Genomic DNA, 117,170 nt, shown 5'->3' on the forward strand with positions numbered 1-117,170 from the left:
TTTAAGATTTCCTTCTTTCCAGTAAGCAGTGATACAGAGCACTATTTCATGATGTTTATTGGCTACATGGATATCCTCTTATGTGAAGTCCTTGTTCAGATATTTTCCCCATTGTTTATTACATCATGTGTCTTTTCTCTGCATTGTAGTCCTTCGTTACAGCTGTGAGTCCTTTGTCAGTTATATGTATTATGAAATAACATCCCAGTCTGTGGCTTTTTAACTGTCTTCATGGTGTCCTTCAAAAAGCAAACTTTCTCTAGCTCATCCCAAGTAGGCAGTATTTTCCTATGCCTCTCTATCCCCACTATCTTTGCATGTGGGTGGGGAGTCATAGGCAGATCGAGAGCTTTGTGCCCAGGGTAGTAGGACAAGGAGACAAGGATGAGGGAAGCACTGGCACAAAAGCAGAACTGGGAAAGGGCAGTAAAATGAACAGCCCAAATAATCATCCAAAGACATTACAAGATGGGGAGGAACTTGGAGCTAGGGCAATGGCCACATCCAATTCTATGTTAGTTGTCCTTTTATATACGTACTTTCAGACCCAGACCTAAGCCCAGCTCCTAGATAGTAATCTATTTTGAGGTCACATATGTTTGGAAGCTCATAATGGAGATGTATTTGGTCCTACAGAAAAGTGTGCTGAACTCTGCCTGGCTATCTGCCTTTTATTCTGTGTCCTCTGCCTCCAAACCTTTCAAATTTCACACAAAATCTCCTCTGGCACCTGACAGACCCCATGCTAAATACCTATTATTGTAGATGCCCTTCCTATGCCTCTCAATGATGGTTTTGACCATCACCAAAGTCCTGAGATCTGAGAAAGCAGGCACTTGCCCTTTCAGGAATCAGTACCTTTTGAAGACATGGCTGAGTACTTCACCAAGAAAGAATGGGCCAGCCTGGTGCCTGCTTATAGGGCCTTGTAACAGGGGTTGATGCTGCAAGACTATGGGACTATGGTTTTCTTAGGTAAATCCTCTCTGCTACTTGTGTCTGTCTGGGCCTTCAGAGGTTAAGGGTTCTCTTGTAACTATTAGCTGACCCCAAATGGCAATGCCAACGGTTGCCAGGCAAGGAGAGGCCTCCATGACTATTTGACCTCCAAGAAAGTTTTCCTTCCTTTTTACATCATAAAAGTTATTCTCTCTTCCTATCTTTCTTTGAGGTGATTCTCTGGATAGTAGGGCTGGAGCCAAATCTTGTTAGCTTCTCCCTAGTATTGACCTTCCAGGTTATCTTGAGAGAACTCAGCCGGATTAGTCTCCCTCTGGGAGATGGTCTGCTGTGTGTCTGTTTCCCTATGGGAATTTTCTATCCTCTAACCAAGAAGGTAAGTAGAAATTTGTCTCTCAGAGTATTTCAGGCTTCCTTGTGAGCACTGTTCAGACATGCCTTTCCAGGACACCTCTCTGTACCTCTTTAGGGTCCTTCTTGCTCAGTTCACCTAGGAATTAATTACTGTCCTTGTCTTGACTCATTTTGCAGCCACTGGCTGTGATCGACCACTATGACTCTGCTCAGGATACATTTCAAAACTAACAGTATTTACCTACTCATCACCTTCTTTCCTTCAAGTAGTATTACCGACTTCCACACCCAGCTTTGATCACTCAGCAGGAGCAAGGGAGAGAGCTATGTGTCACCCAGCCACAGGGACCCTGAAGCAAAAGGAGCAGGAGAGTTGGTCCCCAAAGGAAAGGTAAGCAAAGTGTGCTTTTTGCAATGTTTTCTCTTTCTTTGCTCTTATTTCATCAAAATGAAAGATGTGTGCTCTCTGTGCCTAGCATTAGGGAGTATATTAGGACCTTTGATCACACTTTTTCTGACTGATCTGTTATTCACTGCTTCCATCCCTTTAAACCATTCATACACAACACACAGCAACCTTTGTTGTTTACATCCCAGTTTTGTACACACTGGGGTGCTTTTGTCCCTGGGGATATGTGGAAAAATTTTTCTAAATACAGGTTTTGTGTGATCACCTTTTTCCAGTTTCCCCAAGCTTTACAAAATTGATAAGCTCAGTGCAGCATTATCTTGTCCATTAACCAAAAGAACTTACAGAATTTATTTTGGCTCTTTGTGATAATTAACATGTTACTAATGTAAAATAATTTTTTATGTTGACATACTTTAAGGTAGCTTACAGATATTATGGCTTTCCTCCCCTTTAGGATACATCTCAAAAATAAGAATATTTTCCTACTTAGCTAAAATAATATTACAAGTAACAAAATTTAAAATTCCTCAAAATCTTTAATTCTGGATAGGCAGAAAAAGGCTTGATTCTTTTAAACATCAGTTTTCAAAATAAGGATTGAAGAGCCGTCGCAAATGCTGTTAAATGCACATTTTCTTTTTCTATAGACTCACAGATTTCCACAGATTTAATGGTTTTTTAATTCATTAAAATTATGCACAAAACTGCTCTTTTTTTTTTTAAATAGCTTTATTGAGGGACAACTCACAAACTATACACTTCACCAATTTAAAGAGTACAGTTCAGAATGGGAGAAGATATTTACAAATGAATATTTTCTAATAGGTCATTTTAATTCCTTTTATGACTTTTTAAACTATATTTTGAGTTATTTGTCTAGTGGATTGCTCTAAGGCTTACGATATACATCTTACCAGAATTTACTTCAGATTTATAAAAGCTTAATTCCAGTAAGATAGAAATTTTGATGATACATTTTCTATTCCCTTCTCCCCCATGTGCAGGCTATTTGGCCCGCCACCTTTGGTCCTGGTCACACCAGTGCAGCCCTACCTCTTGCATCGTCTCAAAGGCTCCCCATGTTCCGGACAGTTCCTGCTCCCCACGCTACCCTTCACATCCTCTCACCTCCTCCCTGCTAGCCCTTGCTCTTCGCTTTCTCAGGTGCCCTCCCTACTTCTCTCTCCTTTCCTTTGATCTTTCCTGGACTTTTATGGGCCCATTTAGTTTGCGACTTTGATACTACATTGTGCACTATCTTATGTGCGCCCTCCTCCACCTTGAATTGTTACCTTTTCTGTAGATGGTCACATTACACTTACTCAATTATAGGCGGGAGGTTTTTTTTCCTCCGGATTCAGATTTTCATTTCACTGCAACCAAGTTGTCACTTTCTCAAGGACAGGAATGACATGGATAAATGAAGAAAGATCAGGACGTGTGGATATGTTCCCACTGTAAATGAATGTATGGCATGACCATTTGAGTATGGGTTATAGAATGGAAGAGGGGAAAGCTTTCCGTGGAAGCCAAAGGTGTTGCTTTAAGAAGCAGACCTTGTAGAGAGCCGTTCGTGCCTGGACCACTAGGAAGCTGTAACCTGGCAGTAAATGGAAACTGGTCTTCAGCTGTACTTCTTCAAGGGGCGATTTTATCAGGGCCTCCCCATATAGTGGGCTACTAGCTACTTGTTTCATTGGACATTTCACCGGAAATTGATCTGTTAAACAATAAGTCAGTTTGTTGTTTTTCTATGCGGTACATCTTTTCTAGGTCCAAAAGATTGTTTACTATCTGATTTCCATCTGCCTGTCTCTCTCTCCCTCCTTCCGTAACAGAGTAGAGTTAGTTTCATTATGAAAAGGTATAATCCTTTGTAAGTTGGCTTCTAGGTGATGTTTGTAGGAAATAGTGGGATATGTTCCTCCCTTGCCCTTGTTCACCCTTATTTGTATCTTGCAAATACTACTTTCTTTTGTTGTAACCAACAGTTATGCTTGGTTGAAAGCTGTGGTTTAGAAAAATACAAGCGAGCCAGATGTTGATGACCTTGAGCTGGGACAGTCACAACCTATTTAGAGACCATTTTATCTAACGGTAGAGAGTGTGAACTCAGAACAAGGTCCACTAGCTGAAAGCAGTTATGTCACTTAGAGATGTGGCCTAGAGGGCAGAAATGGTGAAAGGAAAGAATGAGCCTCCTAATAGAGTTTCCAGGTTTATTTAAATAGTGAAGAGATTTGGGAATCAAAGGATAGGGAGCATTAATCCACAGACTTATCTCTGGAGTGCCAGATGGTTGCCTGGAATGTGGTACCTGTGGCCTGACTGTATTATCTGGTAACTATATCAGAAGGGGCAGGTGAAAAATAATTTACTCTATACATGTTCCTGGATTTCTGTTAAGAAGGGAGCTTATCCTTAATATCTGTGTATTGAGAGGGAAATAACCGGGCGAAAGAGGAGATAAAGGAGACAAGCTGTCACCTCACTCAGCCCTGTACCTTAAGCTAGCTCCACTGGCTCTGTTAATTTCATATGTTTGTAATTACAAGCCTGCATGGAACTCCTTGTGTCTGGGGGCATGTTGGGTCCTTTGAACGTGCTAGAGAACTGAAAATGTTTAGCACAATGCTGGGAGTGATCTTGAGAGTTAATGTTGGAGGGGTGAACAGCGCCCCAAATCATTGAGAAACTGGTAGGCCGTGCTAGGGAACCTGAACTTCCTGGTCTGAGGAAGCAAGGTCACTTGAGGCATTGATATCGGGGGAATTAAGGGTCAGTGAAATAGGAGCCAAGAAACCTAGATAGACCAGCGCTTCCTAAATAGGAGTCTGGGGATGCCTGGGTGGCTCAGTTGGTTGGACGTCTGCTTTCTGCCCGAAGTCCTGGGATCGAGTCCTGCATCAGGTTCCCAGTTCCACAGGGAGTCTGCTTCTCCCTCTGACCTTCTCTTTGCTCATGCTCTCTCTCACTGCCTCTCTCTCAAATAAATAAATAAAATCTTTTAAAAATAAATAAATAAATAGGAGTCTGTGGAGCAGTGCAAGTCCATGACAACATTTCTACCAGTCTGCCAAGTGAGGAAAATGTAGTCGAAATCTCTGTGTGTAGGCGGAACTGTCTATGCTCACACATGATGGCCCACAGTTCTTGGTAATTTACACTGAAGTTGTCCTTTCTCTTTTTTAGCATTAAATTGATCTCTTATGAAATAACCATGAAAACTGTAGACTTTTGGTGTAGTTCTGCTTTAATGCTCTTTATTGAAAAATAAAAAGATAGTTGTGCTGTATTTCTGCCTTCTCTCCTGGGCATTCATGTATTTGAAACAGTTTTCGTGAAGTCAAAGAGATAGCTAACCAGTATTATAAGCTTTTCTGGGTCAGCTCTGGAAAATTTTAGTTACAAGGTTAAACTAGTGCTTCTCAGACAACACAGACAACAGGTAGTAAAGGATTAGTTCTCCAGCTCCTCTGACAGTCTTACACTGACAAATCAATGTTTCTGTGGTGGCACATGACTAATGACACAACTTATGTGACATGCGATTCATTTTATGACTTCAGATCTGGTATAAATTCTGTATGAGATGACTGATCATATGCTTGGATATCTTGGCTCTGTCAGATTGCTATATTCTTTTTTTTTTTTTAAGATTTTATTTATTTGACAAGAGAGAGATCACAGTAGACAGAGAGGCAGGCAGAGAGAGAGAGAGGGAAGCAGGCTCCCTCTTGAGCAGAGAGCCCGACGCGGGACTAGATCCCAGGATCCTGAGATCACGACCCGAGATTGAAGGCAGCAGCTTAACCCACTGAGCCACCCAGGCACCCAGATTGCTATATTCTTTTTAAAACATTTATTCTCAATTTCCGCACTTGTGGGCCTGTAAGAAACAGTTCATGGTTGACCACCAGTCCACAAACTGGTTGCAAGGTGTTAGACTGTATCTTTATGGATAAAATCAAGAGCCTGTCAGGTTAGTGGGCCAAGCAGTGAGGAAAATTGTCAATCCTGTGGTCAGAATACCTTAAGGGAAAGTCATTACTTCTCCTGGGACCCTGGAGTCTAATGGGAAATCTCTGAGACCTTGGAAAGGGAAGAAGTGTAACTAGATAGAGAGTCAGGAGTTAGAAGCTGGGCCGCAGAGTACAATTTTCAGAGGGATGATTGCAACCATTGAGGGCTCTTCTTGTATAACACGTGTGCTGATTGCGATCATGTTATTGTGTTTTATTTGAGCTGTGTAATTTGCATCTCCCACATTGTCGGTAAAGATATGCTCTTAAATGAGCTGTGAGTGTGTTGTGAAGGGGGTGCTGTGAAGAAAGGCTACTTTAGAGATTGAGTCAAGGCAGAGGTGGTTGGACTGGGGTTAAGTTTGGGAGCTTCCTTGGAGTGGCCCCTTTGGTTATATGGCTGACATATCAGGTGTCCATTTGTGATGGAATCAGCAACTCTGCCTGCCATTGGTAGACCTGAGTATCGTTGTGGGGTGTAGTGCGTAACAGGCGAAGGGCAGGTGAGAGGACATGTTTGGGGAATGCTCAGAACAAATTGCTAGCATGCCCTACCCTTTCCTATTGAGACCCATATGATAATATGATACTTATGTGAGTAGAGGGCCTTTTCTGGAGAATAGGGCTATGCAGGAAGTCCTCTTCTCAGCAATAATTGAAATAATAATAGTTATACTTCCATTTATTGAGCACTTACCAAGAACCAGGTACTATGTTATGGATTTGTAGGCTTGATCTCAATTTTATAATTGTTCTGTGAGGTAAAGGGTTATTATTGCCACCATTTCATAGGTGAATACATTGGGATTTATTGATAAGTTGGAATTGAAACCCAGAAAGTGAGACTCCAGAACCCTTGCATATGATCGTGGTGGTACCATCTCCTTTATTCATCTACCCCTGTTGGTTCTTTGTGCCCCAAGCTAGGATCTTTGAAGTCAGGGTCCCCAAACTTCTCTCTTTTCCCTACTTCTGGACTCATGCCACTGAAAGAACTTCCTTGATCCTACGGCAGGGCCAATCACAGTCTCTGTCTACCTTCCCTGGGAGCAGCTGAAGATCTTGCTCAAGGGCATTTCTGGTGCAGAGTTGAACCAGAACAATTACAGAAAATAATGGGAGTAAGAGAAAGAAGGATTGGGGAAAGCAGCTGTAGCCTTGATCATAGCCTGGGGATGAGGAGGAAGGTTATGGAGAACAGTGTTGGTTGGAAACCGATGGTACATAAATGAAAATATATGTAAGGATCTGACTGTGTATGTAGCAAAGCCAACTGTTGAAATAGGCAAATGTGCCAAGGAGATGATAGCCAAAGTCAAAGAGATAGCTAACCCGTATTATAAGTTTTTCTGGGTCAGCTCTGGAAAATTTTAGTTAAGAGGTTAAACTAGTGCTTCTCAGACAACCTGTAGTAAAGGACTGCACTAGCTAAAAATTGCATTAATTGTAAACGATACACTTGGGTCTCACTTCCGTTTGATTATGAGACTGTTATTATGTAGGCTGAGCCTACATAAAGGTTTGTTCATGCATTATGAGTATTACCATAGGAGAGTTTAAAAAGTTACTATACTGCTGTGCAAATGCATTATAACTATTTTAAGTGAAATGTAAAGAAAAATGTACCTCCCGATCTCATTTTTATTTATCTATATTCATCATTAGCCCTTGTCCATATGCATATATAATTGAACAAAACAAGTAGAAGATTATGCTGTGCTTTTCTTCCATAATTGTTGTCTTAAGCACTTTTCTCTTTCCCAGGTATATATACTCTTCATAATTACTGTTTGTCATTTAGTGAGTGTACCCTTCTTATTCCGCTCTCCAAGTTGTGAATGTTTTTAGGGTAGAGACAATGTCTTAATCATATTTCCCTCTCTAGCATCCATCCAGTAGGTGGTGGTTCATTTTTATTAAAATTCATTAATGAGCATTAAGAAATTTCTATTTGTGAGCTTTGTAAGTGGTGTTACTCTCAACAGTGCCATGAATATAGGTTTTTTCCTTCCTTCTTTTGAATGATTTCCGTGGAATAAATTCTCAGGAATGAGATTAGCTAAATCCAAGGATATAATCATTTTTATGTTTTAAAAACATTTTTTCATATTCTTTAAAAGATTGTACTAATTTACTGTGCTAATAGAAATGTATAAACATAAAACTCGCATATTTATAATGTGCAAATTATAAAACATAATTACCAGCAGTAGGTATTATAATTTTTAAAATACTTTAAATTTAATTGACATAAAATGTGACTTGTTTCCTTTTTATTTATATTTTCTGTATTTTGTTACTATAATAAGTAAGGCTGCATGTATTTCTGTATAGGTTTGCTAATTTTAATTCCTATTGTGAAAAGTTTGTTTTTACACAATGTGCCTTTCAATCCCCTGAGTTCTAATGTTTTGCTAAGAATTTAAGATCTTTAAAGCAGTATATGAAAACTCATTGTTATTCAACCTCTAGAGATTTCTCTACTTTCATTTCTACTTTATTAAGTTCAAAATATGCTTCCAATTTATATTGTGATATATTCTTTGGCTCGTGAATTATTTAAAAGTACATTCCTTAATTTCCAAACACATGAGGATTTTTAAGTTATTTTTTGTTACTGATTGCTAGCTTGGTTGAATAGTTGTCAAAGATTATATCTGTATGATTTCAGTCCTTTGAAATACGTTGATAGTGTGTGATGGGTACCCAATTTTGGGAAATGTTCTGGACTTTAAATGAACATTCATTTTATGATAACTAGGTGCAGTTTTATATAGAGATCCATTAGGCCAAATTTGTTTTTGTGTTCTTCAAGTATTTTATTTACTTTTTTAAAAAATTTATTTATTTTTTTCAGCGTAACAGTATTCATTGTTTTTTGCACCACACCCAGTGCTCCATGCAATCCGTGCCCTCTCTAATACCCACAACCTGGTTCCCCCAACCTCCCACCCCCCTGTCACTTCAAACCTCTCAGATTGTTTTTCAGAGTCCATAGTCTCTCATGGTTCACCTCCCCTTCCAATTTCCCTCAACTCCCTTCTCCTCTCTAATTCCCCATGTCCTCCATGCTATTTGTTATGCTCCACAAATAAGTGAAACCATATGATAATTGACTCTCTCTGCTTGACTTATTTCACTCAGCATAATCTCTTCCAGTCCCGTCCATGTTGCTACAAAAGTTGGGTATTCGTCCTTTCTGATGGAGGCATAATACTCCATAGTGTATATGGACCACATCTTCCTTATCCATTCGTCCGTTGAAGGGCATCTTGGTTCTTTCCACAGTTTGGAGACTGTGGTCATTGCTGCTATAAACATTGGGGTACATATGGCCCTTCTTTTCACTACATCTGTATCTTTGGGGTAAATACCCAGTAGTGCAATGGCAGAGTCATAGGGAAGCTCTATTTTTAATTTCTTGAGGAATCTCCACACAATTTTCCAAAGTGGCTGCACCGACTTGCATTCCCACCAACAGTGTAGGAGGGTTCCCCTTTCTCCACATCCTCTCCAACACATGTTGTTTCCTGTCTTGTTAATTTTGGCCATTCTAACTTTTATTTACTTTTAAAAATTTTATTTAAATTCAATTAGCTAACATATAGTACATCATTAGTTTCAGATGTAGAGCATACCATGACTATTATTTGTCTGTTTTGCCAGTTATCGAGATTGCATATTTTAAAATTTCATACTGTGTTTTTGGACTTGTCCATTTTTGCTTATTTGCTTACTAAACTTTGAGGCTTTATTTCCAGGTGTGTCTAGGGCCTCGTGGGTCTGGATAGGCAGTATTATGTTTAGATGGGTGGGCAGACCCCACACACTGCTGTGTTCCTGAAATAGTCCTGAAATAGTGTGCTCTGGGTCTTTTTTCCCCCTCTTAACCTGGGGCAGCAATACTTTCCTGTTGCCTCTTGCTGGGAATCTGAGACTGAGGAAGGGAAAGTTGCAAGTTGGTTAGAAATTAGAGGAGATAGAGGAAGGGTCAGGAAGGCATAGTTGCCAAAAGATGGCCAGGAGGAGGAAAAGAGGCCGTTATTTTGACAATGTTTTCAAATATTCTCAATTGCCAAGAAAGAAATTACTTTGGGCAGAAAGTTTTGAAGGCCTCTCCCTATCACTTCCTGCCATGCCTCCCAATGGTGCCCATGTGCAGATGGGCCTTTTGTGTCCTTCAGATCTAACACACACCCTATTTTCTGCTCTGCGAAGTCCAGATCCAACCCCATGCACATCACTCAGTTCCCTTTGACAAGAATGCCTCCCCTTCCCCCATTGCTTACCTGGAGAACTGCTACTCATCTAAAACACTCAGCTGGCCGCAAGCCCTGGAAGCATTAGCTCATCTATTCAAGCAGTTTTTTTTTTTTTTTTTAATTTTATTTATTTATCAGAGAGAGAGAGGGGGAGAGAGCAAGCACAGGCAGACAGAATGGCAGGCAGAGGCAGAGGGAGAAGCAGGCTCCCTGCTGAGCAAGGAGCCCGATGTGGGACTCGATCCCAGGACGCTGGGATCATGACCTGAGCCGAAGGCAGCTGCTTAACCAACTGAGCCACCCAGGCGTCCCTATTCAAGCAGTTTTAATTCTTCCTCCTCCAGGTGTCCAGAGCAGCCCGCTCATTTCTTTTCATAGCTCTAGTCATATTACTCACTTCCACACACCCTCTCTCTCCTCTGGAGATCCTCGTGGGCAAAGGCCCCTTACACAGTTTTTGGCACATAGGAGATACTTAATAAATATTGAATCAAGGAGTGAGTGAGTGAAGAGATTTCAGCAATCAGTATATATGGTATATATTGGACAGTTCTATCACTTTAACATTAGTTCACCCAGGAAACATTTACTAAGCTCATTCTCCGTACTAGGATTACACCTGTGAATGAGTTAGTCATGGCACCTGCCCTCATATTGCTCAGGAAAACCACAAGAAGAAAGGCAACCATCTTTGGGGGAAAGCAAGGACTCTGGTAAGAAATGTAGTTTCGTGAATATCATACTGGAAGATTGGCTGGTGGTGAAAAACAGTGGGGTGGGTCTTGCTCAGGATAAGATTTGTGAGATGCCCATGGCAAGGGGTTGGTTGAATTAGAGTCTGTTAGAAGGTAGGAGGCCCCAAAGACACCTTGAGCACACAGCTACAAGTCTCCTCAGTGAAGTACAGATTGTAGGATCAGTTGTACTCATTGCCCTGTATTTGTCTGAGTTCTGTCTCCACCCTTGTGAGACTAGGATATTACACCGTAGCTAGGAAAACACCAAGACTGAACCAGGGCATAGAACAGCTTCCACATGGAAAATTAAGCATAGACTAGAACTATTTCACTTCTTCAGATCCTCATTACTTAAAACATATCTCTCTTACTTTTGATTTAGGAACTAGCCTGGATGTGTCAAATCCTGCCTGCCTGCCTTGAGGCTCAGTGCATTGCCTCCTTTTCATTCCTTTTGAGGGGATTGCTGTCCATGACTGATGAGAGAAATTCGGGATACCCATTACTATGAGTCCTCAGAATTCATCTTCAGATCTTAAATGGCGTGTTCAACTAAACAGTACCTCCTGAACTTGAAAGAAGTGTTGGCATTAGGAAGTATGTTGAGCTGATGCTGCCCTTCATTCATTCTCTACATTGCCGCTTGGGTACAAGAACAAGGTAAGAGAATCATTGTTGTGTGACTGAGGGCTCTCTGAGCTTGGCCTTAGTGAGTGTGGAAGAGAAGAAAGCTATCATTGGAGGGGCGCCTGGTGGCTCCACCAGTTAAACCAAGAGCTGGATTTCCACCCAGGTCATGATCTCAGTGTTGTGAGGTTGAGCCCGGCCTCATACTTCATTCTCAGCAGGAAGTCTGCTTGAGATTCTCTCTCTCTCTCTCTCCCTCTCCCCCTACCGCTTGCATGCTCTCTCTCTTTCTAAAATAAATGAATAAATCTGGGGGGAAAAGAGAATCTGTCTTTTGATGAGCACCTATTAGGATTAAGTTCCTTCCATTCATTGTTTAAGATTGGCTAACAAACTTCACAGACAATGGGGAAGCATTATCCCCATTTGAAAGATGGGAAAACTGAGGCCAGATGGGTTCATTTTTTGGTCCAAGGTTACACAGCCATCAGTGACAAAATTCAGCTTTAAACCTAGGTTTGACTATCTCCACAGGTCCAAGTTCTCATGTGATTTGTGAGACAAAGTTCCCACACCTGTAATATTTGTAATTTACTTAGAGAGATAAGATTCCTAAAATTATGATTCATTAAAAAAAGGTGACAGCAACTTAAAACAGATAAAACAGAGCTACTTTTGTTGACATGCTAAGTGAGGAAAAGCAGGCTTGAGAATAGCAAGGTAATCTTCAGTGGAGACAAACCATGAGACAGATTATGCCCACCACCCAGATTCGGATGGCACAGAGGCTGCCTTGTAGTTCTGATTGGTCAACCTCCTCCCAAGGGTTAACCATTCTAATGGTTTCTATGACTTTAAGTCGGGGTTCTCTGTTCTCCATACAAGTAAAATCATTTAGTATGTACTTTTTAATGTTTTAATGTTTAGATGTCTTCACCACATTTTGTCTGTGAGATTTTATCCTTGTTGCATATACCAGAGGCTTTTAAAATTGCTGAGTATTATTCAATTAACTGACTATACCACAGGTTGATGGATATTTAGGTGGTCTCAGATTTGGTGCTATTGTGAATAAACCTACTAGGAACATTGTTTTAGATGTTTTTGGTTGCCCTATTCCCTCATGTCTCTTGAATACCTATCTATAGATCAACCGATTGATCAATATTTATATAAATTTGTATTAATTAATTAATTACTATATGGGTGGGATTGTAGCCTCTTAGGTTGGGCATATGTTTAGCTTTAGTGGGTACTGCCAAAAGCTTACAAGAGTCAGAATGATTTATACTGTTTCCAGCAATGTTTGAGAGTCTTTGTTCTGTGTTCTCTTCCTCCTTAGTGTTTTTAAATAGTAGCCATACACTGGTGGCAGTGTAGAGGTAGCTCAGTGGTTTTAATTTATGTTTCTCTAATGACTAATGAGGTGGAGTACGATTTTCATATGCTTATTGGCCATTTGGATATTCTTTTTTGTGTGGGGAGTAGAGTTGGGGTGAGGGTATGTAGTCCGCTTACTTCATCTTGTTTTGCATAGAATGGACTTCTCACGGGCACCAAGAAGGGACCCTGCAGGGTCTGTAGGTCTGTCCAGGTATGGGGCAATAGGAGAAGAGGAAAGGATGGGGCTTAAAAGCTGTCAGCAATCAAACATCAATAATGGAGTGATACTTGTTATTACATTCTCTCAAAGATCTGTCATGGTGAGAAGGCAATAAACCTTAATATCTGCTGAAATAATCAATACTTACCTTGTTGCATGTACCTGGAACACTAGATAAATAAGGATGAAAATGTGATACTGATGATCTTAACTCTTTGGGCTGCCATTGAGAAAGGAGACAGGAAAAGTAAAAAATATCCTATTTTATCATGGGACAGAAAGAAATGTATTGTTATTTTTTATTAAATATATGTATCTATTTAACTAGTCCTATTGCATTTATGTTCTCTTAAAGTCTTACACTTATGTAGCTTAAGAATATATAATAATATAGTCTATGTAAGTAGCCATAAAGATTTTAAATAAGTAGCTATATCAAAAGAGAAAAGGAGATATATAAAATACTATTACATTTTTCTCACACATAATTTTCATTACTACAAGTTACTCTTGCTAACTAGTCCTATTATTGTTTTGCTTAAATAAAAGCAATTGTGAAGCAAAGAAAATTTAATTATTAGGCTAACCTAACAAGAAAGAGTCCATTCATAGTTTGCTTTACTTGATGGATATTCTTACCAAATTATCTAGATAAGTCTTCCATTTAATTTTTTAAAAATTTTTTTAAAGATTTTTATTTATTTGTTTGACACAGAGATCACAAGTAGGCAGCGAGGCAGGCAGAGAGAGAGGAGGAAGCAGGCTCCCTGCTGAGCAGAGAGCCCGACACAGGACTCGATCCCAAGACCCTGAGATCATGACCCGAGCCAAAGGTGGAGGTTTTAACCCACTGAGCCACCCAGGCACCCCTCCATTTAATTGTTTAAATTGAAGTATAGGGTGCCTGGGTGGCTCAGTGGGTTAAGCCGCTGCCTTCGGCTCAGGTCATGGTCTCGGAGTCCTGGGATCGAGTCCCGCATCGGGCTCTCTGCTCAGCAGAGAGCCTGCTTCCCTCTCTCTCTCTCTGCCTGCCTCTCCATCTACTTGTGATTTCTCTCTGTCAAATAAATAAATAAAATCTTTAAAAAAAAAATTGAAGTATAGTTCACAGTGTTATATTAGCTTCAGCTCTACAACATAATGATTCAGCAATTCTATACAATAAGTGCTCCTCCCTTTATACATTTTACCCATGCCCTATCTCACTCCCCTCTGGCAACCACCAATTTGTTCTCTGTATTTAAGAATCTAGTTTTTTATTTGTCTCTGTTTTCCTTTGTTTGTTTTGTTTCTTAAATTCTACATATGAGTGAAAGCAAGCATATGATATTTGTCTTTCTCAGTCTGACTTATTTCACTTAGCGTAATACCCTCTAGGTCCATCCATGTTGTTGCAAATGGCAAGATTACATTCTTTTGTATGGCTGAGAGTATTCCTCTGTGTGTGTGTGTGTATACATATCTTACTTATCCATCCATCTGTGGATGGATGGGTTGCTTCCATATCACGACTATTACAAATAATGCTGCAGTAAACGGAGGGGTGTAGATATCTCTTTCAATCAATGTTTTTGTTTTCTTTGGGAAGAACTTGCATTTGAAAGTCAACCAAATGTTTCAGACAGTTCCTCTGGAGAGCTAGTTAATGTCTACTGCAGCAATGAACTTACTCTTATACTTCCGTTTCTTGACAAAACCTCTTGAAAGACTCTCAGGAGGTTTAACAACATTCATAGAAACAGACAGAATGTTTTCAGGATGGCTGGCAGAGTCATTGATACCAGGTGACACCACTGGATGTTGAGATGAGAAGCATGTTTCTTCATGAAACCAGCAAAACCAGCTGTGTTGCCAAGCATCACAGATGCTCTGTCTGAGCCCACAGTGCCAAGATTTTTATTCTGCTTGAGTTTGGCAAAGAATTCTCCACCATGTTAAAGACATTGACTGCAGATTCGAAAAGAAGTTCACAAAGCAGCAGTTCTCTCATGATCGTAAGAGCTTGCAGACAGAGATTGGCTTTGGCTATGCAAATTGGGGTATCATTTTTTATTGTTATATGCAAAAGTGAGATATTAAATGTCAGAAAAAATAGCATTGATGAAACAAAAGTAAATGATACAGAATAATACATAATTTTTAAAGAACAACAATTTCCATATTTTTATGCTGAAGTGATAACACATTTATAATAATTTGTTATATATTTTATTATTATGGGATTTGGAGAGTATAACATGGCACTTTTTTTTCTTTTTGGGGGGGGGTGGCTGGCAACCCTTTTGTCCTGGTTTGGCTCTCTAAAAGCTTAACCATCCTACCTATATCACTCAAATTTTATCACAGTAATGCTCTGGAACAAACCTATCCAAAACTCAGTGGCTTCCAACCATAAGCATTTGTTCTCATGCCTGTGGGTTGGCTGGGCTTGGCTCCAGGCAGTGAGTGAGCCTTGGGTCTGTCCCACGTGTCTTGTTTTGGGGCTGAGACTGGAGGGTAGGGGCTACCCAGGGCTTGTTCTTTATATGGTGAATCACCAGAATGAAAGCCATGTGATATTACATACTATATACAGTGCCTCTGTTTGCTTACATTTTAGTGGTCAAAGTATGTCCATGACCAAGGCCAGCAACACTGGAGCAAATATACATGCTCTGCTCACAGTAGAAGGAAGTGAAATGAACATTTGCTAAATAGTAACCTAAGGGACCCCACTCACTGACTTCCATTTATTTCTCAGTGGCTGTCCCCTTCTGCAAGGGAGGATATGAAACATAATTTTGAGGGGCTGAGTACACTGCTGCCCCCTAAAAGCTAGGGATTCCATGAATGAAAAGAGAGAAGGTAAATTGGATGCTAACATTTTCTGCTGCAAAGGAAGTTTCTCATTTATTCATTCATGGATTAAACAAATGTTTTTCAGAGTTTACCATGAGACAGGTAATGTTTGGATAATGTAACTTATGTGGACATGTTACATGGTTGCAGGAGCCCAGGAAGTGGGGCTGGACAGGGATGAGGGTCCTTATTTGTCAAAGAAGGAACCTGGAAGCCAGCAGGAGGAAGTTGCTTTCCTGGGTACCCAGGCTTTGTGAGCAGTAGCTTCAGAATTGAGCCCAGGTCTTCTCTCTTATTCTTTCATTTAGAAGCATTATTGAATAGTTACTTACTCCTAGGCAAATGGAGGCAGAAGGCCCCAGGATGGACCCTTCCTCTAGGGAGCTCAAGGTCCATGAGAGAGACTAACAAGATCATATTTGCAATAGAGTAACTTCAGGAGTCATGCTGTATTGAGTCTTCAGGATAGAGAAGATGTAGGGGTGGGAATGAAGGGGTCACAGTTGGAGGTATGTCATGTCAGAAAAGGCTTTGAGAGGAGGAGACCACTTAGAAGGTTAAGAAATGTGTAAGATGCCTCTAGAGGTAATTAGGAGTCAAGCTTTGAAGGACGTTGAAAGCCATGCTGAGGAATTTGCATTTAATCCTGACAGTTATGGAACAAGCCAGTGGCAAGTCCACATTTCAGCTAGGATGTGCAGGATAGATTAGAGGAAGTAAAAGGAGAGCCTGGGACACTGGTTCAGGGGTCCCTCCAAGAGTATCGTGAATGAGACAAAAGTTTGGGCCAAGAAGTTGCAGTGAGAATGGGTAGAAGGAGAGAAGTTCCAGGGTCATTTCGAATGGCCATTTGGACATGAGAACCAAGGAGGAGGAACTGTTAGCTTAGCAGTTCTCGGCCCTAACTGTGCTTTAGAATTAGGTATGGTGCTTTAAACAAACATACAAACACCAGATTCTCAAGCCTTGGAAATTTTGATTTAATAAGTCTGGGATAGAGCCAGACAAGGAACGAGAATAAAGAATGAACCAGTTGGGCAACTGCCTGGGTTACAAATTTACAAGAAACCTAAAACATCATTAGGGCAAATTGGAAATCTGATTCCTTAGAACTGGTGAAGGGAAAGATAGACTCCCGTAGAAATAGTAAAATATTCCTCACTAACGCCAACCTGTCACAGCTGAATGTTTACTACTTGCAAGGTCCACTGTGTAATCAGAGGCCCTGCCAGCATCCTGGGAGCAGTCAACTGCCAAGCGACTTAAATTCCGAAAGAAAGTAAAGAGTAGTACTCTTTTCTAGAGAAGAGGAGTTTATTGACTATCTAAATTTAAAAACTCTCTTAACATAGCATCCAACAGGTGTCAAGCTCAGAAAAAGAATCACAAGATAAAACCAAAGTGGGGGGGCACCTGGGTGGCTCAGTGGGTTAAGGCCTCTGCCTTCGGCTCGGGTCATGATCCCAGGGTCCTGGGATCGAGCCCCACATCGGGCTCTCTGCTCAGCAGGGAGCTTGCTTCCTCCTCTCTCTCTGCCTGTCTCTCTGCCTACTTGTGATCTCTCTCTGTTAAATAAATAAAATCTTAAAAAAAAAAAAAAAAAAAAAAAAAACCAAAGTGGGGTGAAGTATGTAGTCAGTCTTAAATACAGCAGTCAGGGAAGGCTTCACTGAGGTGGTGACGCTTGAGCAAAGACATGAAGGAGATGAAGGAAAACACAGGGTATTTCTTTTTTTTTTTTTTTTTTTTAAGATTTTTAAAATTAACATATAATGTATTATTAGCCCCAGGGGCACAGGTCTGTGAATCGCCAGGTTTACACACTTCACAGCACTCACCATAGCACATACCCTCCCCAATGTCCATAACCCTACCACCCTCTCCCTACACCCCTCCCCCCAGCAACCCTCAGTTTGTTTTGTGAGATTAAGAGTCTCTTAAGGTTTGTCTCCCTCCTGATCCCATCTTGTTTCATTTATTCTTTTCCTACCCCCCAAACCCCCCACATTGCATTTCTACTTCCTCATATCAGGGAGATCATATGATAGTTGTCTTTCTCCGATTGACTTATTTCATTAAGCATAATACCCTCTAGTTCCATCCACATTGTCGCAAATGGCAAGATTTCATTTCTTTTGATGGCTGCATAGTATTCCATTGTGTATATATACCACATCTTCTTTATCCATTCATCTGTTGATGGACATCTAGGTTCTTTCCATAGTTTGGCTATTGTGGACATTGCTGCTATAAACATTCGGGTGCACGCGCCCCTTCGGATCACTACATTTGTATCTTTAGGGTAAATACCCAGTAGTGCAATTGCTGGGTCATAGCGTAGCTCTATTTTCAACTTTTTGAGGAACCTCCACGCTGTTTTCCAAGAGTGGTTGCACCAACTTGCATTCCCACCAGCATCAACACAGGGTATTTCAGTCAGAGGGAATGGTAAGTGCAAATGTCCTGAGGTGCCGTAGTGCCTGGAGTATGCAAGAAATAGTAAGAAAGAGTGTCTCCTGGAGCATAGGCAGTGAGAGAGTGCAGGTGGTGAAGACAGACAAGAGGAGTGTGGAAGGACTTGTAAGGCTCCTGCAAGACTTGGGATTTTTTTTTACTCTGAAAGGGATGTGAAGCTTCTGGAAGATTCTGAACAGAGGACAAAATCCAATTTATGGTTATTCAAAAGCAAGCCTTCTCAAAAGTAATTTTATTCACGTGATTAGGATGGATTGAGTTATGCTATAGGAACAGTTTTTGAATCTTGATGGTTAAACACACAAAGTTGTTCTCATTCACTCTCACATCCAGTGAGGTCTTGTGGAGGCTTTGCTCATCATGGTCCCCAGAAGTCCAGTCTGATGGAGGCTCCTTCTTTATTTTTTTAAGATATTACTTATTTATTTGACAGACAGAGATCACAAGTAGGCAGAGAGACAGCAGAGAAAGGTTCCCCACTGGGCAGAGAGCCTGATGTGGGGCTCCATCCCGGCACCCTGAGCCAAGGCAGAAGCTTAACCCACTGAGCCACCCAGGCACCCCTGGAGGCTCCTTCTTGACAGAAGATTTTAAGTCACTGCAAAAGAGAAGGAGCATGGCCAGTCATGGGCTGGATTTTATAGCCTCCACCCAGAAGCGATGGCTCTTCTACTTAATCTCATTGGCCAAAGCTGGTCACAAGACCCCAGCAAACCTCAAAGGGCAGGGACATACATCCTATTCATTGTCTGAAAGATGGGGTTCTATATGCTTGTAAATAGCTCTAGTAGCTACCATAATTCAGCTTCTTCGAAACACAGCCTTGCAAAATCTTCCTTTCATTAGCGAGCTCTGCATGACCAAGAGCGCCATTGGTACATACATGTGGGTACAGTGTGTGTGAGTGTGTGGAAAGAAACATTTTTATAAAATAAGGAGGTACACTTAAGTAACTTATAAATATGTAATGTACATATTGGGGAATACACTCAAAAACTTACTGCTACCGAGGCAAGTAACTTAAAAATGTTTGGAGTATTTTGGGCTAGATTGTGAGTCCTTTGAAGCTAGAGACAGGATGTGCTCGGTTTTTTTTTTTTTTTTTTAAGATTTTATTTATTTATTTGACAGATAGAGATCACAAGTAGGCAGAGAGGGAGGCACCCAGAGAGGAGGAAGCAGGCTCCCTGCTGAGCAGAGAACCCGATGCAGATGCACCGATCCCAGGACCACGGGATCATTACCGGAGCTGAAGGCAGAGGCTTCAACCCACTGAGCCACCCAGGCGCCCGATGTGCTAGTTTTTTGTTCCATATAGCTTTTCATTGAAGGTTAACATACATACAAAAAGGTGCACATATCCTAAGTATATTAACGGCTCAGTTCGTTTTCATCTGCATTGATGAAATTGGTATTCAAATTAGTAGCCAGATTGACAGACAAAACACTCACAGCACCACAAAAGCCCTCTTCGGGTCTTCTTCCCAGTCATGACTTTCCCCTGGGTAACCATTCACCTGGCCTCTAACAGCAGAAATCAGCATGGCCTGTTTGTGCGCTGCATACAAATGAAAGCATATGTAGGCCTATTTTTGTAGCTGGCTTCTCTCCCTCTACAGAATGTTCCTGCGTGGCTGTAGTTCATGAATTGCCATTTCTGTTAAACACTCCATTGTGTGAATACACCACAATCTTCTTCTTGTTTCTACTATGAATGGATATTTGGGTTGTTTCTTATTTGTGACCATTGCAAACAATTTGCTGCTAATGAACTTCCTTGTATGTACATGGCATTTGATATGTGTAGGTACCTCTGTTGGGTCAAGGTCTAGGATTTGCTTTTGCAGGGCACAAGTATATTTAGTTTTAGTAGAAAGCCAGACAGTTTTCCAATGCAGTGCTACCTCTTACTTGTTCTTGATATTAACACCAAACACAGAGTATGCAGCAAAAAATGCATGGAGAATGAGGAAGCAGGGGGACAGGAAACAAAAAGGTGCATGTCAAAGATTGTCGGCCTGCAGACCTGTTGAGTTACAGAGCCACAGCCATGGTCATGGCCGTATGCAAGAGGAAGTTATCAGGGAAGTCAATGTTTAAGTCTAAGATATTGTGGACCAGTGGTCTTAATTATAGCCCTGCAGACCCGGAAGGAAGCAGGAGGTAGTAGAGAAGGGGGAGTTGCTTTTTCTAGGCAGGACTCGTGAAGGGCCGGTGGAGTCACTGCAGATCCAGGTGTGTCCTAGTTTGGCAGTTCCAGAACTGTTTTACCGGCTTACCCAGCTGTGGTCATTCCTGGAAAATGTGTGCTCACATTCAATCTGGGTTACAAAGTTGCAGTTGTTCACTTAAAAATGGAGTTCCTACACTCCGGTCTGGGCACCTCCTTAGCTGAGCCGAGTATCCTGTGAACAAAATGATGCTGATGTTGGGAGTCTGGCTTCAGAACGTAGGACTTTGACTCCTGTTCTTATGGTGACAATTCAGAAACCTGGGCCAGGTCCCAGAGCAGCTTTTCTCAAGTATGTCCTGTGAGACCCCAGAAAAAGAGTTCAGCACCCGGTGAACATGGAAAAAACTGAGCACTTTCCAACTTTCTCAGGAAATCTCAATGCACATTAGCATTGACGTTTCTGATGAGTCCTACTGCTAAAAAGAGCAGGGGAGGGACAGTCCATTTAACTGTGTTCAGTGTTCTCAGTCTTGGCCAACAGAATCCCTGTCTCTTAAATTCCTTTTATACATAACAGATAGATTCTGCAGAATACCACAAAACCCTCTGAAAACATTAATTTTAAAAAAAATGTCTGCTCCACTCTCCAGGGTTGTGGTTTTTCAAACCATAATTACTCGTGGATATTACTGAAATAAACATAATGATTTGAGACTACCATTACGAATAATTGAAATGTAACAGAATAGAAGATATCAAAGTGCGTTACATGTAATAATGTTTTATAAAACTTGGTTTTAGGGACATTTAGACATATATGTTTGTGTGAAGGGTCACGGCATAAAATGTACATCTTATGTGGGTCGCAGTCAGAAAAGTGGACCCAAAAGACCACACTGATGTCTGAATGAACCAGTCTGCAGGATCACCCCCCCCCACCCCGTCCTCATCCAGCACTTGCTCGATGATCGATGATTGATGATCGATGATTGATGATCGATGATCACTTGCTCAGATTCTTCTGTACTCTCTTACACCCTAATCCCAGGCAAGCTGCAATTTTTTGCACTAAGTATATCCTAAGGAGCTCCTAAGGAGCATCCTGCCTCCAGTTCCTGGTTTATCAATTTCTTCCTTTTCCTCTCATGTTCTCATGAATAGGCTTTTTGTTTTGCTAAAAACTACTTACTCTCTGGCTTTAGGAAAGTCACTTGCACTCCCTATGCCTCAGTTTCCTTGTTTGTAAAATGATGGTAATAAATTTTCTCTCTTAGGATTGTTTGTAATGATGAAATGAAATCACCTGCAGAAAGCATTCAGAACATAATGACTGAAGGAATACTTTCCCTTCCGTCTGTCTCCCCATCCCCCTACACACTTTAAAGAGATCTCTGGATATTTGTTCTCCTTTAGAAGTACTGTCATCAGTGACAACCTCAAAGCACTCTCTTGCAGGTGACTCCTGAGAGATGGTTTCTGTCCATCTAGTGACAATTCTTGTTAATTTCAACCTCAGAGAGTAATTTGTCAGCCTGGTTCCCAGATTCTCTCAGGGTACGCTACTTCTGACTACCCTCACCTCTACCTTCATGCCTATAGGCTATTAAGAATCCTGAGGGACATAGGTCTCAAAGACATCCAGGCACTGGTTGAAGGTGACTCAGCTATTAAATGTCACTCAGCTGTGAACAGAGGGGCCAGCCCCCAATTACAGGACTATAGACTCTAAGCCCAGACTTCTCTCCAGCAAGGAGCATACAGATCCTCAGGTCCTGCCTACTATAGGTGACCCAGGGGACACAGACACTCTGTGCATCCGTAGCAGAGGGGTCGTATCAGCCACTTACTCCAATGACTTAAACACTGGTTAATTCTCAGTGGGGGAAAAATTGTCCATTGTGATTGACCTTAAGTGGTAAAAGGATTTTTCTCCCCAACCGCCCTTGGAGACAGAGCCCAAATAAGATTAGGAGATGCCAGCGAAAAGACTTATCTTTCTATGGCTTTGCTTGGGAGGGCAACAGTTTTGGCGACCCTCAGCAGGCCAGCCAGGGCCCATCCTTCCCTTTCTCCATCCCTCCTCCCACCCACGACTGCCCAGGACTCACCGAACACCCTCACACCTCAGAGGCGGGATCGGAGCGATCTGCCCAGACCCAGCTCGGCGCTGGCGGCCCAACCTCAGATCATCTCCTGGCAGGCGGGACCCATTCCTTCCTAGCACCTGGGCCACTGCTCCAGGCGGCTCTGCCCGCCTAAGCCTGGGGCAGGGCTTTTATTGTGAAAGGAGTTCCCCCCCTCCTTCGCTTTCGGGGAAGTGGGGAGGCTGGGCTGGAACACGCAGCAGGGACTTCGCAAACTCTGCAGAAGTCCCTGGCTGATCGGGGAGGCTTGAGGCTGTGGGAAGGCTCTGGCAGAACCGCAGACCTTATACACGCAGATTCCCCGTGGTTCTCTAACAACCCCACCTGCAGAGCATCCCTGAGCGCACCGCATACCCGGGAATTGTGGGGCCACTTGGCCGCTGGGGAGCTGTGAACCTTGGGTCTGGGAAATCCGCGTCCAGGGAAGCCTTGGAGAGTCACGGAGCACGGGGCAGACCCCGGGGCTGTGGGATGAGCTGGAGAGCCAGCTGAGGTCGCCGAGGAGCGGGTCCAGCCACCACAGGGGACATGGTAGGAATCTCGAGAGGGGACAGTAGGGTGGGCAGATCGGGTGGGCACCCAGACAGGTGGCCACAGAAAGTGCTCGCAGCTCTGGGTGTACAGAGCCTGCACAGAGCCTCCAGGAGCCAGAATTGTTCTGACAGTTTGCTTGGGGTCGCAGGGGCTCTTAATTTTTGCACCTGGGACGAAGTGTGGGGGGCAAGAAGTGATCAATCAGCTTTGCTGCTTCCCTTGGAGGAGATGACCGAGGGCGCTTTCATTATGGACCTGTACACCCTGGCTGAACCTTAATTCACAAAGAAATAAATTGGGTCTGGAAAAGGTCCTGTGCCTGGCTCCATCTCCTGGACCGTCGGGCAGGTGTGGGAGCGCTGGTTGGTCTGGGACGTTCTTCAGGAAGTTGGAAAACTTGCCAACCGTTGCCTTTTTATGGATAAAACTCAGATACCAACACGCAGGGAAGCTAGATCATTTGAGCACGAACCAGGCTTATATGTAGCCTCAGAAAGGGGGCTTGTCTCTGGACTGGCTGCTGCTGAGCTCTGCTTCTGGTAGAAGTTACCTGCAGCCCTCACCCACTGTTCTTACAGTTCCCTGTCCCAAGCTGGGTGGGTGGTGTAGGGGGAGGGTGTCAGACACCAGAATGAGTTTGAACTCTGAAGGAGCCTATAGGACTCTTCCATCTGCTTCTGTGACCTGCTCCCTCTCCCCACTCTGAAAGTCACAGAGGCCAGATTGGGGCTCACTGAGATTCTTCTCTGGGAGCTTAGCTGTGAGCCTGGAGTTTAGAAGGATGTGTAGAGATTCTCCTGTAGGATGGAGAGTGTCTAGGAGAATAGTTCCTTGGGCGCAAAGGTGTTCATTCTGGTCTTGTGGGGACCAGAGGTCACAAGCTGGGGGCGCAGGAAGGGTACCAAGAGTCTATGTGTGTTTCACCCTCCCTTCTTAGGACCCTCTCTCATAGTGTGTCTTTCTCAGTGCTGCTAAAGAGAAAGAGATAATGGAATCTTAGGGTTGAAAAAGGGGAGTGATCAGAGGTACAGGATGTGAAACTTTAAAGTATGGTGATTTTTTTTTTTTTAACTACAAAATTCCATGTTCAGGAGCAAGAATATTGTCAGAAGAGGATAGGGGCCAAAGCCATCAACCAGAGGGTCCTTAGTGGGTATGCAGGGGTCTCCTGATTTTATTTTTTATTTATTTATTTATTTATTTATTTATTTTATGTTCAGTTAGCCAGCATATAGTACAACATAAGTTTTTATTGCAGTGTTCAGTGAGTCATTAGTTGCGTTTAAATCTCAGTGCTCATCCCAACATGTGCCCTCCTTAATACCCATCACCTGGTTACCCCATCCCCCACTCCCTCCTTTCTGTAACCCTCAGTTTGTTTCCTGGAGTCCAGAGTCTGTCATGGTTTGTCTCCCTTTCTGATTTCTTCCCATTCTTCTCTGATTTTCCCTCCCTTCCCCTGTGGTCCTCCTCGATATTCCTTATGTTTCCACGTATGAGTGAAACCATATGATAGTTGTCTTTCTCTGCTTGACTTATTTCATTCACCATAATCCCATAAAGTTCCATCCATGTCGAAGCGAATAGTAGGTATTCATCCTTTCTGCTCGCTGAGTAATGTTCCATTGTGTATATGGACCATATCTTCTTTATACATTCATCTGTTGAAGGGCATCTCAGCTCCTTCCACAGTTTGGCTATTGTGGACACTGCTGCTATGAACATTGGGGTGCAGGTGCCCCTTCTTTTCACTCTTGAGTTTAAAAATGTCTCTGACAGCATCTCAGCCCTCCTGCAATAGCGATGGAATGCACAGGGGATAAAAGTGCCCGCCTCCTGCTCTAGCAGCCTAAGGGTGTATGGATGTGTTTGCTCTGCTGCCAGTGTGGGCTTTCTGTCCTCATGAGCCTGCAGTCTCCTGGCTTCTCGTTCTCAGTCCTGGGGTGTTAGGAAGAGGACTTGAGTCAGAATTTCACTTGTGTCAGGGTCCATTTGCCAGAGAGAGGGGCAGCCTGATAAGCAACCTCTGGCAGCAAAATGGCCTTGGAGATCCGAAGGTTTCCTTTGATACTCCCGCTGAATGAAGGGTCCTGTGGGCCAGAGGCCTGGGGGGCCCAAGGGACTGCGGGGCACCGACTGGAACCAGCATAAGAGGAGGTGGGGGGCTGGGAATCATTGAGGACTTCAGTTTCTTCCTCTGTAAAATGAGAGATTGAACTAGATGTCCTTAGAAGTTCCATTTAGCTTCAAAAATGGATGATACATGAATGATTCTGAGGTTGGAGCCCAATCTGGTGTTGTTGACTTCCTGGTGCCCTCAGGATAGTGAAAGGAAGATGTGGTTCTCAACCCTGGCTCTCACTGCTCCCCAGACCAGATCCAGGCCGAGGGGTTTGTTTTTCAGGCTGCACAGGTGATCCCAGTGTGCAGCCGGGACTGAGAACCACAGGGTTAGAAGGCGAAGGGAACGGGGACTGCACTTCCCTGGATGCTCCTCAATCTGTCGAGCTCCTGTCCCCTTAGATAGTCAGAAAATAGAAGGTGTCGGTGAACTTGATCTGCAAAGGATACATCCTATATGCCCCTCTTGCAGGATCATTCCACAGAGAAACCGCTCTTAATTCATTGAAATGGAGACGTGAACTTCCCCAGCTTGTCTGAATATGGTCTTCGTCCAGTAATTCCTTAACACTGTCATGTTACTGATCCGAGGCACATTAACGGGGAAACCCGGGCTTAGAAATATAAAGCTAAAAAATCTGGAATCCTTAGATGTCACTTTGCGAAAGTGAACACTGAGCTTCAGGACCCATGAGGGTATTTTTGATCATCTTAAGTGGATGTGGTTCTCTGAGAGGGCTTGGTGTGTGCATTTCTGAAGCTAAGATTGGGACACTTGCCCATAACTTAGAATCATGGCAGGAGACTTGGTGTGTGCCAAGACTCAGAACCTGGATAAAGAGCCTGGGTGGCTCAGTCAGTTAAGCATCTGCCTAAGGCTTGGGTCATGAGCTGAGGGTCCTGGGATGGGGCCCCATGTGGCGCTCCTTGCTCAGATGGGAGCTGGCTTCTCCCTCTCCTTCTGTGCCTCCCCCCTGCTCATTCTCTCTCTCTCTCTCTCTCCCCCAAACAAATCAATTAAAAAATCTTAAAAAAAAAAAAAAAAGAATATTGATAGAAGAAGTTAAGACTATTATTGCCAACTTTTTAAAAAAATGTTTCCTTCCTGATTCTTTAAAAAACACAAAGTTTTCTTCCTGATCGTGTATCATACTGCCAACCTCTGTCCATAACCATGGGGTATCATTTTGGCATATCTCCTACTGTCTCTGAGTATTATTGTAAAGAGTTGATATTATACCGAACATGCAATTTTATAGTACAATTTGTTTTACTTCACTTTTTGTCGAAGTATGTTCCATGTCTGCATTTCCAAAAAATATTCATAGCCGCACTTTTCATGCTCAGTACCGTGATTTTAATAATCATCTCTGCTTGTGGACTTTATGTGGTTCCCACTTGGGAGCTGTGTTCAGTGGCATGTGGCCAGCTTCTGATTACCCACAGAAATGGGGATTTGAGTGCCTGGCTAAGTGGAAATCAGACAAGCTCACAAGAACAAATTGCTTCAGCCCCTTTATAATAGATTTTACTGCAGTTACCTTCGATGGCCCAAAGTGTGGGTGTGGGAGGTGTTTCCTCTTGTCTGTCTTCACTCTGTGCTGTGGGAATGTCAGCAGACAGGCAGACAGGGAGGGAAGGGGATCCCAGGAGAACCCACATTGGGTCAGTTATTCTCAAAAAAACCAAGAGCTAAATTCCCGGGTAGTTAAGACAGAGGGGAATCTTGGGGAGAAGGAGCTAAAATCGGAGAAGGATGTGATCTTCTCACGGTGACTCAGAGCTGGGTTAGAGCCCAGGTCTCCTAAGTCTTTCCACCTGCCCCACACAGGTCCCATCATGGACACTGTACCCCCTGCCCCACACAGGTCTCATCATAGACACTGTACCCTCCTTGAGGCATTTGGTACAGCTTGGAGTGAAGGAGAAGCATGGGGTTTGAAATCAGAAGGAGGTTTGTGCCAGACATGTGCCATGCTTACCCACCGCATGGCTCTGGGTAAGCACTCCAGTACTCTGAGCTTTGGACCCCTCTGTAACCTGGGGTTGTAATAATAGACCATTATCAGGAGCAAATGTCATCATGGAAGTGATAACACTTGGTACCCCAAAGTTGCTATAAGAATGAGGGCTTTGCAGAAGACCCATAAAATAAGTTTTCTTTTTGTAAGAACCTAAAACCAATGGTAAAGAAGTCACTGATGCATTTTTTCATTCACTACCAATGGTGGGGGTGGGGAGCTCCTGGGCCTCTCCTTGAAGTATGGATCACATGCAGAAAGATTGTATTCTAAAATGGTTCTCTTGCTCCTTTAAATCTTTCTTCTCACTAAGAAGGAAGTGCCCAGCCAGCGGGAGATACTTGCCCTGTTTGTGTGCTCTGGGCCCCCTTGTTGAACACTGGGTGAGAAGACAGCCCCCACTCAGTCACAGACCCTGGAGGTCTAAAGCTGGGGTGCTCCAGCTGATCACCTTGCCCAAGCTCCTCAGGCTCAGCTGAAGAAAAGAGGTTAAACTGGTTTTGAAATCAGAACTGGGAACCACGACATCCAGCCCTTGGAGCCCGTGGGGCATTTGATACCCTCTCTCTTGTGGGCACCCCCCTTGACCTGCTGCATACAGGAGCCAGGCTCTGCATGGGGCTGGCCAGGGAGCAGAGGGTTTTTAATAATCTACTGGCCCTATCCAGCCCTAGCAGAGGTTTGTTCAAAAAAGCAGTAGGGAGGGAGTGTGAGAAATAAGCCTCACAAAGAAATGAGTTCCTTAGCTGTTTCAGGGGCTGGTGAAAGAAATGTGCTTCAGATGGGCCTCCCAAGAGGCTGACAACCCCCTCGGGACAGACCTAGGAGACCCAGCTTTCTCTCCCCACCAGAGTACATCAGGATTCCTTGAGGCCCCGAGTTGCTGTGAGCAACCTGGGCTATCTTTGCTTGGATCCCTTTTTGATGCGACTGTGGAAGTGTTTCCTTCTGGGGCATTTGGGGATACCCCCCTCTGTATCATCTGGGTGTGTCTACCCAGGTCTGCACCTAAGGACCATCTGGCCCACAAGAGAGGACAGAACAGTGGTTTGTGGGTGATCCCCAGGCTGCCTTTCTCTGTGGGGATCCCCACCTCCAACACACACAGACAGATACAGACACGTATTCTTCGAAGTGGCCTGGGATCTGGCTATATTCCCAAGGCCCAGCCTGGTGGCCCTAGAGTTGCCTACTAATAGAAGCCAGGAGGTGTTTTGAATTCAGTGGTGTTAGGAGTGAAAGGGAGGGAGGAGGGGAAGTGGTGGGTGAGCAAACATTAGGAGCCTCACACTGCCTTTGAGCACGGGGGAGTTAGGGCGAGTGTGCATTTCAGAGAGCAGCTTTCCAGGGCGGGAGGCTGCAGGACTGGAGGGGAGCATCTGGGAAATGATGGCGTTGGGGAATGGGCCTGGTGACTGGCCTGGCCGAAGGCAGCAGGTGGGAGGCATGTAATTGAGCAGGAGAACCTCTAGTTCTTAGTAACCTCAGATAGGGAATCTAGGCAGGTCAAAATTGACTTGTTTCTTGTTCAGGCATGTGAGTATACAGACCTCTGTCTGTCTTCCTTTTCATTTTTATTTCTCCTACTGTGTCCTTTAGTTACACTTAGAAGTAATCATGCTATAGCAGTGACTTATTTAAAAATGATACCAATCATTTTAATTCTATAAAATCGATTATTATGTTATATTTTTAAGAGTCACAGGGAAGGGTTTGATGTTTTTCCCTTAATCTTCTACATTGGTTTTGCCCTTATTATCATAACAATAGATTAGGGATAATCTCAATAAGAGAGGAGTAGGGTGGTGTTAATGTTACCCAGCCACCTTGCCCGTGGTCGCTGGTGCACTCTGCCAGCCAGCCTGTGGTTCCCCCAGCTCTACCTCCAAGTTCCCCGCCTGCCATGTGCTTTAGTTTGGGTTTCTGCTAAGTGGCTGTAGGAAGGGGCTGTGTCACATGCTGTTTACTTGTGGGCAGGTTTTGTTTGGCTTTCGAGGGTGTTTGCTTGCAATGAGCTAACAACCTCTTCCAGAACCACATGGAGAATTCAGATCCTTTCATCTTGGCTCAGGCAACAGGTTCATGGTTCCATGTGTAAGAGCCAAGTGGAGTAGGGATTTTTTCAGAAATGTTATCGGCATGGTGGAAGACATCAGAGGGGAGAGAGAAAGGGAGAGAAAGGGAGAAGAGTCAGAGCCAGAGATGTACGGATGCGAGAGAAGGGGACGGAGGTTCAGAGACTAAACAGGACCAGCCCCGTGGAGGCCCTTTCCCCTTGCAGGGGCACTGGCGAAGGACCAGACAGGAGCTCCTCACAGCCTGTGATCATGGCACTCGGGGGACACAGGGCTCTGGGACTAGCAGGTGCAGTGTCCCAAGCTGGTGTCAGCTGTGAGTTGCCCTCTGGCAGAGCCGTGATGTTTTCCCCTGCCGCTGCCTCTCAGTGCTTCGGATGCCCTGTGTCAGTCCTGTGCTCCCGCTGAGAACAGACTCGGCTTACCCAGCGACTGGCCTTGCCTGTGTGCAGACTGGTTTTGCACCAGTGCTATGAGGTCACTTCCAATGCACCAGGCATTGCAGGATTGTCATGAAGTTCTGTTTCTCCTTTCTCATTTTTTGCATTTCCTAGGAGATTGTCCAGATGAATCTACTCCTTCATATAGATAAACAAACAGCATATACCCCCTTCACTCATTTCTATGATCCATCTAAGTACTAAGATGGGCAGTGTTGTCCAGGGCCATCTTCCCATCTGGACTATAAAGGGAGGGCAGAGGCCATGCCTCTCCTCGTTGTTCTGGAAACAATTTAAACAATTGCTTTGAAGCATGCTTGGTGCCGTGCTTGAGATGGGAATGGAAGACCCAACGATAGTCAAATCTGTAATATCAGAGGGTCATAATCTCAAAAAAGATGGGACCTACAACCCCCTTCACTCTTTTCCCCAGAGGAGATGAGTGAACTCCAGTCCCAAGGATAATGTGATAACCCACAACCACCCACAGGGAAGAAGCATGGTGGGGGGTGGGGCGGGGAGGACTGAAGGGCTCAAGCTGTACCCAGGTTGGGATGGGGCTCCGGGTGGTGCTGCCTGGGATGCCTGAATGCATTGGCGGTGGAGACTGCAGGCAGTGTGAGGACTGGAGGCCGGCTGCCTACTGAATGGGCTGTCTAGATGTTCATCCCTGTGCTCTGAGTTAGGTGGGCAGGACACACAGGCTTCTTTCTCTAGGACAGAGTGGCTCTGTTGTCTGTCCACACAGAGGCCCAGTGTGCCTCCTGGGGGAACTGGACCCCAGCTCAGGGACTAGCTGGCGGCAGGGGTGGCCTCCTGGACAGCACGAGCCCTCCCTCTCGGCCTCCCCGTACACCCGGCCACTGTCTGCAGGCCCTGGTCCCAGTCAGCTCAGTCAGCCAGCCACCAAGTTCTGTCCCTCCCCTTCCTCCCCCCAGCTACAGCTCACTTCTCCTGGCACTCTAGAGATCCCATTGCAATTACAAAGATGCTATTGTATTCCCTTTTCCCCCAGAACATTCTCTCTTGAAATGCTAGTTAAAATCCCTTCGTTTCCTGTTGGGGAGGGGGTGTGGATGGCTGCATGGGCAATGCCTCTCTGTGTAGTCACCTCACTGAGGGTCAGGAAAGACTCCTGGCTCCTTGTTCACCTGCGTTCAGTCCTGGGCACTGGTGCTCTCTCCCAGGGAGAATGGGCTTAAAGTGTAATTGTCACAGTAGCTTCCTTGGTATAGTTTTAAAGCATGAAGCATTCAAAAGGCTGTTTGGAATCAAATTCAAACCTTGGGCAAGTCACTGAAACTTTAACCCCTCAGCCTCAGTTTCCTCCCGAAGATAACACTGTCCTCTTCTGAAGTTGTGTGTTCGATGTTTTATTGAGCATAAAGCAACTCGTACAGTAGTCATCAGCATGTGCTAAGTGTTCAGTTAATGGGACCTGTCCCCAGACAACAGACAGGGCTACAGATGCATCAAGGCTGAGCCTCTAAGATTGTTAGTAGGACCCTTCAGTGCATCAAGGGGAACGGGAGTTGGGGGTAGCCTTGGACCCTAGCTCCTATGCATAAGGTGTTTTAGAATTGGAGAACATGTGCTCTAAAGGGGCTTCCATGGTATTGAAAGGGTCCGTGGACAAAAGGACGAGACTGATACAAAGCGAAGGTCAAACAAAGCTTTATTTCACGCCAAGCATCGAGAATGAAACTGACCGGCCAGGGCCGTCTCTTGCAACGAGGTGACCCCTCCCAGTCTCACAGACTAACATATAGAGCAAAGGCCATGTGGTTGAGCCTGGCCACACACAGGTGGCCAATTGAATTACAATTCACCCTATAGTAGTTATTTCAACTAGCCTATCACTCTGGTCAGAATTGGTGCCCAAAAGGCAGGGCCCACAATTTTGGGTGGTTAGGGAGGTGATTTCCTGATTGGATGTCTCCACCTGGCTTGGCTCATCCTTGGCGGCAAGGGAGGTAATACATGCGCTTTCACTGATTGGACGTTTCCACTTGGCCGGACACGTCCTTGTATCTGGGCTCCATTATCTCTGCCCAGCCTGACATGTCCTGGTATCTGTGCTCCGTTATTGGGGGCTATTTGGCCGTATTTCACCAGTTCTGTTTCTAAGTGCTTTCCTCTTGGGGGAAGGGGCAGGTTCAATCTAAGTTTACTGCATAAACAACAAAACCGCTCGCTCTGGCTAAGTAGGCCCTTACATTATCAGTCACGTGGATCCATCTGAATACTGGTGAGCTAGAGAAAAACACAGCTGAATGGTGGAGGTAAAAAGGAGCCCATTCAAGGGCACTTGACCTGGAGTCCATATGTAAAATTCAGGAGAGACTTCAGCTTGGTTGAAGAAAAGTTATATCTTTTTTTTTTTTTTTTAAGATTTATTTATTTATTTATTTGACAGAGAGAGAGAGATCACAAGTAGGCAGAGAGGCAGGCAGAGAGAGAGGAAGGGAAGCAGTCTCCCTGCTGAGCAGAGAGCCCGATGTGGGACTCGATCCCAGGACCCTGAGATCATGACCTGAGCTGAAGGCAGCGGCTTAATCCACTGAGCTACCCAGGCGCCCGAAAAGTTATATTTTTATTTTCACTCATCTCTCATGGAAATTCGGTGTTTCTTTAATAATGAATGACATATCATATGAATGAAATAATGAATGAAATATCATAGATATTTCATTTTATTTTTATTTATTTATTTATTTATTTTTAAGATTTTCTTTATTTGTTAGTGAGAAAGGGAGCACAAGCAGGGGGAGGAGCAGAGGAAGAGGGAGAAGCAGGTTCCCCACTGTTCACAAAGCCTGATGCCAGTCTCGATCCCAGGACTCTGGGATCATGACCTGAGCTGAAAACAGACGCTTCACCTACTGAACCACCCAGGCGCCCCTCATTTTATTTTTTTAAAGATTTATTTATTTATTTCAGAGTAAAAGAGAGTGAGGGCGGTGGGGAGGGGCAGAGGGAGAAGGACAGGGAGTCTTAGGCAGACTCTGCACTGACCAAGGAACCTGATATGGGGCTTGATTTCATGACCCCCAGATCACAACCTGAGCCGAAACCAAAACACTTAACTGACTATGCCCCCCAGGCACCCCAGGAATCACAGGTATTTTATATCATAACAGTGGAAACACAGAGTTTGAAATACAGTCTTTACTCCTTCGACTTTGAAAGTCCCATTTGTTATTAGAGGTATTGTTAGATCTTATTATTTAGTGTATTAATGAAGAAACATTATTATTGTTATGCCCCAATAATGGGTCCATGATTAAAGGAGCGAGACTGATATAAAGTGAAGGTCAAGCAAAGCTTTATTTCGCGCCAAGCATCAAGAGTCTAACGGAATGTTCGGGGACGAACCTCTTACAAGAGAGGGCAACCTTTCTGGTTCACAGTCTGGCTTTTAAGGGCAAAGGCCATGCGGTCGGGCCTGGCCACGCACAGGTGACCAATGAGATTTTAACACACACAGGAAACTCCACAGTGATGCTAGGTGACCAATTGAGTTACAATTGACCCTAGTAGACATTTGACCCAGCCTATTACACCTTGATTAGGATTGGCGCCAAAAAGGCTCCCAAAGGGCGGGGGCCCATACTCCTTGGTAGCTAGGGAGACAGTATGCAACCCCCCACTGATCTGTTTCCACCTGGCCTGACCCACCCTTGTATCTGGGCTTTGTTACCTGGAGCTGGTTTCCGGGACTTGTTTTTAAGTGAATCCCCTGGGGGAAGGGGAGCAGGGACAGTTTAAGGGTTAAACAACAAGGTTTTTGTTTAACCTCAGTGAAAGCCTCTTGCTAAAATATAAAAATATAAAATAGGTCCTTATAATTATTATACCATAAATTTATTTTTTAGGGTATTTTCATAACTGTATTTCAGTATATAATATATCTGATACAATACAATGTATTCAATATAATTAATTGTCTTTGGAAAGCTATGTCTTCTATTTTATACATTTTTAAAAAAACATCCTGAGAAGAATCCGTGGCTTCACTAGGTGGCTCGAATAGTCTTTGGTACTAAAAATACCTCTGCTTCTCTGTAGGTATTCATCTCTGTGATTTGATCTTGAGAGCTTGCCAAAAGCCCCCTTTACCTAAAGGGTCTTTCCTCAGCCTCTACTCCAGGATCACTTAAAAAATAGTTTTCAACAAACTTCTAGTGTGTGCTGGGTGTCAGAATATAATTTCCCCTTAATATTATACCCACATGCATTTGCACTGGGCTTTGTGGCTTTCTTGTCTATTGCCTCATTGAATCCTTCACCCTTGGCACCCTTCACACTGTTGAGGCTAGTGTAAACCCGTTTTAGAGATCAGTAATAGAGTAATTTAGAGATTACTGCTGCTGAGTGATGGCCGGGTCACACACTGATAGACATGAAGGACTTCAAGGAGGGTCCTCCTGAAGAATGTTCACAACTTAGAGGTAGCCCTTTCTTTTTTTTTTAATTATTATTTTTTTAATTTATTTGACAAACAGAGATCACAAGTAGGCAAAGAAGCAGGCAGAGAGAGAGAGGAGGAGGCAGGCTCCCTGTTGAGCAGAGAGCCCGATGCGGGGCTCAATCCCAGGACTCTGAGCATGACCTGAGCTGAAGGCAGAGGCTTTAACCCACTGAGCCACCCAGGCACCCCTTTTTAAAATTTTTTAAAAGGTTTTATTCATCTATTAGACACAGGGAGAGAGAGATCACAATTAGGCAGAGAGGCAGGCAGAGAGAGAGGGGGAAGCAGGCTCCCCGCTGAGCAGAGAGCCCCATGCGGGCTCAATCCCAGGACTCTGGGATCCTGACCTGAGCAGAAGGCAGAGGCTTAACCCACTGAACCACCCAGGTGCCCCTCAACTTGACTTTCAGAGTGTGTTTTGCTTAAGGAGCCTCAAAAATGTGGGACTCAGTCCCAGATATCTAAAGCAGCATCTCTGGGGCAACAGGGGGTCCCCATTTCAGGTAGCCTCTGACAGGACTGCCTGGAACTGGGCCCAGAGCACACTGTGATGGACAAGCAGAGCATTTTCTTTGTATCACGGAAACAGAGACCTGCTCCCGTTCTTGGGCCCTCAGCAGGTTCTTGTAGCAAAACTGGGCACTTCCCACTGTCTCTTGTCCTTGCCTACGGCTTTCTGCCTTGTTTGTGAACACCTGGAAGACAGCAGCTTCCCCACAGTGTCCAGTGCAGATGCAGAGGATGAGCACAACAGGTGTTTTTTTTTTTTTTTAAAATAAAGATTTTATTTATTCATTTGACAGACAGAGATCACAAGTAGGCAGAGAGGCAGGCAGAGAGAGAGGGAAGCATTCTCCCCACTGAGCAGCGAGCCCGATGAGGGGCTTGATCCCAGGACCCTGGGCAGAGGCTTTAACCCACTGAGCCACCCCAGCGCCCCTGAAGAGGTGTTTTGACTGGCTGGTGTACTCTTGTAACTTATATTTAAATCTTTCCAGAGCTGTCCAATATAACTTTCCAAGATGATGAAAATACTCTATGTCGTGCTGTCCATCATAACAGCCACTACTCACAGGAGGTTCCTGAGCACTTGAAATGTGGCTAGTGGATCAGGAATGGAAATTTCAAATTGCCACTAATTTAAATATAAACGGTCACATGCGGACAGTGGTGCTTATATGGAATGGTACAGCTCTGGATCAAAAAGTACAAACCAAAGTGTTGATGGAACCTGGACCTTTGGCATAGTGAGTGGAGAAGCTGGATATGGTGGGGAAAGAAAAATGACTCTGTGTTTTCTCACATTTTGTTGAGCTGTGGTCAAAGAAATGTTTATCTTCTATGAAAAAACCATTATGCTAGTGAGATCCCAGAGGCAAATGTCTTTCCTCCTCAGCTTTGGGAAACAATAGGGAGTGTTGGGGCCTGTGGTCAACTGTAGAGAGCATGTCATTGAGAGAGAGCTGAACTCTCCTCGAGCCATGTGAGAACATGGGCCCAAGCTGTGGCTAGAACTTCTGGGTTTTTTTTTGCAGGAAGCCAGAAATCTGGATTTTTTATGCGAAATATCCTGGTTTTTAAAGATTGGCTTAAATTTATTAAAAATACTTCAGGCCAAGCAAAACACATCTGTAGGCCAGGTTTGGCCCGTGATCCCAGTTTACCAACTTTCCTCTAGGCCTTATCCTAGAGAAGTCCATACAACCTTAAGGCAAGAGTGAGGGGGACTCTTCCGTTCATGTCTTCATTAGCTCAGTTTCCCCTGTTATTACAGGTTTGGTCAGAAGAGGGGAAGAGTGTGTCTGGAAGACCAACCACCCCCTTTTCTCTGGGGTTGTGTCTTGTCCTCTGAGCGGCCAGGGAGTAGAATGTTCTGGAAGGCTGGAACAGAATGGTCCGGAGAGAAACTTGCTGTAGTTTTTAAGCAGCAAAACCTATTCCTCTCCCACCCCAGCCCCAGTCCTAGGCCTGAGAGCCAAATATATGGCTGTTAATACAAGGGCAGCCAGAGAAAATTTCCAACAAATGACAGGGTCTCCAAAATTCCATCTGGCCCGCGGTGTTCCTACACTGGTGCTCTTGTGAACTGGAACAAAATGGTAATTCAGTGGTGGGTATAGAAAGGGCTCCTGGGGCCAGCAGGGCTGCAAAAGCCCCAATGTACAATCAGTGTAGAGATGGCAGCAGCACAACCCGCAAGCCGGGAGGGAGAGATAAGGGACATATGCTTAACTCCCTCCTGTCTTAGGAGTAGGAGGCCCACCGATAGGGTCTGCATTCTCAGTGCAGATTCTGGGAGCCTGACTATGGAGGTAATCCCATGGGCCTTGCTAGAAAAATTTTAAGAATACTGATGCTCACTGAACGTAGCTGTGTCAGGCTCTGTTTCGAATGCTTTGCCTACAATGACTCGTATAACTCTTGCAGTACTTAGTGGAGTGTTTTTTTTTTTAATTTTTAATTTTTTATAAACATATATTTTTATCCCCAGGGGTACAGGTAGGTCTGTGAATCGCCAGGTTTACACACTTCACAGCACTCACCAAAGCACATACCCTCCCCAATGTCCATAACTCCACTCCCCTACTCCCAACCCCCCTCCCCCCAGCAACCCTCAGTTTGTTTTGTGAGATTAAGAGTCACTTATGGTTTGTCTCCCTCCCAATCCCATCTTGTTTCATTGATTCTTCTCCTTAGTGGAGTGTTTTTATTTTTATAAATGACAAGTCACATTCTCCCTCCCCCCGCCCCCAGAGGGTCACCATCACAAGGGTAGTGATTTGTCTGTTTTGTTCATGAGGTAGCTCTTCTGTCTGGAGGAGTGAGCGCTTGACTCAGGAATATCTGCTAAATGAGGCATGAATGCTCCACCTTACGAAGGAGGTACTATTCTTACTGCCATTGTACCGATGAGGACGTTGAGGCCCAAGTTCACACAGCAAAGACACACGGAGCTGGACTCAAGATCCAGGCAGCCTGACTCTGAGCCCACAGGTTACTCATGGGCCAGTGATGGTACTCAAGCCTGACAGGCTGCTGCCTCCCTCCGGGCCCAGAGATGAAGCTTGTCAAACAGCTTGGGGCCTAGAGAAAGGTTGTGGTGAGCAGATTTGTGCTGGGGGCTGATCCTGTGGTCAGGAGCTAAGTGGGGTTTTCAGGGGCCGTTTGGGTGTGCGGTGCTTAGTCCCTTACTTAGCCTATGCCTGTGGGCTGTGGCCATCCATACCGAGCTTTAGGACTTGTGGCTTCCCTGGAGAAGGTGTACAAACCCTGAGAAATGGTTTGTCTTGCTGGTGACAGAGAAGTGGCTCTGTCCCTAGAGCAGAGGCCTGTTGGCTACATGAGTTGGAAGCCTGTGTAGAACCACACATTCTACACTCCGTTCATTTGCTGAACAGTGAGTTGGAGCTGAGGTTGGAACTTGGGCTAGAATCCTGTCACCTCTGGGGCCGTGGTGAAGGGCCCTGTGATGGGCAACTGCATGAGCCAGTGTTCCTTACTTGGGGCAGGAAGCACAGAAGTTTTCCTTTCTGTAAGGGACAAAAACTCCCTCCACCCTCTGAGACCAATACCGTGGGTGACACTTGCAAGTCCCCTTGGGAAAACCACAGAAAGGTGGTTTTGTATGGGATCTTCAGAAATGGGAGAAACTTCAGATTGAAAAACAAAACATTCTCTTCCAAAAATATACCTCCCTCAGGCTTTTCATCCATGGGCTGCTCCGACCCTGACTGTGCCGACTCTTCCCTCTCCAGCTGAACTTCACATGACATTGGCTGTGGAAACCGCCTCCTAGCTGACATTTATTGAACATCTACTAGGAGACTGGAATCCTTGTAAGCATTTGACATTGTCTCATTTAATGGGCCTAACTGCCTTATAAGGCTGTGTCTTAGGTTGGCTTTTCCCAAAAGCAGACCTTGAGACAAGGATTCCAGCATGAGTAATTTTTTTGGAAGATGTCACTAGAAGACAGCAGCGGGAGGGGTTGGGGTGGGGTTGGTGGAATAGAAAGTGAGACCAAGAAGGCAGCTGATGCTAGCAGTGTGCTTGAAGGAGCAGCTTTCCCTGCAGGCTGGAGCTCATTCCTGCTGGGACCTTCCAGGGGACTATGCAGATCAAGCCTCAGAAGTGGCCTACCTGAGGTTGGTAAAGCAGATGGAACCTGTCCCCACTGGTTCCATGTCTGTCTGAGGTCAAGGGCTGGTGCTGGGGGTATTAACTTCCCAGCAGGCATATGCCAGCATCAAAGAGAACCTGAAGTCAGGGAGCCAAAGCCACCTGTGGGAGGAGATATGGGTTGGGGCACAAATAGCCCCACCCTAGTAGGTGGGTGTGTCTCTTTCCCCTGGTTTACAGGTGAGGAAATTGAAGCACATTCTTTTTTTTTTTTTTTTTAAGATTTTATTTATTTATTTGACAGAGAGAAATCACAAGTAGATGGAGAGGCAGGCAGAGAGAGAGAGGGAAGCCCAAGCTCCCTGCTGAGCAGAGACCCCGATGTGGGACTCAATCCCAGGACTCTGAGATCATGACCTGAGCCGAAGGCAGCGGCTTAACCCACTGAGCCACCCATGCGCCCCTTGAAGCACATTCTATATTAGTGGGTCACTACCAAATTGTTTTTTTAAGAGAAGGGAAAGGAAGAGAAGGAAAGAGAAGGGAGAGAGAAAACATGAGTCATTCCATCTGTTAAGGGTATCATTTCATGAAACTTTAACTTCAGTTACATACACACGCACACACATCGAGTCACAGTGTCAACTGCATTCCTGTGCATATTGGTCAAAAGAAAGTTTGAAAGCCAGCGGTTAAATGACATAGCTGCGGCAGTCTGGATTTGGTTAGAAGCAAAGAGGGTAAGTAACTCGCCCAGGATCACACAGCAAGTAGATAGTTCTGCTGGGATTTGAACCCAGATAGCCTGACTCTAGAGACTCTGTGCTAAACTTCTGCGCTGTTCGTTGACCACTTCTGAAGTCCTTTAAGCGGTTCACGTCATCTCCTGGCGGTTCAACTGTATGGGAGGATGCCAGTTGTCAGCAAAACTCTGTAGAAGGAAGACCTGGAAGAGCAAAATGTAAGGGGTCCCTACCCTACCCCAGGGCTGGCTGGATGAAGATCCAGCCTTGGACCATCCAAGGGACCTCAACCTCAGAACAAGAGGAGGCTGAAGGGGAAGAAGTTGGAGTGGGCGTGGGGCAGGGCAGGGACAGCAGGGCGGGCATGCTCCAAACCAGCCCTCCTGAAGGGGGTAATGGCTGGTACGTGGCGTCTAGGGGTTGGCTCTGCAGACAGAGACTCAGCCCAGTTTGTCCTTTGTTGTAGATCACTCTTCATGGGATAACAATAATGGCGGCGACCATCGTGGTGGTGGTGGTGCTGGTGGTGTTTTTTAAGATTTTATTATCTGTTTATTTGAAAGAGAGCAAGCCAAGGGTGGGGGGGCGCAACAGAGAGAGGGAGAAGCAGGCTCCCCGCTGAGCAGGAGCCTGAAGCAGGGCTCCATTCCAGGATCCTAGGATCATGACCTGAGTCCAGTGCAGACGCGTAACTGACTGAGCCACCCAGGCGCCCCCACAGCTACCGACTTTATAGAATTGCTATGTCCCTGCAACTTCTTTATGAGTTTTAAGCACATTAACTCATTAACACTCGCATCAATCCTGGGAAGTTGGTGCCATTATTTCTACCACTGTAGAAACAAGTGAAGAGCTAGGGTACCTGGCCTGGATGTCTCCCCCAGCTGGGCCTGAGGGCTGGTGTTATGGGCATGGCCCTATAGGGTAGCCCTTCTACTTAACGGCTCTTTCTCTCTACTGGTTCACTACACCTTGCCCGTCGTGACCTTTGTGCTAACCTGGGGTTTGCTGGTGCGAGTTTACCTGATACCAGCAATCTGGCCATGACTGGCACTTATGTGGTCTCTGTGGCCATTGATGGTGTCCAGATTTGTGGGGAGAGGACTCTTCCCTCAGTGTCAGCTTTCTCAGGATGCACAGTCAGGGAAAAACCTCTGGTTTCTTATCAGGTCCTGACTGCCACACCTATTTCATTTAACCCACTGGCTTTCAAATGTTGTACCGATGAGCTTAGTAATACATTTTGCATGACGACTAAATATGCGTGTGCGTGTAACTCAGATAAAGGTTTCACGAAATGATACTTACCTGTATGAGGTACAGGTACTTTTCTCTTTTATTCCTTTCCTTTCCTTAAAAAATCTGAGAGTGATCCAGTCACAGCTAACGGGTTTTCAACCCACAAGGTGACAATCTGACTGAACTCTCCCCTCATTTTCATAGAGCTGTTCTCCCTTCTTGAGCTTGGTTCATTTTCCTGGGAATGAGGCCATTTTGGAGTTTTGGAGGCAATGTGCCTGTTGTTGCATTTTCAAATCACTGCACCACCCTGCCAACATATATTCTACTTTCTGGGCTGAGCTGGGCACACTGGTGCTTCTCCATGGGCTGCTGTCCTCCCCAGCCCGCCAGCTCCAGGGTGAAGGTGCTCAGATGCCCCTGATCTTGACCAGGTGTCAGCCCCAAGGCTGCCTCCCTACTGTCTCAGCTGGGGTAGGCTTCAGGGGAGGAGGTGGTCTTTGACTCTTCGGGCTGTCTCCACTGACTGCCCACCTTGACACACACATTCAGATTCCCAAGGTAGGCGTGCTGGACATGGGCTTCTTAGAACCCTTGCTGCCCATGGTGGGAAGACATCTAAAAGGAGGCCCTGTGGCCGATCTCTGCAGCAGCCGAGGGAAGGGTTTGATTAGTTTCCTCTTGCTGCTGTCACAATCTATCACAAATTTGGTGACTGAAAACACCAATATGTTCTCCTACAGTTCTGGTCAGAAGTCTGAAATCAAAAAAAACAAAAAAACAAAACAACAACAACAACAAAAAGAAGTCTGAAATCAGTTTCACTGGGCTAAAGGCAAGGTGTCAGCAGGGCTGGTTCCTTCTGGAGGCTCTAGGAGAGAATACTTTTCCAGCTTCTAGTAGCCACTGCATCTCTTGGCTTGTGGTCCCTTCCTCTAACTTCAAATAGCATCACTCCAAACTGCTTCCCTCATCACTGCACCTTCTCTTGCAGTGAGATCTCCCTCTGCCTCCCTGTTAAAAAGACAATTGCCATTGTATATAGCATCCACCAAGCAATCCAGGATAGTCTCTCCATCTCAGGAGCCTTAACTTAATGACACCAGCAAAGTCCCTCTTTCTACATAAATTTCACAGCTTTGAGGGATTAGGTCCTAGATATCTTCAGAGGCCACAGGAATCATCCAGGCCCTGCTTTGAGCACCGTGAGTTACTGGCCCTCCTCAGTGAACCTAGTTCTGTGAGGTCAGGCTGGAGTTGTGTGCTCCTAAGGTTTTAGTCAGACCAGCATGACCTTCAAATGCTTCTCCACTCCCATCTAGTGAAACAAACAAATCAAGAGTTATCAATTACTTAAGAAATAACTACTGTGTTCGACCACATCCAACATTAGGTTTATAGCTCATCAATAAGTTCCTTTAGGGTCTGTGGAAGTACTGGGGGCTGCAGAATTTCATAATTGGGAGGAACTTAGAGCTCACATAAACCAAGGGTATCAAACTGGGGCCAAATCAGCTATTCTCCAGACTTGGCTTCTGATGCTAAAGGGAGAGAGGAAGGAGTCTGGGAATTCTCTCTATGCAGCTATGCATACAAGTCCATGAATTTCCATAACTCTATTTTGCATGTCAGAAGGTGAACATTGGTTTAACCCTTTGCATCTCTTTTGAAACATTCATCTGTAACACTTCCAGTAGGTAGATGAGCTTCAGCTTATCTGGTTCTTAGGAGTCCAGATAGGAAAAGCACATTAATACTTTGTAAATTCTAAACAAACAAACAAACAAAAGAAAACCAAGTTTGTAAATTCTACTCCTACTACTTTTGTTGTTTTACGCTGCTCCTCCCATGAGATTAACCATATCATTGTACAAAAGTGGCTGGGGTTATGGACAATTTAGTTTTTAGTTGTACTGGGGGGCAAGATGGATCATGGAGGACACTGAAGACTACTTTCTTCTACTTCCTAGTTTTGCCTTTTTTACATTTTCTTTTTTATGTTTTCTTGAAGACGAGATTTTCATTCTTTTGGGCCTCCATAGCACCACAGTGCACCCGTAGAGGTACCCACTGGATGTCTATCTTGGGAGGCAAATGGAATTTACCTCCCATTTCCCTGCCTGGGCGAATTCTCTCCTTGGCGCTTCTTCCCCTTTTCCACCTCTGCCGCTCCCCTGTGCACCAGATACACCATTCCAGATGCCCTAGTATGGGTAACACCCAGCACCAGATCTTCACTTTGGGAGAACTCTAACGAGAGCACTGACATTATGGGACTAGTCCAGAAAGCCTGCCCTGGGTCCTATATAGAAAGAAGGAGCACTTCATGACATAGAAGAAAAGAAGAACTCTTCTGGCTTCTTCTCTTGGTGGAACTTGGTGATACATAGTCCAGAATAAGAAATCATCCTTCTAACACTCAGTGCAACTTAATCCAAACAGCATGTGGTCACATCCAGCCTGGAATGGGTTTGGCCCAGCCAGACCAGGGCAAGAGGCCAGAACACAGGAAAAGGAGCCAAATGTTATGAAATATTCCTCTGTGCTCAGAGGGCTCACAAAGGCCTTAACAAGAATGTGGACAGGGATGCAGTTCTTGCTTATTTATTCCTGAACACAAAGCAGAAGATGGGGAAATGTTGATTGGCTTGATCCCTTTCAAAAGTGAAGAACTAAGATTCAAGGTTGGGGGGTGGCTATAGCTACTGACTTCCAGGAACACCTAATTTTGCCAAGAACCTCAGTAAGGAATTGCAGGAAGTGAGGAAGGTAGGGGTGAGGGTGGGGGCGGGTGAGCTTCTGGAGGTATAACTAGAGCACTGGCAGTGGACATCTCTGAGGCAACAATGCATGTACTTTAAAAATTTTGTGTGATGAAGGGAAGGCAATTAAACTCTTTGGAGAAAGAATTTCTGAGAGATAGGGAGACTTCTGCTCACTGGATGCTTGACTCCCTTCTTTTTCTTTTTTTTTTTAGGATAATTTTCTTCTTATTATTATGTTATGTTAGTCACCATAGAGTATGTCATTAGTTTTTGATGTACTGTTCCATGTTTCATTGTTTGCATATAACACCCAGTGCTCCATGCCATACGTGCCCTCCTTAATACCCATCATGGGCTCACTCATCCCCCCAGCCCTCTCCCCCTAAAACCCTCAGTTTGTTTCCTGGAGTCCACAGTCTCTCATGGTTCATCTCCCCCTCTGATTTCCCTCCCTTCATTTTTCCCTTCCTGTGCTCCACAAGTAAGTGAAACCATATGATAATTGACTTTCTCTTCTTGACTTATTTCACTCAGCATAATCTCCTCCAGTCCCGTCCACGTTGATACAAAAGTTGGGTATTCATCCTTCCTGATGGCTGAGTAATATTCCATTGTATAAATGGACCACATCTTTATCCATTTGTCTGTTGAAGGGCATCCTGGGTCTTTCCACAGTTTGGCTGTTGCAGACATTGCTGCTATGAACATTGGGGTGCATATCACCCTTCTTTTCACTATATCTATATCTTTGGGGGTAAATACTAAGTAGTGCAATTGCTGGGTCATAGGGTAGCTCCATCTTTAATTTTTTGAGGACTCTCCACACCATTTTCCAAAGTAGCTGCACCAACTTGCATTCCCTCCAATAGTGTAAGGGGGCTCCCCTTTCTCCACATCCTCTCCAACATTTGTTGTTTCTTTGCCTTGTCAATGTTTGCCATTCTAACTGGTGTAAGGTGGAATCTCAATGTGGTTTTGATTAGAATTTCCCTGATGGCTAATGATGATGCACGTTTTTTCAGGTGTCTATTAGCCATTTGTATGTCTTCTTTGGACAAGTGTCTATTCATGTCTTTTGCCCATTTTTTGACTTATTTTTTGTGGGGGTGTTGAGTTTGAGAAGTTCTTTAATCTTGGACAGCAGCCCATTGTTTGTAGTGTCAATATCTTCTCCCATTCTGTGGGTTGCCTCTTTGTTCTGTTGATTGTTTCCTTTGCTGTGCAGAAGCTTTTTATCTTAATGAAATCCCTTCTTCCCTTACCATGGGGGATCCAGGGATGACGCCTGCTGCCTCTCCCCTCTCCCATCCCCTTTCCCACCTGAATTGTGTTCCCTACTGCCCTTGATGTAGCTCCCTGACCTCCTTTTCTCTTGTTACACATACCCTCCTTTCCCTTTTGGATTCTTTTTACTACTAGAAACTTTGCTGATTAGAAATCTGGTGTTAATTATAACTAATCTCCTTCTAAATGTTAATAGAGCTAGGTATGTTGATCAAGACTTAGTTTTTTCCTAATTTGCTCTATTAGAATCTAACCTTCCTCTGAACTATAATTGTTATGCTTGCCTTTGGGTTTGTTGGTGCCTTTTATCCTTTAGTATAACACTTCTCAAATGCTGTAGACTCCTGAGGTTTCAAGGATCTGTGCCTCAGTTTAGATCTGAGCCATTCAGAGTGGTAGCCACCAGCCACATACTGAAACGTGGCTGGTCTGAGCTGTGATGTGCTGTATGTGTGAAATACACACTGGATTTCAAAGACTGATTACAAAAAATCTAAAATATCTCAATAATTGTTACATGAATGATGTTGAATTGATACTGCTGTGGATATATTTGGCCAAATAAAAAATATTATTAAAGTCCATTTCACCTAGATTTTTCCCCTTTTTAAAATGTGGCCTCTAGAATATATAAAATTTCATATGTAGTCAGCATTATATTCTTATTAGTCAGTGCTGAGTTAGATAAACAGTGGCTCAGATCAGAACCTCATTCTTCAGTTCTTTTATCCTTAATAGTCAAGCTCAACAATTCCCCATTTCTTGCTTCCTGACCTTTGTTCTGATTTTTGTTTCTGGACATTTGGGGACTATAGGTATTCATTAGGCTCTGATTTTCTCATTCTAATGTACCTGGACTTTATTTGATTCATTTATTTCTGAGAAGAGTCTCTAAACTGCTGACCTCAATTTTGATGATTCTCCTAATTTACAAAAGAAAATATTTTATTTGGTCCCATATCCCCTTCAAATCATCTTTAGCACATTGTGGTTACCTACAATGCATTTTTTAAAAATAACATATGAGCACAAACTCCGATTACTTTTTTCCAGAGTCATTTGGTGTATGAGGAAGCAGACTGTTTCTAAGTTAAAAGTCTGCAAAGTAGGGCTCACTGGCCTCAGAGGTAACCTAGACAATCCACTGGGTTACAGTATAAAAAAAGATATTAGAACTTCCTCTTTTTTAAAAAAAATATTTGATTTATTTATTTGACAGAGATAGAGATCACAAGTAGGCAGATAATCAGGCAGAAAGAGAGGGGGAAGCAACCTCCCTGCTGAGCAGAGAGCCCGATGTGGGGCTCGATCCCAGGACCCTGAGATCATGACCTGAGCTAAAGGCAGCGGCTTAATCCACTGAGATTGTATTTATTTGAGAGAGAGAGTGAGAGAGAGAGCACAAGAAGTAGGGAGGGTCAGAGGGAGAAGCAGACTCCCTGGTGAATGGGAAGCCAGATTTAGGGCTCCATCCTGGGACTCTGATCCTGGGACTCCAGGATCATGACCTGAGCTGCAGTCAGACTCTTAATGGACTGAGCCACTCTGTCACCCTTAGAACTGTTTATATTTGTTTTACCCAATCTTTTTCTAACTCTTTGTTTCTTGTTCATGTTTTCTAATGAACATATTCATTTATAATAATTTGTAAATATTGGGAAAGATGAGGTGTAAGTATTAGAGGGATGTGCTCAAAATTTTTACTAGTAAGGGTATGTCATCAAAAAATTTTGAGACTACTGGTTCATAGAAGGTAATTTTCCCTCCTTGTGTAAATTGACTCCCACCACTGTGTTAGTTACTCTTTTGAATATATGCAATTCATTCATTCATTCATTCATTCACTCACTCCTTCATTATTAAGGATCTACTAGGTTGTCGTTGCTTTGCTGACATTTACCTGACCTCTGGGAGCCTGTATTTGGAATCTATTGTTTTCCTGCCTGCCTCGTGGCTGGAAGAAGTTTCAGCAACCTTGGGGGTACAAGAATGAGTGATGGCGGCCTTTTTCTTGGGCTTGCCAAGATAGCTTTTAGGACTTAGCATGTCTTCACTGAGGATGTCTCTAGATTTAACATTCTTCTCCTTATTGTTTTTAAAACTTGTATTTTCGGGGGCTCTTCTCCCTGATTCAGTTCTCTTCCTAGACTGAGAACCATCACTTTTTAAGACTTCTCTGGTCTTCATTCCCATCTCATGCACTAGTTATTGCCATTTGTTGAACCAGGAAGTTTCTGTCCCATCACAAGGTGACCACATCCCTGAAGTTAGACTATGGAAGCTACACAGCAGAACCTGGCCAGACATTCATGGAATCATTTGCTTGGGGTAAATGAGATTAAAATCTGAGCCTCAGGAGAATTTCAAATTACCCCCTGCCATGAACTTCAGTCTCCATCTCTGCCATAAATCCCCCAAATCCAATAGCTGTAAGTGCTTTTACCTCTTCAAAATACATCCCTTCAGATGTGCCAAGGAGAGCATTTACTTGGGCAGGTTAAGGAGGGGTGGGGGGAGGGGAATGAAAAGAGATTTTCATTTTCAAGAAGGATTTTTCTCCTTCCTTAAGAACCCATTGTGCAGACCACCATTTGCAAGAGTAAGCTGGCTTCTTGGATATAACACCCTTTATGGTCCAACAGCACATCACATGGTCCCTTTGCCATGTTTAGCCCCTCCCAAAACTCACCTTGATCTCTCAAGGCTTCCTTCATCATTCTGTGGTAGAGTGAAAAAGTACGTGGGCTTTGGGAAAAATTCAAATCCTGCCTGCCACTGACCAGCTTTGTGACCTTGAGTAAGGTACCTTTCTAAATCCCTCTCAATGCTATACAATAACTATAGTTGTAGAAATTGTCATCTTAGTACATACATCGTGGGGTTTTGAGACTGCCTGCCTAGCACATGCTATGTGCTTGGTAAGTAAGTGGCTATTATTAATAAAGATCTGCTCTATCCATCTCTTAAGTCAGGTGTGTTCAATTTCCTGGCTAAAGTCTTTTATTTTTTTACTTGAAATGTAGTTGACACACAGTGTTACATTAGTTTTAGGTGTACAACATTGTGATTCAACAAGTTTATACTTTATGCTTTACTCACCACAAGTCTATTCCTGGCTTCTCTCTCTCTCTTTTTTTTTATTTTATAGATTTTATTATTTATTTGACAAAGAGAGATCACAAGTAGGCAGAGAGGCAGGCAGAGAGAGAGGAGGAAGCAGGCTCCCTGCTGAGCAGAGAGCCCGATGTGGGACTCCATCCCAGGATCCTGAGATCATGACCTGAGCCGAAGGCAGCGGCTTAACCCACTGAGCCACCCAGGCGCCCTTCTGGCTTCTCTCTTAAGGACGCTTGAGCTGAAAGGAACTTGGGTACCATCTGGTTCTGGAAGGAGCAGGAGGCATAGCAACCTGTCTGGCTTTGAGATCAAAGCCCTAGACCTAATTTGAGGATAACAGATCATAAGAAACTGCTTCTGAAGTTACCTCTCAAATATGCCCAGATTTGACTGGGTCAAATGGCAGGATTCTCTCATTGCTCTTCTTTTATTTAATGAAGTAGGATATGAGAGAAAACAGTTATTTTCATTTTGAAAGAAAAATAAATGTAGCCCCCAAACACTTTTTTTTCCCTCGTTGCAAAAAAGGCTGCCACCTACCCTTGACCTCATGCAAGCTCCATTTTCCAGATGAACTGAGCAGTCCCAAAGAGGTAAGCCTCCTTTGAAGGCAGGGCCTCTCCTTGAGACCCAAGTGCAGTCTTTTGCCATCAGGGCTGGAGCAAGGACTTGAGGTGGCAGCCCCTTCCCAGGGTCCTGGAGCCAGACTGTCTGGGTTCATGTCTTTGTTCTGTCCTTACATTCTCTGTGCTTTGTTTCTCTTACCTTTAAAACTTAATAATAATACTAATACCTATCTTATAAGACTGGCATATAGATTAAATGAGTTAAGAGAAGTAAAATTCTTCAAACAGTCCTAAGTACACTGTATAAGTGTGTGTGTGTATATATATATATATATACATATATATATATATACTTTATATAGTGAACACTGAATAAGTGTTAGTTATTGTTCATATGTGTGTGTGTGTGTGTGTGTGTGTTTATTTTCCCTGGAAATTGTCTGGGTTAGAAATTACAGGGGCAAAAGTCCTTTCTTGTCTTGGGGTTGCTAACATGGAAGGAAAAATCACAACTCTCCAATGAAGCTGAGCAAGGGGGCCTGGCTAGGTGGTGGCTTGGGAGACAGGCAGCCTGGGATTCTGCCCACAGTGGAACAAACAGCTCCAACCTCCTGAGACCCAACAGATCTTACTGGGAGAGGGACACTGTGTGCCTGGAAGTTACAATGGGCTGTGACTGTTGCCTTTGCCCCCAGGCATATGTTAGACAAATTTTCCTTGCCTGGAGCCTGACTCTGGGTTCAGCCAAGGAAAGCAGAGATTGACCAGGTCTAGCATGCAGTGTTGCTCCCAGGACTGACATGTGGTTTTAATCCAGCCCTCTGAAAATATGCTTATGTATTCCCTTTCATGCGAGTCATGGTTTTGTTATGAAAATTATTTAACTGATCTTTAAAAAATGGAACAGAAACTCTGAGTTCAAAATCTCTGCCAGCCTGAGAGTCTGAGTAGTAATGAATCCATGATCAGCCAGTGCGGATTATTCAGTTTAAAAGAGAGCAGAAGGGGGCGCCTGGGTGGCTCAGTGGGTTGGGCCTCTGCCCTCGGCTCAGGTCATGATCCCAGGGTCCTGGGACCAAGCCCCGCTTCGGGCTCTCTCTCCGTGGGGAGCCTGCTTCTCCCTCTCTCTCTGCCTGCCTCTCTGCCTACTTGTGATCTCTGTCAAATAAATAAATAAAATCTTTTTAAAAATAAAAATAAAAATAAAAGAGAGCAGAGGTCGGGGGACAGAATGGAAGGGCCTTTGACATCTTCAGTGATGACTCCAGAACCAAGGCCAAACCTAGGTTTTGTTACACACACACACACACATCACATGGCTTCCCTCTGCCCATTCTCCTACCCAGAGAACTCCCACCAAGAAACACTTTACAAATGCTCTATAATTTTCTCTGATTTTTTTTTTTTAATTTTCTCTGATTTGATGGGGAGAGGAACCTGTGACCTCTGTCTTCTCTCCACCTCCCCTGCCCAGCATGTTATCCCATTATTCATGGCACGTTAGTGGAGGTCCAGGGTTTTGTCATCTCTTTCTGACACCTGGGAATTGAGAAAAGATGGCTATGCCTCTGTTTCTGCCACTTGGTTCCTGCTCAGCAGCCAGTGGGAATCTCAGAGCAGGGCATTCTGGGAAGTGATCTGGGGAAGGGAGAGCTAGAGCCCAAAATTCAGTCCTGGCTGGATTTTCCCGAAATAGAAGAGCATTTCTTCCCCTGTGACCCTTTAGAAATGAAAAAAAGGTCTCCTGCTGGCTGTTATAATACAAACTGTATTCGAGTCCTTTCCTCCAAGTGTCCTTGTTTCTAAAACTGTCTCGGTACAAAGGCCACCAGGTTTGTTTTGGAATTCTTCAAAAGGGGCCTTTTCAAAAGACCTCTCTGATTTCCATTTAACTGAAATTTCTCTCAATGCCATCTACCCAGTTTATAAAAGTAACTTGTTCATGGGATATATTTGTGACCAGAGCCCTCTATTATTATCTTCATCATAGCCTAAGCCCATCTGTAATGACAGCACTATGCCCTTATTAGTCAAGGGAAGGACACTGTATTTCATTACTAAACTGCCTTTCTGTTATCTGACCAAGGGCACACACTAAGCCCAACAGAAACTACCATAGGATCTGTATTAATTTAGTTCTGCTGTAATAATGCTGCATAATAAACAACCTCCCAATCTAAATGGCTTTATGATATTCACCAATGTCTGTGTAGGGTGGCCCAGTGGGCGTAGCCGGTTTGGATGCAGTCCAGGGATTGGATTCAGGTCCCTTCCAGGTGCCTCACCTGGGGCATATGCCTCTGGTGGTGGAGGACGAGCATGCAAGGAGGCAAGTCAAACCATACAAAGCACCTTCAAAGCCTCTGGTAGGATGTGGCCTATGTGATGTCCACAAACATTCCATTGGCAGAAGCACATCACGTGGCTAAGATCAGAGACAGTGGGTGGGGAGGTATTCTCTGTCTTCAGTGAAGCCATGGCAAGGCAAGGAAGAAGGAAGAATAGTGAACAAGTAATACCACCTGACCCTGTCCTTCACTTCTTGTTGAACAGCAGTCTCCCACCCTCTATGCAGGCAGTGATAGGGAGTTTGGTGGCGGCTCCTGTCCCCAGCCCAGCCCAGGTCCCCAGGTTCTCAGTGGGCTGGGCTCTTTTCAACTCTCTCGGCTTTCCTTTCCACGGTGGCTAGGGAACCCAAACCCCAGTCCTGTCAAAATCTCGGTCTTTTCCTTTAGTTCCTGCACAGATTTCCTTTCTGGCTCCTACCCTTTCTCTCCTCACCTTCCAACTTACTTCTAGGCCCAGTGATTCCTTCCTGTGCCATCCTTGATATCTTTGGATGGAACCTCTGTAGGACAAGACCTCCCCCACTGCCAAGGTGGCCATTTCTTAGCTTACACTTGTAGTTCTATGATGAAAGAGTTTCTCATTCTTGAGAAACTTGAGCTCTATTCCCAAATATCCTATTTTTTACTCTGATATTACAATATGCCCAATGCAAGAAGGGGGAGGGGATTTTTCAGATCCCAAAAAGGTAAAGGTAGCTTAAAAAGAGGAGGCAGAAACATTGATCCCACTACTCATCTAAATGTACCAAACCATGTGGTAGACACTCCCCGTATTTTGACTCATTTGCTTCTTATGGCAATCCTTGGAGGAGGGAATTACCTCATTCTCCCCCATTTTATGACCGAGGAAATGAGCCAGAGAGGTTGTGTAACTTGCCCATGGTCACACAGCTCAAAAGAGCAGAAGCTGATCTAGAACTCAGCTATGTTTTCCTCAAATGCCCTTTCTCTCTAGCTACCCCCTTTTTCAGTCCTCTTCCTCTGCAGCTGTGGGTGGATGTGACTGCCAGGCCAGTGGGTATTTTCTTTGAGAATTAAGAGGAAGGAGGGCGTCTTGGAGAAAGGGTGGATGTGGGGGTTGAGGAGGGCAGGAGAAAGCGAGCAGCTGGAGAAATAGTGAAGGTCACACCAGTCCTCTTTCAACGCAGGGCGGGAAAGATAGTGTGTGTGTGTTGGCTGGGAGTTCTGGGGCGGGTTCAGCTGGCAAACGTGAAGCGATGGGGTCTGTTGGGTCCCATCCCCAACTTTCTAGTATATCATGCATCATTCCCCTTTCCCCTTCTCTGATGTCCTCTTTGTTATTCAGCTGAATATTTCTCTTCAGAGGATGTTTTTTCAATTTGATCAAAGCTGCTATTCTTTTCCCAAAGCTTTACTTGGGTGGCCCTGTGCGGACATCTGCCCATGACTGTTTTGAACCTTTCTCTCTCTGCACAACTGCACAATTGCCAACTTTCTCCAGGTTGTCTGAAGCCAAGTAAGACCGAGAAGAGGATCAAAACAGTCTGTCTTCTTCAAACATGTTTGAAAAGATGATTTATTTTTCCTTAGTGGTATCCAAAAGTTAGAGAATACAGATTACAAATCCAACATGAAAACATATTTTTCTTTTTAGAAGGAAAAAAAAACACCCAACCAGGTTTCTTTTCCTATAGCCATTTCTCTTTATAGTTTTAATTCAAAATATTGGTATTCTTGCCAGCTGTGGGACCCTGGGCAATTGTTAGCACTCTGGACCTTTCTGTTCTCTCAGCTGTAAAGCAGGAAGGAAATCATTTCTATTTCCCTTGTATGCGTGAGGATTTAATGAGATAATAACTGATATACGATGAAGTTAATATCAATAAGGAGTGGGACCCAACGACTTCATCTCCTGGTGTCTTCTGTACAGAAATGCTCAGTTTCCCCCCAGAGATGCATGTTCTCTGTGTTCCATGCAGCACTGTTTGCTGTAATAAAAATTCTCCCTGTAGAGGAATGGTTAAAGAAATTATGGAATATTCACATTGTGAACTATTAAGCAATAATTAAGTAACTCTATATAGACAAATAGGGAAAAAGCTTCAGGACATCTTATTATGTCCAACAAGCAAGTTGTGGAATGGTCCTCTTTTTTATGCTAAAAGTAATTACCATGTGTAGTAGATGAAAAAGTAATCCCCCAAAAGACATCCATGTATTAATCCCTGAAACCTATGGATGTTACCTTATTTGGAAAAAAACGGTCTTTGAATATCTAAGTTAAGGATCTTGAGATGGGCTGCTTTCCTGGATTGTCCACAAGTGAGCCCTAAATGCCATCATGCGTGTTCTTATAAGAGGGAGACAAAGAGAGTTCTGATGCACATAGGCATTGGGGCACCTGGGGGGCTCATTAGGTTAAGCATCTGCCTTCAGCTCAGGTCATGATTCCAGGGTTCTGGGATCAAGCCCCAAGTCAGGTTCCCTGCTCAGTGGAGAGTCTGCTTCTCCCTTTGTCCCTCCTACCACTCATGCTCTCTCTCTCTCAAATAAATAAATAAAATCTTAAAAAATAGAGACACCTGGGTAGTTCAGTCATTAAGCCAGGGCCTTCAGCTCAGGTCATGATCCCAGGGTCCTGGGATGGAGCCCTGCTCACCAGGAAGCCTGCTTTTGCCTCTCCCATTCCTCCTGCTTGTACTCCCTCTCTCACTATGTCTCTGTCAAATAAACAAAAAAATCTTTCAAAAAAATCTTTAAATAAATAAATAAATAAATATATTCCTTAACTTAAACAGTTTAAAAAAAAAAAAAAAAAAAAAAAGGAGGCATAGTGACCACAGATTGCGGCCTCCAGTCAAGGAATGCCAGCAGCCACCAGAGCTGGAAGATTGCCCCTAGAGCCTCCACAGGGAGCTGGTACCTTGATTTTGGCTTAGTGAAACTGATATTGAACATATTTTTGTTATTTTAAGCCATCAGGTCTGTGGATGTTTATTATGGCAGTCACAGGCAATTACTGCTTCATGACAGGCCTGCGTGTCTTAATGCAAAGGAAAGAAACAGGCTGACAAAGATGCATATCCAAATTATGACTGTGGTTCCCTCCAGAGAGGGGAAAAGATTTCACATTCTGTTTGATTTTCTTAACATTATTTGGGTTTTTCACTGTGCTTATTAATGCATGTAGTGTGTGTGTGTGTGTGTGTGTCTGTCTGTCTGTCTGCCTATCTATCTTTTAAATAGTAATAAAGACCAAATTAAAAATCTATCTAATCAGGACAAAATTTAGAATTTCACTTCAGGAGACAAGAGGTAAAGACATCTTATGAGGTGACAAGAATCATCTGTTTTACAGAAAAGAGGCTCATTTCCCTGCCTCTCAGATTTGTCCCTCTGAAGGATAGTCACTGAGCATTTATCCACTGACTTTTGTCCCCTTTGGGCTGAGGGTTGTCACCAAGGATATTAACTTGCCCTGTGCCTCCCTGCAGAGCAGGCAAGAAAGTAAAGTGAATCAGGCACTTGAGTGGGAAGCTGGAAGTGTGCAAGGGGACTGTCCACTGTGGGGGCTGCTGGAATCTGTTGGTGTCCAAGAGGACCACAACGTGGGACACCAAAAGCATCTTCTACAGAGAGGAAGTTCCTGGAGCCCCAAACAGGGAAGAACCCCAGAATCGAAGGTGCCCTTCTTGCCAGCAGACTTGCAGTGCCCTAGGCCATGGAATGGTATTTGTCCCTCTTTGAAAACCCCTCTTATCTTGAGGACTCATTTCATATGGAGCTTCTTGTGTGACAGACACTGTGATAGTCCCAAGACATAACAGCAAGGGAGCCAGAGTCCCACCTGTGTGGATCAACAGGCTTTAAATGATCAAATAGAGTAGTGAAAGGCTGTGCTCAGGGAGGAGCAGCATGTTATGGGAGCACATAGCTAGGGCATCCGGCCCATGGAGGGGCTTCCCGGGGAGGACCTAAAGAACGAGAATGGGGAGAGAGGGATGTTCCAGACAGAGGAAACAGCATGTGTGAAGTGGAGATAGAGAGGGTCTGGCGCTGATCAGGAATTCAAAGAAGTTGAGCAAGGCTCAAGCACTTCAGGCATTTAGACTTTCTCCAAAGAGGCTTTGAGGGATATGATCAAGTGTGTGGAGAGTGGAATGTAGAGGAGCAGGAGTGGAGGGAGAGACCAATTAGGTGTCCTAATAAAGAAGGGGGTGCCTCAGCCCAGGTAGACACAGAGTGGCCAATGAGAAATGAACTGATGCCAGAGATATGTAGGAGGAAAAATTGCAAGACTTGGATGTATGGGCCAGAGGGAAAGTTGGAATGGAGATCAGGCCCAGATTTTTGGCTTGGATATCTGGGTGGATGGCACTACCTTTCAGCAGATTGGAAACAGGAAGAGCACTTTAGTGCCACTTCCAGTCAGCGATGGGAGAAGAATTAGGCACAAACAAGTCAGCTGCAAGAGACTGGGAGCAGGGGACAACAGTCAGTCGTGACTGCTGCCGCGAGCAACTCCACAGTCTCACTTTTATTGGATAGAAACAATAGCCAACAGAAGGACTGATGAAGGTCAAACGTTAGTCACGTCTTGCAGACAAGCAAGGAGGAGGACAGAGTTTATAGTTAACCAAGCACATTCAAAGGACTCCTCTAAACAACGGGCGCTTCTGGGAAGAGAAAGGAGCGATAACAGAAAAGGGAAGCAGGCGGTTTTCGCTCCACCCTGAGCTGACCGGGGGTTCCCGGGTGCTCGGCTTCTCTGAAGCAGGTGGCGTTCCGCCCTGGGCGGGCCAGGCGTTCCCGGCTGCCCAGCTTCTGTGAAGGGGCGGCCTTCCGCCCTGAGCGAGCCGGGCATCCCCAGCTGCCCAGCTTCACGGTCGTACATCGTCCTTCTCCCCAAAGACCTGTTGCCAGTATATGTATTTCTTAAGGCCATATCTAAATGTGCTTGGCAACTAGTAAAATCCTCCAGGGATTACAGTTTAGGTAACTAGTAAAATCCTCCAGGGATTACAGTTTAGGTAACTAGTAAAATCCTCCAGGGGTTACAGTTTAAGTAACAAATTGTTCCGAGGGACAGCAGCACTTTAGAGGTGGGGGGAGATGGTAGAAATCACATGAAGTAGGGAACATCTGGTTGACCTAGTGATCCCTTCCCCTCTCTGTGACTCTGAGAAATCCCACTGTGATAGGTGGGCCACCTCTCTTCCTGCTCCATGACACTCTTGAAGGGTGGTCTCTTGGGGGTGGTAAATGGCCAGTGTACCTGGGGGCTGCAGTCCATTTCCACAAGGCTAGTGATTCGATCCTGTGAACATGTACAGAGGGAGCCAAACTCTTGGACTTCGCAGAGCTGTTTGGGTGCTGTGGCTCCGGACCACAGAAGTTGGAAGAAGTTGGTTGTTCTGAGGCCTGGCCCAGTCACTGCATTCTGTGAGGGCATATTACTTTTTTCTTAAAAATGTGCCACTAAGGCCTGTTACTATGAACATAAACTCTGCATTCTTGCCACTGTCTCCTGGAAACCATCCGAAAGCAGCAAAGAGAATGGAAGACAAAATGCACATTTCTTTTTCCTTTTTTTGAAGCAGAGGAGAGGATACATGAAGAACCTGCTCACAAGCCAGATTTGCAGGAAGTGCTCTGGTCACGATTTCAAATTCAGCTCAGGCTCCCTATAGGAGCCTCTTTCAACTGACTCATCCAACTCATGAAAGGAATTCAACCTCCATATAGAGACACTGTGAGAAAAAAAGGGAACAATGAATAGCAAAGTTTATGAACAGATTAAGGTCACCCTGAAATAGGTGAAAATTTTGAGCAACCGCTTCATTATCAATTTTTAAAGCTTAATGGAAAAATGCCCTCTATGAAGAAGCATTACAAAGAGAAATGCAAGAACTCAAGAAAAAATGGTAAGACAGTAAGATAGCAGGAAGAAGTGAAATATGAGCTGGAAAGAAATAGGAGAAAATAGAAATTAATAGGAATTTGGTAGAAATTAAAAAGTACACAAGGATGAATGAATATTGGGGAAAGCACAATCAGCTAAATAGAATATAGGAATAAGAAAAATGAACAAACGGAAATGAAAATGGTTAGAAAGGAAAGAGAGAAGATGAAAGATAAACACAGGACAGACAAAGGAGGTCCGACACATATGTAATTAGAGAGCCTAAAAAAATAAAAATAAAAATAAAATAGTGGAGTGGAAAACATTTAATATTTAGTCTAAGAAAACTTCGGTGAAATAAAACATCTAAATCTACCTTTTCTAACAAGGTATATTACGCCCAGCAAAACTGACTTAGGAAAGTCAACACTGAGATATGTTCTGTTAACACAGGGACTTCAAAGTAAACAAAAGATCACCTCACACCTGTCAGAATGGCTCTTATCAAAAAGACAAGAGATAACAAGTGTTGGCACGATGTGAGGAAGAGGGAACCCTTGTGCACTGAGGTTCCTCAGAAAACTACAAGATAGAACTATCAGATGCTCCATCAATCCCACTTGGATGTATTTATCCGAGGGACTTGAAATCAGTGTCTTGCTAATGTAAATTACAGTTTTTCTCTCTAGGACACTTACCAAAATAATGCAACTTTTTTGGTGGGAAGAGAGATTGTCCTGTGACTTCTACCCATTTCCTGAGGCCTGTGGAAATAAACCTTTATGTACTTAAAGTTATACAGAAAATAGAATAAAATTAATACCAAACTTGGAAAAAAAAATTATTTTTATTAACATATAATGTATTGTTAGCCCCCAGGGTACGGGTCTGTGAATCTCCAGGTTTACACATTTCACAGCACTCACCATAGCACATACTCTCCCCAATGTCCATAACCCCACCCCCTCTCCCTACCCCCCACCCTCCAGCAACCCTCAGTTTATTTTGTGAGATTAAGAGTCTCTTATGGTTTGCCTCCCTCCTGATCCCATCTTGTTTCATTTATTCTTTTCCTACCCCCCAACCCCCCACGGTGCATCTCAGCTTCCTCATATCAGGAAGATCATATGATAATTGTCTTTTCTCTGATTGACTTATCTCGCTCCACATAATACCCTCTAGTTCCATCCACGTCATTGCAAATGGCAAGATGAAATCAGTGTCTTGAAGAGACATCTCTACTTCTATGCTCATTGCAGCATTATTCAAAATAGCCAGGATTTGGAAACAACCTGTGTCCACTGATCGATGAATGGGTAAAGAAAATGTATACATACGCAACACAGTATTATTCGGCCATAAAAAAGAGAGAGAGAGAGAAGGAAATCCTGCCATTTGTGACAACATGGATAAACTGGGAGGGCATTAGGCAAGTGAAATAAAGCAAGTGGAGAAATACTATATGGTACTAGATGAAAATGATGAAGTCCCAGAACCTAAGTCAGGTTCGGTGGGGTGAGGAAGTTCGGAGCCGACGACTAAAGAAAGAATTCTTAAGACGTCATTGGTGCAAAATGGTGGTTTATTAAAGCACGGGGACAGGGCCCGTGGGCAGGCAGAGATGCGGCCGCCCCGGGTTGTTAGGAGTGGTTGGTTATATACACAGGAGTTGGGTAAGTGAGGACAAAGGGGTGTTCAGAAGGGCTATTGGGGCAAAGAATACTATCAGGATATTGAAGGCTTAGTTGCTATCAAGTAAAGACAATTGGAAGTCTGGTGGAATGTTACATTCCTGCTATCAAGCATCCTTGTTAATGAGATTTAGGTTTAGATGAAATTTAACTTTATTTACTTTTCCTTCTACCTCCACCTCCTTCGGTTTTTCATGGAGGGGAGGGTGACATTAGGGCTTGAGGAACTGAGTTCTGTGTCTTTGGAAATTGGGCTATTGATAAGGTAACTTCTTTGTTGTAATCTCAAGGACATTTGCAAACCAAGGGAGACTCCTATCGTGCAGGATTGTGATCTCAGCAAGTTAACTATTTATCATTTTATGGCAGTCAGGGGTGCCTGAGCAATGCTACACCTATGGAGGGGAGCGGATGAAGGGGGTGGGGGTTGCAAGGCGCCAGCTCTTGCTTTGTCCTCAGCCAGCCTCCTGCTCCCTCATCAGAATCATTTGTATGTGGAATCTAAAAAAAAAAAGAAAGAAAGAAAGAAAAAGAAAGAAAGAAAGAAAGGAAGGAAGGAAGAAAGAAAAGAAAGAGTAGAACGGTGGTTGCCAGGGCCTGGGAGGGGGCAAGGGGAATGGGCAGACATTTGTCAAAAAATACAGAGAGTTTATTAGGTGAGTAAGTTCTGAGGATCTAATGACGGCAGTTGACTGTAGTTAAGAATACCGTATTGTACACTTGAAATTTGTAGAGAGTAAATCTTAAGCATTTTCAACACCCACCCACAAAGGCAACTAGGTGAAGTGATGGGTGTGCTTCAAAACTTGATTGTGGTGATCATTTCACAATGTATATGCAGATCAAATCATCCCATTCTATACTTCAAATATATGCAGTTTTATCTGTAAATCGCACTTCAACAAAGCTGGAAAAAAATGTAAAGAAAAAGAAAGAATTCTTACAGCAACCAGGCAGGATGAACAGTTGCCTCTGTTCAGTGGAGCAGGACCCACAAGCTATTCAGAGAAACTGGGCCAAAATATTTTCTTTCTAGCCAAACTTTCCTTCGGGTGTGAATGCTGCAGAAAAATAGTTTTGGGAAGGCAGGAACTCAGAGAATTTTGTTCCCATGAGCACTTCTTGAGGAAATTATGGATTTGGGGCTTCTGTCAACCAAGAAATAATGAAAAACTAGGGCAAAAGGGACAAGAGTATGAAAAGAATGTACTTCACTAAAACCTGAACAAATGCGAGTATTGGACAAAAGGGATAGAATGTACAAGTTTTATATTCTAGCAACATAAAAATGATACAAGTATACCAATTTGGAAGGGGAATCAGGGAGGAAGAATAAACACACTATTCATTAATAAGAGTAGAGAACCAAAGAATATCCTTGAAAGACACCAAATATAGTAGAAATGTAGGCATATTTACTTGTACAAAGGCAAACATTAAAATGATAGTGCAGGTGGTTAATATTGAATAGCAGAAGAATGGTAGGGGGCGTGGAAGAGGAAAGGTGCTAATTTTATGATTGTTCTTATAGGGATTTAAAGTGACTGTTTAAAGAGCTAGACAACCAAGGGCATACAAGCAGCAAAGTATACACCACAAAACAAAATAAAGGTAACTGAAAACAGAGTGAAAGAATTCCAAATTATAAATAGAAAAACTATGCCGTAAAGTTTAATGACAAACAGACTAAACACGTCTAGCATATCAAGTAACATAAATGGGCTAAACCTATCTAGGAAAGAACACAGAGCTGTTCTGGTGGGAACGTGTTTGTACATATACATATGTGTCTGCGTATATATGTGTATGCATTTGTGTGTATGTGGCGGGGGAGGGGGAGATACAGAGCACACAAAAGTCCTCTCCTAAACCTTTACTCCACCATAGACCATGAAGGAACCCTCTAGATAGGTTTGAAAACCATTGTTCGAGCGCATCTCCAGCAAGCAGGAGAGATTCCAGATGGAATCCAGGTTTGTGGGATTGAATGTGAGAATCCAGCCCACACTGATGAGGAAGATCTCCTCTAGGCTGCCCTGTGGCTCTGGGGGCCTTGCCTGGAGAGGAAGGAAATCCGAACTCTGCCTTCCTCTGATCCCCCATTGCTATTCAGCATGCCAGCCCCCACCCTGCCCTGCCTGAAGCAGGGTGTTCAGGATCGGGATAGCCCGACCTTGGGACATAGACCCACCTGTCGGCTCCCAGCAGCCTAGGCACCTCAGAGTGAGGTAACGAGGGGTGGGGCCTGAGAATTCGCTTTTCCAACAGGTTTCCAGGTGATGTGGATGCTACTGGTCCAGGAACAACATGTTTAACAATCACTGCCCCAGAGTGTGTCCTTGCTGACACACAAGGAGCTGGTGCTACCACATCTGTGTGCTAAGAAAGGCCAGGGCACCTAACTTCCATGGGAGCAAGATTCCAGGCAAGGACTGAGCCACATGGCCACAGAGAAGCTGGGCAAGGTCATGTGCAGCTGGGCAGCCTCGTGCCCAGGAAAAGGGAAAAGCACATCTGGGAAACCATTAGGGATCTATAGAGTGGGCTCAAGGTCTCACCTGGAGATGAAAAGAGGGGTGAGGGACAGGTGTGAATAAGAGATGCTTAAGGCGCTTGGTGACTGGTGTCATGATGGTGGCTTCTCCGGGTGGGAGAAGCCTGGATCCAACGGCGAGGATCAGCAAAGTCTACCCTGGAAAGCAAAGCAAGCTCAGCTTTGAAGCAGAGGCTGACTTGGCTATGGTTGCCATTCCTCCCTTGAAGGCAATTAAGCGTGCTGTGCCATCTCTTTCCTCTTCATACACCCAAGCTGTTGCATTCACTGTCCCTGTTGTGCTGTGGATTGGGTCTGACATTTTCCCAGGTCTCAAAATTTCTTCTTCTGTCCTGTCCCCCAGGCATCTTGGCTCTGGAGAAGGCTGCGTGGCAAGAGGCGGTTGGTGATGGCATTCTGCCTCTTGATGACTCTGACTGTGGTGACTGTCACCCGCTTCCCCCCACAGCATCCAGCCACTGGTCCAGATGCGGGTCCCATGGAGCCCCAGGATGTCACTGGAGCCCCTGGCCCCCACAGATGGCAGGCTCTGAGTTCCAGCTGGAGGCAGCAGGCCAGAGACCTAGAGGTCTGGAGGGGTTGGCCCTCGCCTAGGAATTCTATCCCTGAGTGTGCTAAGGAGCAAGGCCATAGAGGGACAGTGGACAGAAGCAGAAGGTCCCTGAGAGGGGATAGCAGGCATCCAGGGAGGGTCAGGAGGGACATGACTTTGGCCTCTCTAGGAGATATGAGATTCAGTAGCTCACGTCTTGTGCTCCTGAGGGATGATGAGGACAGGAGTCCAAGAGCCAAAGACTTGAGTCCCCCCTGGCATGACGATCCCATCGGAGAGGCACAGAATGCGACTGGCACCCCAACTGGCCCTGTCACAGGACGCGGCATGACAGCTTTACAGGCTTGGAGAGCTGCTGCTGGACTAACCCCACGGCCCTACCCAGCGGCAGGCAGGAATCTGCCAGGAGCGAGGAACAGAGCCTTGACGGGTAGGCAACCAGCAGGGCATCCTACCCCGGCTACAGGGGCTCGTCGGTGGCCTGTCTCTGTTGGGGAGCTGCAAGAATCTGTCTGGTGTGATGCCGAGCCCCCTGAGCTGTGGCGTAGCTTGAGGGCCAGTGGGCAGATTCCCCCATGGCTCACAGAGCATGATGTGCAAGCGCTCCAGCTGTTGGCCCAGGGGCAGGTGGTGGGCAAAGCCAGGGTCCCCGGCCACGGGCAGGTGCTGCAGGTCGGCTTCTCCAGTGAGGGTGCCCTTCCGAACATATCCTCTGGGCTCAGCCATCTCTGCTCCCAGGGGCTCTGTGGCCTGATCAAGAGGCCAGGGGACCTGCCAGAGGTCCTGTCCTTCCACATGGACCGGGTGCTGGGGCTGCGCCGGAGCCTACCTGCCATGGCCCGGAGCTTCCGCAGCTCCCTGCTGCCCTACCGATACACGGATGGCAGCCCCAGGCCTGTCGTCTGGTGGGCGCCAGATGTGCAGCACCTGGGGGACCCAGACAATGACCAGAACTCTCTGTCCTTGGGCTGGCTGCAGTACCAGGCCTTGCTGGCACACGGCTGTAGCTGGCCGAGCCAGGCCCCCTGCCCGCCCATCCACCACACTGAGTGGGCCCGCCTGGCGCTCTTCGACTTCCTGCTGCAGGTACGCAGGGCTGGGCAAGGTGAGGGTGGAAAGCGGTGGTGGGGAGTGTTGGGGGGACAGATAATGGGATTTGGGGTGAATTGAGACCCTGGAGTTGCCCTCCTGAGGATGGTCTGGGGGACTCCCCCTCCAGTCCTTGTCTTTTGACCACCAAGCCCCTGTGCTTGTTATTTTTCTGCCTCTGTGTTTATCCTTCAAGTGGTGTCCTGGACTCTGCTCATGTGGGCTTCCAAGAGCCGAATGCCAGAATTTTCAGGAATTGTGTGACCTGGTTGAGAAACACAGGCATTATTAAAAGTGAGGTGATATCAAGTAATAATATAATCAGTTATATTAGAAAAAAGGTGATAAATACTCAGAACTCATTAATTCCTAATGATTTCACTATATTTTACTGCTCTCTGTACTTTTTAGGTTATTTGCATCTATATAGTAAGTATTATATAATGGTGAGCTGCTACTCATCCCCTGTCAACTCCATATCCAGTCATGTTGGTGGCTTGAAATTGGCCGGGGGTGGGAGTATTGCCACCAAGGTTGCCAGTGAATGCTGCTAATCAGGACTCCTCACTACTTCTGAGAGCTAGGTGTCAAACATTTATCAGCACATCCCTGTTGATGACATGATATCCTTGAATCAACAAGGATTCAAGACTATTACCTAATTCAAAAAAGAAAGTGATTGTGGGGAGACGCAGAGACCCAGGAGGATAAAGGGACGATTCTGGGGTGGGGAAGTATGAGAAAGAATTCTGGCCCCGCAAGGTCAGCTGAGGTCCCTGCCGTGCCAGAAGTTAACCCTGGAGTTTCTGGGGATTCTAGGGAAGGATCGGGTGGTCGGGGCACAGGGTTAACGGGGGGACTACAGGCTCTGGCTGTTTACCAACGATGAACAGTGTGGCTGTGCTGGGGCTGGTCGCATGTCAGCTGTGGAGACACATGTGCAGAAATGTGTCCAGAAATTAAGACCAAAAAGAAAAAAGCTCACGACAGGTGGAATTGTGTGCTAAATGCAGACTGAGCCTGCCCCCGTTTCTCCAGGGATGCCTACTGAGGAAAGACACCCACATGAGCCCTCAGATTCACGGGCTGGGGTGAGTGGATGAGCCACAGGACAGGGTTTGGGCAGCCACAGGCCCACTGTATTTGGTCCATCCGGGGTTGGTTCCCCTTGTGTTTTTAGAAAATTCTTAGACGACGTGTAATACTTTGGAGATTGCCCATAAAATTCCGACTTCCTTTGAAACATTGGATAGTTTAGTAACATTGGGCGTCTATTCCATATGGCAGTGATCAGCCTGAGCCGAGGAGGGACACCTGCTTCAGGGGCTGCCTTGCTCTCCTTTTGGGCATAGGCCCTACCCCTTATTTTCTGACACCTGCCTACCGCCCCATCTCCGGAACCATGGATGATACCTGTCGGCTGGTGGGTGTTGGTTTCCAGTCCGTGGGCTTCGCTGCTCTCCTGAGGTATTTCTGGCTTCTCCAGCCTGTGTCCACAAAGGTTGCTTTGTGAACAGAGAGGAGTGTGTAGCCTCGTGGTCAGCATGGGTTTGGCATCAGACAGAGCTGGGCTCAAGCCCCCCACTCACAGACCCCTTCTGTTGGATGACCCTGAGCCAATTACTTTTCCTTGGAGATTCACTTTTCTTACATCGAAAATGGGATTGGATGCCTTGACCTCACCCCCTTGGGTCTGACCGTTAAAATGTGTGGTAGCTTCTAATTGCCAGCACCTGTGTCAGTGGGCTTGCTTGGGGTGACAAGTGACAGGCTGGATGCTGGGGAACTAAGGCTCTCCAGGTGGTGTGACCAAACATCCAGGTTAGGAAGAAGTTTCTTAGACCACAGGACCTACGGTCCTGGGCAAACAGGGTGGGCTGCTAGTCTGCTTCCAGGAGCAGCCTCCAGGCACTGATGGGAGCCAGGGTATAAAACCCCACCTCCCTGGTGAGGGTGGCTGTGTGCGTGCCGCGTGCGTCCTTACCAGGACTGAGCCCTGATTACTCACAGTGGTCACTGCTCACCCTCTGTGTCTCACAGCCTTGAGATTAGAGGCACCTCCTTGCAAAGCCCCAGTCTAGCTAATGTGCACAGCACAGTTTTTCTGCTCCACACAGAGCCCCTGTGTGCATCTCCCAGACTCGCTGTATGGACCCTTCCTCGGCTGCCAAGCCCTGTCATGGGGACAGAAACCTCAGCAGACAAGGCACACTCAGGTTCGGTGTGTAGTCAGATGCTACTTGGCTGGCCTTGTGCCACCTCTTCCTTGGTTTGCTGAACACCAGTCCAGTCCAACACCCCTGTCTGGCTGAGGCTGCCTTCCTACAAGCCACTAGCAAGTCAGAGAGAGGAAGGTTTCAGGATGTGGGTTTCCCAGCACAGGAACCCAAGGTGACTTCTGACTGGGAACTGAGTACAAACTCCGTATACTGCCCCCTCATTGGTTTGGTTTGGTGTTATCCCATATAAACACTCGCTTTTTTGTGTTTGTGTATCACAAATACCATTTCCCCAACAAAATACACAACCACCGTACACATCCACATTCCTTGTACTCCCACAAATAATACTCCATGCTCTGTAAACCCCATCTAACACCTCGTATTAGTGATTGCAGAGATGCTAAGAAACCTATCCAGAACTCAGTGTCTTAAGATACCAGCTCTTTATTTCCATTGAGGGAGGGTGTACAACACACACCAAAGTTGTCTCACGTGGGGGCTAGAGCTAGGTTATTTACACACTAACTCTCAACTGTCAGCGGCTGAGACAGCTCGTAAGGGCATTGACCTCCTGGCTCCTGTGGTCTGGCCCGTGTGCTGGCCAGCCAAACCGGATCCCTCAGCCAGAAAGGGGCCATGGCAGAGAACTGCCGCCCTTGTCCTAGAAAGCCATCAGTACATACGGGAAGGGTGGGTCCCAGGGGACTAGTGGGAGGACACTCACAACATCTGAAATTCCTAATGAAAAAATCAAGAGCAAGGTCTGGCAGGTGGTATGACTGGGATGGCGCTCTCAGCTAATCAGCTGTTTGGCTACAAGAGATAAAGGACTAGTTGTGAGTAGGTAGCAGCCCACCCACTCCAGGCTGCGTCATGTAAAGAAGCAGGACCGAGAGAGAGTCTGCCACTTCTGAACAGATCAGTGCGAAGCTGGTTCAACTCAGGTGGACAAAACGGGTGGGAGACTGTGTCGGTGTGTTCGTTGGGTGGGACTCAAGGTCGGGGGGCGTGGGGGTGCCCTGCAAGCAGAGTTGTATTCACTCTGGTAAAATGTAGAAAGGCCTTCTCCTCTTGGGCCTGTGATGATGGCACAGCCAGGCCCTGGTCAGGAAGAGATAATGACCATCACATTCATTGTGAGCCTTCACAATGGGCTTTCGTAAATCCAGCCTGAGAGGAGTTGTGCCTGGGACCCAAGGGGGCCTTGACCCAGAGGCCAGAGTGAGGGCAGGAAGTGCTAGGGGAGTTGGGCTCATTTCTATTTTTTTCTTTTTTAAAGGGACCTCTTTTCTCACACTGTGCTTCCTCTTAGAGGGCGTGTGATTGGCTAGATGGTGGGTGAGATGTAGAGAATTCAGACAGACTGGGAGTTGGTAATTTGGGCTCATGAGAGCTTTTCTACAGCCCCTGTTGTGAAGGGCCTACAGGTCCCCAAGAGTGGAGATCCCAGGAAGCCTCACCTGCCATCATCTTGGCCCAGGTCATCATCTTTCCTTACCTGGACTAACACGACAGCCCTCTGATGTGTTTCCCTGCCTCCACTTATGTTCCCTCCAATCCAGTGGCCTTATAGAAGTCTTCTCCAGGCAGACCCTGAGCCCAAGATTCCAGGGAGGTCTTTTATCTGTGGGACAATCTCAGGAAATACCTGAAGGGAGGTGGGAAGTGAGATGACGGAACAGGCAGCTGATAAAGGGCATGGTATCAAGCAGGTCACCACGTGGGTGACTGGGGCTTAGTTCCACAGGAAAATTTCTGAGAAATAGTATAAAATACATGCTCAGAATTTGCCTACCAAGAGGTGAGGGACTCAGGTATTTATAGCCAAATATCCCATCAATCTTTGGTTGAGGGCTGCTCCTGGTGGCCTTTCTCCAAATTCTCCCTGGAATTTGGAGAAAGGCCCCAGACAAAACCATAGAGCAGCTGCAAGTTGGAGGGTGAGCTCTGAAGTTCACACGGAAGTGTTCAGATGCAGAGAGCACACTTCTAGGATCATAAATCAGATCATGTCCCACTTCCCCATTAAAACAATGTAAGGCCTTCTCAGTGCCCTTAAGATCAGGTTTTCCAAGGCCCCATATTCTTCAAGGACCTTCAAGGATCTGTCTGCAGCCCCATCTCTTGGCACTTGGCCTTGATTAGTTTCTAAACACACCCAGCTCCTTCTGGTGCAGGGCGTCTGACTTGGACTTGCTTCTGACTCCTCCTCCCCAGGCTTCAGCAAGTCTGACCACTCCTCATTGTTACTCTCTTTCTCTTTCATGGCATCCTGTCTAGTCCCTCTCTGATTCCCAGCACAGTATATAAGTATTTTATTTATTTGTTCATGTGTTTATCATATGTCTCTGTTTTGTTCATCACCACAGCCTCAGAACCTAGCACAGAGCCAAACTCTTGGCTCAGTCTCCTCGATAAGAACTTGTTGAATGAATGAATGAATGAATGAACGGATGATGAATGAACTTCCAGGGTCTCTGTATGAATTCCTGTCTAGGTGTTACCGTGTTTTGATTCCTCAAACTCCACTTCTTCCTTTAGACCAGAAAGAATCCCAAAGCTTTCTGTAGGTCTCTCATATAGGGTCTGTATAGAATCATAGAGGTAGAAGACAACATTTTTCATGCTCCTGCCTTCTGGCCGTTAATTAACTTACACTCCCAGGACAGATGCCAATGCCAAAGTGTTTCAGCACTTTGCCTGTGTTAATGCATAACAGCCTTGGAGGAAGAAAATATTCTTAGCTTCATTCTACAGATGGGGAAACTGAGGTTTAAAAGAGCCAAGGAGGGGTGCCTGGGTGGCTCAGTGGGTTAAAGCCTCTGCCTTCGGCTCAGGTTATGATCCCAGGGTTCTGGGATCGAGCCCCGAGTCTGGTTCTCTGCTCAGCAGGGAGTCTGTTTCCTCCTCTCTCTCTCTCTCTCTCTCTCTCTGCCTGCCTCTCTGTCTACTTGTGATCTCTATCTGTCAAATAAATAAATAAATCTTTTAAAAAAAAGAATTAAAAAATATATAAAAAATAAAAGAGCCAAGGAACTTGCCCACAGTCAAAGCCTTGTTTCATCCAGTGCCACCTGGCCCCAGAGTGCATGGTCTTGCCCTCTTTGCTATACCAAACTGGCTCTAGAAAAAGTATTTATTGAGCCTCTTCTGGGTAGGACTGGCCCATTTCCTTCCCAAGGAGCCTGTTTTCAGTTATTTGTGATCCTGTGTGCATTCCTTCTGTTGAGTTCGAATCTGTGGCTTCAGTTCATGTGTATCTCCTCTGGTTTAGTCTTCCTGGGACATCAGGTATTCTGTCAGTTAGAAAGGACCTCAGATCGGTTCCGACCGCTGACGTTTCAGGCTTCCAACCAGAGACGTGACATATCAGAGTAGCCATTCATGAAGGACCTACGGCTGTCTGGCAATGTCTGACCAAACCACACACAAAAACCCATTTAAGTCCGACAACAGGCAAAGAGATGGGAGCTGTGTTCCACCCCATTTCACAGATGGTGCAGCCAACTACAGAGGATAGAAACACCTATCTGGACAAGGCTGACATTGAGTATCTTTACATATATTTAAAAGCAGGACCTCAACCAGGATGAGGTATGAGGGACAGACTTCTAAGATGATCCTCACAGTTCCCACCCCACTGGCATTAGCCCCTGCCCTTGAGTTTGGGTGAGACCTGCGAATATGATGGACCAGCACTTCAATGATTAGGTTACCAATCATTTAACTTTGAGTTGATCAAAGGGAAGATTATCCTGGATGGGTCCGACCTAATCAGGGGAGTCTTTCAAAAGAGATGAAGTGTTTAAAGAGTGTCCTGCTGGCTTCAGAAAGCAAACAGCTATGCTATGAACTACGTGGTGGAAGAAAAGGCCTCTAGGAGGACCCTGAGATCCTCGGGACCTAGTCCTGCAACCACAAGGAATGGTCTCTGCCAACAACCTGAACGAGCTTAGGGGATGACCCTGAGCTACGAAGAGACACGGCACCTGGCCAACACCTTGGAGTTCAATGTGGTGAGACTCTAAGTGGAGAATCTGGCGAAAATGTGGTGGACTCCTGACCCACAGAAACTGTGACATAATAAGTGGGTTCTTTGAAGCCACTAAGCCCCTGGTCATTTGCGATGCAGCAGTAGAAAATGAATTTATGAGCCCAGGGTCCAAACGTCTTAAGGAGATACAGCACCTGTCCCGCGTGACAGGGACCGTGGTCGCCTCCCTGTTTCTTCAGCCCCACCTGAGTCCTGTCTCTGTTCGGATTTTTCTAACTTTTTCCCTTCTTTGTCTGTCTATAGTCTTTGCCCCATTATCTTTTGGGTTGTCGGCCTTTTTCTTAATGGTTTCAAGAGCTTTTTATAGATGAAGGCAATTAGTCTTTCGTTTTACTGTATGGTAATATTTCAGGTTCGGTTGTCATTAAACATTGTTTATAGTCTTTCTGCTATGCAGAAATGTAAAAGATGTTATGTTGTTAAAATTATCCAGCTTTTCTTTTATGACTTCTGGGTTAGTATGTATTTTAAAAGGCCATCCTCACTTCAAGGTTATTTTTAAAACTCCCCCATGTGTTTTCATCTCTCTTTGATCCATCTGGAAGTTATTTTGGAGCAAGAGATAAGATGCAAAACAACGATTTTTTTTCCAGATGGCAACCCAAATGTCTCAGTACATTTGTTGAATCATCAACCTTTTCCTCCATCAGAAATGTTGCCTTTACCATATAGTCAATTTCCATATGTATGTAGGTCTATTTCTGTCCCAGTAAAGGTTCTGTCTATTTTTATGCCAGAATCACAGTTTTAATTACTGTGCTTTGTAGTTTATGTTGATAACCAAACCAGTAGGGCTTGGTCTTCCTCATTGCTCTTTCTTAGAATTTTCCTGATAGTCTTGCATACTATTCTCGTAAGAAATTTAGAGTCAGCTTGTCACTCCTTCTCCTTCGCAAGTCCTTTTGGGATTTTACTGGGATCAAATTAAATTTGTGTGGACTGTAGAGAGAATTTATATCCTAAAACATGAAGTCATTCTAGCCAAGATTTGGATATTGTTGGTTCACAACCCACTCTGGACCTTCCCAGGTGTAATCTGAAAGCGGACCCTCTACATGGAGGGCTGTGAGAGACCAAAGAGGCAGACCACTCCAGGTTGATAGGTGGTGGGTGTAATCAACAAAGTGAATTTATATACCAACCTTGCCCTTAACAGCAGCCAGACAGAGGATCTCTGTGCCCACCTACCAAACCTTAGAAATTTATAGAAGGCCTTAACCAGGTTCACTCATGTACACCATGCAGGTGTTCTCAACACCACATCAACATCTCAAGGCCATGTCCTCGGAGCAGTCTCTGGGAGCAGGAAAGGCAAGCGAATCTCACTTTCCCGGGAGGACCGGGGAGGGGGCAAGAGGCCTCCGAGTGCCCAGGTCCAGCTCTCAGGTCAACCAGCAGTCATGTCTCTTCAATGACGTTCTCCAGCAGCTATATCTCTCCCTTTATTCATGTTCCTCAGAAGCATCTAGATGTCTTCTGTTCATTCCCAGGGAGTTCATCTTCCTGTGGCCACTGAAAATGGGATCTTTTCTTCCATTAGATGTTCTGGCCAGTAGCCTCCAGGCTGCACGAAGGCTATTATTTTTGTGTTTTAATGTGGCGTCTAAAAGCTGCTCAGTTAATCCTCTGGGTTTTCCAAGTAACCCAGCGTTTCATCTGCAATGAATGCCCTTGGTCTTGTTGCCTCTTGCCTCATTACATTCGCTGGTGGCTCCGGGGTGATTGGGAATTTATTTTTTTTTAAGATTTTATTTATTTATTTGACAGAGAGAGAGATCACAAGTAGGCAGAGAGACAGAGAGAGATGAGAAGCAGGCTCCCTGCTGAGCAGAGAGCCCAATGCGGGACTCGATCCCAGGCCCCTGGGATCATGAACTGAGCCGAAGGCAGAGGCTTAACTCACTGAGCCACCTAGGTGCCCCGGGAAATTTTAATGGCCTGAGAGACACAAGCTATTGCTACACATTTGGGACAGTTTCTGCTGTTTTGCCATTAAACATCACAGTAGTTTTTGACTGAAGATATAATGAGGAACTATTCATTATCTTTGCTTTATTAAGAATTTCTCTTGTCAGGAATGGATGCAAAATTTTATCAAATGTCTTCCAAGTATCCGTGGAAGAGATCACAGCATTTCCCTTCTGATGTGGGGACTCTTTATTTTGTGAGGACTCTTGTGGAAGGTGTTCTAATGCTGACTCACCCTAGCTTTCTCGGTTGGAAACTTCTTTGCTGTGGTGGATTTATCTTTTCATGGCTGTGGTGTTTGTGTTGCTGTTAGAGTTTTAGACCAATCTACATATGTCTTTTTAGATAAGATCTATTTCTTCTCAGTGCATCTCCTCAAAGCCTGTTAGCCAGTCTGTTCACCCACATCCCAAGCGGGGGCCACAACCTCTGACCTCAGGCTTGGGACAGATGCAGCATCCAGATGTTCCTTCCCGAAGCTTCCAGGAATGATTGCCCTTTGTCAGGACACATGGGGAACACTCCAAGGTGAGTCTTCAGAGGGAAGTGGGAGCAATACCCATTAACCCACTCCTCTCCCTCTCTGACCTCCCCCAAAGAAGCCTCCAGAATTCTCTGTCCGCCCGCTGGGCAGGGTGGGACCAGATCCTTGCCCTCTGTGGAGAGAGATGCTGCCACCTCATGGCAATCTGATCGCCAGGCAGTGAGTCGGCCCTGCCAAGAGCCACCCTTTCCACCCAGAAAGACCCAGGCCTGTCACTACTCCCAGCTGGGGAGAAGGTCCCTGAACAGGGGTCATGGGCCGCCAGGAACAGCAAGCGGTCGTCCTAGAATCCATCAGACCCAGATCAGGCACAGGCTGAGGAACTCTTCTTGGCCCAGGAGCCTGATGGGTCGGTTAAGGGACTCTGGCCACCTTACCTACCCTGTGCTGGCTCCCCCCAGACCTCCCTTCTCCCATAGCCAGACCCGCTGTCCCTTGCTGGCAGACTGCAGTGTCTTCTCTCACCCAGATGTCCTATGTGGCGGCCACAAAGCCAGGCCTCCCGCCGGGCACTTCTGGTGTTGGCATCTTGGCCAGAATGGTAGACTTTTTAAGTGATCATAGTCCCCGTGTTGTCAGCCAGCCACACATGTCATTCACTCACTCTTTCACTCAGAAGAACCTCAGCTAAGGTTCTGGTTGTAAAAACAAGTGTGGGTGATGGGGACAGGACCAAACCATGTCTTCATCTTTGCCAGCAGGGAACTTGGAAGCTCTGGTGCCACAAAGCGCGTGTGGCCACACCCCACTCCCCCTTACTGGTCAGACGGACCACTCGGGTTCCAGTCCCGGCACCTCCACTTCCTTGCCGTGAGACTTCGGCACATCAGCGGGACTCAGTTTCCACATCTTTGAAGTGGGAATAATAATGGCATTTACCCCTTGGCTACGGGAAGGAGTAAATGGGTTGTCGCATGAAAGCACTGAGTGAGCTTTACAATGGCTTAAGTAAAGGTGAACAGACTTCAGTCCCCATCATGGGCATGCAACGTTGCTGGGTGGGTCAGAAAAGCAACACTGCAAAGGTTTATCATTTTTTCTTGGTAACTTGCTCATTATTTCAAAACGGGGAAAAAAATTAAATCCTGAAGGAATGTGAGAATGAAACTTAATCTTGGTCCCATTTGGCTGCTAGCCCACTGCTGTTGAAATTGAATTTCTCTTTGGTGGAAAAAAAATAACCAGACAGTATGGCAAAATAATCAAACTGGCAACGGGGCCTGGCCAGGCTCTTCCCGTTAAACATTCAGATGGGTACTGAGTTGAGAAGCCAGGAATATTGGATGGGCCCATGTTCCTTGTGGCTTCCTCTGGAAATAGATACTGTAAATTGAGATCTGCACAGAATGGCCGGGAAACGGGGCTAGGAAGGACTTGGCGGGAGGAAGGGGGCTTGGCTGGCTGGGCATCAGGCATAAAATGAAATCCAGAGCAGTTACTGTGTCAGTCTTGCCAAAACTGTCCTGGCCTTTACTCTCCCAGCAAAAGAGAACCCAGCAGGTGGTGTGTGTTGGACAGATCGGTCCAGAAACTGGGTGTACCCACAAGAGCATGGCTACCCCGTTGTAACTTACTTTATTTCAGATTCTGGTTCTCTGGTCTGTAGCACTGGGTGAAGCTGGGGCTTCCTGGTGTGTGGGGCGGGGGGGTTGGGGGAGACCCCTGAGATCCCTGGAGGTCTTTGGGCCTGTCCTCCTAGGACAGACACAACAGAAGGCTCTTCCTCAACAACCACCCCCTGCCTCACAGGTATCATTATTGGATGTGAGCCTCAGGGCAGGTCCGTGCTTCCCCCATTTTGTTGACGAGAAAACTGAGGAGTATCGAGTTTAAATAACTTCCTCAGGTCCTATAGTGAGAACACAGCATAAGGGAACATGATACAGGCTTCAAATGGCTTTAAAGCTACCTGGGAGGTGGGGTGGTCTGGAGGCAAGCTGCAGGGCTCTATCCTCAGCCCTGTCCTGGTCAATGCATTTATTAGTAGCCTGAGTGAGGACACTGCAGATAAAGTAGACTTTCACACAGAGCCCTAATGTGATTCACCTTCTGCCCATTCCCAGGTCTGGGGATCAGTGCATCGCCATCTTCCACTAGCCACCCTTGGTCCAGGGATGTGTGTGACCCAATTTGGTCCAGTCAGGTTAAAGGGAAGGTTGTTGGAAGAGAGGTTCCTTTCGCTTCTGTCTGTCACTCTGTCTCTGTTTCTCTCATTTGTCCTCTCCTTCTCTCTGGACTTGAACAAGGAAGCACATGCCCACAGCAGCCACCTGCAGGCTTCCAGAGACAACACTGTGATGTTAACCTCGTGGGTGGGGAGTGGAAAGCAGGAAGAGTCCTGACCACGACAATAAGGAGCAGCCGTACCTCTAGCCTGCCCGATCTTGGGGCTGATTGCTGCCACTGAAGATCTTAATTTTCCTTATGGTTAAAAACATTTTGAATTAAGTTTTTCTGTGACTTGTGGCTGTCGTTATCCGAAGCCCAGGCAGCCAAAGCAGTGATGGCCCATGTCAGGGGTCTTGTTAATGGGCTCACTTCATGCCACCCTGGACAGACTGAACCAGTCCTCTGAGCAGCGCCTGTGGGTGTCTTTGGCCCACCGCCCCTAGAAATACTCCCTAATGGGCCCTCACAGAATTGCCCTCAGCCTGTTTGGGTGACTGGTCTAGGCCCCGACGTGCGACTTCTCCATGCTGAACTATTGCAGAACAGAACATGTTTTGAGACAGCAGTTGGGACTCTAACGCTCTCATTCCTGGACGTCTAGTTTTGTGACATTGATTGAACCATAGCTATGTTGTTTGTGTTGGAGGAGATTGATTCTGCATTTTTTCAGAACATACGTGAGTTTTCCTGTCCAGGGATATGGAAACAAAGCAAGACCTTTGACTGGCCAGAGCTGAGCCAGTGGACTGGGGGGTAGCTTTGAGGAGTACTGCCTTTCAGGTGACAGACTGTCCCCCCTCTGCCCCATTTGTGGAGAGGGGTGGCTGTGCCAGTGGGCAGAGGGAGGCAGGATGGTAGTGCTGGCCTGGGTTGGTCACCCCCAGTGATCACAGATGAGAGACATGGGCTGTCCGAACCCCACCATGTCGGCGGCTGCCTCAGTTGCTGTCATGGAGGATGACAGGCTCTGTGTTTTCTCATTCTTCCCCTTCCTCCTTCATAGTTTTGAAAGCTCTTCTGTAGCCTTAATTAGCAAGGGTGAGACCATATTAATTAATTAATCTTATGAAGAGTAATGATGGAGACCTCATTTGACCTCTGTAACCGGCTCCCATTTCCTGATTTTCAGGGAGGCAGGGCAGGATAGTGCCAAGAGCTAGCCTTCGAGCCAGGCAGACCTTGGCTCAAATCCTAGCTACATGACTTTTACATTTATGACCTTGGGTATGTCCGGGGTCAGTGTCCTCATATGTAAAATGGGCTCATAGCATCTCCCTAGCACATCTGCAGTGAAGAGTGAAGGAGCTGGGGATGGATGGTGGTTTTCATGGTGGTGGTCACCAGAATGATGTTTTGTGGTTTTTTTGTTGTTATTGTTGTTGTTTTTAAAGATTTTATTTATTTATTTGACAGACAGAGATCACAAGTAGGCAGAGAGGCAGGCAGAGAGAGTGGAAGGAAAGCAGCCTCCCCGCTGAGAAGAGAGCCCGATGTGGGACTCGATCTCAGGACCCTGGGATCATGACCTGAGCCACCCAGGTGCCCTAATGTTTTGTTTTGACACCAATTCTCCACCACCAACTGGTGTCCCACAATGCAATTCAATTCTGACACTGTCCACCTGGAGTCCGTGTCAGATCCCAGACAAGCTAAGGGGCTCAGTCCTACAAGATTGTCCCACTTCAGGTCCCAGTCAAAAGTCCTGGGCTACCCACAATTCTGACCAACTGGCTATAAACCATGAGGGTTCTCATGACAGCCCTCTGCCCCAGGTTGGATAGTTTGATAGAATGGCACAACAGAGCTCAGGAATACACTTTACTTACGTTTACATGTTTATTATAAAGGATACAAATGAACGACCTGATGAAGAGGTATATTGGGTGAGTCCAGAAGGGTCCCATGCCCAGGAGCTTTATGTCCCTGTGGAGCTGGGATGGGCTACCCTCCTGACTCATGGAGCACTTCCAACCACTTCTGGGTTGGAAGTGCTCCAAATCTCATTGTTCAAGTTTTTATAACCCCATCTCCAGCTCTTCTACTCTTCCTGGGGGTTGGAGTATGGGGCTAAATGTTCCTATCCTCTCTTCACTTGTCTTTCTAGTGACCAGCTCCCGTTCTGAAGTTATCTGGGGTTCCCCTGCATCATCTCATCAGCATAAACACAGATGTGTTCAAAGGGGCTCTTTATGAATCTCTCAGGAAATTCCAAAGGTTTTAGGAGCTCTGCACCAGGATCAGGAGACTGTGACCAAATAAGTTTCTTACTAGACCACATCATCATCACCTCGGAGGGAGACCCTGTCATTGCTGTGTCAGATTAAAATGGCCCCTGCATTTGCTGTAAACCTGTGACTGTCCTGCACCGTCACCACCACCACGGGGGAGGCAGGTGCCCCAGATTCCCCCAAGAGCTGAACGATGTGGGAGAGCAGAATCACAGAAGGTTCCCGAGGACTGAGAGAGGAAGCAAACTCTCTCTCTGTGGGGTTCATCACCCGATTGCTGCCCTCTGGCTTCCTGCTTCCCTCTCCCTCTCACTCACCTCCACCCTGACTCTGTCTCCTCTGTGCCTTTGGCCTGGACAGTTGCCCCAACCAGAGTATGTTACCTGGAGCTGATTTCTAGATTCCCAGGCTGGCACCTGCCTCTCCAGGGGTGTTCCCAGGCTTCTTGAACTAGACCAGCCATTCTGCAAAGGTGGGATCTGGGTCTTACTGCTGGGTCTTGCACACACCAGGCTCTCTCAGGAATTGCATTTCCTTCGCATCCTGAGAGTTAGCTCCTGTGTGATTCATCATCCTCCTTGGGGGGTCCCGGAGTCCTCCCTCTCCTGTGACCCTGACACTACCTGGGCACTTAAGATCACTCAAACCCCGGGCCCCACAACGCAGGAGGATCTGGTAGACCTTCCTAGGATTTGGGCAAATCCCAGGAAGCTGACTGCTGCTTCGCCTGCCTCGATTTACCCCACACTAGACCTGAACTCAGAGCTTAGCCCTTTCCCCAAGGCCAGCAAGCATTTCACAAGGGTGGACACTTGGCTGGGGGGGAGGAGGGATCAGGGAGGGCACATCTCACACCCTCAGCCTCCTGCTGCTCCCTGCTTCACTTCTCTCTTCCTCTCCTCTCTCTCCTCCCCCTCCCACAGCAACAAATGGATTTTTCCTCTTGCCCCAAGCAAAGCAAGTCCTCCCACACCCAGACCTCTGGAGATCTCACCTTCTGTCCTTAGCACTCCTCAAGGTATTGTATCAAACGGAATTTCCTCCCTATGAGGAAAAAAGGTGCATCTCCTCCAGTGCACCCACCCTGTGACAGGCACTCCCTGCTGTCCCCAACCTCACCCTCTCTCTCATCCACTTCCTAGCACACCCCAACCTTTTCCACACCACCTCCCCCTTCACCTCCCCCTTTCCTGTCTCTCTCCCTACAGCCAGACCCTGCCTCTCCCACCCAAGAGGACTCCGCCACTTCTCTTTTTAGGCCTCTCCGTTCTGGACCCCCTTTGCGCTTGCTGCCCATGGCAGATAACTTCTTCAAGTAGGTCAGGGCGGGGGCGGATCCCTGTTTCTGTTTAATTCCTGACTTGCAGGCTGCAACTCATTCCTTCTGAAGAGAACTCCTGGAAGCAGGTGAGTGGGACTATTATGAGAATCCTGTGACACTCTGAAATGTCATTTACACGTGTGTACGTAGGGGGTGGGAGGCAGAGCTCCTTGGAATTGACCCCACATCATGCTTGAGAATTCCCACTCGAGGCATCCAGTGGAAACCAAGCAAGCCTGTGAGGGGAATGCCCTCCTCCCCCCTTGATTTGATTCCGGCCTCCCCGCAGGGTGGGAGAGGTGTCCACTCCAGAGCTGTCTGGATGGTCATTAAAGCACGTTTAGCTCCATGGAAGGGAGGGAGCCCTGCTGCAGCACTGGCTGCTTAAACAAGGAGTGGAGTCCCATGAGGATTTCCCCCAGTACAGGGATGGTCAGTGCTGGGAAGCCCAGTGGCCTCAGGCCAGGGTTCGGTGGAAAGCCGTGCTGGCCTGAGGCGTGAGCCAGCAGCTCCTGGGGTGCAGGGCGAGCTGGCTGGAGGAGCAGAGCAGAAGCTCCCTCTCTGGCCAGGGGCCAGCAATGGGCTGACCGGCACTGACAGCCACCAAAGACTGCCCCCAGCACAAGGTCCCCTGGGCCAGGCCACCTGAGTGCTGGGCCCGTGGGGCAGGCAGACCCTGAACCGCACCCCTCACATGCTGGGTGTCCTCGCAGGTACACGACCGCCTAGACCGCTACTGCTGCGGCTTTGAGCCTGAGCCGTCGGACCCCTGTGTGGAAGAGAGGCTCCGAGAGAAATGCCGGAACCCAGAGGAGCTGCGGTTGGTCCACATCCTGGTACACCCCCTGTCACCCTGACTCCTGTCTTCCTGTCTCCTTTGGAAGATTCGGCTCCTGAGTTGCAGAGATCACATGACACAGGACGTTCCCAACACTGCTCTTTTCAGCAGCAGGAGCCTTTGTCTGAACAATGTTTCTGGGAAGCCACCATATATAAAACTGACCCCAGTGGGCCTTCGCCAATACGGTTGAGATGGGACCACTCCACCATCCCCTTGAGAGACTACAGGGGAATCCGAGGGCCCCTGGAAGCAGGTGTGGGAACTGTGTGTCTGGAGAGCTGCCCCCCGCCATCCCAGCCATCGTAGGATCTGTGGCATTGAAAAGGGAGGGCAGGTTCCAAGGCCGCAGGGCTGGGCAGTGGCAGTGACAGGCTCACTCTACAGCTCACAGGCTCGTGACAATCTGAGGAACCCTGGGCTGCCTCCTGTGAAGAGTAGAGCCCAGGGTGGGAAGTAGTGTGCCAAGGCCGTCAGAGACAGGGACAGGAATGGCAGAGCAGCCACTTCTGCCCAAGGAGCAAGGGGCCACCCTAAGGAAGGGCTACTCTATCTTTTGTCCTCGATGTCTTCCCCTGGCCAGTTGTTTGTGGAGGGTTGTCAGCATGGTGTCCTGGCTGAGCATCAGGCAGGCCACACCAGCCGGAGGCTTGGGCTGCCTCATGAAACCGCTGGGTGGTAGGAAGTCTCCAACTTCTGTCCTTAGAGCCCGCTCCCCTCTTCCCTGGTAAAAGGCACTCACACGGGGAGAAGTAAGGCTTTTATAACTATCATCCACACTCCGGGAGGCAGCCATTTCACAGATCCCCTAGGACAGCAGATTTTGGAGGAAGGAGTCATCAGGCTTCAAAAAATAGATGATCCCTGATGTACAGAGAGGGGCGAGGGGGAAGAGACAGAGGGAGGGAAAGCTAGGGTCCTGGAGGCAAAAGTTCGTAAGTTAAGGCGAGGGTGATAGGGAGAATTATGGGAAAATACCATGGAATCCTGGAGAATGTCTAAGAATGGGGCAGATGAGGGTGGGAGAAGGGAAGACCGGGCCTCTCATTCCGAGCCACACCATATTTTTTAAAGTGCTAAGGTATTCCCTTTTGCTGGTTTTAGTTTTCAAAGGGAGTAGGAGTCACTAAACTCCTCTCTGGGGATAGAGGGAGTATGGCGCCCAAGGCTGGAAGGTGTGTGCGTCCTTGGTGACACTCAGGGGAACACGCAGGCACAGAGCAGCCACCAGTGGCCCAGAATGGGTGAGGGTGTGTGAGCATGCGCATACGCAATATGCCCTGAAGCCACAACCTGATGGTGGGCTCCCTCAGCACCTGCCGGTTCTCACCCGTGCTCCTCACCCCCTCAGCTACCAGAGAAGGAGTCAGTCCCTCTGCCTTGCAGTTTCTCAGGGTGTGTCTTCGCACTACTGGTCCAGGTTGGACCTAACCAGCTACTTAGCTGTGTGACTGTGCGCAAATTACTTAACTTCTCTGTGCCCCTGATTCTGTAAAATAGAGCTGATGCTAAAGGCTTCCTTCTAAGATTGCTGGGAGGGTTCACTGAGACGGTGCCTGGAATCACTGAGCACAGCACTACCATAAAGTCAGATTACAGCTCAGTGCAGGGGAACCTTCCGGGCAGGTAGCAGGGTGCATTGTGGGATTGTCAGTTCAGGGGCCCCCAAGACCCTGAACACTGACAGAAGCCATGGGTACCAGCTAGGCTGCAACCTCACCCACCCCTGTCCCTGTCTGTCTTCTTCCCTGAGGTCCGAGGCAGTGATCCATCCCATCTGGTCTACATCGATAATGCTGGCAACCTTCAGCATCCCGAGGACAAGCTGAACTTCCGGCTGCTGGAGGGCATCACTGGGTGAGGGTCTGTGGGATTGGTTGGAAGTTTGGAGGCGGAGGCCCAATAGCCCTGTTGTGGACTGTGGGACCTTGACCCATGGTCCTGAGTGCTCTGCAGCTTATTAGACAAAAGCTGCTGGATCTGAGCCCCAGGAGGAGGTGGGGAGCTGGGAGGACACAGTCAGCAGGCACCCCCATTTCCAGAGGGCCTCCTTGGTCCCAGAGGAGGAGCCCGCCTTCCCTGCTCACTCACTGCAGGCAGCTCAGCCTTCTTCGGGCTTCTCTTGGCACTTGCCAAGCACAGCAGCTGGTATTCACATGGGATAGCAGAGCTGGTTTCCCCAGCTTCTCTGTGGAATGGGGGACCCCTCCAGAAGCCCTGTCCCCTGCCTGTTTTCACAGCAGATTTGGTAAAAGGGTTCTCTGAGGACGAGTCAGCAGGTGGGCCCCAGGCATTCTGCAGGACACCTGTGCCAGGCTGGCCAGCCATGCAATTCCTGGCCAACTGGCTTCACTGGTCCCGGACATTTTCTGAGATCACTTTTGCTTTTCCTGTCTGTCCTGGCCCGGGACACCTGCCTCCAGGTTTCCTGAGTCGGCCGTGCAGGTTCTTGCCTCAGGATGTCTGCAGAAGCTGCTGCTCCTGTCCCTGCGGATGGACCCCGTGTTCTGGGAGAGTCAGGGTGGGAGGCAGGGGCTGAAGCAGGTACTCCAGACCCTGGAGCGGCGAGGCCAGGTGCTGCTGGAGCACATCCGGAAACATAACCTGACGCTCTTCAGGGACGAGGCCCCGTGAGCTTCCCCGCTGCCCAGGCAAGGCTCTTGTCCCGCTGGCAGCACCCCCTGACCGGATGAGCTTCCATCCTCGTGGCCACGTTCTCTTGGGTTCCCCCAACCTGAAGACAAATTGGAAAAACCTGAAGAAACCAGGGGATACCGTGGGTGTCCCAGATGTCCCACCTGCTCGGGATGGTGAAGGTGGTGCAGGGTGGGGGGGTTCCATCTTACCGCCTTCCTTTCAGCCTTTTTGGCTCTGGCTGTTTACTCCCTTGCGCCAATAAATATGTTCAAGAATGTTCTAATAACTGCTCCAGATACTATAAAATTGTGCCTCCCACATGCATATGGAGGGTGGACGCATGTGCGCGCATGTGTGTGCGCGTGTGAAGTTTCCCTCTAAAGACACTGAGCCAGAAGCTTGTCAGTAGGCAAGGCCCGAAGCTGCCAGCAAGCCCTTCTGTGTCCTGATGTGAAGAGGTGTGCTCAGCACAAAAAGGCAAACCTATAAACAGTGTGTGGCCCTGCCCGGCTTGCCCAGTGCACATCGACCACCCAGGGCACGGCGGGCACACAGGGTCCAGAGCTCTGCTCAGCCCACTCAGCAGAGACCTGTCTCCAGCGCAGCCCTCAGCACAGGGCTCTTCCTCCCTTGGGGGTGTTAGAGGGTCGAGGGAGGCTCCAAGCCTAGTTCGCCTGCCTCCTCTGAACTCCAGGGCTGGGCCTCATACCTCCCGGGCTGCTTCTCAGCCAAGAGTGGCTCTGGTCGGGGCGCAGGTCTCTTCGAGGGGCTGTTCCTCCATGGGTAGTCCTGCCCTCCCACCCTTCTGCCTCTGAAGACCTTTTGAAATGTAGGCGCCCTTACGGTTTTCTTCTTTTTTGATTTTCAGAGGACTGGACTTGAATGAGGGAGCTCTGGTTTCAGATCTGGCTGGGGCCACTTCATAGCTGGCAAAAGACAAAGGTTTATTGGGCACCAGCCGTAATGACTAGTAACATTTCCTGGGCAATGACTGTGCACCAGGCACTGTGACCGTGGTTTGCCGATGGGTACGTGTGATTATTAGCACCTCCGCTGTACAGATGAGGCACAGAAGGGTTAAGGAATTTGTTCAAGGGTACCCAGCTCAGAGTTGGAAGGGTCAGAATTTGAACCCAGGCAGGACTTGTCTTGAGCCCATAATCATCACGAAAGGGCTCCCCTGCCCTGCCCGATCACTGGGACAGCGTCTCCTCTAGTCTTTTTGGATTCAGCGCCACTGATGAGGCGGGGCCGATTGCCTGGAATATGAAGATGCACACTTCAACCCCTGGGCCAAGCATGGTCACAGGCATCTGGCTCCCTAACCATTGCTCTTTGCTCCTTAATGTTGGTTGAGGCTCTGAACTGTATCTTTCCTACGAACCTGAGGCTTCTGCCACTTTGCATCCTTTCCAGAAAATACTCTCAGCCACAGGGCGTCCTGCATGCCCTCTGCCTCCCCCAGCCCTTGCCTCTGGAATAAGAAGGATGTGCCCAGCGAAGCAAACAGCTAAGGCTTCGGGAGGTGAGAGCCATGAGGGGTCTGCGGTGTGGGGGCGTCTGCCCACCTGCACAGCAGTCCTTGAGAAACCAGCTGGCCACAGGGTCTGGTAAGGCCATCCCAGTCACCTATCCCAGGCCCAACCCTGTTTCTTTATACTTCATTCCAGAAGGGTTGTTCCAAGGAGAATGAAGGTGTTCCCCCAAAGGGGAGCTGCTGGTGATAGTAACAGAGGTTCACAGCTCTCTAAATGCAATTCCCAATTCCTTGGGGATTCCCAAGCCCTGAAAATCAAAATCCTTTTCCTATGTCCAGAGCCAAAACTCATGTCCCGCTCAGCTTGAATATTCACACACTATTCCTATACCTTAGAAATACCACTGTGCTTGGTCATCGTGTTTTGTAACCTCAGATTCCACCGAGAGTGTAGCATAAAACACAAATAGGTACCATGTTACCTCTCTATAGCTGAAAAATCCAGAATTCGGAATGACTTCTGGCCTCCAAGGTTTGGCTATGGAATTCCAGATCTGTAATAACTTATTACAAATCAGGCATGGTGCTGAGGGTTTCTACAGGTGATTTTGTGAATGTCATATGAAAATCCCAGCTGCATGATTGTCACTCTACAGGTAAAGAATGTCAACTGGGGAGGGAGGGCATTGCCTGAGGCTGTACAGCTGCCCTGATCCTGGGGAGCACCACCTCGCATGAGGTGAATGCAGAAGGTGGCCCACACTGTGCCTCGAGCTTTACTGTGTTCCTCATCGCAAACCTTTGGAGTAACTCCAGGAGGAAGGCATTACTGCTCCCATTCAACTGAACAGGAAACAGAGGCCCAGAGAGGTTGAGTCACTTGCCCAAGGTCACAGAGCAGGTAGCTAGTGGAGCTTGGATTTGAACCCAGGCCCCTTTAACTCCAGAGCCCCTGCCCCCTCCCCCACTATAGCATCCTTCCTTCTTCATTCGTTCAGATGTTCCACACAGAATATAGAATTTGGAAAGAGTCCGTGTGTGCGGCACGTTGTGGTGGCCACGTGTCCCAGATGTTTGGAGATAATGTTGTCAGGCCATCGAGCATGTGTCCTGGCGTTCTGCTGGGTGAGCAAGGTCCCCATGGCTGAGGATATAGGAAGATTGGGGGCAGCATGTGGGCAAGAGGGGCTCACAAGAGCTCTGCCTGATGGTGTGGGGGGCAGCACAAGGAGATGCAGGAGGCGAGACCTCTGTGAATATTTCGAGACAGTTCCCCCTCAGCCAAGCCCTTCAGATGAGTGGGCAGCCCCCCCCCCCCCAAACCTCTGAGGCTCACCCGCCAGCTCCCGCAAGGCACTTCCCGCACTGCCACTCCTGGGCCACCTAGGGTTCTGGTTAGCACGGCTCAGGGGATGCCTTTTTGGGGAGTGGGGTCTGGCAGGGCATTGGGGTATTATAGGGGCTGGAGGCCTTTGGGGCAAGAGGTGGGGTGACCTCTGCCACCCCTGGCATTGTCCAACCGAGGAGAGGAGTCACTGAACCTCCAAGGAAGCAGACCAGAGCGGAAGGCATCTCGAGGTAGAAGGTGAGATTCCATGCAGTTCAAACAACAGCAGAGGCTGAGTTCGGTAGGAAAATAGCATGGGGGGTCGTGGGTCAGTCCGGGGACATGGCAGGTGATGGGCTAGGGCATGCTGGATGGCAGGTCCACTCGGGGAGGCCTCAGTGGGGAGGAGTCAGCACCCAGCCAGGAGACACAGACAGGGAAGCCCTGGGCATTGAGCCGCAGAGGTGGTGGGCTTTGATCACAGGGTTGCAGCGGGCCTGGGAGGAGCCAGGCCTCCAGGGTGAACCAGGCTTGTTAATAGAGAAGGCAGCCCACGTGAGGTATGATCTGAGGAATGCTTCTGTTAGTGTCTACAGTTCCACAGCACAACTTAGCTCCTACTGGAAGATTTCTCAGGAGCATCTGGCTTTCTGAGGGGCAGCCGTCAGGAGCAGCACACCCCACCCCAGAGGGCAGGCAGAGGTAGGGTGATCTCTGGAGGGTTTCCAGTGCAGGCTGTGGAGGAAGTACAGGACAAGGGCACCAGCTGGTGGGAGGCCCAGGAGACAAGATGAGTGAAGTAACTCATTTCCGGCTGATGGGTGTGAGAATAGGGATTTTTGTCAAGTTTCTTGTGTGTCTGTCCCCCCAGTGAAGGATCATTTGCCAAAGGATCATTTCTACAGACCCTGCATCACACCAGGCAGCAAGGGCCTCCCCTCCATGTGCCTGGGGGAGGGACGCTGAGCATGACCCTTGAGGCTAGTGCATAAGGCAGATCCAGCGGTGACTGCTTTCTGTGCATCAGATTGCCTTGTTCTGGTGACAGCTGCCTTCGTGGAAAACACACGCAGGGCCGGTGGGACCCCAGGCACCTCGCGGACTCTCGTGCTGGGAAGAACTGGAGGCATTCCTTCCCTGCCCTGCATACCTGGAAGCTCTGGCGCCCTACAAAGACATGCCTAGTCCTGGTGGGTGTTGGGGTGGGTGCGGGATTGGTGTGGGGTCATCTGACTTCCGCCCACCTACCCTACGAAGGCTTCCTGCAGGACCCAAGCAGGAAAGCTGCAGCTGCCATTACCCAGACTCCCTCGAGGCCCAGCTGGGCTCAGTACACAAATTAGATTCCATTATTTAGGTGCACTCAAGGGTCTGTTGGAAGGAGTGATGTGTAGGACGTCTTGCACCTCTCAGCTATTCTCAAAGTTACCAGCTCTGTCATGGTGGTTGTAACAGTGGCAGGAACTATGACAGTGACTGTGACACATTGTAAGCCTGGAGCCCAGACCTCGCATCCTCCCAAGGATTATTTTTTTTTCTCAACTTTTCATTATGACATAATTATGAATTCATAGTAGTTGCAAAGACAGTACTGGGAGGTCCTGTGTACTCTTCATCCAGTTTCCTCCAGTGGTTGCACCTTCCGTAATTACAGTACAGTTCCAAAACCATGAACTTGACCTTGGTGTACTGTGTCTCATTTGAGCACCCATGGGTTCATTAACCCCCACGGCAATCAAGACACAGAACTGCCCCAGCACAGGGATGCTTTCCTTCCTGCCACCCCTCCCGACACACCCACCCCTTCACTCACTCCCACCCTCATCCGCGGCAGCCGCACATCTGGTCTCCATCTCTACAATTTTTATCATTTTGAGAATGGTATCTAAATGGAATTGCACAGCATGTAAATTTTTGAGAGTTACTTTTTTCTCTTCCCTCCGCACAATGCCCCTGAGATCCAGCCAAATTGTTGCTTTTACCAATAGTCTGTTCCTTATTTATTACTGTTCCTTTTTATTAGTTAGTACCCCATGGTCCAGAGAGACCACAGTTTGTTTACTGTTTACTGAAGGACATCTGGGTCATTTCTCATTTTTGGCTAATACAATGAAAGCTGCTCTGAACATTCTCGTACTTGTTTTTGTGTGAACAGAATATTCTTTTTTTTTTTTTTTTCTGGGGCAAATGCCCAGGAGTACAGTTTCATGGTAATATGTTTAATTTCTTAAGAAACTGCCCAACTATTCCCAGGCTAACATTTCACTCTTCTCAGCAATGTAGATGAGTGAACTGGTTTCCCTGTATCTTTTCAGGCATTTGGTATCGTTCCTATTTCTTATTGTAGCTGAGGCAGGAGTGAGGCCTTCCTCCCACCAGCGCCTCTGCATTTCCACTGGGAAAATGGGAGTACGAGGGATTATTAACTTCGTGGTTATACAACAAACCTCCCCACCTCACATTTTCCCCTAGTGGGAAAAAGGTAGTGTTGCCAAACATAGCACGAGATTACAGCAATACAGCAAATACAGCACCCAAAAACCTGCTACATGAAATTCAAGTTGGAGTGTTTTTCTAAAGCTTAGCAATCCTAGAAAAAGGCTGCCCTACCTGAACCTGGGAAGTCCCAACAGTACAACATTCCAAAAGAGATTATTGGATTATTTCCACTAGATGTAAGTGGCCAGAAAGCAACTACATCTTTTTGTGCTTTTTATTCTCCAAACAGAACAGGAGTGTCTCAAATTCTAATACACTGTGTGGCTTCACAAGGTTTTCTCTGAGACATGAAACTTCTTTTTGTAAGGGCCCTGGAGTTCCCACAGCCAGCAGGACTCCTGAGGGAGACCCCACAGTGCCTTTCTGCATGGGGAGGCAGCCCTGGGCTCTGCCTCTGGCGCTGACCAGAGTGACCTGGCCAGGCTGTCACCGTCTTCCACACTGGGCTGGGAGAGCGCAGGGCCACACCCCTGCAAAGAGGAAGGCAGCATGCCACTGCCTCCCTTCCACCCTCCCCACATCTGAGGAGGACTATTTGCAGACCTGACACTGCCCTCCTGTGCTGGAGGGTGGGGGCCCAGATGGAGGAGGGCCCCCATCAGCTCAGGAGTACACGCTGTTGGGTAGCGCCTGGGGTGGGGGCAGTACTCCCGGAGCGCCTGACCACACAGGGATGGCCAAGCAGGGTGGACAGAGGCTACACAGCCGAGGGCTGAGGGACACCTCTGAGGGGTTTGCTTTGGACTGGGGGTTCCGTGTGTGCTCCCTTCCCAGGCCTTGCACTGGCCCACTGCCCCCCCACCCACGGCCAATGAGGTACTCTCAGAGCTGACTCATGGGGTGCAGAGGTTTCCACTGTCTATTGGGATGCGCTTCTGTCGGAGATGCTCCTGGGCACCCTAGATCCCAGCTCCCGGGCTCTCCTGCCATCATCGTCCCCGTGATTCTTTGATGCAGCTGTGTGAGGACAATATTTAAAACAAAGAGTATCAACAAAATGGCATACCCTTAATATTAAATGCAGCTCTTGTAACCCCTCTATGATAACAAAAAATAATTCTTGCCTGCTAAATTTCCAAAGGGCAAAAACCTGCAAATATGGGGATAATAGCAATAATGTACACCTTGCAAGGGTGTGGGGTACAAAGAAGTATGTATGTGTGAAACCCATGAGACTGTATAGTGAAGATCTGTGCAAGTCACTAGAAATTAACTAAACATCAATAGAAGAAACATGGTAACAAAGCAGCAGCAAAAGCAGAAACAGGTGTCAAAGGGCCTGAGCTGGGCTGCTGGTTATGGATCCAGGTTCCTGCCCCTTAACAAATGCTATGACCTGGGGAAAGGGTAGCAACTTCTTTGTGAGCCCATGCAGTGGAACGTTTTACAGTCAGCTAGAATCTTGTTTTCAAAAAATAATTTTCAGTGACACGGTAAAGCATTCATGTTATGACGTTAAGAGGCAAAAACAAAACAAAACCAAAAAAAACAGGACAAAATTTCAAAGGATCACAAATTTGCAAAAGCAATATGGCCACAGGCAGAGATCCATTGTTTCATGGAACAAACCATTCGCGGAGCTCCTCGGCATCAGGGTCCGCACACACAAATAACCACGTTGAGCCTCTAGCCGGTGGGCAATCCCTTGTGGGAGCACAGTACCTTCCACAACACGACAGGGCAGCAGAGCTGGGGTTTGGGGGATGCGGCAGGCCTCATGACTAGGGAGCTGGAGAAGACACACACTGCTTTCCAGAAGAGTTGCCCCTTGGGCGAGTTTTTGTTTCTGTTTAACTGAGGTCAATAGTGACGTACATAAAGGGCACTGATCTCAAGTGTAAGCGAATGCCTGTGACATGGAGGGTCGCTGTGCAACCACCAGCCAGATCAAGACATCCCCGGCCCAAGTTCCTTCCTGTCCAGCTCAGTCTCCATCCCTCCCAGGAGCGATTCGGACGTCTCCCGCCATAGGTTGGTTTACTTATTCCAGCGCTTCGTGTAAATGGAATCGTACAGTATATATTGTCACTCGGTATATATTTAATACTCTGTGAGATTTACAGTTGTGTGTACCCATATTTCATTCCTTTTTTTTTTAAATTGTTGTGTCTTGGGGCGCCTGGGTGGCTCAGCTGATTAAGCATCTGACTCTTGCTTTCAGCTCAGGTCATGCTTTCAGGATCATGAGATTGAGCCCCGTGTGGGACTCTGCGCTCAGCACAGAGTCTGCTTGGGATTTTTTCTCTCTCCCATCTTCCTCCCCCCCAACTATTTCATGCTCTCTAAAAAAAATAAAATCTTAAAAAAAAAGTGTGTGTCTTTTGCATGAATATACCTATTGTTGGAAACTGGTCTGGTTTCTCTTCTGGCTATTTAGAGCTGTATTTGATACATGTCTTTCGATGGCATTGGTACTCCTTTCTCTGGGGTATACATTTAGCAGTGGAATCACTAAGACCCAGGGCAGCTGTGTTCAGCCTTAGCAAAAACCACCAAGGGGTTTCCAAGTAGTTTTACCCTCACATCTCAGTGTTAGAGACTTCCAACTGAACTGAATCTTCACATGTGCATCAATGTGGCAGTCTGAGAAGGCGGTCGATGGAGAGTCCAGTTAGGGACAAAGATATTCTGGGTAAAGGGAAGGTCACAGAGGCCCCTGGTGACCACGAAAACATGCCACTCAGTTCTCCTGCTCTGAATCCACTACCGACAGGCACCGAGGCCATTCTTCCCAGACTGCCCTGGTCAGGGACCCACTACTCATCTAACAGACCACTTCAGCTTGAGAACTGTCTAGCTTGGTGCGACAACCTTCCAGCTGAGCTACAGCCAGTGGCTCTCCCTCCTGGACCGCCTTTCCTGCTCTCCTTCCCAGGAGTCAGACTTGGAGAAGGGTCCCTGCTGATCTTGGATTAACGTTCTAGCTGTTTCTGCAGAAGCCAGAGAACAGTGGAATGACAGGTGTGCCATTCAGCAAAGCTAACAATACAAATGACCTACAACAGATGAGCTATGTCCACACTGGAAGCGCTCTGTGGGTACTAGTGTCTGGTCAGGCACCAGAGCAGCAGGCTCCACCGAGCACAGTGTCGGGAGGTGGAGGGGGGTGGGGGGTTGGGGGGGTTGGGGGGGGGTAGGCTGGGAACCGTGTCTATTGTTTGGAAGACAATGGCTCCCATGGGTATCTAAGCTGGTGGCCCCAAGTACTGACAGAGGTCTTTCCTCCTCACCCTCGGTCTTTCCTCCTCACCCTCGAGCAGCAATTCGCAGAACAGGGGGAGAACGGCCCCTGGGCTGTCGTGAGAATCCTCCTGCTGAAGAAAAGTGCTCCATGCTATCTTGCTGAATTTCCTGCCCTCTGTCTTAAGCGAACTGGATGCCCAGTTTGGTCCACCGTGGTCTTGGCTGGATGTCCTCTTTAGCGTAAGAGCGCCCCCTGGTGGGAAGTGCTCTTCTTCACCGAAGACCCGATCCTAGGCTTCCAGACTTGGACCCCACTTAGATTGGAAATGTGACATTCACCTGGCAAGTTGCAAGACGCAATGCAACCAGACTGTCCCACTTCGCGGTCCTCGCCACTTGCCCATTGCCACATCTCCTCGGTTGATAGCTAGAATGAAAGAGCACACGGGCACCGACTACCAGCCCTGCTTCCAACTACCCAATAATAAAAAGACTTGCCCAAGGTGTGCCTAGATAGGTCAGTCGGTTAAGCATCGACCTTCCACTCCGGTCATGATCCCAGGGTCCTGGGATTGAGTCCAGCATCGGGATCCCTGCTCATGCTCTCTCTTGCTCTCTCGCTCTCTCTCTAAACATAAATAAATAAAATATTTAAAAAAAAAAGACTTGACCAAGACGTTTATAATCATTTAATGAATGTTCCAAACACACCTTCACTGTGCTACAGGTGAATTTCATGATGATGGAAGCTGATGAACGACCCACCCAGGCAACCACATGATTTACTCACAGTTTCCAGACATTTGGATATCAACCAGAGAGATTCACTAGGGTACAGCAGGATCTCCCAGCCAGAGGCTCCTTCGGATTTTCACTTTCCTTCTTTCTCCTCCCACTGAGGACCTTCTCCAGGGCACGGAGGCTCAGGACAGGAGAAGGGGGTTGGGAGGGTCCCACTAACCAGTGCAAAACGTGCTGGGAATGTCACACTCTAGACCCAGTAAGAAGACGCGGAGGCACATGCCTGGGGCAGACCTGCTCGATAAATAAATAACCCCCAGAAGCCACCGCAGAGCACCAGTGGGCCCCAGGACACTGTGCCAGGGGAGCCATCCCCGCCCCCCAACCACCGCCTGGCCACAGAACGCTCGCTACGTGTTGCACACCAGCACATCTGCAAAGGGTCCTAGGAGGATCTTGTTGAAGATGCAGCGGACCCACACCAGGTAGGTCGTGAAGGGCTTGATGTTCTCGGTGAAGGTGTGGTTCTGCAGGGCCAGGATATAAGGCACGTAAGTGTTCTCCCCCTGCTCCTGGAGCCACACCTCATACTTCACCTCCCTCACCTTCAGGTACTTGAGGTTCCAGGGGATCTGCCAGGAGACAGTGAGGCGGGCCTCGGAGGCACCCTGCACAGACGCCTGGCACCGCGCCTCCCGAACCTTGCCTGGGTAGAGGCTGACGGTCCACTTCTGTTTCCGCGGCCCAGGCCGGCCCTTCACCACACGCCGCACAGTTTGGATGAGGGACGGGATATCTACCTTGGTGTCCTGGTAGATGCGGAAGAGCCACTCGGGGTTCCGGCAACAGAGATGCCGCGGGACCTCACGGCTCTGGAGGATACGGGCCTGCTCAGCCCGGTCCAGGTGGGTGATGCCCCCCTGATCCCAGGGCCGCTCGGGGTGCGTGACCGTGTTCTCTAGCATCGTGTTCCGCCAGGCTATGTACTGGAGGTCCATGCCAGGCAGCGTGGCCAGCGTCTTATAGGGGGTGTAGTGGTCCGGATTGACCGCATAGGGGAAGAGCTCGACCACGGTTGCCCCGCGGGGCAGGAAGAGGGCAGTGACCAGCTGGGCCCCGTGCATGCTGACCAGCATGGAGGCGTTGCTGACCAGCCGCACAACGTCAGCGAAGGCATGGTCCTCTAGGGACACCGTCACCGTCTTCATCTGGAACTCCTGGGCCAGCGCCAGCAGCAGCTCTGCCTCATTCAGGATGAGTCTGTTCTGGGTGCGGCTGAAAACCAAAATGTACTCTTCGCCCAGGGGAGCCCCCGCGTGGCTCACGTTCAGCTTTTCCATCATGAACCGGGCAAACTGCCGGATCTCATTACCAGACACAAGGATGTTAGCCTTGGGGCCCTGGGGCTGGACGAAGCCGTACTGGTACCAGGTGGTGATCTTAGAGAGACCCACGAACGCGTGGGAGAAGCACAGCAGCCGGCCCAGCGCCTTCAGCTGCGCCCGCAGGAGCGGCTGCTTAGGACTGAGCAGCCTGTACAGGTCAAAGTGAGCGCCCTCGCTCCAGCCCTCCATGAAGAAGAGCCGCGCCTCGTGCGCCAGCCCTGGGAACTGCCTCAGGGTGTAGAAGAGGGGTAGTAGGTCGTCGTGGAAGACGTGCATCAGGTTGTCGGGGTTGAAGCGGTTGGCGATGAGGGCCACGTCGGGCACGAACACGGGCTTGGGCATGAAGCGCAGGGCGGCGACCGGCAGCTCCACGAAGTTGAAGTACTGGGTGTTGTGGTCCTCCACGGTGGACAGGTCGAGCAGCGCCGGCTGGAAGCGCCGGGAGCCCAGGTTGGGCAGCATGACCGAGGCGTTGCCGTGGAAGAAGATGAACTCCTCGGCCTCGTTGGAGTAGCAGAGCCACTTGAAGCGGCACACACGGTCGGTGTGCGTGCGGCCGCTGCACACCATCTGCGTGCCGCCCTCGGCCAGGAGCTGCAGGGCCTTGGGGTAGTCGATCCTGGGCGCGGGGGCGGGCTCCGGGGCGGGGCGGCCGGCGGCCAGCTCCTCCTCCAGTGCCGCCGCATGCTCGCGCAGCCGCACGTGCTTCCACAGCACCGCCGCCAGCACCGACACCAGGAGCGCGTTGAACACGGCTGACAGGTGCATCCTAACGCCGCGGTGGGGCCCTACCGCCAGCACAGCCCCCGGGCGGCGCCACTGGCCTGGCGGGCTCTACCCATCCCCGCGGGCGCCCCTAGCGCCAGCACAAGCCTGTGGGAGACAAGGAAAGGGAAAGATGTTGGCCCCATCTGTCCATCTGTCCGTCCGCAGCCACGTTGGGTTCCTGTCGGGCGCGGTGCCCGTACCGTCCCTGCTTATTCTCGCCCTCCCTTCCCCACCGCTCCCATGGGGGCGGTATACATCTCTGCGCCCTGCCTTGGGACTTGACCACATCACTTGCTTTGGCCAGTGAAATGTCAGCAGGGAAAACAAGATCAGATGCTTGAAGAGAGCTTGTGTGACTGGCCCGGCCTCCTTCACACCGAGGACGTTGCTGAGGGGAGAATGTGCGCAGCCTAACTTCCTGGTTCCAGGAGGAGCGACAGGAGTGCAGTGCGGAGCTACTGCAGCCAAGCCCAGTCTAACCCAGCTGACCCCTGGTTGGCCAGTGACCCTGACATGCAAACAGCTGGGCTGGGTGAGTGCTCACTGTTGGATGTCACTGAAATCCTGTGGCTGTTTGGTATGAGGCACTGCTACTACGGGAAGAGCTAACCAATGGAGCATCTGTGACCAGAGCCACAGGGAGGGTCTCCTCCAGGGGCCTGGCATTCCTGGTCCTGTGAGGTAAGGACTCTTCCTTACATGAGCACAGAGGCCAAGCTGTACACCAGGAGCCCAGTGTCCCCTTCTTAGGACCCATGGCACATATGCCCAGGGGATGTGGGGGATCATCTGCTCTTACTTAAAGCTACTGTTTGGAAATCATGCCTGCTATCTTTTAGATTCCCATGAAAGGAAGGGTAGATATTTGCCCCATGCCTGGTCCAGTGAAGGAACTGTATCTGGACGGCACCACTGACACGCAGGCCTGCAGAGAGGCCTGGCTGGGCTGGTGGCATTTGCTCCATTTTCCTGCACTAGCAGGAAAGCTAACATTCTTGCTCTGAGGCCCAGGACTGCTCAGATTTGAGGTGTCTCACCCTGTGCCCTCATAGAAGCTGCCCAGGGAACCCCTGGTGACTGGCCAGCACTGCCCTGGGGTGGGACTGGAACCACCCCTTTATTCCCCTGGGGCGAGTTGGACTCTTGGGGTCTTGTAACTTCTCTCTCCCTGCAATCACAAAAATCAAAAGTGCAATCCTGCCCAGAAAGAGACAGGGGCTTAGACTAGTTTCCCTCAGAAGCAGGATCGGAGACAAGGATTTGAGCCAAAATAGTTTGAGACATTATCCAAAGAAATCCCTGTAGGAGAGTGGGAGGGAGGAGTGACACCAATACAGGCACATTAATGACAGGTCACTATTCTGAAGAGGCCGGGCTATTCGCCTTCCTATTCCTCTCCGGCACTAGCTGAAGGCCATTCCTGGGGGTACCATCTCTTCCAGCGGCCCTCATCTAACGGTTCAGGATGCACACATTCATACATACGTACACGTTATACTGCACCCCCAAAAGTTCACGAAGAATTACTCTGACCAGCTATAATATACTCCAGTGTTTCCTTTTCTAGTCCAGTATATTAAGTTTGTTCTAAAAAGGTGGGGGGGGGGGCATGTTCCTCTTAATTGAATTTACAACCAAAAGGGTTGGCAATTTGCTGTTAAAAAAAAATAAAGGTCTAAATTATCACATGATCTCCCTGGTATGAGGAAGTTGAGAGGCAACGTGGGGGGTTGGGGGGATAGGAAAGGAATAAATGGAACAAGATGAGGTCGGGAGGGAGACAAACCATAAGAGACTCTTAATCTCACAAAACAAACTGAGGGTTGCGGGGGCGGGGAGGGAGAGGGTGGTTGGATTATGGACATCAGGGAGGGTGTGTGCTATGCTGAGTGAAGTGTGTAAACCTGGCCATTCACAGACCTATAATAATACATTATTATAGGGGCTATAATACATTACATGTTAATAAAAAATATATTTAAAAATTTTTTTAAAAAAGGTCTAGGGGTGCCTGGGTGGCTTAGTCAGTTAAGCATCTGACTCTTGATTTCAACTCAGGTCATAAGGGGTCATGAGGTCAAGTCCCGCATTGGGCTCCAAGCTGAGCATGAAGAAGATTCTCCCTCTCCCCCTGCTCCTCCCAGCTGCCCCCCTACCCCCACACACGTGCTCAACTCACTCTCTCTAAAACAAAAACAAAAGTAAAAACTGGTCTAGACCACAGATTCTCAAACCTGGCTGGTTCCTGAAATCCCCAGAGGCCCTTGCTAAAACCAGATACTGGCAGGCAGGAATCCTATAGGTTCTGACTCAGTAGGAGGTCTGGAGTATGGCTTAGGCATCTGCATCTTTTGTTCCTTGTTTCATTTTCCCTTCTTCTTGCAGATTATCTGAATTCCATTTTTAGGTACAGTGTTTCTGAGTGTATTTCTCGGTGCAGAGGTTTTAGTGGTTTCTTTAAGCACCATACAATGTATATGCAACTTAGCAGTGTCTACTGGTAGTGACAGTCTACCTCTTGACTGAGGACAGAAACCTGATCTCCATCTGGGCTCTTTCACCCTCCTCCCTTATAATATAATTATCTTCAATGTTTCCTCTACATGCATCAAAATCCACGTCAGACAGTGCTCTAATTTTTGTTTCAACTGTCAAGTGTAATCTCCTCAAGAGGGAAAGGAGAGTTCATTATATTTACCCACATTTTTACTCTTCCTGTTCTTTCTTTGTCCCTGATGTTCCAGGTTTTCTTCTGTTTTCTTCTGTTATCACTTCTCTGGTGAACTTCCTTTGGTCATCATTTTAGGGAAATTTGCTGAGAGCAAATTCTCTCGGTGTTCCTTCAGGTGAAGAAAATGTCTTGATTTCACCTTCTTTCCTACAGAATATTTTCACTGGGAGAGAACTTCGGCGTGACAGTGCTTTCTCTCAGCACACAAACGCTTAGGCTGGGCAGCCTCCCTCCGGCCACCATGTGTCTGAGGAGGAATCTACTGTACGTGAACGTGGCCCTGAAGAGAGTTCTTTTGTCTACTTTTCAGAAGCCTGGTCATCAGGCCTCCAGGTCCACGAATGCTAAATTTTAAAAAAGTATTGTCCTAGAGATGTCTAAGGCTCCGTTCAATTTGTTTTCCCAGTCTATTTTCTCTTCACGGTTTAAACTGGATAATTTCTACTGTTTGTTTTCATGTTTACTGCTTCTTTCTTCTGTCATCTCCATTCTTCTCCTGGGCCCACCAGTGATTTTTTGTTTGTTTGTTTGTTTGTTTGTTTGTTTTGGTTACTACATTCTTCAATTCTCAAATCTCCATTTAGTTCCTTCTATCTTCTCTTTCTTTGCTGAGACTTATCCTGGAGCTTATATTAGGTTTTCCATTTCAGCTGGTTTTTGCAAGAACCATGCTGGTGGGGAAGGGAGAGTGCTGACTCTATCGTTGGGTAGGGGGAAATCCACGCTCCCTTGCTTGGCCTCCAGCAGCAGCACTCTGGCAGGGAAAGTGAGAGATGCGGCATAACCACTGAGAAGGGGTGGAAATCTAGACTCCTCAGCTGGCCTCAGTAGGGGTGTCTCATCACCACTGGGTGGGGGTCCAAGTCTAGGCTCCGGTGAAACCTCAAGGGGACCGTGGTGGCAGGGAAGGGGGTAAAAAGGGATCTTTTTACCTTTGGGTTGTGGTAAAAGTCCATGCTTCTCATTCAGCCCCATGGTGGGGGGGTGGGGGTGCTTTGCTAAAGATGGGAGGTACCTGGTTGGTTACTGCAAAGCAAGGATGGATGTCTGTCTATTCAGCCTTTACTGAAGCTGGAAGGGAGGGGAGAAGCAGTTTTCCCTGGTGTTTTACAGGAAAATGGTACTATTGTCAAAAAGGTATTGTAAGGCTGCTCCTTTTCCAGTCCTTTGATGAGTGACAGTGAGCTTTCCCTGGGGTTTTTTCTGGTCTATGCTCACTGACATTTCTGGGTTGGTTTCTTTAGCATACAGTCTAGGATACACAGGAAGCAAAAAGAAAACGCAAGGAACAGACCATTGTGTTGTTCCACATTCTTCTTTCTACCTTTCAGTCTTCTCATGTTTTATACCTAATGTCCTGTGTTTTTAGTCCTGTGTTTTAGTGCATGGTGCCTGGATAGGGATATTCCCCTCCATTTTGACCAGAACCCAAAGACTCATTGGTATCAGCTTTTTTACCAAGCTCCCAGGTAATTCTGGGGTACAGCCACATTTGAGAAAAACCAAGAAGAGACTCTTAACCAAAGAACCAGGCCATGAGTCCCCACAGCCCCCAAAGTCTTAACTCATTCCAGCATCAATTCAAAATTCTAAGTCCAAAGTCTCATCACCATGGGATATGGTGAACTAGGGCTTCCTGGAACCTTGGGTGCCTAGTAGCTTGCAGACCTGATTCTTGGAGGCTGCCAAGGCTGGCGGTAGGCAACAAGGACATGAGGCCAGGGTCTTGGGCCTCCATTTACCTCCAAACAAAATCAAGTCCCTTTAATTTCTTATATTTAGGGGTAACTATAGTGGGTTGAATAATGCCCCCCAAATTCATGTCTACCCAGAGCCTCAGAATATGATGTTATATGGAAATAGGGTCTTTATGCATATAATTAGTTAAGGTTTTTGAGACGAGATTGTAATCTAAATGAGGCTCTAAATCTAATGAAAGTGTCCCTGTAAGAGGCAGAAAAAGACACTGAGGAACGGAGAAGATGGCCACATGAGGGCAAAGACAAGAGACTCAAATGATGTAGCTATAAACCAAAGACTGCTCGGGATTACCAGGAGCCACCAGACACTAAGAAGAAGCAAGAAAGGATTCTTTCCCAGAGTTTTCAGAGAGGCCTGGCCCTGTCAATATCTTTATCTTAGACTTCTAGCCTCCAGAATTGTGCAAGAATAAATTTCTGGCCTTTTAAGCCTCCACATCTAGGGTTAAATGTGCTACAGCAGCCCTAGGAAACTCATAGGAGTGCCACAAAAGTGTATTTAAAAATGGGGTTCTTCACTCGCAGAAAGGAATTCCACTGTTAGTCAGGTTAACAACCACTAAGCAACTCCTCATTTTAGAGAGGTGAAGAATTTGCCCCAAATCACCCAGCAAGTCTGTAACACAGCCAGGATTAAAAATGGAGGCGTGCTAATGAGCTGGTGAGCGCTGCCTCCTGAAGACAGGCTGGGGAGAGCCACTGGGCAAGTGCAGGCCTGGCTGGGCAGCTTCTGAGCTCAGGGTCTAATGAAGGTAGACCCTCCTTGTGCAGCCCAGCCTCTCCGCATCTCTACCCCGCCGCCTCCCTCTAGGGCCGGGCCATATCTGATATGGATGAGCTGCTCTGAAGCCCCTTGGGCACAGCTCTGCTCAGGAGGGTAGGCCCACAACATCCCCTGCAGCCTCCTCTGCCCAAGGAAACTCCTGTGGAGTCCTCCCCTTGCCAACGCTGCCACACCTTCTGCTAACTCTCCCTAGAACAGGGAGACAGGTAGTCCACACGCCTTGGACTTAGGGCACCAACTCCACCTTACTCGCATATGTCTGACCGACTGGTTTGCTCTTCTGGAGACACCCGATCACCAGATCTCACATCACTCCCCAGACCAACCTGGCTCTGAGTGCCCGCTGCATTACTGGTGGTTGGTAGTTCCTGGGAGAGGATGTGCGCTGTCTAGGAAAGTTTAAGGAAAAGGCCAGAAGACTCGGGTTCAAACCCCAGCTCCCTGACTTGACCGTGTGGCCTTTCTGAAGGCAGGTTCCCTGTCAGCAAAGGTAAATGTGCAGCCCCCACTACACAGGGTGGTGGAGTGGGTCAGAAATCAGGTGTCAGTTGAACCTCATGAATACTGAGAGCCGACTACTTCTGCAACTGCGTGCAACTGCGCACGATTAGGTTCAAACTAATGAGTGTCTAGCAGAGGGGAAAAGAAAAAAAAAATTGGGGCATCAGATGGTTAATGAAGGGCCACGGGGATGCACGATAAGGTCTGGTATTTTAAAACCTTCTGGACATACTTGGCTGCCTTCATCTGACCTGAAGCAAAAGCTAACCGCCGCCGAGGCGGAATCTGTCACTTTTCATTACAGTCATTTGAAACAAAGCATTTTAAATCTAAGAAGATTCCTCCCAAAGATGGAGACCAAGACAAGATATGCTGTCACCTGTTGGTACCTTGGGCCAGACGGGTCACCAGCTCTGCTCCTTGGGCTCCCAAGTCAAATGTATTAATAAGTGACAGAGGGGACGTTGTTTCTACCCAGGCTTCCCGCCCCTTTACCCTGCCTAATAAAATTCCAGGTTTGGCCAGGAGCCAGCCCTTTCCTTGATACCCACCAGGTGCAAACAAAGCCAAGATCGACCTCCCACAACCAGAGAGCATGCTTCTGGAGCCAGTTACTGGCCCAGGGGAGGCCACTGCCAGAGTAGAACTGAACAGAGCAAAGGGGGAGGAGTCACAGTCCATGTTCCCACCCACCGGAGAGGAAAGGAGGAGCTATCCCAGGGCTGCCGCCAGCCATCTGCTGACCAGCTGGACGGTGAAGCCAGGATGCCAAGGACAGTATGATGGAGGAGAGAGACAAAGGACCCCACTGATGTCTCGGAGCCCTACATGCCTGGACTTCCGGCTGTGAGCTTTCCTGATTATCGAGCTCAGTTTTGGTTTCTCCAAACCAAGAAAACCTGAGGAGAACGTCTTTATAGGCTGTTGTGCAGGAAGCAAACGCATGGGGTTCTGGCCTGTGCCTTCTGCTTCTGAGCTCTGCTCTAATGTAGTGGGGCTATTTGGCATCAGTTTCCCCACAACCCTTCTGACTCTGGTAAACAAAGCCCTCCAAGAAACTCTTGTATTAGCAATTAGAAAACAAGCGTATTCATTGTGGGCCCAAGTGGAGCTACAACTTTCCACATGGGTTCCATGGGGTAGGGAATGTGGACTAAGGTAACCTTAGTGTCACAGCATAGGCAGTACGTGGGGCTCTGGTGAGCCCTGCAGGCTTCTTCTGAGGAAGAAATGAATCCTTCTGGTTTGGCCATTCCCTTGAGCTTTCAGAGGAACCAGAAATGTCATCTGCAGAGTAGAAAGAAAGAAGGTGGTGGGGAGGGGGCATCCAAAGATGCAGGAGACCACACAGTCTGGTCTGGTTAGGTAGATGGTTCACACAGAGGAAAAGCAGAAGAGAGACTTGGAGAAATCAGCTAAGGCCCGAATGTCAATGGCCTTGATGCTGGGTCAAGAAATCTGAACTCTAACCTCTAGGCAAAGGGGAGCTACTGAAGGTCTCTGAGCAGAGTAGCGTGGAAATGGGGGGAGAACAGAGGTAGAAAACCCAGTGACAAGCTCTCAGCCTCGGTGTCTCTCCACTCCTGTGGGAGAGAAGAAGGGGTTCCCCAGAGAGGGAGCTCTGCATGAAGTGGTACAAGGAGCATGTTCCTTATCGCAAGTCAAGTCCCGAAGTCTGCAGATGACTTATGTGAAATAAAGCTAGTCCTTTAACAGAACGCCCCCTCACCTGGTCCCATTGGGTCTTCTTGGCCTGCAGAGAAGAGGATAAAGTCACAGCTATCCTGAGAGCCCATGAACCCCATGTCCTTCACGCAGGTCTTCTAGGCCTTCACAGAACAAGAGCAGAGAACTTCTGCTCCGGAATGAGAGGAGAGGCTGCAGGTGGCTGCCTTCCTGGCTGGGGTTTGCCTGTGTTCCCATCAGCCCTGTTAATCTCCAGGGGAAGGTCTTTGCAAGCCCAGAACTTACAGCCAAGAAAAGTGCTTAAACATCAGTGTTTCCCTGTCTTTTCAAACCTAAGGGCCCACTGATAAAAAAGAGAAACTCTTTCATTTTCCATACCAACCTGTAAAGCCCAACATCTCCTTCCCCAAGCATGCCGCATTCATAAGAAATTTTCTGCAAGCTCCACCCCCAAGATTGAAAGATTTCATCAACATTTACCTTCTGAGGTTGGTATTTTGTATCTATATCTGCATATGTAAAATCATATGGCTGCATATATGTTTACAAAAACATATGCTCCCCCCACCTCCACCCCTTGGAATTCTCCAGGCAGCCCCAGCGAAGAACTACTTCACTATTAGGTTGAATCACAGTACATTACTGATACCTGACCAATTCTGACCATGTCCCATGGTTCCACCACGGACGCCAACTATCCTTACCACAACCGTGTACGGACAATACAAGACTGCTCAGAAGGGAACACCTGCGTCCTGAGCGTGACATGACCACAGCTGCAGGTTCTGACGAGAAACAAAAAGACACAGAAAGAAGTCCCGGGGTGGTGGAGAGGGAAGAGTTCATTTATCCTCAAGGTCAGGAGAGGCCAGAAGGGCAGCGTGTCTCACTGGGAAGCTGGGGAGGCTACTTGGAGACCTTAGCTCAGATCTGGGCCAGGGAACTGAGGAAGGACCCAGGCTGACATGACAGGAAAAGTGTGAGCAGGAGGAAGAGCTGTGAGGGCTGGGGAAGTGAGGGGTGCACACACATACATACAGCTCCTAGTTCTGACCCATGGGAGCACCTGGGAGCAGGGACAGCATACCTGGTATAAAGGTCTTGCTTTCTAACACTGGCCCCTCTCAGGAACCAGGGCTCTGTGGAAAAATCACTGTTTCTACAGCTCAGGCAGGGAAAATATAAGAGTTGTTGGGAACATCTTGTACTACCAGATTGTAAGTTCTCAAAAAGTGATGAGGACATATCAAGAAGGCTCAGGATCTAACCTGAAGGAGCTAAATTTGGGACAATGTAATGAAATTAAAAAGCAATAGTTATGGATTAAAACCCACAGAATAAAATAAGCATGCATGAGTCAATATTGATATGAATAAATAAGGAAGAAGGAACAGATCTTTCTTACAGTAGAACTCCAATTAATACATGCAGAAGCAATGATGGAAATAGAAAATCACCGTTTGGCAAGCATCACAGTAATAATGGTCTCAGGCAAGATCCACTACTGGATGCTAAAATTAGTGGGTGGAAGTTTGAGAGATAGGATATTTGCATCCTCTTGACAATCTCCCTGGGAGATACATATCTGTTACAAAGGCAAAAACAGAAAGTTTATGGTACCAAAAAAAAAAGAAAGAAAGAAAAAAGAAAGGATAAAACTTCATGATACAGAGGCCTGGCAGACAGCCCCTCAACCAAGTAACTGATGTTAATATCACCGGGAACAATTTCCTGGCACCATGTACCCCTTGATATGGTGCCCTAAGAAGGGCACCTGACTTCTGTGATTTTCTTACCTGAAATACACTACCTTAGTCTGTATGTCCAAAAGGGGAAAAGGTGTCTAGCTCCCCTGCTAGCTCTGAATACAGTGTATAGATAAGCTAGTAGAGAAAACATTAAACCCAAATAGAAGGACATTCTACAAATTACCTGACCAGGACTCTTCAAGAGTTAAGGTTGCGGAAGACCAGGAATGACTGAGAAGCTGTCCCAGACTGAAGAAGTCTAAGGAGACACAACAACGAAACATAATGTGGCAATTTGGACCCAGAAAAGAATATCAGTGCATAACTGGCAGAATCTGAGTAAGGCCTGCGGTTTAGGTAGTGGTGCTGTGTTAATTTCCCGCTTTTGATCATGGCACTGTGGTTATGTAAGATTTAACATCAGGGGAAGCTGAGTGAAGCATTTATGGTAACTTTTCAGTAAGTCTCAAATTATTTCAAAATAAAAAGTCACAACAAAATAGATAACGGGAGCCTGAACAGCTCAGTTAAGTGTCTGACTCTTAATTTCAGCTCAGGTCATGACCTGATCTGGGGGTCCTGGGATGGAGCCCTGCGTTGAGCTCTCTGCTCAGCAGGGAGTCTGCTTCTCCCTCTCCCCCTGCTTTTCCCCTGCCAACCCTACTCAACCCTGCTCATACTCTCTTGCGCCCTCTCTCAGATATGTAAAATCTTTAAAAAATTTAGATAAGAAAGAAGAAAGAAGAGATTAAGAGTGGTTATAGGTAAAATGACACATACGTCGTTTGTCCTAAGATACTCTAGCAAAGGGGCTCCTGGCTGGCGCAGTCAGAAGAGCGTGCAACGCTTGATCTTGGGGTCGTGCGTTCAAGCCCCGCATTATGTTAGGCACGGAGCCTACTTTAAATAAATAAATAAATAATAAGATAAAGATACTTCAGCAAAAAAAGGATGGAAACAGATGCAACAAGACAGTAGCAAATAGATCACTGTGAAAAATGGTGATGGGGGCCTTTCTAAGATCCTTTCTTGTGTCTGTTTAACGTTTTCCATAACAAAAAGTCAAAAGGTTAAGGATAAAGAAGCAAACAAATCCCTATTTACAAATGGCAGAGTTCCAGAGAGCAGCTGAGTAATAAATGAATATTTAGACAATATAAGATAAATGGCTGTCCCCAGAGAGAGGAGAGGCAGACGAGCAGGGCCTGAGCAGACGCGTGTTCTGCTCCCATCACAGACAGAAATGCTTCCAGCAGCAGCTAAAGCTACAACAGCCACACCCCGGGGACATCAAAAAGCAAGACCTGCAGGGAAATGAGCAAAAGGGAGAGGAAAAACCAACCTCTGACCTCAGTGGGCACCTCTCTGATGAGCATTCTCCCACCTGCCCCTCTCCTAGGCCTCCCTGTGCTGGAATGTAAGCTTGGCAGCAGGCAGGTGAGGGTGTGGTATAGGGCCACAGCAGGAAGGGGCCAGGCCTCTCCTCTGGACCTGGGGGACTGTGTGTGCAGTAGCCAATCTCCAGGCAGGCTCGGAGTAGAGCTGGGGTTGGGGGTGGGGAGCTGGAGCCAAGCTTACGGGAACCAGGAAACATGGGGCTGGGGCACTGTGGGGCAACTAGGCAACCAGACAGAGGCCAGCCTTTGAGCCTGAGCCTGGGGAGTTGGGGGGTGGGGCACTGTTTCTAGTTAGATGCTAAGTTACCAACCCAGGACAGCCAGAAGAATGCAGACAGAAAGCAGGACAGATACAGACTGGCTCACAGGGCCCTTGAGGCTCTCAAGTTGCCTTCCAAGGGGGAAAATGGGAATGGAATTTTTCTGGGGATAGAGCATTTCGCTAGAAATTGTGTGGTGGTTGGAGCATGGGGCCCAGAGGAGGGACCGCCTGGGTTTCTAACTTTACCATGTACCAGCCAGGCAGCCTGAACCAACGCCGGGTGGGAACAGTTACCCCTCCCATGGAACAGCTGAATCACTTACAACACTGCAAGTTCACTCTCCTGATATTGAAATATAAGTGTGTGAGTAAATGAGTGAATGAATGAATGAATGAATACCCCATTCCCATGCTGTCCAGGTTGGAGAGTTCTGAGGCATGTTCTACACTGGCTCCCGAGCTCCCTAACAGATGGGGTGACTGCCTGGAGTGGGCACTGGCCTGTTGCATGTCCCCTCCTCCCCGTCTCTGGTCTCAGTTCTTCAGTCCCTTAATCATGTCTGTTAGGAAGGAGTGCTAATAATCTCCTGTACTTGCATCTCTATCTCAGGATTTACTTCTGGAGGAAAGTGAACTAACACGGTCATAACTGTATTTTGCCACATGGAGACAGGTGAAAAACCACCTTGCATTTTCCCTTGCCGTGAAGTAGCCAAAGTGCAGCAGGAAAAAGCCAACAGGTACTTGGGCAACCAATGGTTATTATAAAGTCCTTTCAGTCTATTTCCCGTACTCCCCCTTCCCCTGACCCCCAACTGCACTGCAGCAGCTGTGTAAGACAGCAGAGCTCAAGGATCAGGCAAAATGTTCAGAAGAGTTTTCAAAAGATACGGATGGAGGCAAAGAGCTCATTAATCAGACCACTAGCACTGAAGAAGATGAAAGCGGCCTTTTCCATCACCGTTTCAAAATGTTTCTGGATAATGAACTCTAGGAGGAAGTTCAAAATGGTGAAGAATAATTGGGCCACGTTGCTTCCTGGACAACGGATCCCATGATGTCCCCTTTCTCCAGGCCAATTTTCAGTGCTCCTGGAGAGGCCACCAGTCTTGGTGACAGCAGGGCAGTGGTAGGGAGATGGGGGTGTTGAAGGAGAACTCAGGTCGCCATTCCTGGCCTGGGAGACTAGAAGAAACACTCAACCAAGCTGCTGCCTTCTGCAGGACTGCGGCCTCTGTGGCTGACAGGACGGCTGTGTCCAGTCCTGAGGTCTGACCCACTGTTTAGTGCCTCTCCATGCACTTGAAGGACCCAACAACCTCGGGCCTTGTGTGCTTGTTTTTCTTTTAGAAAGCTGAGAAAATGAAACTTGGAAAAACCATCGCTGCCCATGACCCCTCTCATTCCTGCCCTGAGTAAACACGACGAGGCTTCTCCATCACCCCGGGATCCCCAGCCAGACATCCCGTGGTGTGCCTCCAGTTCCAACACCCTACCTGCACTTGAAACGGATTCCCAGATGACTGCCAACTATCAAATATACACCGCTCTGACCTCCAGACATATAATAAAGACCATGCAGAAGAAAAATCCACTGCCCATGCAAACGGGCACCCCAACACAAGCCAACTTCTCTTTAAGCTTATCTTCCTAGAAGAAGAGACGGGTCGTTCTAGTGCCCCAGAGTCTCCTGAGTCCTGTCTGCTGTCTGAGAGGATACAACTTTTCCACACAAGGCACAAGGCTGCTGGAACAAACCAAAGGCCGACCCAAACCTTGATTCTACTCCTCAACAGAAATTACCTCTGTGGCACCTTTTCCACTTGTGTGGCCGGAGCCTGATTGTTAATCTGTGTTCTTTGGAAATAAACTTGTTACGCGGACAAGGCAGTCCCTGTTGGACTCTGAAGGTTCGGCACCAATAGCCTGCATCCCGCTGCTTCCAGCAAGCCTACTCCCTGGCAGGGAGGCCCCGAGGAGGGTATTATGGACAGACCACCCTTGTCTCAAATTACCTATCAATCACTCTGCCCCAGCCAAAGCCTGGTTGGGTGCAGTGGGCCCCCCAGGAGGAGTAAGGAGCAGGAAGAGAAGGCAGGGAAGGTTGCACATGTTCACGCAGAACAAGGCTCTGGGACAACATAGGGACAGAGGCACTGGCCCCGAGCTCCCATCTTCTGGCTGACCCAAGCTCTGAAGAGATCCCCAAAGGAAACTCCTCCTGGAAACATCTGCCGAGGCCTGGGTCCCTGGAAAGCTGTGCCCTGGAGTCATTCTTGGTGGAGGCTCTTAGACTCCTTCCTTCATTCTCTCAAAAACAGGCTTTGTGGGGCACCTGGGTGGCTCAGTGGGTTAAGCAGCTGCCTTCGGCTGGGGTCATGATCTCAGGGTCCTGGGATCAAGCCCTGCATTGGGATCTCTGCTCAGCAGTGAGCCTGCTTCCCTCTCTCTCTGCCTGCCTCTCTGCCTACTTGTGATCTCTCTCTGTCAAATAAATAAATAAATAAAAATCTTTAAAAAAAAAAACACACACACACCAAAAAACAGGCTTTGCTTAGACGTGGACAGGCATGACGTGGAACTTAGTTAACGACCAATAGGGCAGAGTCACTGACCAAGCAAGAGGGCTGCCACCGCCGATCCCACCCCGCCTGTCCCCTAGCCCCACCCCCGCACGGGGGCACCCTGGCCCTCCTTAGCTTCCCACTGACTCCGCCTGAGCAAAGGTACCAGGTACTGTGGGGGAGAGATGATCTGTATGCATCTCCGTCAGTCGTATGTATATTTACTCATGAACCTCAGTCCCAAGTCTTAAGAGGACAGGAAGAGAATGGGGGAGTGAGGCTTTGCATCAGCCCAAATTAAGGTATGTGCAAAAGACACAAACTTGAAAAAAAAAAAAAAAATGTCCTCAAGGCCCCCACTGTGGCCGAGGGGGATCAAGAGACTGTTGTTCAAACCCGATGGGCCACAACTGCTGCGGCAGAAGGGCGTGTGTGTGCTTCCTTGTCGGGGCTGGGGTGGGGTGTCACCGCAGGATGACCTCCTCCCAGCCCAGAAATGTCGGGGAAGCCTGGGATGCACTGTGTGCACACCACAGCCCTTCCTGGGTCCAGCCAACCCAACTCCTCGTCTGATCACTCCCTGCACCATCCCAATGCACGGTCACTTAACCTTACCTAAAAATCCCTGCCTTCACTGGTCTTGCCGGAAGGGCTCCCGAGAGGAAGAGCGCTGTCAGGTGAGTAACAGGAGGATCTGCTTGGGAAGCCAGAAAGGCCTAGCTGATCTCCCACCCACGTCAGCGCATCCGATCTGGGCTAAGTGTAGGCATGGGGGCACACAAGACCACTGCGGAGATTTCAACCCTCTTCCCTGATGGTCGTGGCCAAGAATTCTTCCTGGGCCACCCGGCTCACACTCACCTTCCTTCAGACCCTAGGTATGAAGCCATTTTAACACCTCAAGCCTCAATGCCCTTATCTGTGAAATGGGAATAATAACCTCCATAGGGTGCTGTGAGAATGGGGTAATACATGGAAAGTACCTGAATAGACCTCAAAACACATCAGCTGCCAGAAGCACATTTCAACAGGGTTCCTCAAATTAATAATGAATGACACACAGGTACCAGGCCAGCCATACAGCCCCAAATCATTCCTAAAGGGACTGAACCCCCCAATGGCTTTGGGGTACATTCACCATCCCTCCCAGGTTCGCTCAGTCTTCCTAATGACTTGCCTCCCTTCCCCTGGGAAGAGAGCCTCCAAGCAGCCAGTCCCCAGCATGAAATTAACCACTTCAGCCATGGCTACCTTCAAGACCGTATGTCGGCAGTGTACTAGAAACTGTTGTACATCTCCTCATTTCATCCTTACGCCAACCCTAAGGGGCTAGCCTAGCACTGTCACGTATTCCCCATCTGCACGTCAGGACACAGAGGCAAGGTGGAGCTAAGTACATGAGTCCCAAGGGCCTCAGGCTGTGTGGAGTGAAGTCAGGATTTGAACACCGAGCATGTCAACACTGCCTATGCCAACAGCCCAGACACCATTTGGCCCTCATCTCCTTGGCCTGCCAGGGCACAGAAACTCAGCGGATGCAATTATCACCGCCTTTATTGTTCTCTGCCTTCTCTACATTGGGCACCAGATTTTAGGACCCAGCTGGTGTGGGGCACAGAGCACATAGTGACTCAGCCACAAAAAGCGTGACAAAGCACAGTGAGAAGGCAGCCATCTGCAAACCAAGACGAGGGGCCTCAGGAGAATCCACACCTGCCAGCACCTCGAGCTCGGATTTCTGTCCTCCAGACCCAGGAGACATAAATGTCTGCTGCTTGTCACCCCAGTGGCGGCACGTTGGTATGGCAGCCAGAGCTGGCTGAGATGAGGAGGTAGCACCAGGCCACTTTCCTGCCAGGACTTCCTCAGCTTGAGCTTTCATCTGGGCATCTGGCCTCCAAGTCCCAGGGCCAATGCCCCACTTCGCTCGCCCCATGCGCTCTTAGCTCCAGTGAGTGTGGGAGTTCATGCCTCCTGACCTAGGCCTAGAACTCCCAGAGCATTTATGTCTTCTTAGACCCCAAGGCTCTAATGAATGGCTTTTCAGGGCCTAGGTCTGGAGCTGGCCAGAGCCCCCCAGAAGTGGACCCTGCACCCAGTGCTGGTGACCAGCCACAGAAGATGAGCCACCGTGGCTGGCAGCCTCTCGTCCAGCTGCCCAGCTCTGTGCCTGAGGGTGTGGCAGCACCATGGACACCTGCGTCCAGCACTGTTGGAGTGGAGGGGGTCCTAGAAAGGAGGGAGCACTAAGGCCATGGGGTTCTAATAATATTTGGCTGCTCCAGGAGCTGAAAACTGCTTCGAATTGGCAGCACCCTTCTATCTGCCTCAGTTTCTAAAGGGCTTTTTTTTTTTTTAATCTCTTGTTTATTTCTTTTTTCCCTTTCCTTTGAAAATAATTGGACACAGGCCTTTCTGATCATTGCAATAATAATGGTAATAGAGGCAATTCAGCAGACCAAAGGCTCCAACCTCTCCCTGACGCTTGGCTCAAGGCTGCGTACTCAGTGTCCAGCCTGGAAGGGGCCCTGTGTTATGCTTTCAAAATGGAGAAAAGAGACAACTCTTAGCATTAAGATCGTACTGATGGTAGGCTACCAATGGCAGTGAAAGGTCTGATTCTCTGACAGAGGTCAGGCCCTAAACAGGCAGCAGTGAGGACATGGGAAGCCAGACAAAAATAGAAGGATCCATCAGTGTCCTGGCTAGCTCAGGAAAAGAGGATGTTGGCTTCTGGGCAGGGGGTGGCAGTTAATGCTACCACCAGCTTCCTTTATTGAGCACCTCCTGTGTAACAGGCACCATCCTAAGCCCCTTTCCTGCCCCTTTTCCGTGAAGGCTCACAAAAGCCCTCCAATGTAGGTACTAGAATTAGCTTTGTTTTCTTTTAATATGAAAAAAACCACAAAGTTTAGTGAGATTAAGATGCTTGCTCCAGGTCTTAGAGCTCAAGCAGGGGCCCCAGGATACAAACCCATGTCTGACTACCAGGGGTCTTATTCACCGTGCTTCAGACTCGGCAGTAGAGTGAGTGACAGAGGAGCAAGGCAGACGTCAAGGCAATGAGTTTTTGTCACTCAAGGGCAGAGCAGGTGTAGATGACTGCGGAAACGCAGACCCACAGGCCCACCACTGTAACTTAGCAACCCACTGCTTCCTTGTGTAATTCCTCCCCACTGGGCCAGGCAGAGACACCCGTGCTGGCAGGCAGCTCAAGGGAGCTGTGGCCATTCTCTTGCCCCAAGGAAAGTCTGGGTAACACAGGGGGGTGATAATTATCCCACCTGCCCCGTTGCTGGGCTGAGAGGGTTAATCCACTAATTTAAAGTGACAAAACCTTCTATTTTTAGAACTGAAAGAGCCCTTAGAAATGATCTGCTCCATCTCTTTACTTTATAAAAGAGGTTGAGAGAGGCAGCGGCCAGGGCAGCTGAGCTCTCAAAGGCTGCCAAGATTAAAACAGCAGGTGTTCTCAGTCCAGAGCTCCTTGTCCTCACACCCATGGCTCTTGGGTGGCCCTCCTCGCAAAGGCAAAGATCAGGCCCAGAGAAGAACTCTTCCGGGCCCTTAAACAAGATCACTTCTTCTCAGAATCAGGCTCTCCAGGCCTCACGCAGATGGCGTCCTTCACCAGCCCTGCGGTCCAGGGGCCACAGGGCCACACTACTTCCTAACACCTCATCCCCCAGGCTCACTCACTGGATGTGGCCTCCAGCCTCATCCAACCTCAGGCATGGAGAGGAAGCACAAGCAGCCAGACTGTAGGGTCCCCACCTTGAAGACCCCCTGCTGCAATGCTGGAGGCTGCCCTCTGGCTGCCCGGCCCGGCCCCACCCCTCCGTTCACAGCCAGGCCTCAAGAACTGGGAGGACCACAGGCTGCAGAGAAGTAAATGGCACTGGTTCTCCAGCTGAAAGGCCAGAAGTGAGCTCCTGTCCCATCACTTAGCAGCTGCATGATCCTAGACCAATTCTCCTTCTCCTCCTCCTCCTTCTTCTTCTTTTTGACAGACAAAAAGTTGTACATAATTAACCTGTAAAACTTGATGTTCAGAAGCAGGTATACACCTGTGAAGCCATCGCAATAATCTATGCCATAAACCTGTCCATCACCTCCAAAAGTTTCCTCCCACCCTCTTATTATTTTTTTGTGATAAAAATATTGAACATAAGACCTACCATCTTAGCAAATTTTAGAGTATAATAGTACAGTCATGTTAACCACAAGCACTAAGCTATACAGTAGGTCTCTGGGACTTAGTCGTCTTGTATACCTGAAACTTTATAGCCTTGACTAATGCCTCCCTGTTCCGCCTCATCCCAGTCCCTGGCAACCACCATTCCATTCTCTGCTTCTATGAGTCCGGCTATTTTAGATTCAACTCATAAGTGATAGCATGTATTATTTGTCTTTCTGTGGCTGGCTGGGCTAATTCTTAACCCTTGCTAGTTAGTCTCCTTTTCCTGGCGTGAAAAACCAATACAATTATACCTACTTTATAGGCAAAACAATGCCTATAGTATTTATAGTATTATTATTATTATAACGCTCTACCGCCCATTCAGTGGCTCTTACTCTATGCCAGAAACACACTAAGTGCTTTAGATGAACAACCTCATTTATTCCCTCCTACAAATCTAAAATAAGTGCTATCGATTTCATCCCACATTTGAGGAAGTACATGCATTGTTGTTAAGTGAATTTCCCAACATCACACAGCTGTGAAGTGGTGGGGTTGGGATTCGAACCCACGTCTCACTCCAAAGCCTATGCTGACATTTGTGGGCTATGCCTTTCATGTTCATTATTTTACCCAATTTAAAAACACCTATCAGGGGCACCTGGGTGGCTCAGTGGGTTAAGCCTCTGCCTTCGGCTCAGGTCATGATCTCAGGGTCCTGGGATCAAGCCCCGCATCAGGCTCTCTGCTCAGCAAGGAGCCTGCTTCCCCCTCTCTCTCCCTACTTGTGATCTCTGTCAAATAAATAAATAAAATCTTAAAAAAAAAATAAAAAATAAAAACACCTATCAGGTGTTAGGCAGGTCCTGGGGGAAAGTATCCACTGACAACCAAAGACTGCCGCAGACCCTTGGGGAATGGAACATTTGGTAATTTAATTTTCCAATTAACTCCATATGCACTAGAAGCCTTTGTTTGTTGCTCAATATTTTCTAAAGCCTGGCTCAGAGCAAGAACTCGCCAACCAGAAGGAAACTTTGAACACTGCTGCAGCTGCTGTGTCACTGACACTTCCAGGCCACCAGGATGCGAGCGTGGCCACAGGGTGGTCTGGGGGAACTCTGTCACCAGCACCCCATCCTCCTCTTTGCTGAAGATCTCCACTCTGTGCTTTTCTCCTCACCCTCCTGGGGCCCAAGGCTGGCCATCCCTGGGGAAAACGGGACCCATGTCCTTTTCTGGCTCTAGCACTAACTGGGACTCAGATGCTTCCTCTGTAATGTGAAAAGGATAAACTGGAAGATCTCCAAGATCCATGAGAGGCAGAGAGAGCAGCTAGTTCCAGTACAAAGACGGACCTGGGTTCCAGCCTCACCTCTAACATTTGCTATCTCAGCAACCACAAGTGCTACCATCTGCTGCACAACCACTGTGTACCAACACTGGACTGAGAGAACTTGCACAGCATTATCTCATGTAATTGTCACAGCAAGCCTGTCATGAAGGTACTTTTCATTCCAATTTTGCAGAGGAAGAAACAGAGGCTCAGAAAGGATAAGTAACTTGCTCAAGGGCACTTAAGCTCAAACTAATAAATGAGAGCCAGGATTTGAATGCCCAGCACATGTAACAGTAAACATTTGGTGAATAAACTCTATTCTGTCTGTGTTCTTAGCCACTAAGTCCTATCAAGCTCACCCTGTAACCTTTCCTGTGCTGGGCCTTGCTTCCCCCGAGAGTACTCTCTGAGAGTAAGTAAGCAGACCCTAGCCGCCCACCACCAGGTGCAGGGCTCTGGCCTGAGGACCCTAGATCTTAGCAGAGGATTCTCATCAGTGACCAGGAGATGGGGTCTACCCGCATGCAAGGGGGCAGGAGTCCAAGTGGGTCCCTCCAAAGGTTACCCTGGCACTGTCAAGCAAGCCGTGGCAGGCTCTTATCACCGGGCGCTTATCACCCCAAAGAGCCCAGGAATCAGCCGCAGGCCTGCACAGGTACTGCCTTCCAAGGGAGCTCCAGAGGCCCAAGCCCCTCCGCGCACGTCGCTGGCTCCCAGCCAGTCGTGCTATTCCATTCCCAAGCTGAAGGGCGTGAGGACCTGCTGCCAGTGCCAGCCAAGAGCTAAGGGATTCAACGGGCGTGCCTGCGGGGCGCCGCCCGGACCCGCGGCAGCGGGACCCCGAGGGTCCACCGATCCTCACCCCCGCCCCCATCCCGCGCCTCTGTCACTCCGCATCATCTGTCACTTCTTGGTTCTGCAAACTTCCCTGGGCTCCTCTTTACCCCAGGGCTCGGCGCTCCCGCTGATCCCTCCCGCGGGAGGTCCGGGGCCGATCCCTCAACTCCAAGCCCAGGGGTGTCGCGGAGCCCCGGCTAACCCCAGCGCGCGTCTCACCTGCAGCCCGCAGGCCAGGCTCCGCTGTGCTCAAGCGTCCAGGTGGGCCCTCGGCGGACCCGGCTTTGGCCCAAACAGCTGCCGCCGCCTCCCCCTGTTCCCGCTACAAGACCGGGAGGCCCAGGCATGGAGTGCAGGTCCCGAGGCGCCGTCCCGTCCGCGGCCGCAGGGCTCGCGGATGCCCGCCGTGCGCCAGCTCGGCTGGCGAGCCCGGCGCGGCAGCCTTTCAAGAGCGCACGCTTGCGGACTCAGCTGCCCCAACCCTAGGCCAGAACCACCCCCTTGGCTAGTGGGATTCTGGGAATTGTAGTTTGTCTCCGAAAACACCCCACCTCTTCAGCCCACGGAATCCTGGAAGTTGTAGTCTCCTCCCGTGAGAGTCACAGTTTACTTGGTGTTAGATTTTTACAATTATAGGAGTCCTGATAATAAATGTAAATTCAAGTTAAACCAACAGATATCATTTACAAAATCAAAATACACCACATGTTTTTAAAAATATCTATAAATACAAAAGCCATATCCAGTTCCCCATCCCATCCCATACGGCTCAGACCTTCCTAAAAGGGGCAAGCATTCCCAGCTCTTATGGCTGCTGCATGAGTACCGCCCACTCTGAAATACACATATGACCCTATTTCTGGATTTATAAATTTTAGACCTCATGGCTTTTTACTAGGATAAAGGAGAATTTAACTCATTTAAATATGTTCACCAACCATTACTACCTGCATCCCCACTGAGTTATGAGACATTTCTTTTTTTCTTTCTCCAAATTTTTATTTAAATTCTAGTTAGTTAATATACAGTGTAATAATATACAGTGTAATACAGCTTCAGGAGTAGAATTTAGGGATACATCACTTACATACAACACCCAGTGCTCATCACAAGTGTCCTCCTTGATACCTGACACCTATTTAACCCATCTCCCCACTCAACCCCTGAGTACTGCTCAGTTTATTCTTTATAGTTCTGTTTCTTGGTTTTCCTTTTTTGCCTCCATGTTCATCTGTTTTCTTTCTTAAATTCCACATATGAGTGAAATCATTTGGTATTTGTCTTTCTCTGACTGACTTACTTTGCTTAGCATAATAGTTTCTAGTTCCAACCACATCATTGCAAAAGACAAGATTTCCTTCTTTGTTATGGCTGAGAAACATTTCACTGTATAGATAGATATATCTACACACACACACACACACACACACACACACACCACATCTTCTTTATCCATTCATCAGTAGTTGATGGATATTTGGGTTTTTTCAAACATAATTTGGCTATTGTTAAACTTGCTATAAATAAACATTAGGGTGTATGTATCCCTTCCAATCAGTATTTTTTTTTTATCCTTTGGGTAAATACCTAGTAGTGCAGTTGCTGGATCCTAGGGCAATTCTATTTTCAACTTTTTGAGGAACCTCCACACAGTTTTCCAGAGTAGCTCTGTCAGTTTGCATTCCCACCAACAGTGTAAGAGGGTTTCCCCTTTCTCTGCATCCTTGCCAACACCTGCTGTTTTCTGTTGTTAATTTTAGCCATTCTAACTGCTGTTAGGTGATACCTCATTGTAGTTTTGATTTGTATTCCCCAGATGATAAGTGATGTTGAGCATCTTTTCATGCGTCTTTTAGCCATCTGTATGTCTTCTTAGGGAAGATGTCTATTCATGTCTTCTGTCCATTTTTAAATTGGATTATTTATATTTTGGGTGCTGAGTTGTATAAGTTTTTTATGTATTTAGGATACTAATCCTTTATCAGTTGTGTCATTTGCAAATAACTTCTCCCATTCTATAGGTTGCCTTTTAATTTTCTTGTTTCCTTTGCTGGCAGAAGCTTGTTATTTTGACGAAGTCTCAATAGTTTATTTTTGCTTTTGTTTCCCTTGCCTCAGGAGACATATCTAGTAAAAAATTGCTTTGGCTGATGTCAAAGAGGTTCCTGCTTGTGTTCTTCTCTAGGACTTTGATGGTTTCCTATCTCGCATTTAGGTCTTTCAACCATTTTGAACTTATTTTTGTGCATGATGTAAGAAAGTGGTCTGGGGCACCTGGGTGGCTCAGCGAGTTAAGCCTCTGCCTTCGACTCAGGTCATGATCTCAGGTCCTGGGATCAAGTCCCGCATGAGGCTCTCTGCTCAGCAGGGAGCCTGTTTTCCCCCCTCTCTGTCTGCCTCTCTGCCTACTTGTGGTCTCTCTCTCTGTGTCTAATAAATAAATAAATAAATAAACAAATAATCTTAAAAAAAAAAAAAAAAGCGGTCAAGTTTCATTCTTTTGCATGTTGCTGTCCAGGTTTCCCAACACCATTTGTTGAAGAGACTGTTTCCCCCCGCCACTGGATATTCTTTCCTGCTTTGTCGAAGATGAGTTGGCCATATAGTTGGGGGTTTGTTTCTGGGTTTTCTATTTTACTCCATTGATCTGTGTGTCTGTTTTTGTACCAGTACCATAGTGTCTTAACAATTAACACTTACAATTACTTCAAGCTGTAACACAGCTTGAAGTCAAGAATTGTGACACCTTCAGCTTTGGTTTTCTTTTTCAACATTACTTTGGCTATTCAGGGTCTTTTCTGGTTTCATATAAATTTTAGGGTGGTTTGTTCCAGCTCTGTGAAAAGCACTGGTGGTATTTTGATAGGGATTGCATTAAATGTGTAGACTGCTTTGGGCAGCAGAGACATTTTAACAACATTTGTTCTTCCAATCCACGAACATGGAATGTTTTTCCATTTATTTGTGTCATCTTCAATTTCTTTCATCAGTGGTTTGCAGTTTATGAGACATTTCTGTTGTAATTGGTTAAACCTTGTCTTTCATTTATAATTATTTTAAATGATAATGCTCAGTGTTTAGGCAGTAAAACTTAGTAAATTTATGCAGGGCAATTTGACGATACAGTCAAAAGCCTTTAAAGACACGCAGACTTTGGGGATCACTGGGTGGCTCAGTTAAGTGTAGGACTTTTGGTTTTGACTCATATCATGATCTCACGGTCTTAAGTTCAAGCACCCTGTGAGGCTCCACACTCAGCTTGAGGTACTTTCCCCCTCCCTCTACCACTCCCTCCAGTCTTCCCTCCAGCCCCACCACTTGCTTATACACACTTATACACGCGCTCTCTCTCTAAAATAAAAAGATAACTAAAGTCTTTTTAAAAAACAAGCAGACTTTTAACCAAGAAATTCTCATAATTGTAGAGGAGTACAAAGGCTGAACAGTGTTGTTTGTAATAATAATAAAAGGCTGGAGTGGCTATATTAATTTCGGATAAAGTATATCAAGAAAAAGAAAAATTACTAGGGAGAAAAAGGGTGTATTATGTAACCACAAAAGGATCAATTCACTAAAAAGACACAGTAATCCTAAATGTGAATGTACCAATAACATAGCCTTAAAGTAAATGGATCAAATACTGATAGAACTAAAGGCAGACATAGACAAATCTGCAATGTTAGGTGGAAAATTCAACATTCTTCTGTCAAAAATTGACAGAAAAACTAAACAGAAAGTCAGCAAGGATATAGAAAAACTCAACAACTTTGTGACAGTTGGTTAAGGGACTGACTCTTAGTTTCAGCTCAGGTCCTGATCTCGGGGTCATGAAATCGAACCCTGTGTCAGGCTCTATGCCCAGCAAGGAGACTGCTGAAGTTTCTCTCTCCCTCTCCCTCTACCCCACCCCACCAAAACAAATAAATAAATCTTAAATAAAAGAAATGCCTCAAAAACAGCAAAATCCATTGGAACTAATCAACATTTACACAACACTCCACTAAACAACAACAGAATACACATTCTTTTTGAACACCCAGAGTATATGCATTTAAAAAAACTATATCCTGGGCCATAGATTTCAAAATTGGCAAGATATGAACAGATATTTTACTGAAAGGCATATATATACATAAAAAACAAACACATGAAAAGATGTTCGACATCACTAGCCATTAGAAAATGCAAATTAGATACTACTACACCCCTATGAGAATAAATTTAAAAATAATGACAATACCATGGTTAGCATACAAAGAACTGGATCTCATACATTGCTGGTGAAAATAGTTTGATAGTTTCTTAAAAACTAAACTCACACTTGCCATATGACTCAACAATTGCTCTCCTTGGTATTTATCCCAGAGAAATGAAAACTCCTGTCCACACAGAAACTTGAATCCATTGTTCATAGATGTTTTATTTGTAGTACCCCAAAACCTGAAAGGAAAAAAAGTCCCTCAATAGGTAAATGGTTAAACAAGATGAATGGATGAATAGCATATCCATATCATAGAATACAATGAAAAGGAATGATATATTCAACAACTTGGGTGGGTATCCAAATCATTACAAGAAGTGAAAAGAAGTCAGTCACAAAAGGTTACATGCTATAATTCCATTTACTTAACGTTCTTGAAATGACAAAACTATGGAGATGAAGAATAGATTAGTGATTGTCAGGAGTTCAGGATGGGGTGGAGAGGACAGTGGCATGTAGACCGTACAAGGGTAGCAAGCTGAAGACCTTTGAGGGGATGCAATAGTTCTGTATCTTGTATGTGGTGGTGGTTACATGAACCTACATGTGTTGCGAGGATAGAGAACTATGCACCAATTTATACCAGTGTCAAATACCTGGTTTTGATAATGTACTATTACTATAATCATGAAAGATATACCATCAAGGGAAACAGGATGACTTCTATGTACCATCTTTGCATCTTCCTGTGAATCTATAATTATTCCAAAATAAAAATGCTCAAAAGAAGAAACAAACAAAAACAGGGAAACTTCTTAATTCCTTAGCCATACAGAATTGGTTAAATAAAGCCATGGACCATCTAAAAAAATCACTAAAAGGATGTTGCAAAATAATACTTAATGCTGTGAAAGATTTTTCACACTATATCATTTATGTTTTCTAAAGATTTTATTTGTTTATTTGAAAGGGAGAGAGTGAATGAAAGAGAGAGCATGAGCAGGGGGAGGGGAGAAGAAGACTCCCCTGCTGAGCAGGGAGCCTGAAGTGGGGCTCCATCCCAGGACTCTGGAATCATAACCTGAGCTGAAGGCAGTTGCCTAACTGACTGAGCCACTCAGGCGCTCACACTACTATCATTTAATGAGAAAAATACCAAAATAGTCAATATAATCCCTTTCTAAAAAGAGTATATTTGTGCATAGAAAGGATATTTAGCATAGACCCTGTGTGGTAAGATTATGGATGCCTTTTATTTTCACAATAAGTGTAATCACTATCTATCACCATACAATGTTATTACAACATTATGAACTATATTCCCCATGCTGTACTTTTCATCTTCATGACTTAATTTATAACTGGAAATTTTTACCTCTTAATCCTGTTTATCTATTTTGTCCATCACCCTCTCCCCCATCTCCCCTCTGGCAACCATCACGTTGACCTCTGTATTTAAGAGTCTGTTGTTTGTTTGTTCACTTGTTTTCTTTTTAGATTCTACATGTAAGAGAAATCATATGGCATTTGCCTTTCTTTCTCTGACGTATTTCACCTAGCATAGTACCCTCCAGATCCATCCATGTTGTCATAAATGGTAAGATCTCGTTCTTTTTTTA

The 117,170-nt window shown here is 47.0% G+C and overlaps 2 protein-coding genes across 2 annotated transcripts; one reads left to right on the forward strand and one right to left on the reverse strand.

The window, feature by feature from the left end:
• The first annotated feature begins 22,804 nt into the window (after positions 1-22,804).
• Positions 22,805-80,467, forward strand: GASK1A (golgi associated kinase 1A). Its single transcript, XM_059162382.1, has 5 exons — positions 22,805-23,138; positions 60,902-62,197; positions 77,420-77,542; positions 79,298-79,401; positions 79,968-80,467. The coding sequence occupies exons 1-5, from the start codon at positions 23,136-23,138 to the stop codon at positions 80,176-80,178; spliced, it is 1,737 nt and encodes a 578-aa protein (XP_059018365.1). The 5' UTR covers positions 22,805-23,135; the 3' UTR covers positions 80,179-80,467.
• A 9,210-nt stretch (positions 80,468-89,677) lies between these two features.
• Positions 89,678-111,838, reverse strand: POMGNT2 (protein O-linked mannose N-acetylglucosaminyltransferase 2 (beta 1,4-)). The gene is made up of 2 exons (XM_059162383.1): positions 111,570-111,838; positions 89,678-91,666 (listed from the first exon to the last, which is right to left on the reverse strand). Exon 2 carries the CDS (start codon positions 91,559-91,561, stop codon positions 89,819-89,821), a length of 1,743 nt encoding a protein of 580 aa, XP_059018366.1. The 5' UTR covers positions 91,562-91,666; positions 111,570-111,838; the 3' UTR covers positions 89,678-89,818.
• Positions 111,839-117,170: the final 5,332 nt, after the last annotated feature.

This window comes from Mustela lutreola, chromosome 2, assembly GCF_030435805.1.
Source record: "Mustela lutreola isolate mMusLut2 chromosome 2, mMusLut2.pri, whole genome shotgun sequence".
Classification (NCBI taxonomy): Eukaryota; Metazoa; Chordata; class Mammalia; order Carnivora; family Mustelidae; genus Mustela; species Mustela lutreola.

Coding starts and splice junctions, on each gene's coding strand:
- GASK1A (XM_059162382.1), top strand. Junction 62,198..77,419: donor TCTTCGACTTCCTGCTGCAG/GTACGCAGGGCT, acceptor GTGTCCTCGCAG/GTACACGACCGCCTAGACCG. Junction 79,402..79,967: donor CTGCTGGAGGGCATCACTGG/GTGAGGGTCTGT, acceptor ACCTGCCTCCAG/GTTTCCTGAGTCGGCCGTGC.
- POMGNT2 (XM_059162383.1), bottom strand. CDS start 91,561: ATGCACCTGTCAGCCGTGTTCAACGCGCTCCTGGTGTCGGTGCTGGCG.